This window comes from Scophthalmus maximus, chromosome 7 (assembly GCF_022379125.1).
Source record: "Scophthalmus maximus strain ysfricsl-2021 chromosome 7, ASM2237912v1, whole genome shotgun sequence".
Lineage (NCBI taxonomy): Eukaryota > Metazoa > Chordata > Actinopteri > Pleuronectiformes > Scophthalmidae > Scophthalmus > Scophthalmus maximus.
Window position 1 is genome coordinate 20,467,832 of NC_061521.1, and position 121,896 is coordinate 20,589,727.

The window sequence follows — 121,896 nt, forward strand, 5'->3', positions numbered from 1 at the left end:
TCCGTTTGACTGACTTTTCGTTCCCCATTCTGCCCCGCCCCCTCCCAATCACCACCATCCTCAGCTGTGTCTGTGCTGGAGCGCATGTTTTTGCTGGATCCGGAGAGCAGGGCGACCGCCGCCGAGGCCCTCGCGCTGCCGTACTTCACCGAGTTCAGGGAACCGGAGGAGGAGACGGAAGCGCAGCCGTACGACCACTCGCTGGACCACACGGAACAGTCGCTGAACCAGTGGAAACGTAAGGACGAAGGAGAGGGGATCCGTGAAATACTGAGGATATGATGTCAGAAGGGTGACGGGAGGGCGGAGGAGGGGAATGAGGGAGACAATATGAGCCCCTATGTTTTATTGATCGCTGTCCTGCTGTGCGTCTGTCTTCAGGTCACACCTTCACAGAGATCCTGAGTTTCAAACCAGTTGTGCCGGAATCCAAGGAAACCTCGCTGTGAAACACAAGGAGACGGCTCAGCAGCCTGCGACCACAACAAGCGAACATGTCTTTTTATTTTTTACCTTGCGATCAAGCGGGGAAAACTCTTTGATCACAAGGCTTAATGAATGACTCGGTTCTCCTCTCAGTGCAAGCTGCTGTTTTAAAAAATTTTTTATGACCTTGCAATTGTGGATTTGTCATTGTCATCATGAAATTCCGATTTCTTTCAGCCTTTTTATTTTGGTCCAGTCGTGTGTCTAGCATTTGACCTTTTCAACACTTCCTACGGTACTGAGGATAATGTCACATTCTTTTTTTTTTTATATTTGATTAAGCGATCAAGACATTTAAATTTGGTTGTAATATTTGACTTGTTTATCCAATTTCAGTTTCAGTCCGACTGGTACATGTACGTTGTAGGAGCACATAATCAAACACATTACTCCTTAGCTGTTGGTACAAATCAAGACAGTAGACACAATTTAGTCGAGAAAACAGAAACTGTGTGTGTGTGTGTGTGTGTGTGTGTGTGTGTGTGTGTGTGTGTGTGTGTGTGTGTGTGTGTGTGTGTGTGTGTGTGTGTGTGTGTGTGTGTGTGTGTGTGTGTGTGTGTGTGTGTGTGTGTGTGTGTGTGTGTGTGTGTGTGAGATCTACATGTCTGCTGTGACCTCGTCTTTCCTCGCTGTGGCCTTAATGATAAAGAGATCATTTTTGGTGGGCTGCCGCTCAGGAGTCAAATCCATACCAGCAGTAAAGTAGGAAAGGCACAGACATTTTTTTTTTTTTTTTTTTAATTTTCAAACCAAAAACTCATTTATACATATTTTATTTCGTCGGCTTTTGTAACAGAAAACTGCACAAAACACATTTTCCACGGTGATTTGTGAATTAATGTTTCTCACACCACGTTACTGTATTTTTATTATTATTAAAAGATTCTTCTTGAAAATAATGCAAAGCTTTTTTTTCAATCGACAGTTTTGTAAGAATACTAATGTTAGATGCAGAATTACTGCACAGAAATGTTTCTACACCAGCTCTGTAGTTGATTGTAGTAAAATTTGTTAAGTTGCAAGACACAGATTTATAAATAAAATGGTCCAACTAATCAGAGTTTTGCTTTCTGGAATGGGTCAAGCTCCGAAGCGGCTGGATCCTATATTTCCTACAATCTCTCTGTGAGACTCCTCCTGCCTTGTTGAAGTTTATATCTTTCAAACTCAACGACCCCAGTTAGTTATACAAGATTTAAAAAAAACAAACAAAGAAAAACCCTAATGATATTATCAGGGTTATCTCCTCAAACTAGACAAACTCCTTCAGAGCCACAGAAGAAGTAATGATACAACTGTTTCCACAGGTTGATTCGTCCCTAATATTTCTCTTTAAATGATACTGCTACATTTTCCATATGTCTAAACTGTTGTCCGGCCTTAAAAGCAGAAGATGCTTTTTTTTTTCTTCCACTTTTGTGTTGTTCATGTAAATGAACACTAGGTGGCATCATGTCAACGAACCATGACCAGGGCAGCATTTGTGTCTCTTGGTTGGTCCAGACTGAAATAATATTCACAGATATTCAAAGTCTCCAGACGGTTATTAGTAAACTCTTTGGTTATCCACTTTTAAATTATCTGGAATGTCTGACAATCTGACACTCGCTTAACTGACATTCACAGTTATCGTACAGTGTGTCCTAACTTTGGTGACCCCCAGACAGCTGGCTCACATCACATTGGATGTCAATTTGTCCAAAACTTTGGTTCATGACAAAATGCCTGTCATGACAAATTATAATCCTATTAGAAACAGCTGTGATTTAGGTTGAATAGTGATAAAACAGACAAGTTAACTAGGATGGTGATCATTACACCTGGAAAAAAAATATATATAACTGTCAGCAGCGTCTCCGTCGAGGGTGTGAGTGTGCTAATGTTAGAGTTTATCTCAAAGAACCAGATTCGCAGTAGCCGCTGCGTTGATGTATGGTTTCGCATAACACACTGACAACCTTATTTTGGCAATTAATGTGATTGATAACTGTGGAGCTACAGATGTTTCCAGCAGAACGGCTGTTCGCTCTGAGATTCTGCTCATTCCTCCCAGTACAGTGTGTCCTCCGCTGGCGGGTGTTGAATTTAACAAGGTTGTCTCGAGTGACCTCCAGATCCTTGACTCCCGAGGGCGACGACTCCCCAGAGGAAGAGCTTCCTTCCTGGGCCTGCAGCTCCTCCAAACCGTGTTGTGTCCTCGGTACACACTCACACACACACACACACACACACACATACCACAAACACGGGACTAGGGTTCTGCTGGATAGTTCACAGAAAAGTCAAAGAGTTCTGTTCCCACTGTGCAGACAGGAAAACAGAGGGGAAAAGCACATTTTTTTACCCCACAACCCCCCTCCCCACACACACACACACACACACACACACATCAGTAGCAAATGGAAGGACTCCCACTCTCTGTCTTGTTTGTTGACCCTGCGGTTTATTTTCAGACTGCGCTGGATCCAAGCAGCATACTTCTTAAGACGCACACACACACACACACACACACACACACACACACACATGAGTTCACGTGTGTGTGCATCTGCATGCACAGATGAAAAGACACATGTACACACATCCGTACACTATACGGACTGACAACACACTGGCTCAGGAGGGAGTACGTGTGGAATGGCAGCGGTGCCCAAACACTGATCCGACCCGGGTCACTCTCTCTTTCTTTAAGAGGAATGTCTGTATAAGAGCTGTGGTTTATTTCATGCGTCCGAGGGAGGCTCATCACCGTGAATCTCGCCGCGGTGAAAGGATCAACACTGTCTCCGCCGGCATTCTTCATCTTGCACACTCCCTTAAAGCCAACTCTGGGCCAGGCCTGTGTGAAAGATGGGTGCGCTTAACGGCGACAGAGCGCGGGGCACATCTTCAATTTGTCTCGTTTGTCTCGCAGAAGAAACAAGCTAACAAGAGCAAAATCAGCCCCTTTCTTTTCCATCGTAGCTCATCAGTCTTAATTGAAATGAACTCCCAGCGACAGGACATAATGAGCGACAGCGTTTATTCACTAAATAATTTGTGCTGTCATGTCCTTGCTGGAGCTCAAATAAACAACGACAACAACAACAACAGGGGAGTTTAATGTGGAGGGAGGGGGAGAAGCGGCGAACCTGCCAAACGTCCCTGTCTTTGCATCAGGCGCTTTACGCAGATTTATATTTCGACATGGCAGTGTGTCTGTGTACGTGATGTTCATCATCATATGACCGTTTGCTTGGTTTCAGGTGTCAGTTTGGATCTGTTTCTGCAGATGCTGTTGCTCCGTGGCTGGTTTACAGAGGTCTGCGTTGCCTCGCACGAGGCCACATGTATTCTGGATGAGAGCAGAGACCTTTTCTTTAGCACATGCATCTGCAACTAAACAGCAAGAGTAAAAAAGGGCCGTTCACCAATTGTGGATTCAGCTTTATGCTTGTGCCGCAGGCACACAGTGCTGTTCAACAAGTCCTGTTCAGAAACAAATGTTTTCCACTTTCAAAAGAGAGGAAACGATACTCAATTATTCCCCCGTGCTCAGCAACTTTACATTTTCTACTCCTCGGCTTTAGTGGATGAATACTGTGAGTTTATAGCTTTCCTGCTATGGTATTTGTTTCAGTGTTTGTTTGCGTGTGTGCATGGCTCGGTGGGTGCAAGCAGAATTCCCAGTAAAGAGAGTCACGTGTCCAGACATTCTGGAGCAGAGGGTTCTCCGTCTTCATTTCGGTCTCACCCGTTCCCCTCCAAACCTTTTTCTTCCTTTCCCCACGTGCCCGAGCCTCTACCTCAGCTATCTCTGTCCCGATCTGTGTGAGATGTACACAGAAGTGCACGTGTCTGTGGAGAGCGTGTACGACCTGCCGGGCAAACTATGGAGGAAATTCCACAGGCTTACATGGAGCTGGGGTGAGCCCACCGAGGGGGCACCAGGAGCCGGGTGGGTGTCAATGTTAAAGTATATTGGGAGGTTTAGGAAGTAATAATACAGCTGAGAAAGAGGGGGGAAGGATTGCAACAAAGAGAGGATCATGGAGATGTCCGATTACAAAGAGGAAAGAGGGGTGGATGAAAGTAAAGGAAGGGGAGACGAAAGAAAGAGACAGTCAGAGATGCTCAGGGCTCAGGGGAGGGAGCCTATCTCGGGCCAGAAGGGGCCGTTTAGTTTACATTATCTCATTCATAAGCCATCCACCCTCTGTTTGAAGACTGCTGTGGGATATGCAATGCAAAGAGTGCATGCCACAGATTGTGATCCCTCTCCCCGGACAACTCTTTGGTCGGTCCATCTGTGCCGTGTTGACGTATGGGGTTGTAGTGTGTCACGTTTAAAAGAGGCTTTACACTGTTGAAGAGCACTCAACCCCCCCCCCCCCCCCCCCGACCCACAGGAGCGGTGGGAGCCAGCTGCCCGAAACCAAGACAAATGAGTTTGCTTCTAAACTGAAGAGTAAAAAAAAAAAAAGGAGTCAAATGTTTTCCCGTGTTGCTGCTGGGAAGCTTCAGCATCTTGGTTATGATAGTTTTTTTTTCTGCTGAATTGCCTCCCTCTTTTTGCAACACGAAGAAGATTCACGCAAGTATTTGACCTCACTAGGAACTGGCTCATTGTTCATCTCCTGGCTTTGATTTTCTGTCCACACAAAATTTGAATAAATCAATGCTTTAATTTGACAGACGTAAAATTGCAAATGCAGATCCCCACCCCTGGACAAAACACCCCAACCCCACTGCTCAAAATAGTCAATATGGCTCGCCATGCAATAACTGCTCTGCCAGCTATATAAAGAAATATGATAAGATAATGTGATAGATTATCCATTCAATTCAGGTTTTAAATCTCTAAATGCAGATTTGCTGAAATGTTTTGTTTTGTTGCAACATGCAGATTAATGCCTTTTTTACTTGTCTGTAGATCTTCCTTTACTCACTGCCCCGATATCCTCCATAAATGCAGCTGAGCAGCCTGTATGTCTACAAATCAATCACTGCCTCTCATAAAGCTTATTAGCATGAAATAATAATCAATGGGAGGGGGGTGGGGGGGGGGGGGGGGGTGATCAGATAAGCGTGCCAACATGTTTATTTCAAACCAATTCATCTTTTATTTTTCATATATGGATTTTTGTAATTAGAAGAGATTCTTTTTGAGAGATATTCAATAAGTAGTCCAGACTGAATGGTGAAAAAAGGAGATATTGAAAAAGTGCCCACCATATCCGGTGGAAATTATGCCCTTGACTGTTCACAATTTGTAGTAAATTAGCTGAAACATGAAAAAACAAAAAAACAAATAAATAGAACAAATTGAAAACTGTGGTTTGACTCCATCTTAGCTATCAAATCATGCAACATCCATATTATGCTGATAAAGATGCAGAAGCAGGAAATAAGCCTTACACCAACAGAAGGATTTGACTTACTTAGTTTCTTTTAGGTTTCTTTGAGCACTCATTCTCAACATCAGACAAACCCGATTGGTGTCTGTCAGTATGAAAGCAAGTGCCAATGTAGCAAAGCATCGCTCCCTTGTCGGCTTCAATTGGCTGTGAAAAAGTTTGTAGTTTCCTCGCAGACGGACAACAGCGGCTTGGATTCATTCTGTTGAACCAGATTCCAGTGGTGACAAAGCTTTCATGGTGGAAAAATAAGTATCAAAACAACCACAAGAATTTCTCATAGAAACATATTGTATAATCCACTTCTTCGCCGTCCGCTCAGATGCTCAGTGAGATCTGTTCCTCCGATTTCCCTGTGGGGGATCAATGAAGTCGATCTTATCATGAGCGAAACCAGAAGCATATGTACAGCACGTGTCTTTACGATTCCCTACAGGTGACACCGACGTGAGGTCTAAAAGATCGCTTCCTTCAGATTATAAATACTGACTGATTTTATGGTCAAGTGGGCACGAGACCTTGGCGGGCGACCTCTGCGGTGACCTCACTGTGGGGGTCACAGCTTCCCCGAATGTCATCCTTCACTACAGACGATAAAACCAGGCAACGACGAGGCCTCCAGCTGAATCACCGGAGGGCCCTGGGCCCTGAGGTGAGAGGTCACAGTATATCACAGGCCCCTCGTTTCTCTTTTTGTGTCGCGGGAAGCTGCTTCTGTTGCCGCGTCGAGGTCAGAGGGAACGAGAAATGCCACGCAAGAGGCTGCAGGAAGGGAACAGGCGGAGGCAGAAAATATGGCAGGATTAGCAACATAAACAGGCGCTTTTGCTCTAAAGTTTCTGCCTTGCAGGCTTATGTAACTGGTGCGTCGCAATATAATATGTCAACCAGATTTCAAATGCTTATCTGCGTGCTTAGCAAATGCCAGACTGCCTCTATTGTGTTTCCCCTGCTAATGAAATGATGAATGTTTTTTCTCCTGCAGTTTCTCATACGAGGGAGGTAAAACGCACAGCCACCGTAAAGTCTTGGGGGGGGGGTAAACCCCGGGCATTATCGCACAATGGTGGATGAAAACGTAGCCAGGAGTCAAAGCCCGTAAAGACGGTTATATAAGCCTCCAGAACCTCCTGAGTCCCTCCAGCTTGATGTGTTTAGGGCTGGTGATTGCTTTCAGTTGTACGGCCTCAGCGGTAGAGTGAGGCGAAACAGAAACTCCAGCATTTTTTTCCCTCACTAAGAAGAACCAATCCTCGCTGAATTGGGGAAACTCTCGCAGATGCACATGCAGACGGTGGTATGGCGGGAGAACAGAACGGTGCCTTTTCTTTCCCTGAAGGGGGGGGGGGGGGGGGGGGGGGGGGGGGGTCGATGGTGGTGAGGAGGAATGTCAGCATCTGTGTTTGGGATATTTTCTGTTTTATAGCTGTTTTCCTAGAGATGCCATGCGAGCGCTGTGGTAAGCAGAGACTGGCCGGCAGTCCCCGGCTCTCTCGCTGCCTCATATCTGTCCTCATGCGCAGGAGATACCAAACCACACATAGCAAAATTAATGAAAGGACACGATTGTGTTTCTTTTGTTCCTGCTGTGTTCACGTTTATGACTCCGCTCCTGTTCATATGTCCTGCTCTCGTGGCAGGACACGGGGGTATCTGGTTGCTCTATAAATACCCACAGGAAAAATAAACGTTGTGTTTTTCTTCTGCACAAGAAGTGTAGAGGGTATTTTAACACATCACGCGAAAGCAAACTTTACTGACGTGACCCACAGGGAGTGAAAGCAGAGGAAAGGGTGCGGTATAAAGAGAGCCCATGAGTGATAAAAATAATCTGTCTGAGTTATAAAAAGACTCATTTTTTTCCCCCTCTCCAGGGTTCTGGTCCGTCTCCTGAGGTGGGCTGCAGTCGGTGGACGGACCCGAGACATGTTTCCACGCTGCAGGTCTGACTGGCGGAGTGGACGCTCTCCTGTGAGAGAGAGAGAGAGAGAGAGACACAAAGAGGGGATGAGCGAGGAAGGTGTGTGCGGCAGATGTGCAGGGGTTATCAATTGACAGGATGTTTATCAGGAACGCTGTGTGGTGACCCCAGTCCACTGTAGCCACGCCATGACCGACCACGCGATGATGTGGTGTTCAAATACATTATATTCTCGCGGCCTTTTAACTCTCCCTGTCCGAATGTGGTGAGTGATCAGCCTTAAAGAGCCTGTCCCAGAAGTAGTAGTGAAAAGATGAATTGGCCAGATAGTTGGCCAGATCATTTTTAAATTGTATATCTCACAATTTATACAATAAAAAAACATATTTATTTAACAAAATGACCGAAAAATTATTTGATTCACTAGTTATATAGGGAACCGAGATGAGAAGATTGATGCCACCAGAGGCCTGTTGACAGACGGGCTTCACTTCCTATTGATGCTGTTATCGAAGTTGGATGCAATTCACCAAGAGGGAACAAATTGAGTGAATGGAGCTAAATGGCAAAAAAAAAAAAAAGTCATTATTTACACCTGCTTCTAGACAAAAAGACCCAAATGTCATTTTGTATTTGGCAAATATAGAATTGAATTATGACAGAATTAATCCCAAAAGTCATGTCCCTTGCTGGTGCATGCTGATTGGTCAGTTTCTGGCAAGGCGTTAGTTGGGAAAGTAATGTTCTCAAATGATCAGCAGCGTGTGGTCAGCAACCAGTTAGCGTTACTTAGCTTAGCACAGAGACAGGAAACAGCTGGGTCTGTCCGAAGGTAAAAGAAAAACCGCTTCCTGTCAGCACGTTTGAAAATTACACATTTTATTGGTTTTTGTTTTGTTTATTTGCACAGAAATCACTGAAAAATAACAACACACTGTAAATATGCGTATTAGCCAGGTGCAGTGATTTGTTATATTCTTGGCTGGTTGCCTTGGGAACCTGACAAAAAAATACCATTAGGCAAACAAATGCCGAAACTGATTAAAAACAAACTGTTAAGTGTCGTTCTGACACTTTGGTTTGTGTAAAGTAAAGCAACATATTTAAAGTATTGGGTCCTAGAGGTCTTTGTTTGGTGGATTTTCTTACGTGCTTGATATGTCCCCTTTAATCTTTATGCTAAGCTAGGCTAACACCTTGATGTTTGACCACAATACAAGCGTGGTTATCAGTTTCATCGTCCAAATGTGTTTACGTTTAACTCTGGGAACAAAAGGAAATATGGTTTATCTCCCAACATTTTGCGCGGTTGACACAAGCATCAATTTAGTCACAAGTCACATTCAATTCTTTTTTTCTTTTTTCAGTTTGAATGAACACTTGACTCTTGTGTATTCAGGTGAACTGATCTATGGCCCCACATCATGCTCCCGTTTCCTGACGACAACCGAGGAGCCACTCGGAGGAGGTGCGTAATGATCATTAACGGACGCGTGTTAGAATAAACATAAGAAGAACCCGGCAGGAAATCCTGCTTTGCATATGAGCCGGTGGTTGAATGGGGAGCACGGAGGCTTCACTTTTGTTTGCATGGGGGTGGAAGCAGGGGGGGGGGGTGTTCCTTCTTGTCTCCTCCTACTCCTCACCCACTACATGTGAAGAAAGGAAAAAAGAACTCGACCAGCCCCCTTTCCATTCCCATGGATCGTATTACGCGAGACTCCGGCTCCGAGACATCTGCTCCGCCGCCAACAACGGAGCGCGTCCCCGCGTCCCCGACCTGCGACCGATCCCCTCGCCCGCGGTGGCGCCCCCTCCTCCTCCTCCTCCTCCTCCTCCTCCTCCTGATGTCCCCCTAACTCCCCGCTATTCTGTGTGTTAACTGCGGTGATCATGAGGAGCCGCGGTGTCCTCCGGCTGTAACCAACCCATCAGAGAACCGAGGGTACCCGTCCCCGTCCCCGTCCTTTGCGCCATCGCGATCCCGTGCGTCAGCGAGCCAGAGCCGTGGAACCCCCCGGTTCCATCGAGCGAGCAGCACATTTCTTTTTGTCTGTGCGCTCCGGCAGGCTGCGGGCTGAAGGCTGCGGGGGCTGAAGGCTGAAGGGGGCTGAAGGCTGAAGGGGGCTGAAGGCTTAGAGCGGCTTCGCATCCTCCTCCGCTGCGAGCGACATTGTTGTGGGGCGAGCGCAACTATTCGAGGGCGGATGAAAAAGACGCACGTCTCCATGACTGGTGTTTTAGTCAAAACACTCCAACAGTCGGATATTTGACCCATTTTTTTGTTGTTGGCCTTTTTGCTTATTTTTGGTTGGGGGGGGGGGGGGGGTTGTGTTTTGGCACCATGGAGTCCGTGGAGAAGGAGTGCGGAGCGCTGGGTGGATTATTCCAGGCCATCGTGAACGACATGAAGGTAACACACACACACAAACACACACGCACATACACACACATTATTAAAAGTAGACATTGGAGTTTTTGATCCGACCTGTTGTGGGAGTGTGGTGGTTTGATTAAGACGCATATTGTTACTGCCTTTGTCTCTCTCACCGGGTCCTCCCCCACTGGGAACACCGCTGCAGGACAAATTGAGAGATGAAACATGTTTTCTCTTTGTGTTATTTGCACGTCAGGGCACCGGTGGTTGCATTTAACAATACTTCAGCCTGTGGGTCGGTGTGTGTGTGTGTGTGTGTGTGTGTGTGTGTGCGCGCGTGCGTGCGTGCGTGTGTGTCATACAAAAACTGGCTGCATGAAAGTATTAGCAGAGGCATTTATTTGTTTTTTATTTTGTGTTTTGGGGCTCAAGTGTTTGGTCCTGGGGTCAAAAGCTTAACTCATCATCATCATCCTTATAATCAAAGAGTCAGTTTAATCCACTCCAGTGTGTGTAGTAGAAGAAAGGAAAACAACAACAATCAGAAGTGTTGGATAATTTACATTTGACGTAGTTCTCACATGACAAATGTTCTGGGTTGACATTTGACCCCGACCGCCAAGGATTTCTAGATTAAATGTCAGCCGTGGAAGGATGCTCGGAAAGAAAACGACTGGCTCCATCGCCTCAACCTCTTGCACCCAAACAGGCATGAAAGGTTATTGATTGTGCTTCCTGTTGTTTGGCCTTGTGGCAGGAAAAAGCACCACTTTACCTATTATGCAGTTTAATACGCATATGATCCACACTTTACAGTTGTTATTGATAAGACTTCTGCTGCATCTAATTTCAGAGAAAACACGAGTTCTCAAACTAGATACTAGATGTCTCCATTTATCAATCACTCACATGTTAGTTTGTGTGTGTGTGTGTGTGTGTGTGTGTGTGTGTGTGTGTGTGTGTGTGTGTGTGTGTGTGTGTGTGTGTGTTGGGGGAGGGGTAACTTCAAGGAAGTTGAAGCAGGGTGGTCTGTTGTTCACGACAACAGATGGAAAGTGCGAACGCATTCATCAGGCCCGGAGGCAGCTCCCAGACCTCTCACAGTGCGGAGGATGCTCATTCCACAAAGTGTTGATAACCGTGAGTAAGTCAGGAACCGCTCGACACTTTTCCACCCAACGGATTTCTCATTGATCGCTGGCTCACAGGGCCGTGGTGGACAGACTATTTATGGACCCTCCAATGGAATCCGCATTCAGCTATTGGCAAAGCCCCTTGTTTGGTTTTCATATTTTTTTTCTTTGTGTTGCACTCATGTCAGGGTGCAGATAGAACGAGCGAGGGACGTGAGCTCCTCGAAAAAGGGGGCAGTCTGTGTATTGATAAGCGACGCAGATGAATGAGGCTGAAGCCCTGAGTCAGCGCAGCGTTGGTGCGTCCGCGGTCTGCGACAGACATCTGACCTCATTCCTGCCGCCTGGCTGGGCCACGCAAGCCTGTCAGACCAGCTTTACCCCCCCGAGAGCAACGCAGCAGCGAGGCTTTCCTGCGCTGATCTCACTTATTGTGAACAATGTTACAGTGGAGTGTACAATTACCAACACGACACACACACACACGCATGCACAGTGCACTTACACAGCATCTTATGGGTGGTGAAGACAAACTGTGTTGCTACAAGCAGCACCTGTTGGTTATATAACTGTCTGATGAAGTGTAGAGGAAAATAAATGAAAAAAAGAGCAGAGGCGGTGGAAGAGGAGGTAGATGAAATAAATAATGATTCAGCCGGATTGGATCACCAATGAAGAATTGGATCAGCGTTGGATTTGGGTACCGCTGAGAAACGGAGGATGTGATTTCAGACCTCTTAATGTGGGAGAAGCGACCACCTTTAAAAAAAAAAGAGGAAAAACACGTCCTTGAGCAACGCCGCCCCTACCAGCCCCCAAGGATGATAGTTCGTCTGACCTCGCCCTGCAGTGTGAATGAATGACAGGGCACAGAAGAGGAAGAGGCTTTCTCTCCTCCCTTCCTTCCCTTTTTTCACCCCTCCTCACCTCCCTGGGCGCTGCTGGGCGTGGATGGGGAGAGAAATGTGTAACCCCCCCCCCCCCCCACCACCACCACCACCAACCCTCATCCCTGCAGCTCCGCATGTAGTCGTCTTTGCCCGCTTCTTCAGCCTCCTCCTCCCTCAGCTGTCTTGGCAGCAGCACATCCCTCCTGCCCCCTGGGAGTCGCAGGCCACGCAAGCTAATTAGACACCTGTTTGAGTCAAGTGCAGACGGCGAGGCGGGGAGGTTCGTGGCGAAAAACATTATTGCCGGGGCCGATGGCTCCTAAATCACTTTTTTGAAAGGCCTGTGCTTTATCCGAGCGAGAGGAGCTGGCCGTTCAAACGCTGTCATTGCTACGGTGAGGAGGATCAGGACTGCTTCCGGATTGCATTGTTGACTATATATATATAATCAGAATGTGTGGCTTCTTTTCGGGGTCCTCTCCATCAAAGAGGCGCGTTGTCAGGGGGGGGGGGGGGTTATGCCCCCTTCTCTCCTTTCTCCAGGGCTCAAGCTCCTGCTCTAATGGGATCTAGCCTTGAATGTGTTCCATGCTTTGGCTTTCTGCTCATGTAGCCCGAGGGGGCGCGCGATGATCCCGGGGTAAATGTGATCCAGATTTTTTTCAAAGGCCGCCGCTCCTACCTGCCCCCGTGCACATAAACACTTGTGATATAAGAGCTTACCTCCGTCATGCCCGTGAACACACACACACACACACACACACACACACGCTGGCTCACAGTGACGCGCAAGAGAAGAGGGTGTGCAGGTTGATTTGAGGACAATAATAATAACGTGTGTGTGTGTGTGTGTGTGTGTGTGTGTGCTGGGAAACCATGCTCAAGGTCAACAAAGACAAGTCGGAGCACGGCGCTGATACGCCAACCAGTTTCTAACCCCGGGGGTCAAACGCAGAGTGTGTTGAGTTATTGCAGCTCTATTTGGATTTCACTCGGCGTCTTATCCGAGTAAATTAAGGAGGAAAAACGCATTTACGGCCGAATGAACCTGACATTGAAATGCAATCACGCCCTTCCAGATTCTATCAAGCCGGAGAGAACATTTTGCATTCTCTCATTTGTATGCATACGCTGTGTTTGTGTTTGAGAGAAGCATGTCTGTGCACTTAAATGTCCTTGGCGAAATCTGTGTTTGACTTAATTCTTTTCCCCTTTCTCTTATCAGAGCTCGTACCCCGTGTGGGAAGACTTCAGTGCCAAGGCCACAAAACTGCACTCTCAACTCAGGTGAGAAAGTGGTTTCCAATGAAGCTTTAAAACCTCAATGAAAAAAAATCTTATTTTAACAGCCTTGCAGTAATTTAAAAGAGCCCATGTGTTTTACAGGACCACAATTCTGGCGGCAGTGGCCTTCTTAGATGCCTTTCAGAAGGTGGCCGACATGGCCACCAACTCCAGAGGTAAGTCGGAAAGTTTTTCAATCAATTCAAGGTCACACACTGTGAAAGAGGTGAAGTAGGAAAAGGCAAGTTAAAAAAAACAAAACATTTACCACCTTTTATTGAGCAATTAGATTTGTTGTCCTCGACGGGCACCGTGATTATTTGGGGCTGGGTTTAGGGAAGTGAAAATTGGAGCTTACGTTTCTTGGGTCTTAATGAGGTCTGCTGATCTGCCTTGTTGTCGCCCTGCTGGCGGCAGCCGACAGGCCGGGCAGGCAGCTGATTAACACCCATGTCTTTGGAGTTGATCATCGAGAGCAGTATTTAGGTCGTGCAAAAAGGCTCCTGACACAAACACAATTACACAAGCGCAGAGGCACTCACACACACACATGCACACACGCGCACACACACACACACACACACACACACACACACACACACACACAGATATTCAAAGGGGCAACAGCTGGTGGCCGGCCACCTGACCTCACAGGTCACATGCCAAACAGTTTGTACGAGCACAGCCCCTCGCTGACCACTCAAATAACCAAAGAGGAATTTCTTCCAACACATTGCTACCAGACTTACTCCTGTAGCCTCTCCCGTAAAAAAGTGCAGATCATCGATGCGGCGATACGCGAGGTGACGTTAAACGAATCCCGATGCGAGCGCACATGAGCTCAGCGAAGGTACACTGGGGGGAAGCTGCTATCGCTGCTATAGCAGCAGGCGGCCTGCATCAATAAAGTAGAGGTGCAGGGCTTCAAAGGAGAAGTGTGTCTGCTGTAAAAAGTAGAACCCCCCCCCCCCTCCCCAGCAGAATGATAAATGTACCAGACAGAAAGATGAGAGAGAGACGAGACAGAAGGCCGAATGAGTTTTACAACTATAGATGCATAAAATCCCTGTAAAGTGTGTCACTCGTACGCCCACTGACTCTTCTGCTCCTCTGCCAGGGCCCTTACCTTTAGGATTAATGCCGTCCTTCTCTGGACACAGACTGAATGAGGGATGCAGGGAATGCTTTGAAAAAGAACAAAGAAAAATCATATAAAACTACCAAAATATTTGACGGTTTTTATCTGCGTTTCAAATGAGAATCTTGGCACGGCGGTGGCTCAGTTGTCTCGCAGAGCCGCTCGCATGTTCGCCTTTAACTATTGATCATATCATTTCTTTTCTGACACTTCTAATCACCTCATCATGAAATGTGTCTAGACTGAACTATTAACTGGATATTGTTCTCTTTTAGCATTAGAAAAACTGTGCGTGTGTGTGTGTGTCATTCTGGACCATATTTATTTCAGGGAATCTAAAAGAGACTGTGCAGTTTATATATTTATATGCGCTCTTAGCCGTTGTACCATCTCAATCCCATTTCTCCCGTGGGAGCTGCAGTAGCCTCTTAGCCTGCTCCAAAAAAAACCTGGTAATTAATTTGGCCCGAGGAATGTCGATATTTACTTGGCCTGGCTCGTGGTGGCCTGGTGACCTTTGATCCCCCAGGCTGCAGGTTCCGTGGACATAGTTCATGGGGACATGTGTTCCCTCCTGACAGCTTCATTATTAAAAGTTGCCATTATTCTAAAAGTGTATCGGCATCAAGATGTGTAGGGAAATGGTAGATGAATAGAATTACTCGCTCACCATTTTGTAAGCCTCTCTTTCTATCTTTTTTGTGGCTGTTACTTTTCCCCTCTTCCTCTGTCCGCTTCCCTTCATGTGTGTATGTGGGTCTGTCTGTCTGTCTGTCTGTCTGCAGCGATCATGTTTGCCTCAGCGTCTACATAGCCATATAGGGCTGACTGCGCCACGGGGGGGGGTGGGCCCTCGGCTACAAGCTGTGGTCCGTCAGTTGCTGTCGCCCTCGATTCCCCTCTCGTGTTTGGGGACAAGCTGCAGCTGCCGGCACAGCTGGAGGCTTCATCACATTCTTCCTTCTTCTGCCTCCCTTAGTCTACCTTTGACACACTCAACCCGTCGGCCCTTCCGAGTCCGACCGACTCACACACACACACACGCACACACACACACACACACACACACACACACACACACACACACACACACACACACACACTCTCTCCACTCTCCACTCGCCGACTGTTTCCTGCCAAAGAAAGCAACATTTCCCCCTCATTCACTGCTCCCTGATAAATCCAGGGGGGGGGGGGAGGACAGTGAATGAAAGAGGATTTGAGGATTTCCTGTCCTGACGTTTGTGTTGTCTTTAACTGGGTGGGCAGCTTTTCATATACATCCCCTAATGTATCATCCCCCCCTCTACTTCCAGCGCTATACACACTCCTCGCTGTGTCTGCGTGTTCCTGTGTCAAAACCACCCTCGGTCTGTGTTCATGTTCAGGCTCCTCGTTGCCCGTGTTGTCTGTTTTTAGAGTTCACGGTGACGGCGGTGGCGTCAGCGTCTTGTGTTTTATGTAGCAGCTGGAGGAGTTGGCTGCCCGGCGTCTTTGGCCCCGTGTCTGACAGCACTGTTTCTCTAGGCCGTGTTGATGGATCTGTGTCTAAAGGCACGTCTGTCTCCCCGAGCCGACAACTCGCATCTGGGTTCAATAAAGTTCCGCCAACCACAAAGTCTGTATTAGATGGATGTGTTTGGTCGAATTTTCGCCTTTTTAAAGATAAATGTTTCATGTTTCAACACCCATCTTTCATGGGACTTAAGTTTGAGGCTGTGCAGCTTTCTGGAATGTTTTTATTGTTACATCGGTCGGCCTCATAGTTTTTGGTGTGTTTTTATATTAAATTGTTGTGTGACATATTTAAGAGGACTGGACTTATCTGGAGGACAGAAGTCTCCGTGTTTGGTGTTATGTTGTTGCCGGGCTGGATGACATGTGTTTTAGTGGAAGGTTGACTTCATTTTCTCCATTTCTGGACATGGTTGAAGTAGACAGAGGTCAAAGAGTCGGTAGTTCACGGCCAATGTTCCGTTATGGTATGACATACAGACTACATTTTTTCCGGAGAGGTGAGTGAAGCGAGGGGCGGTTTGGCCCGGGTTGGGGGGTTGTGGTTGCAGCGGGATTTCCACAGCTCTGGGTATCCAGGCTGGGCAGCTAATCCTCTTAGCCCCACTCTGTAACGCACAGACACAGACGGCCTTCCCAACCCGTCCTGATCGGCCGCCCCCAGCTTTAAAAATTCACACTCTGGCATCGCTGACCAGACTGCGATGCACTGCACGTGTGTGCTTCAACTCGGACCAAACCTCTTGTCTCGTCCGTGTGCCAGAGGCCCGTGGGGTTCACACACCATCACTCAAACTACCAGTGGGTCATTGCCTGTTTCTTCTCTTTCTTACTTCATCCAGTCCGTACTCGGTGGAGGCACGGAGGTATGCTAGTAGATCAGTGTGTCAGTGAAGCAGTAATCTGCTTGGCCGCTGTGCTTCTCCGGGTTGGCAGATGGGAGAGATATCCCTGACCGCCATCTGGACGGCCTGGCACGGACCAACATGCGGCCGTGCGCTAGTGCAGGGCGAGATCAGGGGATTACTGTCAACCGCGCTTTCCCCGGCAGCGCAGCTATTTTTACGGACATGTCAAATAATGAGAGTGTGCCCATGTGACCGGCGCGGACGTCCAACAAGCTCGGCATTTCATGCTCCAAGCCCGATATGGGCCCAGATCTGCATCTTTTGTGGATTTAACTTTGCAAAATAAAAGGAGCTTTTTGGATTTGGTGTGTTTCAGATTAGACGTACGTGTACAACATGCAGTCGCACTGATGAGCGCTTTAGCCACCGACTGGTCTGCTGATTGTACGCTAAAGGCCCGTCGGGTATTTCATGACCTCCGAGAGTTCACGTTAAGTATCCACTTAAAGAGCCTCTTACTTCTCCTTCAGCTGTCTACCTTGTCTGTCAGACGGAGCTGAACAGTTCCCAACACAGTTCTCTCCATCTCTCTCTCTCTCTTCCTCTTCGAGGGCCTCAGCCTCCAAACCCAACGCGGTCGCGCCACAAATGAATGTTTTCCAGCCATTGTAACGACTACATGCTAAAAGCAAAGGGTGAATGGGCTGAAACAATGATGTGAAGAACAGATGAAGCGGGGGAGTAATGATAATAGTGAGAGTGAAAACAAATCTCCTGGCTCGACGTAACGTTCATTCGGAGGAATGAATACGTCGACGACCCTGAGACTTGAGGGGGAACACGGTGTTCAGCTATACTGTGTGTCCTGAACACCAAGTCTGCGTGGAAGGGAGCGGGAGAGCGAGGGGGAGGGAAAATACATGAGAGCGCGAGAGAGAGAGAGAGAGGGAGGACATTTAAAAGAGGGAATGAAAAAGGACACAAGCTTAGTTTCAATCAAATGAGGTTGCAGATTAAAAAAAGAGTTGGAGAAATGCACTGAGATTCGGGTTCGCTGGTAACATAATATTTTTTCCCCCAGTTGCCATAGTGGCAGTACATTGTGACCAACAGTCAGTCCGTCCACTGAAGAGATACTTGAATCTTTCTCAGGTATCCGAGGTTCCTGCATCATTGTCTTATTAGGCCGAGTATACGTGTAACAACTGCCAAGACTTTTTCACTGACACGATCAGCGGCACAGTGTCAGAATGAATCAGATGCGTTGTGCTTCATAGTTTAGGTGGACTAGTTACAGATCCGTTTTTTTATTTTCATTCATCCGACTCAGTAAATGCATAAATACAAGACAAGACTCGGGGACTACAGGTGGAGACGAGAGCTCGAGCTCTGTGTGAACAGTGGTGGCGGTGGTGTTGGTGTCAGCATTGCTTGGAGGATTGTTTGCAAATGAGCAGTGCAGCGTAAACTTTGGCTGAACAAAGGAGCGGGAAGTGCATTGTCAGCTGAGATAATGACAACCTCACTGAGGAGGGTGTAGAGCGGGACAGCCTCCGAGTTTTATCTGATTGAACTGACCTAAAGGCTTTTTATCCGTGCAGATCATCATGTCTGTCCGACTGTCCGTCCGACGTTAATCATTTAGTATCTGGAGCAGAACCTCGCAAAATCGTCTGGAATCTTTTTAATCAAACGTCCCCATTATGGAACTGTCTTTTGATATTTTGGGTTCGCCAGTGGCGTATGTCTAGGGCTGCAAGTTACTAATGTTTATTTTCATTATCGATTAATGGCTCAGTTGTTTGGTCCATGAAATGTCATGAGAAGGTGAAGACGAGGTTTTGTTTTGTCCATAAACCAAATATTTTCAATTTACTGTTATAGAGTTATAGAGACTGTTATAGTGACTTTAGAAAAAAAAAACACTCATACCAATTAATCAATAATCAAAATAGTTGGAAATTAATTCAGTAGTCGATTTTCAATCGATTAATCCATCAATTGTTGCAGCTCTAGATATATCATCTCCTGATGACTCCTGTCTATATTGATTACTGAATCATTCACGGCCCGTTGCCTTATTGTCTGGTTTTCTTTTTTGTACTAGTTGGAACTTGATCTGGGGCCGTTTCCTTCAGCTGCAGGTGAAGTCATTCCCTGACGGTTCCGCTGTTATTTCCATTAATTGCATGATACATTACTCCTCTCCTTCACTTTAAGTTACGTTTTCTTGTTTTGACTCTCCCTCTCTCCGTGTATCCCTGTTTTTTTCTCCTTCTCCAATGAAAAGCACATCTGGACAAGGGGCGCCGTTTATTTTTAGCCGCATTTATGTCCCTGAGCAGGAAGCTCCTCCAGCAGAAGAAATCAAACTTCCTCCTTGTTCTCCTTCTCCTTCTCCTTCTTCAGCCTCGTCTTAATGCTCCCCAGAACATGTTTACGCCACATCAGGACACATCAAGCTCTCCGTGTGTGTGTGTGTGTGTGTGTGTGTGTGTGTGTGTGTGTGTGTGTGTGTGTGTGTGTGTGTGTGTGTGTGTGTGTGTGTGTGTGTGTGTGTGTGTGTGTGTGTGTGTGTGTGTGAGAGAGAGTGTTTGTGTGCGAGTGTGTGGGTGTGTGTGTGGGTTTTTTTTTTCTGGTCCAGAGGTGAAACTTGCTGTGTGTGCTGTCTGGCCAGACAACAATGGTGTGTGTGTGTGTGTGTGTGTACAATTGATCTTGAGGCAGTTTCCTCTGCCTTTCATTAGCATTGTTTCTGGTAACGGGGAGACATTGCGAGGAAGTGACACAGAGGCTTTGAATGCTGTTTTGTTTGATGCAGCAGACACATTTATGTTCACATTCATGACGTTTGGAGCCGCACAAAGATGTGACTTTGCGATGTTGTCTCACATGGTGAAATGAATATAGTTTGCATTTGGACTGTTGCTCTGAAGACATAAACCAACTCTTGGTTTATTTTTTTCACCGTTGAAATGAGTTCAGAAATAAAATAACAAAAAAACAGTCAGTTTTTGAACCAGTTACAGAGTGTAACTTGAGTGAAAGCCATCTCCAATGCTTTAGCATGATAAATGACGATATTCTATGTAATATAACCTTATTGTGCTTTGTTTTGCACAGTAAAATGTACTTTTCGCCCCAAAGTGGGAGATTTTGTCCTGGCGACGCCTGCTACACCTGCAGCAGCCCGCCAACACTTCCTGTGCCCCCCCCCGCGTGTCCTGCTCCGGACGGCACCTCGGCAGTGTGTACCCTCTTTCATCCTCCCCTCTCGCCCCGCAGCCCTTTTCATCCGTCAGTGGCGTCCGCTGTGTCCCTGCCAGTTCGAACTTAACAGGGGTGAGCGAGGGCAAAGGCAGGAGGCTTAACCGTGTGTGCCAGCCGCAGTCGGCTCCGTGGCCAAGGTGCCGACGTGAGGAGTAATTGTTGTCTCACGGACGACGGAATTTCCCAGCGCAGCTCTCTCTGTGCGAGAGTGTGGCAAAAAAAACAAAACAAGGCAGGGACTTCATATTCCTGGAAGTGAAAGCACGAGGATGTTCTGTACCTTTTTCGCTCTACGTCCCACATCAACATGCTTTATTGACACAGGAAGCAGAGAGCGAGAGAGAGAGAGAGAGAGAGAGAGAGAGAGGGAGCACCTACTCCACCCAGGAGAACTGGATTCAGCTCGAAAGCCTGTTGAGACCGAGTCCAGCCGAATCTCACTCCAGCTCGGTAGTCTGGGAATGCAAGGTGAAACCTGAGCTGAGCAGCGGCGATGTAGATGCTGAGAGAGAGAGATGGTTGAGCCCTAAGCTCCAGCGTTGAAGACACCAGGGAAGGAGGCCTGTTGCAGTTTTGCTCCTGGCTCCCGACTCCTGGCAGGAGAGTTCCCTATAAAGCAGGCCTATTAAAATGCTCCTCCTTCCCCAAGGAATCAGGGGAGATAATCAGAACCAGATCCCTGGTTGGAACCACTCACTAAACACTTCGACCACACTGTGTTGGTTCTTGATACGGGAACTTATGAGTTTCCACCAAAACCAGTGGGGCCTCGACCTTCTTCACCAAAACTCCCACGCACTCCCCCTCGTCGCACACAGCAGAGCTGGTGGCAATTTAAATCTGTCCTCTGCTCATATGTTGAATCAGGCGGCGTCAGCGTCAGAAACGGGCTTTTATTATCAACCACACATTGCGGCGCTCATTCATTTGTTCCCGGTGACGCGCACCGCGTCCCAAGATATATGGCTGCGTTGCATAACGGCGCTCCTGCATCCTGGTCTGTGTTTTGCTTCATCCACGCACGTGTGGGTGTCTGCTATGAGGTCGGTCCTGCTCCCCCTGAAGCCCCTGGGGTCCAGGGGCCTGCTAAATAATCACTTCCTCAGGCCCTTCATATTAACACCAAATAGGCCCTTTATCATGGAAATAAAGGAAGAGAATAACCGCTCCTCAAAACTTTATTCCTCTAGAAAGATATCAAAGGAAAGAAACAGTACATTTTGCATAAGTAGCGTCCTCCCAGCTTGTATGTGTTCGTCACACGCCCGTGTGCTGTGGGAGTGAATGACTGCGTCCCTGTCCATCCGGTCAAGGCCAGAGGCCAGCAGGGCTCTCGGACACGGGCAGGAAGCCGCTGGACCTCCCCAGGATGTAGCTGTCAGCTGATCTCCCCCCCCCCCCCCCCCCCCCCCCCCCCCCTCTGGGAGGAGGAAGGAGGAGAGGACGAGACGGGCGGGAAATTGGTAGGTGTGGATGGGACCGGAGAGCGAGAGGGGGGTTGGGGGAGCTGACGCGCTGGCTGATAGTGACATTGGGAAAAGTCTGTTAGAGAGATAGAAGGGCCCATATCACTCCCTCCCCCTCCCCCTCCTGTCTCCCTCAGTCTCCCTCCATCCTGCTTTACCCTGTAAAAGCTGATTCCCAGCAGTGCACTGCCTCCTGCCACACTGTTGAGAGGGGAGACACGGAGAGAAGCATAACCTGAGTGTTAACCTCTAATCTCACCGGTGTCAACAGAGACTCTTATATGACAGATAATCAACACCTGTCCTCTAAAGAAGGACACTTCTTCGGCTATTTATAGCAGGAGTTCAGTGTATAGGTTCCACGTGTTAACCTCAATCACTTCCTGCTGTTCAATGCCTGTGTGCGATACAGCTGGACGACCTTACACCCCCCCCCCTCCCCTCGTGTTACCTTTGAAAAGCAACGCAGACGCAGGACAACCTTCCCGTCCTGCTCCCAACACACAGCCACACTCCCGAGTTATTCTGCGTCAGCCTGGCGGGAATGTCTCCGTGAGATGGAGTCCAGATCTGAGCTTTTTCTTTTGAACAGCCGAGCGCAAATGGTCTTTGTCTCTCTGGCGATATCGACTGGGGACGATAACCTAGTTTCTTTTATGTGATAGCAGGAGAACGAGCACAGATCTCAACGGACAGCAACCATCTGAGGCGTTCTTTCGAACGCAGTGTCCGATTTCAGAGCTGCTATTTTAGTCGTGTTTTATCTCTCCGTCCCGTTCGGTGTATAACTTTTTTCTTTCAGCTCGCTTTTGCAGTGCAAGATAGAGCCAGTTTCTCTCTCGCCCTCTCTTTCTGTCCACCCTGCATGAATGGTGTTTAGGAAACAGAGAGAACAGGAAAGGCAGAGCACGCAGGGAAGAATAGAGGGATATCCCCTTACAGGGTTCCCTCCTTTTTCCTCCGGGATAGAGGATGAGAACATTGGAGAGGGTGCTAGGGGGTGGAGTGGGCAGTGGGGGTTGGTAAATCACACCACCACCTGTACACGCACACACACACGGACACACGGACACACGGACACACACACTAACACACACACACACACACTTGTACATTCTTCATTACATTCACATATATTAAAAAGAAATGGTTAAAATGAAATCGTCAGTGAGAAGCTTGGCTGCTATTGAAAGATGCCCTCTCTCTTTCCCTGTGTGTGTGTGTGTGTGTGTGTGTGTGTGTGTGTGTGTGTGTGTGTGTGTGTGTGTGTGTGTGTGTGTGTGTGTGTGTGTGTGTGTGTGTGTGTGTGTGTACCTCAGATTAGCCCCATGTGGCCCAGATTGCAACAGGATCAGTTCTGCCGTACATTACTGCAGCCTGCTAACCACCAGTAAGACAGCGGAGCGGCCTGGGCCTTATGAGCTTAAGACCCCATTTAATTACACTCCAGAAGAGAGAGGAAAAGTACAGTGACCGATTCACACGGGCCGGTTTTTAAACAGGACCATGGCATGCGATGAAGTGTCAAAGGGAAAAATGCACATTTGGACATGAAGCAAGGACGGAGTGTAGGGGTTTTATTTTCCATTAGGGTGTCACATTTGTTTTCTCAAACAAATATGACATTTATGGGTTCTGCTTTTACAGCCCACACTCGTCCACCTTGTGGCCGCAGCAAGAACTGCCAGAAAGACAAAAGAAAAACCAATCCGGCAAATCCATCTGACGGAAAATAATCATGCTCTCCTGATGGGTTACATCTCCTCTTGGGATATCAAATCTTTCTGGGTCAAGAGGCATATCTGAGGTGTGTAAAGTGACAATTTGTTTTTTCTTTGTCTTTCTCAGGGGCCACCAGGGACATTGGCTCGGCCCTGACGAGGATGTGTATGCGACACCGCAGCATTGAGACAAAACTACGCAGTTTCACCAAGTAAGCTTTTTAAAAAATGTTATTACAAAATTCAAAGGGTTACAAATGAGAACACGGAGAGAAACAACAACCTATTAAAGAAAAAATGTTGGACAGTATAGGGCAATGAGTAAATTATCATTTGCATACAAACACATCCTTGCATAAATCTACCTATATACCTTACTATTATACAAATCCATACTTACGCACGTGTTGACACATGTTGCATACATAGATACAGATAACATCCACACATCCACATACACACTCTCCCATAAATAGTTCATTTATAGTTATTTGCCGAGTGTTTTTGTGTGTGTCGTGTAAATAAAGCTTCTTTTGTAAGCCCCTCATTCAACTCATTGTCTGCCGTCGTGTCATTTCTTCCTGTTGCTGTAGTTCTCTTATGGAAGGTCTGGTTACACCACTCCAGGACAGGCTAGAGGAATGGAAGAAGACGGCTAATCAGCTGGACAAAGACCATGCCAAAGGTGAACAACCAGCAAGCACGAATTATGGCATTGACCCTTTTTTTCTGATGGACAGTAACTGATCCAGCTGTGGCTTGTGACTTGTTCTCCGCAGAATACAAGCGCTCTCGTCAGGAAATCAAAAGGAAGTCGTTGGACACCATCAAACTCCAGAAAAAAGCAAGAAAAGGTGAGAGGAAAAAAAAAAATGTCTCAAGAACTTGTTGACTAACGGACCTGTTGTGGAACTCTTGATGACGTTTCAAACGCTGATATTAATGAATTGTGCTCGGCCGCTGGTCCCTGGACTGCACCGGCGTTTCGTATTGAACTGGTGCCATCTAGAGTGTAGCGCTCGACATGACAACTCCAATCAAATCAAAATGCCTGGCACAGTTTCAGAGGCTCCACTCCAGCTTTGGATGATTTATCCTCCTCTACCTTCATAAATCAAAGAAGTGTTCTCCTCTCCTGGCTGTGCTCTGCACCGGCCCCTTCTGCCGGTCGTAATTAAACTCGTATTTTCATACAGAAATTACACCAGCGGTACGGGCTTGTCACATGCAATGTGTCCTGACTTGATACAGCTAACACTGCCCGTTCTCCTGTCTCTCCTCCTCCTCTCGCCCGTCCCCCGCAACACCCCTTCCTCTATCTGTTTGTGCGTATTTCCCCTGGCTGCAGAGCTCCTGGGTATGTCTGCCAACTTAAGCCCTGAATGAGAACTTTCCAAAGGAAAGATCATTTCAATTGCATCATAATCATCTTTAGATGAAACTGCCAGTCAAAATAAAACCCTGAGCTGTCTCGGCATTTGCGGTTAGAGGCAATGCGCCTATTCACTTTCTTGACAAGCGTTACGTGAGAAGGAAACGGCGGCAGCTCTTTGTATGTAGCGGACAGACGAGAGAGACAAGAAAGTGAATAAGCGTGTGGTTCAAACTGATTTTCTTTTCCTTTAAGCCCAAAGCTCAAGCAACGTTCTCATTGTAATCTTCAAACTAATATTGTATATGAGGATCGTGAGAATAAAATATGTAAACAGTACAGAGAAGGAAGAGGCCTAGGTCGCAGCAGGAAAAGCGCGCAAGCAGGTTTTCACTCGTAACATGGACGATGTTTCTGTAATATCATTCGAGAGACATGACAGTGTTTGCCGACTTGTTTCAGATGTATTACCTCCATTTTCTAAATGCCTCCTTCTCACTATAGCGAGAAACTGCCAAGTTAATTGGCACCGCGTCAGTAAGACGATCATTCATTCCCTCTGTGTAAATACTTCTTGTCACGCGCCGACATTTGGCTGCGTGATGATGACTAAGTGCTCCACCGAAGACTCAAACCTCTTGTTTTTTTTTCAAAAGAGCTATTAACTGGCAGGCTGTCAGATCCTCCGGGACGCTTTGTTTTAATTTGTGGCACATTAAACGCAGGTACCACTGAAATAATAGCCAATTAGGATGATAAGTGTTCAACGTATAGACAGTTTTTAGACAGATGCACGGCGTGTGGTGCGCCACAGACAACCGGAGTGATGCTATTCATTACAATCAAGATGCAGAACGATAGATAGATAAATGGATAAATGTGAATTTACTCAAAAAGTCCCGCTGTACGTCCAATGAGTGCACTGCTTGAGATTTAACCGAAACTGCTGAGACACAGAAGTCTGTAGGGTTTAGTTTACAAATATAAGAAATTGGCATCTCAGCTGTCATCTTCATCTCATCCTTCCGTCTGTCTCTTGCCGCCGTTCACCTGCCATCTAGTGTCGTTGTGGTGTCAACATTCATTGCAGGACTTCCAAGTCACCGCCGGTCTGCCTTGCATCAACTCACGATGGCCGACTGGCTTCGGTGTCCTCTCATTCGCCTGTCCGTGAACCATTCGAATGTGATGTTTGTCAGTGCGTTGGCCTCGCGTTCGTGAGCAGTTTATCATCATGTGCACTAATCATCTCTCTTCTTTTTGGTTTTTAAACCTCCTCCCTGACCTCTGTGTCCACATCACACCCGTAATTATCACACTCCACTCTAATCCTCAATCTCTTTTCATTCCTCCTCCTCCTCCCTTGTCAATCTTTAATCAACCCCCCTCACATCTGTCTTCTCTCACTCCCGTCCTCCCCCCACTTACCCTCATGTGTGCCTCTGCCCCCCCCCCCCCCCCCCCCCCTGATTTGCTTTGCCCCGTGCAGGCCGGGGTAACCTGCGCCCCCAGCTGGACAGCGCCATGCAGGACGTCAGTGACCTGTACCTGCTGATGGAGGAGACGGAGAAGCAGGCGGTGCGCAGAGCCCTGCTGGAGGAGAGGGGCCGCTACTGTTCGTTCATCAACCTGCTGCAGTCGGTGGTGGTGAGGAACATTTTGGTATTGAAGAAAATAAGAGTCAAATAAGAGTAATTTCCCAGGCATGGCGGTTTCATTCGCTCCATCCATGTGTTGCTTCCTCCAGAATGTGGAGATCGCCATGCTGGGTGAGATAACACACTTACAGCCCATCGTCGACGATCTCACCGTGTTGACCGAAGACCCACACAAGCTGCCACCGGCCAGTGAGCAGGTGATGTGCAACGCTTGAAATAATTCTGCTCGTGCTGCCGACACACTGATTTCTCAGAGCTAGTCGGGTTATTTGGGTCATACTCAAAGATTTTATGATTGCTTACCAAGTCTCATTGATCTCATTTATCTTATTACATGTGGCATTGACTCCCACTGAGACTCGGCAATGTAAATAATGTGTATCATTACTTTACTGAAAATCGACTCCAAAAAGATTCTTTTTTTTTCTCCTGCTTGAGTAATATTTGCTAGAAACTACAGTACACAGATGTTTTATCTAGCATTTTCTACAAATGAAAGAATATGTTTTTTGACCCGTCTGTAAAGATTATACTTTAGCTGCAGCGAATGGGCTTGAGAGTGATAGACAGGCTGGAGAAAGAATTGAGAGACTCAATAACACACTGTTGCTTTTGTCTTTTCATGAAATTTGACAATAGGGGGAAAAAAAATACTCCTTTTCCTTTAAATGACAAAATAGTGGTTGGACGCATCACTGGAAAATGCTTGTTATTTTCTACTCTGACGCTCCTTCTTGAAATCTTACCACAACAATAACACAACACAGCAATCTCTTCCATCATTATTATTTTTTGCCCTTCTATCTCGCGTGAAAGCAGTTTCCTTTTATTTTTGCCACTCACTGTCATCACTGTTTGGTTACGCCTCGTCACAGGTGATCCGGGACCTGAAAGGCTCCGACTACAGTTGGTCCTACCAGACGCCTCCTTCCTCCCCCAGCAGCGCTGCCTCCAGGAAGAGCAGCATGTGCAGGTACATCCCACGCATGCGCAAAAAAGGCGCACCTGGTTGCTCTTTCTTCACTGTTCAGTGTGCCGTCTTATTGTGCACTGTGTTGATGGCACATTACGATATGATTTACTTGCCGTGTCAGATCGTGTTAATAGTGACTGTTGTTCATGCTGGAGTCCAATGGGCCTTTTCGCACAATTAGCAAAGTAATGAAACACCGAAGGTTGTCACGATTAGTGGCGGTGGCGGTCCACGTGCCGTACCTCAGCTTCTCGGCTCTCGCTCCGAGCAGATTTACAGCTCTCAAGCTTCTTACCGCCAGATTAGGATCCAAAGCTGTGAAACATCACAGCCTGAAAGCCACGAGCCAACATGAGAGCCAGAATCCACATATTTATGAGGCTAATGGGGATAGTTGAGCGATTTCTATGTAAAAATTTGGGTCAGAAGTGCACTCAAGGTCAAGGAACAAGTCTTTCTTTAACAAATGTTAAAGTGAGGCTAGACCATAAATTCGTGTAAATCTCCGAAATGTCAGCGTTTTATGGAACTTCAGAGTTTGACTGCTGCACTGAAGGTCGCAGGATTTTATACCTGCATCTGATTTAGTTGAGGGTAAAAAAAATAAAACCCACCAAGATTGGTGTTACAGGATTCACAGTGATATAATAATAAAAAAAGAAGGTCTGGTGGGATAGAACGGAAAACAAGCTTCCCGAGTTCCTCTCAAAAGAAACAGCATAGAGACAGAGGATGTGAGGATAGTGTCTAGTTTAGTTGTTAATCACTTGAGGTTTACAAAATTGAATTTGCCTTATCTAATTTGCAGTTCTCCTTAATCCTATTGAGGACCATGATTAAGGAGAAAACACAATTTTAGATATATTCCAGAGGGAGAGGGGGGGAGGAGGAGGGAGGTGTGGGAGAGCCGTCACGAAGGGAAGGTGAAAAGCACAAGTTGTGCATTTAAAAAGAAGCGTGGGTGACAAAGAGAGAAGCAACGCTGAGTGAGAACGACAGGGGCAGGGGGCCGAAAAACACAAAGACAGCTGTCAATGTTCATAGGGGAAGGAAAAATCACAGAAGGGATAACTCTTTAATGCTCTTTGATGCACCAAAATAAGAAGAATGCCATCATTTAGAATTTTCATATTGCACTCGCCACTTCATGTACACAGCGTTTGTGATACATTTTTCAATCCCGCTTTTCCTGGTTGTTTTTTTTTTGCTCGTGCCGCAGCCCACACGCAAATCCTCAGAGAAAGAAAGATAAGGACCGAATACGGGAAGAGAATATATGCCGCGCTCTTATTGGGTGCACACTGTATGTTGAGGTGTACGCTGATGTGATATCTCGTCTACAGTCTCCTCCAGATGCCCTCTGCGGGAGCCCACCGGCTCAGCAGTGTGTCCTCCCACGACTCTGGCTTTGTCTCCCAGGATGCCAACACCCACTCCAAGCCTCCGTCGCCTATGCCGTCTGATATCACCAGCCAGGTAACAGACTCCGGCATTATGCCGAAATGTAATCTTTGATCGGTGGGAAATAATGTTTTCTCCGCTCGCATCAAAAACCAAGAAAGCAGACGTGTAATGTAGAAGTGCTGCAGGAGAAGAGGGACACATCACACAACGCCACCACGGTCGCGTCAAAGTAGATTTATATGAATGGAATCTTTTTAGCAACTGTCCTTTTCCAATCTGGATGCTCCAGCCTGGTGTGGAACATGCGTCTTTTGCATGTTTGATAAACTCAAAGTTACAATAAAAAAGGCAGAGTTCTTTTTTGCAGCAGAGCTTTTAGCAGCTGCCAATGTTGAATTTCCGTCCCACTGGTTTGATAAAGTTATTCAGACTCTCACGCGCTGTCCAGATTTCAGTGTGTTGGCAGCACACCAACTGTCACGGCGTTCTTTTTCTCGAGAAATTTCTAAATCTAAAATGCTGCTTTACTTTTTGACCGAGGCTGAGGTCTGTAGATCCCCTCAGAGGAAACTACCGGCTCTCTAAAACTCCCCGACACCCCAACTCAACCTGTTCCTTTGCATATCTCTCTCTCTCTCTCTCTCTCTCAATCTCTCAATCTCTCTATCTCTCTCTCTCTTTCCATTTCCTCCCCCCCGCCGCTGTTTTCCCTCCATCTCCCCCCTTTTTCCCAGAAATCAACAAGCTCCGCCTCCTCTGAGGCTTCAGAAACCTGCCAGTCTGTCAGCGAGTGCAACTCTCCCACGGCGGTTAGTACTGCATGCATCTCGCCGATCGGCTCGGCGATCTTGGACACGACACGCACTTTTGCAGACGTGCACACATACACGCGTGCAGCGCATTTCACCCCTTTTGTCGCCTGTAGTTCAGAGTGGGCCCCCACTCGACGGCTGCAGTGCCGTTGTGACGTGGCCTGTCCATGGATGTTGAGCACTCTCGACTCACATTTGTCTGTCCGTTCCGCAGTTTGGCTCATGCTCATCCTTCGGCACCTTCCGCCCTGCTTTCTCACACACTGGCACCATCAGGCCTCTCTCTGTCATACTTCCTGCGTCCCCCACATTTAATCACTCCCCCGGATCCAACACCCCCTCACCCACATCAAAGGTCCCTAACTGGAAGGTTCGTTTTCATTTGCAATTTTAACTTTTGTGTTTGCTCTTTTTAAACTTTTGTTGCCTCTTTGCTTCGTGTGTCTTATTGCCTTCATGCACATTATTCGGCGTAAAGATTAATCTCACAATCCCCATTTTGCTCCTCAAGCTCAGTTTTCCCATCTTTCCTCGCAAAAGATGAGACGGCTCTGTCATTTAACAACACTCACATAGCCCACTTTAATTTGCCCATATCTTCCTTGGGCATCTAACGAGTTTCACGAGCCAAATCGGCAGCTCCCGCGTTAATCTGACGAGTGTTTTTGCGAGTGTTGGACCGCAGGCGCTGGACATGCTCGGCTGCGAGACGAGTCTCATTGTTCCATCTGCTGCCCGCAGGACTGGGCCAAACTGAGTTCCTGTGAGCCGTCGTTGGCCAGCACTCTGCAGCGTAGGAGGGAGTCTGTGGATAAGATGAGGGAACTGGAGGCCCCGCCCAGTCCACAGGGGTATTCTGGGATGCAACCAGATGATTCACACCGAGGGAGAATTGGCCCAGCAACCAAGGTAAGAAGTCCTGAGGGAGTAAACATTTGAATGTCGATATATAAATGTATGTGCCCTGGGAAATACAGTGAGGTAAATTGAATATGTAAATGTGGGCTAATCTTTATGTATTTTCCTGCCTGCCTGTATCTCCAAACGTGTGTGTGGGTGCGCGTGCGCGTGTCCACCCTTCAGCACGGCGAGCCCATCTCTCCAGCAGCCAGTACTCTAGCGATGGTTCTGACCAGAGGCTTGAGTATGGAGCAGCAGAAGAGCAGCAGGGACTCTCTGCAGTACTCCAGTGGCTACAGCACGCAGACCAACACCCCGTCGTGCTCTGAGGACACCATCCCCTCACAAGGTAACACTCACCCTCAACAGTCACAAGACCTCCTTCTCACATGCGGCTGAAACCGGCGATGGTGGGTGTGTGAGAGACGCGTTCTCACCTAGTGGAAACGTGCAATTAGTTGAGGTGACGGGCGGGTAGAGCATGTTGGAGAAACGATAGAAACGTCATGAGCACGCCCACTCGCTCGCTGTGAATTCGCAGGACATTTACCTGCTCTACTCACAGATTGACTCACACACACTTTATTTTGAGGCAGCTGGCGGAGCCGCTCTGTTAAGTGTGCGTTTCAGCTGATGCAGACACTTGTGTTCACACATACAGCTCCTTGTGTTTTTGATAAATTCTGTATTAACAGACATTGTTGTTCGTATTTTTTTGCGAAAAACAAAAAAAAATCGAATCTCATGACTCACTGTCACTTCTAGGTTCAGACTATGAGTGCTACTCCCTCAATGGGGATGCTGACAGTGAAGGGCAGGCAGACTTTGACAAGTCCTCCACCATCCCGCGCCACAGTAACATTGCTCAGAGCTACCGCCGCATGATCCAAACCAAGAGACCTGCCAGCACTGCAGGTCTGCCTGCAGGAAAGACCCTGCAGGGAACTCCCAACGGCGCCGGGGGAAGCGGCTCCGGAGCCATCACCTCGGGGACGGCCACTATACGACGGACACCGTCCTCCAAAACGGGCGTGAGGCGCACGCCATCCACATCCGGCCCCATTCCCATCCGGCCCCCCATCGTGCCGGTCAAAACCCCCACAGTACCAGACTCTCCGGGGTACGCCAGCCCGTCACAGCATCGCACAGGCAGCGAAGAGTTTCTGTACGGCGATGACCCATCCGCTTGTGACTACACCAGGGCCTCTCCGAAGCGGATGAGCCTCCCTGACAAAATCTGGGGCTTGGGAGGAGGCGGAGGAGGAGGAGGAGGAGGAGGAGGAGGGGCGGATAGGACTGTTTATGCCCAGCAGGCCTCGAGCATGGCCGCCCACGGTGCTGAGGAGGACCCTCTGCTCGCTGCCAACCGCCACAGCCTGGTGGAGAAGATAGGAGAGCTGGCGGCTAGTGCCCACGCCCTCGGCGAGGGTCATTTCCCCTTCCCGAGCTCACTGCCCGGGGCCGCGGCTCAGCGTGCGCCCCGGGAGCCGTTCTCCGTGACCCAGGAGGACGTGGACATGCTGGTGTCAATACGCCGCGGAGTGAAGCTGCGCAGGGCGGTGACTGACGACAGGTCGGCTCCCCTGATCCTGCGGTAGCCGAAGGAGACGACTCACAAACTGGCGCTTTGTAGTGAAACGCAACCGCACTCATGTAATACATGAACCGAGGCACAAGCACCGAGGAGGATGTGACACGTGGGGAATGAAGGCCAGTCGACAGACTAATGAGTGACCATGGACAATGTCAAAGTCATTTCATTTTCTGTCAAGTATGTATTGCGTACGTACAAAGTAATCCATATTTGTTTTGTTTTTTCTTCTTCTTCTTTTTGTTTTTTGTTTTTTGTGTGTCTGTGGACTTCGTGGCTGTGCATCTCTGCTCCCTGCTCCCTGTGTGACCAGTTGTTTCAGCCTAGTCGGCCCCTTTAAGACCCAGTGATCCCAAAATCGCTCACGGGAATCGAATGCTTTATGTCCCTGTTCTCGCTCTTATGATTATTATAATATTGTGCGTTTGCTCGTTGAACACAGCGATCCTGTCCGTGGATTGGCGGAGTGCTCTGTGAGCCTGTCTGTATGTTGTGTTTTTCTCACCAATTACTGTACAAGTACCGTATTACTGTTTTTGTTTCATAAGCTGAGCAGCAGCTGTGTAAGTCATGTAAAAAATAGGAGCAATATGGCAGTGTTTTTATTGCTGTACCGTACTGTCAATATATTCTGCAATTAAACAGGCTTTTTACTGTTATGTCTTCGTCAGGGAGAGTATGAATGTCTTTATGCCCGAGTTAAAAAAATAAATAATCATCAATATTGTCAGGGATGGGGGGGAAAAAGGAACATGTAGTCTACTTTAGGTTTCATAAATAGTTTTATTTCTTAATGTTTTCACCACCATCTTAAATTTTGTCCTTATTAGAATTTATCTACTACTGTAAGACTATTTTAATAATTTACTGCTTAGTTCTCCATAACGTTGCCCCACAGTCAAAACGATTCACAACACCTGCAGTGCTCTGTGAGGACAGATGAGGGCGCCAAAGGCCCTTCACTGTCACGGTGTCCGAGCTGACTATGGCGCCAAATAAGGTCCAGTAATGGAGGATGTCCGTCGACGTTGCTGCTTCACTCAAGATATTTGGCGGGCTGACGTGACGGATAGCAGGTGGGTTAAAAGGAGAAAAAGCAGGTATGGACGTTTTAATGGTGCGCTGGACGAACAGCTTTCACTAACCAACCTTTATCTCACACTCACATTTTGATTTGTTTTCAAAAGACAAACAGCATTTTTCTCACTTGAACGACATGAAAAAAAAATACAAGGCTGTGTATAAATATATTCATTTTGGCTGTAGCAGAATATATGACATTTATGTTCCCACAGGGAGGAGGTGAATTAAACCCCCTCATTATTCAAAAAATGATATGCCCTGCTGGAAAAACAAGTGCTAAACTGGGTATATAAAGCTTTTTCCCCCCCCTCCCTCCTGAACAACAGCGATGATGGACCACGCAGTCTTTTGCCTGGATACAGGATAAAGCACCTCTGTTGGAAGGCACTATATAAATGCATCCATTCAGCATTATAGCCTACTCTTACCAAGAGGCCCCTTAACAGTTCACCCTGGGTAAGAAAAATAGAATTACAAATGAGGCAGGGTTGGTTTTGTTTTTGAGATGTAATCCGTTCTCATTGTGACACTGACTCGTCATCACTGACAATTCTTACTGATTTGCAAAAAAAAGAAAAGAAAAGTAAAAATTCCGGTTCGAGAAGGTCTGACTATAGGACCAGATAATGATGATTCAACAGCCGGATGGTCTGACGGTGGATAATGAGGGATGGCAAGGGTTCTCTGGGTTCTAGCCGTCATGTGTAAGATTGCTGGAGAAAGTGATTAGTTGGCCTTCAGTGCAGCCTTCGGCATTTCTTTCATATTCTCTCCAAGTGGGTGCCTCCATAATCCTCCCGGCCTCATAAATAGCACATTATTGAATTTACACTATTAGTCCGCAGCCTTGAACTACGGTCGAGTAATGGAAACCTGCCTAATGGCCGGGGCTTTGCTGGGATAATTAACTGAGAAAGAAAGTCTCGTTACACATCCAAGGCAATGTTCGCACTGTCTAAACTGCGTTTTCAAAGAGGACATCGTCGCGGCCTCTTTCTCAAAAAATCTCACCTCGTCATTAACGCGGAGAGTCGAGCTGAGCGGGCCACCGAGCTGTGCTCAGTCTGGCCTTCCTTCTCCTACTGTTCAGTGAACATCTCCAGTGTCTTTTGATGATGTGAGGAACCGTTTGACTTGCAAAACAGAAAGTCGGGAAGCGTTACTGCGATACTGTTCAAATCAATGATCTTTTCCTATTAGTGTGCTAATAATCAGTGAGGCAACCCCAGGCTCCGCTAATCACAACGTTGATAAAACAAAAGCGCCCCTCAGACGGAGATGTGGCCCCTGAAGTTGCGCCTTCTATCAAAACAACAGGCCATGTATTAATCATGAATTTATTTTTGGGTTCGTTTTTTTTTTTCTTCAATTCACGGTGCGGCTGCTCTGGTCCTCTATGACAATACGTAGAGTCTACTGAATCTTTCAATGAATGGCCTCCAGGAGACGTGGCATTGGCACTAGAAAGAGCTAAAGAGAAGCGCAGTGATGAGATGGGACTTTTTATGCAACTGACAGTTTCGAAAACTTGATGGTAGCTCCACTGCATTAATGTTGGGGAGAGGTAAATACGGAAGCTGGTTGCACACTTTCCTCCATAATTAAATACATCTAATAATAAACAGCTATGTTTAGTTTTTTTTACAGCTTAAATACTACAGAACGTGGTAGGAGCCTTAAGGGGATCACAGGTCACATCTAATTAGTCGTACCTAATACATGGGGGAAATGTCTTTATATGTATCCAGCTCCTCTCACTGCTTTTTCTTTGCCTCCAGGTTGTGATGAGGGGGAAATGTCCTGAGGGGCCCGTACACACACGGCAGCCCTACATTGAAGGGGCGACGCAGAGCTTCTGCTACTGTCGGATGTCCTGATAGTCTCCTCCACAAATGGCTCTTCGCAGCTCTTCTATGGGAACATGTTGGGGTTGCGCTTTTCATCCAGTCCTAATTGTCCCGCCGCTCGCTCTTTAATTAACCTTCGCGCTCCCGCCCATCTATTTCACGGACTTGTGCTGAATGGTTTTATTATTTGAGGCATTTTAAATACTGACACGGCCGTATTAACCGACATGAGTGCCAAGGCCTCTTGAGTCTGTTGTCATCATCTGTGTTCTGCTTTTTCCAGGAAGTATAACAGACAGTCTACAATCCCCCCCCCCCCCCCCCTTCCTTAGACCCCATCATCTCTGAGAGGAACACGCAAAAGGTAGAATCTTTTGAAATGCTCCAAGGCTGTACAACCTTTGCCTTCATTAGCCCCATCTACGTCCGTCTGAGTGAAGGGAATGGATTCGGTCAATTATTCATTAAGTAAAGCATGAAGCTCTCTTATGTTCCTTGCCTGCTAACTTCAGTATAAATTTCTTCTTCTTCTTCTCCCTAAATGCCCCGCAGCTCTGCGTTATCTGTTAGTGAAGAGGGAAGTCAAGACCGTTTCATGATTTCTTTTAAAAATTCATTACAGCTTTGTTATTTTTTGGTTTTTTTTTTTTTTTGTGTATGTTGGCGTTTCATCTCCGTAGATAACCACTTGCAGCCCTCGAGTCGACTATCCCCCACACTGTGGCCTGGCCTCGTGATTGAATTAGCCCCCCTGCCACAGCTATCTCCCAGGCTGGCGGTCACGCTGAATTTCAGCTTGTGAGACAACACGATAAAAGACGGGATTTTGATTTGCATTCATGAAGCGCTTAGGGGAGTTCAAAGACAAGTGACGGAGCAGAATGGAGCGGCGCGGGCTCCTTCGCAGGCGGTTCGAACGGCGGCTAATTTCACCTCAAATGACAGTATGTCACATGAGGTCACTTGTCATCAATAGGCTCCCTGGCATATTTTTGGTGCACAAAAAAAGATCTCTCCCTCCTCAGGTCGGATTATGAAAAGGCCAGTGGGTGTGGGATGGCTCGAGCGTCCTGGTAACACAGCCCCACAGCTCGTGCCATGAAACAGAACACCGAGCTCAACCAATATGAGCTTCTTGCTCCAGCTGCAGGCAGGGATTCAAAATTGTCTGGGGGGGGGGCTCACTGCCAGTTACCAGAGTTATTGCCTGAAAAGAACAGTTTACTGCAGAGAGTGGATTCGGCTGAAATTGCAGTGATGGATCGCGGTCTCAAATTGATGAGGATCTTTCAGCAGCGGCTCTGATGAATATTGTCAGACTGAATACAGATGTGGCCAATGAGCAGGCGGGCGTCACGTGGCACCCGGGTGGCGTATCATCATGCCCCCATAGTGCATGATGAATATTGATCCGTGCACCACCTCAAAGTAAAGGTCGACACGACATGCGAGACGAACCCCGGCGGAGGGGACAGCCGTTGCTCTCCGAGCCCATTATTTCCTTATCTTTTTTTTTTTGACAATTCAGAGCCCTCCGGCCCATGTAATATTTAGTCTTCCGACTTATCACACACGGAGAAGGCGAGGGGAATTGAAAGTGTGCAGTCTGAGGGAATTAGCGGTAGCCACCTACAGATTAGGGTTTAGAGTGCTCTGGGTGTTTGGCACGTCTGCAGAGTGGGAAGGGGAAAGGGAAGAGCAATCAGGCTGACCGTGTTCATTTGAACTCTGGTGTGCACACAACGCTGGCTGCTGCAGAGGCACACGGAGCCACTCAGTGTGGGCTGTCTTAAATAATCATGTTTGCCCAGTTTAACAGCCCATATCCCAGCATTTGCATTTATAGTGATGCACTTTGCATCGCCGATCTTTCTCCGAGCTATAGGTGAATCACGATCGGGGGGGGGGGGGGGGCAGAAACATGCGATCGCCGAGATGCGGTGCACGACGGGAGCCGTGACCTAAAAGTTCTGGGGGAAGGACTCTCGGCCACATGGGTCGTGGGTTCAACTCCTCGGACCGAGCGTGGCGCGCGAGTGACTCCTCGTTCAGCGGCAGCTGCAGAAGTGCTCTTGCGCAAGGCAGCTCCCGAGCTGCTCCATCGGAGCCAGCGCTCAGAGGCTGTCATATCGGGTTGTCGCTCGGACGAGGAGAGGGATGAGCGATTTTGTCTCTCTCTCTCTTTGTCACCACTTCTTCTTTACGCTTGACCGTGGATTTGTCGCGGACGGAGTCACGCGGCAAATCCACAGTCTCGCTGCGCGTGCACACACAGGCTCGAGCCGGCGGGAGGTGTGAGGCGTGGACCCTGGTTGACCATCGCGCGGGGGGGGGGGGGGGGGGGGGGGGGGGGGGTCACCGAGGAGTTTCCGTCCCCGCGCGCCGCCACGCCCCCGCGCTTGGCGCTGTCCGGTGCTCCGGTACTGAAACGCAGGGTACACACACACACACACACACACACACACACACACGCGCGCGCACGCACACCGTGTACAGCCAGCTGCCTGCAGCGCCGTGGACTGCCCGCACGCAGCCGTGCCGCTCGGAGCCCACAGACGGATCTCGCAGGATGAATAAAGGGTTGAAGTTCGGATGGGAACTCCGGGAAGAATCACACCGTGGATCACGATGAGGCGACGGGTTCTCAAGTGTTTATCTTCTCCCTTTTAAGGGTTGTTTTTTTCTTCTTCTTCTTCTTCTTCCACCACCCACCGCCCCGAGTCACTTGGAGGTGCACACGCAACTTCGCGCCCAACATGATTCGGGGTGTGTTGTTGTGTTGCCTCCTGACGGCGGCCGCCGGATCCCAGGCGCGGCAGCGGGTGCCGTTCTTCCACGGGCACGTCTTCGAGAACTCGCCGACGGCGTCCAGGGTGAACGGACTGAGCATTCCGGCGGGGCGCATCGACGCGCAAAAATGGTGCCCCGTCTCCGGCGTGCGCTTCAAACTGTGCGGCAACGGCAGCGAGGACTTCCGCGCCTTCGCCCACCACAAGCGGGGGAACGTCCTGCTGAAAACTTCCAGGCTGCTGGACAGAGAGGCTCGGGCCGGATACCTGCTGAGCGTGGCGCTGTGCTGTCAGTCGTGCGCACAGGACTCGGTCGCCCTCGAGCTCGCCACGGTGAAAGTGGACGTTTTGGACACCAACGACCACGCGCCGACTCTTCGCAGTGCAGACACCGTGCACATCACTTTAGACGACACCACCGCCCTGCGCAGCGTCGTGCACAGGCTGCAGGCTGTCGACGCGGACAGCGGCAAGAACGCAGAGTTGACATACGTCTCCGTGCCCAATAACGGCAGCTTCTACGTTGTGCCGAAGACGGGCGAAGTTCTGCTGATGGACTCCATCCTGGGGCTGCCCGCGCGGGTCAACTTCAGCGTTTTCGCCCGGGACCACGGCTGGCCCCCTCTGACCAGTACAGGCGTCGTGGTGGTCGTCGCCCCGCAGCGGTGGGCGACGCGCTCCGCCGCGGAGCCGTTGGCGCGGTCGGAGAGGGCAGGGCGCGCGCCGAGGGCGCTGCTTGACCCCGGCGCCGCGGTTCGCGTCAACGTGTCCGAGGACGCCGGCGTGGGCTCGGTCATCACGAGCCTGGCCCCCAGCAGGTTCCAGTCGGCCGCCTACGAGGTGATCTACCCGGAGTCGCAGCGGGGCTCCCCGGTCACCGTGGGGCGCGACAGTGGAGATATCACGATAGCCCAGAGGCTGGACAGGGAGGCAGAGCCCTTCGTGGAGCTCACCGTTAAGATTCAGGACAAACGAGGTGTGTAGGGAACATTCCCCTCTCTATTAATCCGCACTTAAGTTGGCTCAGGCACTTCCCCTCCTTCTCCTGCTCTCCCCGGGAATTATTTGCATTGTGGTGGTCGTGCCCTGTTTTAATGGAACACATTATGTGCACATGGTCAAACTGTGCCGCCATCTGGACACCTCACTCCTCATCAGTGAACCCCACACCCACCCACCCAACAGGCCTGACACATCCATCACATCCATACAGTGCATCTGCAGCACAGGCTCATTCCACAGGTGGGCCTCATTATCATCCATACATCCGCATCTTAAAAAATGTATTCCCAAAATGATGAAGGTTCCAGTGGGGAGTCCCAATTGATTGAGATGATTGCGATGATCTTTCAATCACGATTGAACTTTACGAGCTGATTCGGAGCGGGGAGCACGTGGTGCGGGTTTTTTCAGTTCAAGTCGGAGGGGCCTTATGCGCGAAGTGGTTGAATTGTGTCCCTGATTGACATAGTTCGCAACCGTGAAGTTGTTTTCAGAGCTAATCCTTGCAGAGTGTCAATCCACTGTGACCCCCCCCCTCTCTCTCTCATCTACTGGCATTACCCCTCTAATCCTCCTCTCATTCACTTCTTTAGTCCCAGGGATTTGAAGCAGCGCCGCCACATCCAGGCATCCTCTCAAACCGTTGGAGGGAAAAAGGTGAAATTGTATCAGCTGCTGAAGTTTTGTGCTGCTCCTCCAAAAAAATCAACTCGGATTTCAAGCGTATAGAAAAGCAAAAACAAAAATAGGGGATCGAAAATGATTTTGGTTTTGTAATTGAGCTGCCCGCTGCTGTAACACTGCACAGCATGTTCACGATTACAATTGCATGCCTGATTGGGACACATTCCTGCAGAGGGTGTCTGGAGGTTTTTTCAGGGGAGAGCAAAAATTGTCAGAATCCTGACGGCCCTTTTTTTGGGGGGGGTGGGGGGGGGGTGGGGGGGGGGGGGGGGGGGCTGAGCAGATACGTAGCAGGAAAAAAAAGCTGCTCTTCCCTGACAGATATTCAGATACCTTCTTGAATTTTACCTTTCTCACCTGCAAAACTCTCCTCTCCTGATCAAAGACATGGCATGTTCTTTATCCTGATTCCCAGACAGAATCCTGATGAGAGTCTGGGAGGACGGGCTTTTTTTCTTCTGCTCATCTCTTTCCCGATCCCCACCCCCACCCTTTTTCATTTTTGGAGATTTAACCCATCTCCCATGTAAATATGGGTCCTACCGTCGCATGTCGCGGGTTTCGCAAATAAATCGGTGGTCTGACTCGCGGATGAAGGAGCGAGCTCACAGGCACAATAGAGGCAGGAGGAGTGAGACGCTCAGTCCGGGTGCATCTGTCCTCGCAGGAGTTTGTTTGCCTGCGAGTGTGAGACTGTGCGATCATATGGAAATTGACCCCAGCCTACAGTAACAACAGTTTTAATACGGCCCTGGGCGTTGCAGCTGCTCCTGCTGCGGCGGCGGCGGCTCCCCTTATTTCACCCGGGCGAACTCTCGGTAGCACAGAGCTGTCCGCGGTGCTGACAGTCACCTGCTGAATGTCAAACAGAGAAGCTCCGTCAGGCGAGAGTCTGGCAGCAGTTCAAAGAAACGCTCAAGTCAGCAGCATTGAGCGCCGTAACCCCTAAAGATGTTTGCCACATGATTCGCATACATCGGCGGATTCAAATGAGAGGTTCACCACAAGCCCATCCAGTGCCACATCACGACAAAGCGTTGCCTCCGTAGAGACAGTGACAATATGAACGTACAGTGACCTTTGTAATGACGCAGGACGCGTCATTACAGAGGTGTCAACACAGATGAGAGTCAAGCTCCTGAACTCTTCTTCTACAACACTAACATTGCTGCTGCCCCTGCTTACGGCATATATACATACTACTACTACGACTATTAGCTTCATTACCATAGAATCTCTTATCGCCATTTAAACGCGTACATTAGTGATTGGTTTTGCACTTAGCGGCATAATCTTTGCACTCCTGGTTAATAACCAGAATACACACGTTCATTAGAGTCTGCGTGAAAGAAAACCCGGCAAACGTACAAATGGTTATTAACTGGCGATTGCACAGATTCACTAAATGTGTAGTGAATGTGTTCATTAACTGGTTGATGTGGCCATGAAACGCTAATCGCACACGCGGTGCGAAGCTTTCTCGTGTTAATAAGTTGGCTGTGGGTATAATAGAGACGCTATGTGCGGAGATTAAAAAGTGTAGTTTGACACTCGGACATCTTTGATAAAATTATTCCGGCACACAGCAGATAAGAGAGAGAGAGAGAGAGAGGTGGAACAGCAGTGCTGGATTACTCTCAGTGTGGGCTACATCCTCAGTGACATACTTACGTGAATGAAAACATACTCACCGAATACTCATCCTCGCCCCCCCAAATAGACATGACATTTTTGAGCCATCTTTATATTAAATGAATAAATCCGAAAATGAGCCAGCAAAAATATTTTTCTTCTAGTGTAGTGCCAGTTGTGTTTTGCACATATTCTCCCTAAGAAAATCCATGCATAAAAAGATGTAGGCTTACACACACACGCACACACACACACACACACACACACACACACACACACACACACACACACACACCAAAAGTGCGGTTGCTTCTCGTAATCATGAATATGATTAAAATGATTTACTACAGCGCCCATAGCAGCTCCTGCTGATATCCACGTCTGATAAAGTCTTAGCATAGCCGGACGGGGGCACATTCAATATGAAAACGCGCGCAGAGTTTTGATGCCGTTTGCTGCTGAAACAACAACTTTCCTCAAAACGTTGTGCGCGTTGGGCTATGAATATGTTTTCAATTGTTCGGTCGGTGCGTCAGATGTGTCACCCAATGAGCATTGACGTGCACAGTAAATATCGATCTCGCCATATTGAAAAAGGCGGGCATCGTTGCGTAACACGACATGGTGTTTTCTAATTAAATGTTGCCGCGTTCTGTCCGGGGCTAATCATCACGTGTCTGGCATTTTCAGCAGGAATTGATCAGTTAATGGAATCGCGCATTGTTCTCACACTTGACTACTCCGCGTGAACGAGGACAATGTTCAACCAGTTTGTGCTTATTCTTTACTCATGCTTATTTCCCAGGTAATATTCTCGTATCGCCATCACGTGCTGTGATTCATAACAAAACATTAATTTTCAATTTCACCCCCGAAGGAAAAAAAAGAAGCTGTTCCCTTTATTTCCTTTGTTTTAATTATACTTAATTCAAAAAAACGTTGAACTTAATTATAATAAATTTGATTAAATCTATAAATAATGATAACACTGGATTGTGTAACTCGTCATGTGTACAATATGGAGCATTATCTTTAAGATAGCTGAACTTTAGAGATCATAATAAGGCATTTTGGGGGGGGTTTGGGATCTAATTACTTGACGTACATACACAGAGAGGGTTTCAGAATCCCATATAAGCTTTGACACCGTTCCCTCCCACTCTGATGCCTTAGATTCGGTACACAGTTCCACCACCTTGTTTGTGTAAGGAGTCTGTTCTTGCTCAGGGCGGCGTAAAAAAAAAAGAAATTATTCTCCTCGCCCAGATCCCCTGCTAACGCTGGAGAAATATTTACCGTCTAAACTATATTCAGTACACCAAGACAATCCCCAGAGAAAAACAACGAAGCGATACTCTCCCTGACACAGCCTCCGTGCATCAGGCCGGCAGTGTAAGAGTGTGAGGGGGAAAAAGAGAAAAGGTAAAAAGCAACGGAAGTAGGCCATGACTCATGACTCAAACAGTTATGTGTGGTGTTGTTTTGAGGAGAGGGAGTGAGGGACCTCTGTACAGTAGCTGGCCCACAGAGGGTGTCAGTTTAGATTTGAACTGGTGGGGAATTTTTTAGCGTTGGGTTGTTGTCCTACCCCCAGCAAGCCTTGTATCTTGCGCCTGAGCGTGAATGTGTTAATGATATCCGACGAGGTTCGGAGGAGTATTGAAGAAGCGGTGCAGTCCTCTGTGAGCTGGAGTGGAGAATATTGGAGGGGTTTCTGCCTCACTATCTGTGGGCAGGCTGGTAATCACCTCTTCACAACCTGGTCTGTCAGGGACCCCTTCTTCTGCTCTCTCTCTCTCCGTCCTCCTCCCTCTTCCTGTCTCTGTCTCATAGTCAACATCTCGCCTCATGCTGTCTTTAATCCAATTTCCCCTTTTCTACTTGCCCCCCCCCCCCACAATATTTGCATATTCCCCCTTGTGATGTGAAATGAATTGAGAAGAGACCCGATCTCATTTTTGTTTGTAATTTGTGACTGTGGGGGATGTTTGTTTAAGTAGAAAACTATTTCACAAAAGCTGTCTGCATTTATTCAATGTAGTGAGGACAACAACAAAAAAACGCCCGTGGTTATTAGGTCGTTGTCGTTTTTTTGCCACGATTGTGAGCTTGTGTGTGGTTTCATGTGCGTATATATACATGAGGGGTGCGTACTTTTGTGTATCACTCTGTGCTTGTGTTGAATGTTATGATTGTCTCTCTCAGTATCCAGATTGCCCCCCCCCCCCCCCCCCCCCCCCCCCTCGCAGCAGAGATCCTCAGATTTGTCACTTCTGACGACGTGCAGCGAAGCCGTAACGCGACTGCAGCATTTGATTTCGGCTCCGTGGTCTCTCGGATACCAAATGGATGCGTCTGTGCAACATCCCCGCAGTCCTTTTCTTCTTCTCTACAGTCCTAGCATGTTTCTGATGCCACGTAGGAGGGAAGGGGGTGTGCATGTGCCACGGCTTCTTTAAAGACGGGATTAAGCACCGAGAGCAAGAGCAGGGAACGTAAGGGGAAGTGGCTCCCTTGTACGTGTAGGAGAGATATTTAAAATGGATGCAAGGCACTATCGGGGGCACAGAAAGGCCAGGACAAGCTGTAAGGCTGGGGGCGTGCGTGTGTGTGTGTGTGTGTGTGTGTCTGTGTGTGTGTGTGTGTGTGTGTGTGTGTAAAAGCATGGCAGTTAGTGAGATTTTTTTTTGAAATGGCAGCCAGATAAGAGGCAGGGAGTTGTATACTGCTGATGAGTGGTCAGCTTGATGAAATGTAGTTGTCAGATGGTTAGAGGGCAGAAGTGGGAAACTATCAGGGTGGCAGGAGGGGAATGAGGTGTGCATGTACCCCAGCCCCAGAGTGGATGGCTACGGGGCACCGGAGGGGGTGGGGGGGACGGACATAGTACTGTACAGCTGTGAAAAGGGCAGAGTACGCTAATGTTTGCCGGAAGATTGTTGCGGGGCAAATAGAGGGAAGATGAAAAGTAAAGTATGACCTGCCCTTTGAAGGGGGGGGGGGGGGGATACTGACTAGATAAATAGAGAGACAGAAAGAAAAATGATTGTGTGATTCAGCAGATTGGGACGTAGCAATTGGACTTTTCTCCCCCAGTTAGTAACTCTGATACATTATTCAGGGTATCTGCCGATCCTGGGTATTGATCTGATACCAGAGCTCTCTTATCCCCAAATTTACACTTGGAACTAACAGGGATCATTTTTAATGCGAGGTGAAAAAAGGCCAGGTCTTCTCAGATAAGTCCTTCCAAGCAGAAGGACACACAAACACAATTTCTGATCTGATGCCTCTATCAGCAGGATAGCATGATTTGTCAGTGCTTGAAAAACATTTTTTTTTAAGCTCAAGGGACCTTCCTCATCATAATTAAAACAATTACCAGTCGCTCGAGGTGAGAAGAAGCATGCCGTTCGCTCTTGATGGAGGGAAATGCAACAAGTGCACAGCGGTCCCACACGTCTTGGCCTGACATTTTGACAACGTGTTCGCCACCCCAGCCTCCTCCCTCTGCGGACTGCGGCGCCATAACAGCGTGTCACTACTTCTGACTGACAAGAATCATAATTACTACGGCTGCTAGACGTCTCCGTCACTTGAACCGTAAACACACCGGCGCTCGGCACCCGCTGACGCGGCTGATGATGCAGTCCGTAGGAATAGTGTCTTGATATAATATGACCAACAGCAGAAACACCGGAATTAAAAAAAAAAGGAGACATTATGACGACAGTGACGGAAATTGCATTTAATGTGAATCGGGCACATGTGGCCCACATCTGATCTGCTTGATAAGGTCAGTATAAAAACCCTGATGCTATTTACAAGATCCCAGTGTTGCATCACTACTACCACCACAGCAAGAAGTGGGAGGAGGAGAAGATGTGTGTGTGCGTGTGTGTGTGTGTGTGTGTGTGCGCACACTTATGCCGGAGAGGGATAAGTTGACTCAAGTTGCCAGAAGAAATGCAATAATTATTCGGGCCAAAGATGTGGAATGAGTTAGTATGTATGTGTGTGTCATTAAAGTTTCAAAAGGAATGCATATATCTCATAACGGCAGAAATCTTAACATGACATCTTCCCACATCACTGTAAATAATGCAGGTTTGTTTTGCGCGAGGCGCGTTGGGCGATAGGAGCGCTGCACGCGCTGCAGCGCTGTGAGGGCAGTCATGGCGACAGCGAGTTTTCCTCTTTATCTGGCTAAGGGTGTGCATTATTGATGCCCATTACCACAGACATTGTCAACTCCAGACATTGCGTGGAGGCAGCCGCTGTCAGCTAAATGTCTCGCTGACCTCCAGTGGCACAGATTCCCGGGATGCCTCCGTGCAGCTTAGTGTCTACCTGTGTGATAAATGAGCACGGGGAGCTTATCACCGACGGAGAAGGTTTCGCTTTATGAAATTGTAGCCATGATGTGCCGACACCGGTTTAGCGGGAGACAAAGGTTTGAGTTCGAGGAGTTTTGGGGCATGATTTGATTTTCTCTTCTCTATTGTGTTGGCTGCGATTGCCAAAATTTGGAGTGATCTGTAATGAAGACACTAACTTTTTACCTCACCGCCCCGTCCTCTCCACACGTGCCACATTTCACCCCGTGCATCCAAAAACTCTTTGTCTTGGCCCCACCTTTTGCATGCTGGATGGCCCTCTCGGTGGCATTTCCCCAGAGAGAGAGAGGAATTGATTCCGTGTTATTGATTAACCAGGAGCTGTTTGGCTCCCGGTCACAAAACATCACTTTAAGCAACAATGTATACCTGGTCGCAATGACTGGCACAGACTGTTGCATATTTTTTACAAACTCGCAGAGAGGTAGGTGTGCTATTGAGCTGAAGGGCTGATAGAACTGTCCCGAAGCACTCTAATGAACCAGCTTTTCAGCCCAGCCCTCCCATAGGCCAGCGCGAACAAGGGGAATTTGAAGCTGGTGCGAGGATATGTCGTGGGAATTCAGTACTTGTGGTTATTTATCTATTTGGTCTTGAATTTCTCAACCTCTTTGTGCCCAAAGGTCCAATTAACTGAGCATAACAATGGTTGCAGCTCCACTCTCTGTGGTCAAAGGAGGCACTGATAAACACACAGGACACAGACAACTTTGAAAGCTTTGCTGGGTGAACTGTGAACAAGGAGATTTTTAATGTCGTTAAAAAAAAAAGAAAAGAGAAGAAGATCCGGCGGGCCAAGTGAGATGTTTTGACACGCCACGAACTTTGCGGTGGCGTAAAAAGCGCACAAATTGCAGAAATCACAGTAATTGTGTGACCCCCATTTGCACAGTGAAAGTGTGTCTTTTGTTGAAAGGATGGCAGTGACTGCCGAGCAAAAGGAGATGGTAGAGTGAAGTCTTGTCTGACTGGCCATGCGGAAGGACTATGCAGAAGAAGGCAGGGGATTTTGCGGCTCAGATTTTGACAAACCTGTAGATGAAGATGATGTCCATCTCACGGTTCACTTGTTCAATCAATTCCAGGAAACACGGGAATGGAGTACAACTCCATCAAAGCGTGTGGATTGGCTGATTACAGTAGCAGGTTTCTTTTGTCTTGATGCAGAGAAAAATGTATGTACGTGTCTCTCAGGGCTTATGAGCATCCAGGAGAGAGCATGGGTTACTATTACACGGAACTTGTCCCGCGTGCTCGTGTGTGTGTGTGTGTGTGCGTGTGGAGGATGAGTGTTCCCCCCCCCCCCTACCAGTGTTCCTCCATGTGCCTCTGTGTTCTCAGTTGGAACTCGTGAGCGTGTGTTTGTTTCGTTCCATCGTCCTCTCTCTGCCTCGACAGTGCAGGGCTTAATTCTGTGGACTAATCAGACCATATGGTCTCCGCAGTCTTATGATGTGCTGAGAAGGATGGGATAGAGAGATGCCGCTGTTTAGCTTTTAGTGGCGGCCTCGCCGCGGAGATATCACTGGCACACACCACCGCTGCACATTAAAGATTAGGACCTGGATGTGAGTGCTGAGTTTGCCGCCTCCCTCATAACCTGTTTTACTCAAAATGAAACCCCCCCAAAAAAAGAAAAGAAAGGAAACGGATTTTTTCGTGTGTGTGTATCCTTTGCAGCATGGGCTGCATATCTGCCGTTCGGACTCTGTCCACAGTGTGTGCATGTCATTTTTCACAAGTTATCGACTCACAGTTACCGCTGCCCTTTACTGCCCCGACACCACAGCTGCTGTTTAATTGAGTAATTTCAATTATTAATTGTGTGAATGTGCATTAACTTGGTTTTTGATGGATATCACTCACTGAGAAAGGGCCGTGTCTGTCGAACACAATATTGACGATCCGTGCAGGAAATGTTGGGTTGGTCCCGCGAATGATCGTCTGCCCAAAGTTACAAATGAGTCGCTCGGCTTGTCTTATTTGGATTGAGTGCCAGATCAACTGCATATTTACACTAAATCCTACTCATGCAGCATTACTTATGAAATGAAAATATTAACATGAGATAATGTTCATCCCATATGAACGGTATTACAGATTGAGGGCATTAAAGTTGATTAATATTGCTCTTTACCACGTGATGTCAAGAAATAATCATAGAGTTCCTGTTGTCAACGTTGCTCAGATAGCAGATGCATGTGAGAATTCATGATGAGGTGGGGATTTAAACACTCGCTTTCTCCAGCACACAGTGGGTGATAAACATTGATCTTGTTTAATCTTGCCGGCCTGCTGCTAATGACGGGAGATGATGGGCCTCACAGGACAGACTGCCCACTGGATTAGATATCTAAATGAGGACTTTATCCTCATCCTCTCTTCCTCTTCGCCCATTACCAGTAAGCCAGACCACAGTCACATGCTGAGTTAAAGTTTAATGCATGTGACGAGTGTGGTGTGTGACACACTTTGTGTATGTGTGAGTTGTTTGCAATGCCGACGATGGATGAGTGATGTCCGTTTGCATTCATGCAGGCGAGCGGCATTTACATTGGGCGAGCCCTGCTACAGCTGTTGCAGCCGTGCGAGTCCGCGAGTCTGCTCCGCGGGAATCTGCTGGACTTCCAAAGGAATATATATTCAACTCATTACTGGGCCTTTGCACAATAACAGACAGTGATGGGATGTTCCCAGAATGCCCCCGCCTCTGGTGTGCTAAACCAACACAGACCCGGGCTCTGGTTTCAGTGATAGATTATTGCTGTCTCACCCGTACACTGAGGCTTGTTTTCCCATTAAACCTGTGCCCGCTCCCTCTGTTGCTTCTGCCTGGCCTTGGTCTCGCAGTGTATGTACGTGTTTCTGTGAGCTGGCATCTCTGAAATCGTGCATGGGGCTCAGTGTGTGTTTGTGTTTGTTTGCCAGCATACGCGCTTCTATGGAAAGATATCGAAAAGGGCTCCGAGGACAACCCCCATCAATCACCAACTCAGAAGGAAATGGAGAGAGGGATGGGGAGTGAAAAGAGAGATGGAGGTCACCACAGGAAGCGGCATCTGGAGAAAAAGGAGAGGGGGAGAAGTGGATGAATGGATGGAGCAGTCTGTGCTGGCCCTGATTGAGCTGGGTAGTGTAGTTTATATCCTTTAGAGATAAGACCAGGGAGCACTGCTCAGCAGCTTCCTCCCACTGTAGCTTGAACTGAGCATGATAATACGAAAAGCGTGAATGGGGCAAATTGAATTAATGCTGCAGCACACCATAAAAGCCCTAACTATAATGCATTTTAAAATCCTATAATGAGCAGAGAGCTAAAATAATTTCACACTCCAGTGAAGAAGATGGCCCCTCTAACAGATTTTGGGCCTGGCAGACAGTGCCCGGGATTTTGTCATTAAATGTGACTCCATGTGCTATGTCAAAAATGATACTTACTCTTATATCCTGCACGGGTACCGTGGCGCGGGGCAAACTTTGGACGAATAACACATTCAAATTCCCGCAACACAGACATGGCTTAGTCAAAGCGTGGACCGGGCGTCTCGCTTGGGTCAGTTTTACTGTCTCGGAGCAAAGCAGAGTTGCAAAGAGGGCACATCTGGCACGGAAGTGCTCCCTCATTACTCTCCATTTACAGCCCACTCGGTGATGGGGACAGCGGTTGGAGTTGGACCCTGTCCTGCTCGTGTCCACCCGTACGCACACATGCACACACGCACACACAGAGAAGAAGCACGGATGTGTGGTTTTGTATGTACACGCGCAGAAACGCACGGGGTATTTTTCATTGTTTCTCACCCTGACATGTTCTCAGCTCTCCCATCCTCATCATTAGAGTCGTGCCATCATGAAGCTGAAATTACCTCTCCATCATCAAACCAGGGAGAGAGAGAGAGAGAAAGAAAGAAGGATAGCTCTCGGACACACCACAACAAACACCAGCAGGCTGTGCTCCTTCCTGGCTGTAAAGAACATCAGTTCCATCTTCAGGAATATATAGTTGTTGTTTTTTTTTTTCCTCCCGCAGCTGCATTAGGGTTTCCTGGAACTTGCCACTTTTTCCACTTAACTCCAGGCAACTGTGAGCTGAGGGGTGCGTATAGGTGCATCTCACATAATCTACCCCTTACTGGAAACACGCACACACACACACACACACACACACACACACACAGTAAAACACATGCACACGCCCTCACATCAGTACACAAACTACACACACTTAAAAGCAAAAGTACACCTTGCCGACTGCACGTCCATACCGGCACATGTACAATTTCACACATGTGAAGGCACACAAACACACTTGAATGCACAAACAAGGCAGAATTCAATAAAGTGTCAATACGCCAACGTTGCCCAACAAACAAATGCACGCACATGGTATATACTGTACTAGTCGCGGAAACATACACACCACGTTCTATGCTCCGGGCAGAAAAATGAAGGCCCAGAGTGAGGTGGAAAGCAGGGGCATGAGAGGCCAAACATAGTTTACCTTATATCTGTATGCCGTAGATGCCTCTTTGAACTTGAATATTTTATCTCTTGGTGTCATTCAGATTAACTCTCCTTGCCGCCTTTCTAAACGACTGGTCTCTGTGAGCGGTGCAACATCACACGTCCGTGTCATTTGCAGTGTAGTGGGTGCTTGGTGGGTGGAACGGTGCGCCCGTGGACCACACTGTACGTATGCTTGAGTGCATATTATTTCTACACAAAAGTGTCTGTTTGGATAGAAGCAGCGTTGTTTCAGCACGGTTTTGAGAATAGAAAGCACACTTCACAGCCAGATCTAATTATGTATGATATCACGGATAGGTGTGAAGATATGATACTTGACTATTAATGTAGTGCGTATGCAAATGTAACCTAATACCTGTGTGTACAGTTATTCACCCCCCCCTTTTCATTTGTGAAGAAGCAAGGATCCAACACATTATCGCTCGTCTGGACTCACTGTAATTTCATTTTGAAAACAAACTCCTTTGCATTCGTAGAATTGAGAAGAGATCTGCCGCAGCCAAATGTTCAGTTTCAGCTTATTCGTTTTCCATCCTACCACTTTTTCCGGCCTTGCGTTCTCACACAACAAAATGGGCTGTTTACAGCCTCAGTTAGGAAGCTTTTACCTCCCAATCTTCAGTAATCTTGCAGAACACCTGGAGATAATTGATTTTCAATCAGGGCCCAAAACTTTGAAGAAATGCAAACAACAACAACAACAACAACAACAACAACACTGTATCTTCTTTAATGACAAAACTGAAAACCCTAATTATCTTGCATTCAGCAGACAACCGGTTACTGCCCTCATTATCCTGAAGGTTTGCTGATCTGGCGGGAGCACTGGGTCCTGTTGGCTTTGATGGTGTTTTTAGCATTTGTTATAATGGTGTCGTTTTATGTGCTGGTGGTTCTGCTGTGTGGGTCTTTATTAAAAGGCTGTTCCACTGTCGTTGATGGTTTGGCAACGGTTTTATTTTCCAACTTGAAACTCACAACGTGGCTGTTCCATCAGTCGGTACATTATGCCGGTAATGCAAGGTCGACAGGAGCAAAAAACAAAAGTGAAAACAGTTTTGAAGGGTTTTTCTTGCATATCAATGCATATCCTCTATTATTGACATTATTGAGTCAGCTTCATTGCTTTTCTTTTTTCTAAAAAGTAGACATACTCATTCTCAGGTTCATAGTTTTAATTTGGGTTATTACTTGAAAAGGTTCACACTCTAATGTACTTCCAGAAAAGCAATCACTTCATCCATACTGTCCATTGCTGCTGCACCACTTTTCAGCCTCTGTCTGGCCCACTCTCTTGTGATTGGTCAACCGCTTCCAGTGTGTGTGGGAAATGTCGACCTCCACTCTCCATGCAATAACTCTTGACATATATATATATATTTGGAATTTTGATGACGGGTAATGCCCAATGTCAAGGGCAGTTAAGCAAATATCATCAGAAATCCGATTCAGTTAAACAGAAAATTAGACTATGTTTTAATATGTGCGATTAAATCATTTGTCTTCACTGCAACATACGAGGTGCCACAAGAGCAAACAAGGACAAACGTCATTATTAAGAAGCCTAGAATAAATTAAGCTCAATGTTTGTACATTGAGATGTGTGTGTGAAAAAAGTAACTGCAGTCAGCAAAGAGTGCTTATGCTGTGGGTTTGTTTGGTAGCTCACAAGAAGATCTGAGGTGTTTGTGATAAACCCCCATGGTTGGCTTTTGGACACATTCAGGCTTTTTTTAATGGGCCTCATATTGATTTTTTTTTTTAGAGCCAAAGTCAAGGATCAATTAAGTCCCTGCTGTCTGTGAAGGACAAGAGGAGTGCATCTTGATATGTCTTCCCATCACCTGCGTTTCGCAATGTAAGGCAATCGTTTGGTTTCTGAGGCTTGTTATCGAGTCTGCAGCATCTGTCTGTTTTAAAGTTATGACTGTCACCAGTTTACATGGGCATATGTCCTCAATCATTAACAGGTGCTAAACAGCTGACAGACTAGATTTATGGGTAAAGAGTCCATCGAGCAGATTGGTCGTGCAATAAGGAAGGCACTTGAGTGTGGCGGAATCAAATCCGGCTGGCTAAAAATATATACTTGTTTGGTTTTCGGCCAGTAAGTTGTGTGCTGACACGGATAGTCATGTTACATTAACTGGTGGTGAATGTATTTTATTCCGGGGAGGTCTTCAATATCACGTCACACGGGTTGGTGTAATATTTGTAAAAATGACACAATGTCAACAAAGGTCACCAGATCACATGACCACCATGCAGTTAAATCCGTAGACTCTATATCCAAATGGACGTACAGTTTAGACTCCGGATCCGTGAAGCCAATGCGGAAAAGCCTGCAAGCCGTAATCTCTCGAATGACCAGCAGAGGGCGACTCCACTGGTTGCAAATAAGTCATTTTAAGTCAGTTTCGGTTCATGACGAAATGACTCTACTTCTCACTCGATCTATAGCGCCGGTAAACATTTTCCTGATGAGTTTGTGGTCTCAATCGCTAGTTTCGAGTCTTCATCAATGTTCATTGATGTTCATTTAGTAAATCATGGTAAAATAGACGATAAAGCACAGTATGCATTGGGGCGTGGATACAGCGCGATAGTAACGTCCAATGGACAGGTGTAAGTGCACACAATCTCAGTCAGGCTCAATCCCATCCCTTGCTCCTCCAAATATTGTTACGCCGGCCAAAATAATAAACCAGAGGCTCCAAAACGGCAGTTCACGCACAAACGGTGCACCGGCTCTTTCTCCTGTCTCAGTGACAGGTTTTTCACTGCAATCCGAGCTTGTCTAAACACGTCACGGCTGACTGAAGTAACGTGACTGGCACCGATGGCGTGCACATATTTGTGGCTGCGGCAACAGGCTGGCACACCTCTCCGTTTTTTGGCTAAGGACTGAGTTACATTTGCACAGGTGGGTAGGCTGTGCGGCCACATTGTTGAGCGAAGGACTGGAGGCAGGCGAACTGTCACCGAAGAATAACAAGCCCGTGTTAATTCATGTAATCATTGTTTCTTTCTCCCCACGGAGAGGGAACATGGATAAGGGGATGGGAGATGGCACTCAGGCAGGGACGGATGAGGACAGAGAAGAGAGGAGGCAAAGAGAGCCGGAGAGGAAAAGGGCAGAGGAGAGGGAGAAAGATGAGACGGGAAACAAGAGACAGACATTCGAATTCTGGATGGGACCCAGCTTGGCCCAATATTTCAAGATCCATGGTACAATACTCCCCCTCAACCCCCCGTGGTCATATTGCCCCCATGGCAAACCTCCTGATCCACATGAAACACATGCAGTTCTACGGCCAATCATTTTTTGTTTTTGGTTTCAGAGCCATTGGCAGATAGACTGAAAAAAATTAGTTTTGGATCCCGACACCTGAACATTTTCAGTCTGTTTTTTTTTTACTATTTGACAAAACATTTTTGAGACAAATTTGTATCCTCATTGTCACGGCGAGCAGGGCTTTGCAGGGTGACTAACGTTCCCATCGTGGATGCAGTTTTCATTCTCCTCTCTTCTGTCAGTTCACATTCACAAGACGTCTGGTCAGCATGTTGCTTCAGCGTGTAAATAGACGCTTGTCCTCGTGAATGTGTTTTTTAGTTTTATTTTTTTTTCAAATACAAATGTTGTATACATATTCAGATTTGAGTCTTCAGACAAGTTTTGCCATTATAGAGCCTTTTCACAGCAGGCCACAGTTGGGGAAAACACAATTGGCATAAAAAAGCATTAATATTGGCTGCTTTTCCGTGTAGGTGAAACAGTTTCATGGTCCTGGTATTGGGCTCGCTTAGTCACCGACATGGCTTACTAGTACACTAAATGGAACGGAGCCATCAATAATGTTATTATTTACACTTGTGCTTTTTTTTGTTGCTCTAGCAAGTCAGCGCGGGGGGGGGGGGGGGGGGGGGGGGGGGGTGATTTGGGTTGTGTGGGTGCCAGACTTGTATCACTCACTGAGAGAGATCATCCACAACAGCTTCCGAAAATAATTGAGCATCTCCCTTTGCGGGCGTAATAATCGTAATTGCGATATGGGTTCCATCCACTGATCCTGCAGCGCTGTGGGAGGCCATATCTCTCTTCAAAGCCGTCCAGGATCTCCTGCAGTTTTGAACCCCCTCAGGCAGCACTAGGGATTGGCCTGCATAATATGTCCCTATAGCAATGCACACCTCCCAAACACAGAGAATTCGTACTGTACGGTCACATCATCGATGCCAGACAACTCTGAAATCGATGCTGGTTGGTCGAGCAACCTCTTCTTTAACTGCATGGTTTGGCGTAAATGCATTTGACGGGGGATATCAAAAGTGTCACGTTACATGTGGAAATATGCCGTCGCAACAGTCTTCCTTTTTCGTCTTATTCCTTGCCCAGTCACAAATCATGTTGTCCTGCCAATCTAAACAGTTGGAATAGCTTATACACGTATGTTTTTTCCCTGTTTTTTGGGGGGTTGTTTTCTGAGCACGCCAGCGTGAAAGAAGTCTGCAGCAGTCTGGTGCTCTCAGTGGAAGTGTTTGGCTGGAGATGCACGACCGACACAGGTGTAAATGGCACCGTGTCCCGGCAATCCACATGTGCTCGGATCGCCCGGGATGCATATGTAAATGCCATGAGGTTCAAACAGGGACAAAAGGATCAACCGAGAAGCCTAATTCAGACCTAGGAGATTGTATTCCGACACAATCACAGAGGCCTGCGTTGAGAAAAAAAAAAGAAGCACACCCCGTGCATCCGATCTTACATATTTGCCTTCTTAGCCATCAACAGAAATACACAGTGTCAGAATTCCACCTGGCGTGAAATGTAAAAATGAAGTTCGACTTTCTTCTCCTCCTGCTTAACAAGCCAAGTAGTATCATTGTAGGCTGTGCACTCGTTTTAAAAGAAAATTTGATATATTCTGACAAATGTATATTATATTGACTTTTCCTGGAGGCTTTACAGTAACAGTGTATCTCCAGTCAACACTCGCTTCTGTCTAAATCCTCCTCTTTTATGTGAGTGAATAGGGCACATTTTTCTCCGCTCAAAGCAATAGAACAAAGGGGATTGAATGAGTTTTGTAATTCTTTTGGCTGAACTACAAGGAGGTTATGGCTGTGGGAGGTCTCATGGGAGAGATTCATCCATCCATCCATTCATCCAGTCAGTTTTTAGCCAGCTCCAGCATTCAGCTTGTGATTAGACAAAACATACTTAGATACTAAAATAAAAGACTTATGGACTTAGATGTGCCGCCAGAATAAGTGTAAGTTTATAGCTATTCATTTTTTCTACATACACTGTACATATGTACACATATGCCTGTATTTTCCTTTCCATTTGTATCTCAGCGCTGTACAATACTTAATGAGTCACTAGAGATTTTAAGTGGGGATGACTCCTCAGTTTAGTCTGAAGTCCGGGGACGAGAAATTAAGTACACAGAGAATATTATATGTTCACTCTTTTTTTCGTGTGGAGGAGAGATGGAAGTTGTGAAATTTGTCTTTGTGTCTTGGAGGCGATTCTGAAAATAGTTGTTCCCTTTAAAGATATTAAAGTTTTAAACAGGATATTGTAAAGGCCTGCTAACATGAAGGTGGGGAACTGATGCTGATGCCACAGAGTCAGTGTTGCATTTATATATATTTTGTTTTTTATTCATTTAATTTTTTTTATTTCCATTGCCTGCAGTTGTTTAGCTGTGCCACAATCATGTCAATATTTTCATTTTTAATCTTTGCAGATGTAGTTGCTAATAGACGCTGCTTTTTTGTGCATTTTGTGCAGACTTGCAGATTTGGAGCGAAAAACTATGTGCAATAATTGAAGACGTTTACCTTGTAGTTATTGTTCTGGGATGAAAATGCCTGCACGTGTGTTTACTGTGTCAGCCGTTCTGAGCCGCTGCGGGTTCGAGGGTGTCGAGGGTGCCTGCTGCCGGGATCAAATGAGTTAATAGATTTCTGTCCGCGGTGCTTTTAGCGCGTTGATCTCTCGCTGACAGCTTCGCACTCGGCTTTGAGCTCAGAGATGGAGGGGTGGGCGGCTCAGAATAGAGCCTCCTTAACACTGCAAACATTTGGTTAATGTAGCCTATTACTCCCCCATTGAGCTGACTTTCACTTTCCGTTCACTCGCGGATCCCAAAAAAAAGAAAAGAAAAAAAAGGCACCTCTGAAATTCCATGTCTCACACGGGCCATTGATATTTATGCTGGTAGACACAATTTCTTTAATTACACACAGAAATATTTGTATCTTTATTTCCTTCCTCGCTGGACGTGGGAGGAACAAGGGGTCCATTAGAAAAAGCCCTGTGCTATTAATTATAATGCATGTTCTATCTTAATTTTCTCCTTTTGTGGTTTGGGTTAGCCACTGTATGTTTTTCTTTCCTAACATGGATGCTCGCAGCATCTGTTACTGTGCTATACGCTGTTTCTTGTGCTTCCCTTGTGTTCGCGTCTCTCTATTGTTATTTTACATTTTCCGCTAAGCATCACACAATACCTCTTCCTCCACACTGCCTGCCTCGTCCTCTGCTCCGTCTCTTTCTCTCCCTCTGTAGATATTTGTGTTTCTGTATCTGTGCCTTTCTCCTTCACTTGGTTTCCCTCTCATCTCCTTCCCACACACACACACACACACACACACACACACACACACACACACACACACACACACACACACACACTCACACTCAGTGTCCTTGTACTGTGGGCAGTGTATTTGTGCACAGAAGCACTTGAGACAACTTTTTCTTTTTTATACAGGCAAGCCACTTAGCAGCTTTATATAGAAACTACCCAAGGAGAGGATTAACAGCAGGAAACATCAACCGAATGCCTTGCAGTGATATAGAACACATGCTCACACACAGACACACACACACACACACACGTGCCAACGCACCACACTTCTTCCTTCTTGGCCAACCATATACTCTGCACCCCTGTCACCAACCTCTGTGTGATACATTGCCATAGTTAGTCCCCCGGCAGATGCTCTTATTCTTACGGGGCTTGTAGTGCACACGGAGCAGCTTTTCATCGCACGGAGCGCAGGCAGCATATTTGACTCTGAAAAATTCCAGTGGAGCCTGTGAGCCTCTGACTCCCCCGCTTATGTGATCACATCTTTTTTGTCTCAGTCAGGTGAGGCAGCTCGTGTCATTTTGCTGCTCGTGGGGCATTGCTCACCGCCACTATCCACCCGACTCGCCAGATCAGAGAGAAGGCGCATATGTTTGCAGCCTCAGCACATGCAGCGTGCAATCTCGCTCGCTCGAGACACACACACACACACGCGCGCGCGCGCACACGCACACACATGCACACACACGCACTAGCACATTCTTCATTATCATTCCAGAGCTGATAGGCTCTAATTATCTGCCTTGGCTCTGATTAGTCTCTCTGTAACAAGCTAATTAGACGGAGCCTTGTAAAATCATCGCCGCCATTACCACAGAGACATGTTTGGGAAAGACACCAACAAGCAGGAGGCAAGGAATGTATTTTGCACCGCTACCCGCAAAGATTTGATAGTCAAGTTAATGTTAAGTGCTGAGGCTCTGATTTCCTTTTGATGAAGTGTCTTTTAAAGCCCCTCTACGTTGCAATAGAATCTTTATCCTTCTCATTATTCATCACGGAAGGATTGTTCCGTCTTACGGGGCGGGATGATCTGGCTTAAATTGCATAAACTGCCGCTGTCGACATATTACGAGATAGCATCTGAACATTGATTAGTTTCTCTGCCCCCACGATACAGTGGCCATTTATCCGAAACGAACTATCGTCAGATCCGAGTCAGAACTTCTCTCTCCGCAGAGCAACTTTTTAAAGCCTGAGCAGCAAGCTAGATTAATTCTCTCCTCGTGCTTCTTACTCCCTCTGTTATTATCCCTCTAACAATCCTTTTAGGAGCAGTCACACACTTCACAGCTATTGTGTTCCAGTTGTGAACGGACTGGTGTGCAACACATTGTGTTTCCCATCAAAATGCATCTTAACTGTAAGTCAGTTAAAGAAGAAACAGGAATTGCAGCATCTGTTTTCCGCTTTTCAACTCATTTGAGCGAACAGTAGGCGATGTAAAAAGATTTATTACAGCAATTCACACAGTTTGAAGACTTTATGCCCATTTTCTGTATGCATGCACCACTCAGTACCAACCAAGTTTTCTATTATCAGCTGTGATCGACTTTGGAGAGACATTAGGGTTACAGATTATTAGGGAAGCCAGCAAGGTAGAACTGTTTTGCACAGCCACAGCACATCTGTTGCGTGAGCCCTCGGGTAGGGAAAGGATGCATCTCAAACTCCTGCTGCTTTTGTCTTGGATTAAAAAGTCCATTTGCAGCCTGGGGTCACACACGGGTGACCTTTTACATAATGGGATTTGAAATCCATAGTTACTTTTAGCCCTGAGGCAACTCACCTCTCTGCTTAAGTGTGTGTGCGTGCGTGTGTGTCTGTGTGTGTGTGTGTGTGTGTGTGTGTGTGTGTGCGTGTGCGTGTGTGCGCGTGCATGCGTGTGTGTGTGTGTTTGTGTTTGTCTGAGAGAGAGACAGGAAGACAGCACATGACATGCTGATGTCAGCTCTGTCAAGTGTGCAAACACGTGTCTGGGAGTGACGGGACGACTTGCCTGTGTATCAAAACTATGTGGTGGTGTTTGTATCTGTGTGTGCGTGTGTTTGTGTGTTCGTCCTGCCGGGGGGTTCTCCCTCGCTGGGGTGAGGCGGATGGCCTCTGTGGATCGCAGCCTACTGAACTGGTTGGCAGCTCTTCTGACATTCCTTCATGCCACGCTGACACGAGATCACAGCCGACACTGTCTTTGCTCACAATTCTGCGACTTGCTCCACTTTGCAGGAATAGATTCTACAAAAAAAAGTGGCCCAGATCCGGCCCATGACAGTAGAATAAGTTTCCAGGTCATGTCGTTGTATTTAATGTGGATAACGATCCCCTTGCTATCACTTCCAGCAAAAAGGCACGCTGTGCTTTTGTCAGATGGACTGCAATGCAGTTGTACACCGCTTCTCCTTCCGAGCTGCTGTGCAACTCTTGCTGTCTGCCCCAGCTCAGGGTGAGTGAGTTGGTAATTGGATTCCGGGAATCTTCTTATTCTCTCCAATGAGGCAGTGTGCAGGTGACAAAATGCATGCAGCCACGAGGCATCATCCGTAGGCCCCCGTGGGAAGATCAAGGTAGCTTTACACAGACTTAGATGAGACTGCTGCTGAGGCTCAGTCCCATGGGAACCCGTGTGTCTGGATTTCCTGGATGGGAGCCCCGATGGAGAATGGATGGATTACGTCACTGCCGCCAACCTCCACCACGGGCTCTAACAGCTTTCCTCACATCCACTCACAGCAGTCCCCCCCAGTCGGCAGCAATGTTGAAGCAAACGGAAGTGGCAAGGTAGCGGGTTAGCGTTAGATATTACAGATATTGTGCTTATTGACTCTAGCCAAAACCTTGAGCCGAACTGAGACCGTATTGGCGTCGGTTCCACAATCTATTCTAATCCTGCAGCATTTTGTTTTGCCATCCACAAGAGTTGAGTTTTAACTCACATACCTGTTCCCTCAGTTGACTCGCCGCTCGCCGCTGCTTTGGATTCCCCTGGCTGCTCGTCTCGCCTCTACACACACAGTTACATGACAGCTGTCACTTTAAGTAACCACTGCTCCGTCACTATCTCTGCACTACCCTCCAGGCCCAGATTGGTACCTGAACAAGGTGAAGCTGAAGATCAGTGATGTCAATGACAACGTCCCTGAGTGGAATATGAAGCCCTACCCTTACCTGGCTGTAGTGGCCCCCGAGGCCCCTGCGGGAGCGTTGGTCTACCAGCTCCAGGCCCAGGATGGGGATGAGGCCGAAAGCGGAGAGGTGGAATACTTTCTCTCAGACGGTAATCACACACACAAACGCACACAAAAGATGCACAAGAGGAAAGAGGGATTAAAACAGGTTGTGTTGTTGTTAAAATACGTTGACAGGCAATAGAGCCTAATAAATCCAACTTGTCAGACACCAGCACAGTCGCTCAGACAGACAGCCACAGGCATTCACACATTCATTAATGCATCCATACACTCTTTAGGTGTCCATTAGGTTCTCTGCCTCTCTCTCTCGCCCTGTCTCTCTCTGCCTCTGTGTCTCAGTCGCTTGCTCTCTTGTACACACACACACACACACACACACACACACACACACACACACATATGCAATCACAGACACAGCCAGAGGCCATCACACATTTGTTTATGCACTTATCATGCACTCTTGTCTATCTGTCTGCTTCTCTCTATTTCATGCACACACAGAGTGAGGCGGAAACACACTCACGCACGCACAGTGGGCTTTTGGAAGTCAGCCAGAGTAGTATACCCCCTGGTGGTTGAGGGGATAGAGGTTTGCTGGCATGTCAAAGATGGGGGGGTGGGGGGGCTGTGCTAATCTTGCCAATGGGGCTTTACAAAACCTCTGCCGACTTCCCTCTGGCTCGCATTAGTCCATCACACAGCTCCCTGATGTGAGTTAAACCATGATTACCACAAGGTACCCGTTGTCTACATGAACATGCTAAGAGCATGTGTAAGCACGAGGTTTGCTTCTTAAAAGCTTGTACCATCCAAGTCGTTTTCCCCTTCAAAGTAATCAAGGCCCAATTTCAAGATTTCACATGTATTTAACGGCCCTCTTATCCAGCGCTTAATGTTTAAGATCTCAAGAGGATGAGAGTAGCTGGCCGTTTGATGAGTGGGGGTCAGCCTGTCTGACCCCCTTTTTAGCATTTGACAGTGCTGGAATAGTCTTTCCCTAAAGCTGCCCTGTGGCGTTTTCTTGTAAACAAGTAACCTGAAGACTTTGGGTGTGTTCATGACGTCTAACAGATGCGTGGAGCGCATTACCCATTTCTCATTAAACATTTGCAAAGTGTGTGCTTTGTGGCCCACTTGCTCGCCTGCTTGCACATACATTGTGCAGTGCAAACAAAATTCTGACCCACTCAAAACCCTGCTGACTAGAAGTCAAAAATGCAATAGGATACATTTACATAAAAGTAGAAATACTGCAATCTAAAAATATATATATATATATATATATATATATATATATATATATATATATTATAAATTTGATTTTAACCTTGAATTTGTGCTTAAAATAAAAGTCTGTTCTGTTTTCTTCTTTAGAAGGAACCAGTGAACTGGACTTTAAAGGTAAACTGCAGGTTTTTACCTACTAGTAGTGCTATGGAGCAAGGTTTTTATGAGTGGGCCAGTGTCCCCGAGCAGTATTGTGCTTGTGCAAAAGCATGATGATAGTTCAATGTTATTGGAAAGGGCTACAGATGGATAGACATTCCAGGTACCAAATATTCAAAAATAAGATGTCTGCTTCGCAAACGCTGTCCCTGAAATACGGATGCATTAAACCTATATAGTGTCATAAATAGTACTCAATGGAGGGCCAACTTCATCTCAAACTTTTCAGTCCTTCAGTTCAAATAAAAAAAAGAATGCATTAGAAAAAATATTAATATAAAGAAGAATACAAAACAGGTGTTACCTTATCAACTACACAGGTGAACATACTGACAGTATCATCTTAGTTCGATGCATTATTCTTATAAGGTAAATATACTTATTTCCAAACAAAGCATATCAGGAAAAAAAAAGTAATTTGACATATGGTCAAGAGGATGTGGGGTTTTCCCATTATTTTTCATTGATGTTGGGTTGATAATGACAAAAAAGAGTCATCGTTCAACAGTAACAATTTGGGAAAATAATTTTTTTCTCCAAAATCATGCAATGCCCGGACACTTCACACGTAACAGTCACTTGTGTAAGTATGCTTGCCTATATCGTGGCCACCAACACGGCCACTGGAGAGTTGATGCACTTATTCTCAAAGGGCCTCTCTCTGTAATCTATTGTGGCTCAGATTGCACCTAATTTGTATGTTGCTGTGGACCAAAGCTTCTGCAAAATGAATAAATGTAAATTTAAATTCAGCTGAATGTCTGTCATACCGCCGGAAGGCAAGACAGCAATTAAAAAGTAATCTTAATGAAGCTGCTTTAAATATCCATTGGATTTTGTATCATAGTAGAGTCTATGCTGGAATCATCAGAGCGTGGTGAACATTGATCAAGTTATCAAGAGGATTTAATTATAGTGAAAAAAGCTCTATTTTTGAGCAAATCAAAGCCATTTCCTTGTACAAAAGTTTCATCTTACCCAGTATATTTGCGAGCATATTCATATGTACAGATCCCCGATAGTGTTTTGATACTACATTAATTGCAAAGACATTTAAATGTTAATTTGAACATAAATTACTGCATATTTTCAGGGGAAAAAAAGAAGAAAAAAAAGTTTGTTCTGGGCCTCAAAAAGCCAGACTATTTCAAATTCCCATTCGGGGCAACGTTTCCAAGTTAGTATTCTAGTCAGGAGTATTGGATTGGTTTGAATCCAGTGCTGGAAAGTAATGTCATTTGTATTTCCCTGTAGGTGGTGACGGCTGCTTCGCTGTGGACAAGAACACAGGCCAGGTAGTGACCACGGGGCTGGTGCTGCAGAGGGACAGGGAGTACTTGTTAAGTGTGGTGGCCCTTGACGGGCTGGGCAGCCGCAGTGCCCCTGCCATGCTCTCCGTGATGGCAGGAGCCCGAGCACCGCAATTTACCAATATTAGCTACGCCATCTCCATTCCGGAGAACACACCTGAAGGACAGCCGTGAGTACCGCACGTGCTAACATCCACCAATACATAGCAGGGATGAAATGGAAATGACTAGTGGCTGAATTCCATTTAGCTGCTTTAGATTCAGCGTCCCGTTATTTTGCATGCTGGCTCACTGTCACATGGTGTAGGTCTCACTGGGACACTGGAACTGAACAGGGCCAATGTTAATGTTGTCAGTAACACCTGTGCTTATCCTACTATATCATGTCAAAATATCTGCTAGTCTAAAAAGTAAGAATACAATATATGACTGTATTAATGAAATACCCTATTAATAATATACCCTGCATGCCGGCATAGTAGCATACCAAACTTGGTGGGAGGGTATCTCATATCATATCATATATCTGCTCATACACAGCAGGGCCAGTGTTGAGCCAAGGTCTGCCTGCCTGCTCAGAATTACAGTATATACTTGTCGCTTGAACGTACACAGGTAAAGCAGTATCTGACGAGTTTTTTTGTTGAAGACCGTAAGAACTATATTGATACTTTAACGGGACATAGACAAAAAAGAGAGAGAGAGAGAGAGAGAGCAAGAGTGAGCCAGCGACAGTGGGTTAAGAGTGCTGCACACAGCTCTACAATGAAGCAATGCTGCAAAACAAGTTAAAGACCTTTAATCATTGTGTAAAAAAATGTTTGTTTCATTATGAAACTGTGGCGGGGCAGAAAATAGTATATATAGTGTACAGATAGTAGCTAATACCGAAAGCGTGTGCAATGTAGGTATAATGCTTCCGATGCTTTTAATTTCTATTGCAATGTTGCCATTTCTTAATGGCATCATCAAGATGTCATTAAACTATTTGATGAAGAATTCATCTAAATAAGATGTAGATGCAAAAAGGGTACAGCATTACTATATATAGCATGTTGTTCTTCATGATTTCACTTATTATATATGATGGGAAATCAATTTCTGATCTATATAAGCTTTAGATCGTCTCTGTGGCCCTATTATTTGTGGTGTGCATGCAGTGTAAAAAATGTCAGTATGCTGATATCTGTACAGTGCCAAACACTTGGGTGAATGCATGCATGAAATCATAATGTTATTCACTCATTCACTCACACAAATATACAAATATAAGATAACAAGACTTACATAAAGATACACACTCATCCCAGGTGTCAGTTTCCACACACTACCTGCATTAATGTATGTTGATAAATATCAATTCGGGCAATCCAGTACACTCAAGCATGAATTGACACGTCATCATCACACACCATTAGAGAACGCAAACCCCACTAACAAGAAAAACAAACACTGATATCTGCATAATAGGATTACATTATTGCACAGGGCTGACAAGTACTGATTGACTGTTTTTATGGCACGTAGTCAATGGGCCATATAGTAATTGATTTTATTACAGTGTGGTGCTGATGTAGGGAAAGAGGATTTCGATTTTAATTCAACATGTGTGCGGCTAAAATTGAATAGCAAAGACCGCTTTTCCTTTTTTTTCTTCTTCAAATAATTACTTTGTCTTTGTTCCGCAGCTTCCTGGTGGTGTTTGCCATTTCCTTCCAGAAGCAGCCCATCAGCTACAGCCTGCTGATCAATCCCAGTAGCCTCTTCAGCATCCGACAGGAGACGGGGGAGATCAGTCTGACCAGGACGCTGGATTATGAGAGTGACCAGCGACGCTACCTGCTGATGGTGCGAGCCAGCGAGGAGCCCGGCAGCCTCAGCACTGCCACGGAGGTTAGTGTAGTCGGAGAGTGATACACGCAGCAGGCGTGTGTCACCCAAGTGTTCATGCGCTGAGCTCAACTTGCCCCAGAGCTGAGGTCAATTTGTGATGGCTTATTATTGCATCTGCCGCGCAAGCATCTGATATCATTGTGCTCAATTCTAGCGAAATTCAAAGGGAATCCGTATTGGTGATCTCCCACTGGACCTTCCACAAAGCTCTCAGGCTGACCTGTCTTCACCTAAATGTTATCTGGCTCTTATCAGCAGACCGAGGGTGCATTAACAGCAGCACTCTGTTCGCGGCGCTGACCTACTGACATAACACCACTCGGTGATGACCTCGAAGAAGAGACAGCAGATTTTGTAACCGTCTACAGGGACGACACGGCTGAATGGTTTTGAAAGGTTAACAAATGGACCGGGTGGCACGGACGATTTTCCTTTTTCTCCTCTTTGCTGTTCGTTGAGAGTGCGATCTGGAGAGGAACTGTGTGAAAATCCACGCGGTAAATGAGAGCTCAGAATCAGAAAACTTTCATTCAGGATAAACTATTCATGAATTCAGTATGGTTTAAATTATTAATTCAAAGATTTTTTTTTTTTTTAAAGCCAATTATGATGTCAAGCGCTTACTTGGTACCACAGATTTAACAGGCAAAAATCTCCTTCTGCTCAACTGCACGTTGTCCAGCCGGCGATGCAGACTGGGAAAACCTATCCCAGCTATTTCAGGACTATTACTCAGCTGTCACTTCACACTTTACACACAGTGGTGACAGGGAGCTTGTAGGGCGGAGGGGGGCGGCTAAGGGCCTTTGTCAAAAAAAACACACACAGTGAGGCACACACACACACATGCTCGGGACATTTCTATTTTTGACTCAGGAATATCATGAAGTGGAAGATAAAGGATGCGTTGGACCGGCAACTCGAGAAACTATAAAATGCAATTTAATTTCACTTTCAGGGTCAGTTTCCTGTTCAGAGCATTTCATATGGTTGTCTCCTGGATTTGAGGGTCGTTAAAGCAAGGCTAATTTTGTATTCTTCTACTCTGATTGTCGGAGTTTCTCTCCTCTCGTCTCCTGTCGTCTCCTCTCCTGTCGTCTCGTCTCCTCTCCCCTCCTCTCCTCCCATCACACTGGCACTAATCAGGTTCAGGTGTTGATAACGGACGAGAATGATTGTGTCCCAGAGTTCCTCCAATCCATTTACAGTGTGGACGGGGTCCCTGAGACTGTAACCACGGCAACGTCCCTGCTGCAGGGTAAGACTCCTCTGACCCCACATTTCACGTCCATCTGTTTCTTTTTCAAACTGCAGAGAGAAACTATCCAAAAAGTCTTCTGTTTTTATTCTCCTTCAAGAAAAACAACAGATGTATTTTGGAAGAAAGCTGCGGCTCAGACCTCGAGTCAGTGTTTCAGCATATGGACGTACATTTGTCATCATAAACACAATTATACTCAAGTAAACTAGCTTTTACAGAGACACCATATAGTCCTTTTGATATATCATATACTTATAGCAAGAGGTTACCTTATAATTATCGATTATGAGCTGTATTTAACGCCATTACCACTGCTTAACTTGCAAACATACACTCCAGTGGAGAAACATATTGTGTCGAGGGAATTTTTTTTTATCCGATGCAGCTGTTTCTTCCATAGTGTGTGATAACCTAAACATCTGTGTGATGTTCCTAAAAAAAGATCACTGCCGCTTCCTCCTGTTTGCCGCGTGAAAAGAATCACGCTTCTCATTGCACAGCGAGCGTCAGATGTATTGAAATACTGTACCTTTGACATCCCATTGCAATATTTAGCAACAGCCTTACATAGAGAAGTACTTGAGATGTAAATGTTTCCCAGTTATATTTTACTCACAAATCAACCGTGAGTCACAAATACCTTTGAAAACTCAAAAAAATGCACGTTAAATACAATGCCCCGTTGTTGATGAGTATTCATTTTACATTTTACCTTGTACAATGTTTTTGATTCTCTCAAATGCCCCTCATGTGCTACTATCTGTGATTTGTGAGAAATCTCTGGCTGGGCGATTGTTTCTAGTCTGTTCTGGCTGTGGAAAATGGAACACGTTTAATCTGAAAACATTGGAAAACACAGCCTGGAGCGGTAGAAAACAGCAGAGGCAGTGGTAGCAGAAAATGGAGGCCAATACAAACCAGTGCACCAGCCAAAAAATAAATCACCCAACCCGAACAGTAGAAAAACTCTCAGCATGAGGAGGTATCAAAGGTAGAGAGAGTGAAGACAGCTGTGTCTTCGACATGTCAATAGGGGAAGTCTATCTTAATGCCACAAGTAGACTGATGCGGATTCACCATAGAAAAATGTGTGACCTTCTAGTTCAGTAGTTCGCTCAGACGAATGCCCAGAATGTCCCGACAATTGAGATCGAAGGGAGGAAAAAGTCTTAATCTGGTTCGACCGGGGCAGCCAAATAATGAAACGTTTCCAAGCATGGAGGGAGTGAAGTCGCTATTAGCCCATCACCCCGGCTTCTTACAGCCAAAGACACAGATTAATACTTTACAATGAGGCTTTCGCTTTAACTTTATACTCACTGAAGATATAAGCTGGGAAGCACGAGTGACAGTTAGGTTTAAGCGAAATTTACTCCTTCAGTTCTTTATCATTTAACCAGACAGTCACTTTATACAGACCGTACAAAGGGAGTGTAGTAAATTGCCAGTCTTGAGCTATATTACAGGATATTGGAATGGAAGGAGCATGGAGCACTGAGATGCACAGGGCACCAGCGCTGATGCTTGACTCAGAGGAAATAATATCACATCCAAAGAATATGCAATATGCAAGTGTTATGAGTTTGACGAGAGCAGTGGGTTTAAGTAAAATTCACTAAACAGCAAACTTAAATTAGCTTTGCGACCAGTGGTCTGCAACATTTGTAGCTGTAGACAACTCAGAAAGTATTATTATAAAGTGTTATTACCTCAGAACCAAATATCCTCCAAACAATCTTGTGAGAAAGTACAACCCCGCTCGAGTCCTTTTGCCGTCTTTGAGCTAATTTCTGCAAACGGTGGGGATCATTCTGGTTTTGCACAGTGCCGTTTGGGCGCGAGTAATTGTGGCTGTCAGAGCATATGATCTATGACATGTTTAGCAGGGCCATAAAGAGATAATGATCAACACAGATGTCAACATATTCATCAGCTGACGCCACCTCATCAGCTTATTTCGATTAAACTGTTAATTGACGGCCCTTATGTGATGTTTTCCCTCCCACCAGTGTTAGCCACGGACTGCGACTCGGGGTTGAACGCGGAGCTCACCTACTACACCCTGAGCCCAGACTTCAGCATTTCGCCCCACGGGACAGTTTTCCCCGCGGGCCGGCTGGACTATGAGAGGACTAACCATCTGTATGAATTTGTGGTGATGGCGGTGGACAACGGGGATGAGCCCAATTCCGGCACTGCCACGGTCCGTGTGAGGATGGCGAACGTCAACGACGAGGCCCCTGAATTCTCCCAGCCTGTGTGAGCAGCTTCTCTCTTATACTTACAAAAGTAGTAACTTGATTTTCCCAGTTAATTTTGGACAATTTGCAATTTGCATTTTATTTCAATTCTTGCTGCTTTTTAAATCTGCAGCATACAAAGAAAGGCCGGCCTTAAAATGTGTTTCTGCATATTATTCCCTCAAAAATTAAATCAGCACTAAGATGTGGATTTTAGTGGAAAGTTGATATTGGTGTGTTGCGGACAATACCTGCTTATTGAGGACTCTACTGTATATCGGAATGAAAATGTGCAAAGCCAAGACACAAACTTGCCTTGATCAATAAGCAATTACAAAAAGTAGTCAGTGAGTGTATTTGTATTGAGTTTAGATGACAACATAAGGCTGTAAGTTTATTTCCACAAAATGCAAGATGCCAAAGTTGCACTTGTTTTGACATATACATTGTTGCTGTAGCCCACATCATAAAAGCAAACTGTCACGTGTAGACGACAGGTTTAGAGTTGTCCTCTAAAGGAGTGTTCCTCCTGCTGGCCCTGCCTCATCTGTGACCCGCCAGCTGATCACATTACGTTATATTGAAGCCTTGCTCTCTGAGCAGCAGTAGTAGTAGTAGCTGCATGACAGATACAGTATATGCAGCATGTCCACATTACAGGACATTACAACTCCCACCACAGATCTGCTTTTCATTAAAGCTATTCATTGATGCTAGAAGTCCTGCCAAACTTGTGTCATCACTGCGGTGGCTGAAACTGTGGACAGTAAGACAAACTCAGTATATTGTGGAATATGCTCATAGTGGTCACCGGCTCAAATTGATCGCAATAAGCAGATTTTCATGTTGATTACAATCTGGATGGACAACTTTGCTATTTGATAGAAACCTGAAGTCTGCCCTGGCTCTCTCCCGCTGTCTGAAGCGACCAGGGCGAAAGAATTACACTTCCATGTGACATACTTGCTGCTTTGAGGGAGCGGGGGGGTGGTAACACTTGTAAAAGCCCCAAAACACGAGCAGAGCAGGTACTCGTAAAAATGAGCCATGGCGGTGCAAGTAGAGGAGCAGAAACACACACGCACATCCACAGCATTTTTGGAGGGATGATTCTCTCCCAAACGCTTTATCCCCCGACAAGCGGTTTCCACTGTATTTTACCTAGTCACAGTCATCAGGCATCCATACAATCTGCTACTCGCCTCTCGCACATTAACACAAACAAAGTGTGACATTGTTACTTTCATAGCGTGTTCCGGAGGTTTGGCCAAAACAGGTTTAATAAAAGCGAGCACTCGCGCTGCTTCCCACAGGCTTTATGTTTGGCCTTCTCTGAAGGTATGTAGTAAACTGACAGTTTGTCCTCGACGCTGGGTTTTGTGTTTTTTTTAAGCAAAGCTTCGTGAGTGGGCGGGCAGCGACTGTCACAGTGGCTTCGCTGCATTTTATTCCCCAAAAAACGAATGAGCCGCTCGTCCTGTCAGTCATGTTTGAATGACCTTCACAGAGGACTGTTGCAGACCTCTGCTGCGCACTCTTGTTGCACTGTCAGGTGTCAAGTCTCGATGGGTGGCCCGGACAAAGAGCCAAACAAACAGTCGGACAGAGAGCTGGAGATGTGGACGGAAAAAAACCCCCCATAACACCGTGGAGGAAAACAAAGAGTGAAGCATGGTTGCAGGGCAGGCGGGCGAGCAAGTAGAGAATACCAAAGCATATGTGGTGGAGACAGCCAGTCAGATACTGGGTGCAGATAAACAGAGAAGCCTGTCGGCAGTCGGACACATATTCTCGCCAAACTCGGAGACAGACCGTTAGAAATGCAGGCATTTTGCCAGGCAGGGTGTGTTGGCTGCTTCGTCATAACTGTGGCACACAGGGAAGGAGATAAACACTGTGAGGGCAGAGGAGGACAGTGTCCAAAGCCACAGAGACAGGCATTTAGACGAACGCAGGCACGCAATGTCAGACTAATGTCAGGCGAAATGAGATACTCGGACATGCGATCGGACAGATTACTGTTTCCCGGCATTGTCCTCTTAGTTCGCATCTGAACGGGTTGTGGAGAGGCTAGGAGTGATTGAAGGGAGTGGACGACAGGCGGGGCAGAGCCTATGGAAATGGAAAAATCGTCAGGCTTGCAGGCCGGTCGACCGGCGGGCGGGGCGGGCGGGCGGGCGGGCGGGCGGGCTCGTGCTGAGTATAACTTCACAGTTCAGTGAGATGTAGGCAGATGCTTCGGGAGGAGAAGCAGAGGGAGTGCGTACACTGTGTCTCATCCCGCAGAGCCGCGGAGAGGTGGCCTCGGAGCCGGGTGACAGATTACAGGTCACTCATGTTGCCGCGGAGACTGCTCCGGCTTGAGGAGATGAATCACCCATCAGCGTTCTTCTGTAAACCATCAATCACCTTTGACTTCACACCGCAGACACTGATCCCTAACCCCCCTTCTCCCCCTCCCGCAGACACATACTCGCGCACACACACACGCACACACACATTAGAGGGAAATCTCACAGGGGATGAGTTCTGCTGACGAATCAACTCAAGCTCTATGAGAACGCCATCCCCTCTTGTATCTGGCCCCCCTCTCGCCCACTTCCACACATCACTTTACCTGTCATTTCGGTGCCAGTCCTCCGTTTTGTCACCTGCTCCACTCTGCGCACTCGCCCGCCTTTGCGCCGTTCGCCATCTCTCTTCATCCCCGCGCTCCCTCCGAGTCACGCAGTTCATCTCCACCCAGTTGTGCTTTGCACTACAGTGGTACATCAGTCTCCTGTGTCTCGATGGGCATCTCGCCTGCCCAGCGCCACAGAGCGAGCAAATCACTGTTGACATTTTAAAAGGCTCTGGATCAAACGGCCCACGGTGGGCCGGGTGTTTGGAGGCACCATTTGTTGAAGGACCTCAACATCCCAGCAGACATTACCATTTGTCTCTGGGTCTTGCCTGCTAAGAGGACAGGTTAAATCACTGTGACAGGCAAAAGAAACAACCACGAGTCCAATCAGGCCGCTGATGCTTTGGACTGTGTAAATGATGCATATCTCCTGTCTGTGTGCGATTCTGTCATCGATTTCTGACCTTGCTCTCCAACTTGTGCTTCCCTCTTCGCAGATATCGAACGTTTGTTTCCGAGGACGCGGGCCCCAACACCCTCGTCGCCACAGTTCTGGCCAAAGACCCAGATGGTGATGGTATAATCTACTCCATAACAGCAGGCAATGAGGAGGGAAACTTCATCATCGACAGCCAGAAAGGTGATACTTCTTAATTTTCCGGCCAGGCTTCACATTTGCTGCTCTCACTCTAATTGACAGGCTTTCCGTCAAATCACACATTCAATTTCCTCTAATACATTCCTGCTACAGCGGTGTGCCATGAACGCCCTCTACTTTCAAAGTCAATGTGGAAAGATATTGAAGGCTGATATTAAAATCTGTGATTTCAATACGTGCGCCGCTTGTCCTATTATTGGGTCATAAATATAAACTACGACATTATTTAGGAAAATGACGGTTTTTCTTTTTCTGGGGACAGAGAGGAATGTTCCCCCACGTTTCTGTCATTTCCACAATTGGCGACTGCACAGTTTATCTTTTTTATTTACCCTTTGATCCGAAACCAGTGGCAATCGCTGTGACATTTGTCACCCAACCCTTTCAATTCAATTTCACAACAACTGCTCTATCATAGCTCACCATCTTTGGGCTGCGCTCCGCCAGCTCCTCTTTCTTTTGTGTCATCTTTTATATATTCCTTTCTGCCCTTTTTCTTCTGTATCCTCAGAGCACGGAAATGCTATGGCTGGTGTCCTTTGGGGTGCGGGGAAACCACTATGCAGCTTCCCATTTACTGTATATACGGAGAGTGCTGGCTCATTGAATAGCTGCCAGGGCTCATGTCGCATTTGTAAACAAGGTTGACATTTAGGCTGGAAGAATTACCATGTACATCCCACAGTTCACTTATTTTAATGTAGTGCTGCAGTGCTGCCAGTGTCACGCATTGTCATTAGGAGCTGGGACCCTTCTCTGTGGCCAGCCAGGCTCACAAGTAAATTGGGGGAGAGAGGAAAGTCAGGCCCTCGCATCTGTGTGTATCAGCATGCTGTGCTCTCTTTAATCAAGAGCGCTGGAAGAGATGAATAAAAACACAACGAGAGAATGAAAAACCTCCCCATGCTCTCACTTCAATGAGTTTCCCCCCACATCACAGGCTGCCTGCTCTTCCTGCAACCTCTGATGTTTTTGTATTACTGTCGACGAGAAGGATGTTGACTCAGACGCTGCGTCCTTTTATCCTAACTTTTATCTTGACTGTTACATGAAAGCAGACAAAGGGGGAGAGAGGAACAGCTAATAGGCATCTGCTGAGCCCGGTTAACTTCTAACCCGAGTCCCTTACTACTTTGTGTTTCCACTCCCGGTGCTCGAGTTGGATGGGCATCTTCTGGGGGGAGCATGCAATTACCAGATTAGAAATGTGGCGAGATCACCACTGTGAAATTGGTTTTTGGATTTAGTCTGCATATCAGATTCTATTTTACCTTTCTGTGGACTTCTGAGGTGAATTTCCCCCAACTCGCTATCTCCCTCCCAATTTCTAGAACAACAGCAGTATGTACTGTTGCTCTTGTGTTTTTTTTTATTGATGGCACATCCTTCTCCATGCAAGGCCACAGTGGCAATAACATCCCCCTTAATGACTAATGGAATGGTCGCACTTACTCTGTTTGGGCGGATCGTGTTTTATAATGTGTAATTTAATGGGCCTGTGGTCTTTGTAGGGCTGATCCGCCTCCGCTCCGCTCCCCTGCCTAAGCTCCAAGGGCTGGAGTACGTCCTGAACGTGACGGCCACAGACGACAACGCATCGGGCGGGCCGCACTCACTCTCCTCCACCGCCCGGGTCGTCGTCGGGGTCGATGATGTCAACAACAACAAACCTGTATTTGAGGAGGTGAGGATCTTTCAAAAGATTCTGGCAAAGCAACTGGCCGATTTTGTTGCCTTTGGATTCGGCCAGGATTGCTGTTTCCTCCTGTTTTCAAATCAAAGAGGAGGAGACAGCATCTACCTCTCTGTCCCATCCCCTCAGTGCACCTCAGCTATCCCGCCCTTCCTTCCTTACCTCCTCATCCAGCTCTCTTCCTCTTTTATTTTTTGGCCCCGGCGTTCTCATTTCCCCGGCCTCCGTCTCCCCTCGCTCTGTTTTCCCACGAGTTCTGATTAGCCTGCACACCCACTCTATCTTTGGGCACTCCATTGGGATTTCAATTAATTTCATGAAAAAGAAAAAAAGTGCAATATCATCACAATATACTATACCTGTTTAATTAACTTCCTCCCTAATTAGGAATGACTTGAACTTCAGCAGAGACGTGCTCATGCTGAGTCGAAGCTCCCCAGGTCTTTGGAGTGGGCTGGAAGTCTTGGCAGCTTTGACGTGTTTAAATATCAAATTACACCTCAGAACCATCATCGGCTGACATGATATTTCTACGAGGAGCTACCTACAGGCCATACGGCGCTCGCCATCACGTCGCACGAAACCTTGCGTTATTCGCCTCTCTGTCGCTCGCTCACATCCTTTGATCCATCCTCTCTCCCTCCCTTTCACTCTCCTCCCTGCCTATTGTTTTCCTCATTTTTCTTTCATGGTCATTCTGTTGAAATACAAGCGAGCATTTCTATCTGATCTTTGAAAAAGAGAAAGACTCCAGTGAGCAGCTCTTTATCTTGGGCATATTTTCGTCCGGGGGTGGGGGGGATTGGATTCTTGCCTAAGCTGTTCATTGCTGACTCTGAAAAGGAATCGGCTCGCATGTTTTTTATTTACTCTGTCTATAACTTCGATATTGTATTCCATGCACATTACCTCTCTGCATGTGTGTACTGACCTTCAGCTTAATGACTTGTTTTCCTTGGATCCCTGTATTCTCATTAATGTAACATACTCTGACAATACATCCTCATATATGACAATTGTCTCTTGCATTTGTGTCTCTCCTTTCTCTCTCTCCCCCTCCCTCCCTCCCTCCCTCTTTCTATCTCAGTGCCAGCAGTATCGTGAGCAGGCTTCAGTGCTGGAGAACCAGCCAACGGGGACTTTTGTGTTGCGAGTGCATGCTGTGGATGCAGATGAGGGAGCAAATGGAAAAGTCAAATATGGCTTAATGCACAGAGACAGCACCATGCCTGCCTTCAAAATTCATCCAGACACAGGTAGCGTGGTCACGGATTGTCTGGGCTCAAATAGGTCTCGATTAGACGTAGAGCAATTCTGCACTTTTGGGGTAATTGACATCGCTCATGGTCCCTGCAGTTGAACGGGGATCCGAGAGGAGAAGAAATGTTCGCATAATTCCAATTTTTATTTTTCACGTTTTCAGTCAAATGCCAAAGCCTGTCTATCGATCATCATTTCATCTAATCTGGTGAAGCTCTTTGAGTCCACACGATGACGGGGAGGGCAAATTAAGAGGCTGTCTGAAAGCCGTTACAGTCCGTCATTTTCTGTCAGCCTTGAGTTCTGTCGTCCTCGTCACAAGATTGAATAACAAAGTCCGTGCACTTGAAAGGAAAGCTCATCTTACTCAGAACGTATTCATAACTCTTTATTTGTTCTCTTGATTTGTGAGTGGATGGTTTGATGGATAGATAGACGGTAAGATGGTTCTGTGGATTGATGGATGGATGGGTGGATGGATGTACACATGGATGGGTGAATTGGAGTATTGCTGAACGGATGAATGAGTATATATGTATTCATGCGGCTACATTTTGGCGGGGAACGGGGCTGATTATTGTTCTGTATTTACAGGAGTGATTGTGACAGCCAGGCGGTTCGACCGGGAGCGGCAGAGAGAGTATTCAATTACAGTAACGGCCACTGATTGGGCGGAGGAGCCGCTCATCGGCATCTGTCAGCTCACCGTCCAAATACTGGACCAGAATGATAATAGCCCCAAGTTTGAGAATTTGCGCTATGAGTGTAAGTGTTGCTGCTCTGAAATGAAATATAAATATCTCTGAATGACTGAAGCAGACCATAACCAATACCCTTTAAAGTGCTGAAGTAAACAGGGTGAGATGGAGATGCGGTTGGCTCTTTGCTATAAAAAAAACGCTCTCTCCCCTTAATGAATTGTATGTCGGTCTGGAATAGGCATTAAAAATCCCTTGGTGTCACCGGTGGTAAAAACCAGAATTACTTATGCTTTCATAACAAATGTCCATAACATCCCTCATGCAAGACCGCTCCTATCCTTTGCCCCCCCAGCTTCGTAGACGTTTACTCTTTGACCAGCACACTGAGCCCACACACACACACACCGAAAACATTATTTCTATCCCCTGTAGACTTTCTGAGAGAAGACACTTTGGTCGGCACCAGTTTCCTCCGTGTCGCAGCTCACGATGATGACTTTGGCACTAATGCAGCCATCACTTACTCCATGTCCCTGGAGCAGCCCGAGTACCTGCAGGTCAACCCTGTCACTGGATGGGTCTACGTTAACCAGCCCATATCACAGGTCAGTCAGCAGTTATAAGCAGGCTCTCCGTCAGCCACCACACTCACACACACACACACACACACACACACACACACACAGAGTCTGTATCGCATGGCAGCCTGTGGGGTCTGTGTCAACAAAGTTAATGAATGAGCCACCTCAAAGTGCCTCTGTCTGCCTTTCCCAATCTGGGCTGTGTGTACTCCCAGAGGTGCCGGACGTGGAAAGACCACAGAGAAGGAAGACGGAGAGAGAGAGAGTCTAATTCCGGCTAAAACAAATTATTAAAAATAGATGTTAACAGCGTGGAACTCCTGTTGTTATATTTGATGGCTGCAGTTCTGTTTATTGGTCTTTCACTGGAGACTATAAAAAAAAAGCTTTAAAAAAAGGATAAAAGAATTGATATGGATGCCACAGGTTTTTAACAAGCTAATTATCACAAACCAAGACTGTCCATTTTAAATACCCCGGCTTTGACGCATTGAATTCAAGACTTTTTTTTTTTTTAAATTTTGATTCATCATCTCAGACTTTGATAGGGAGACTGACAGCATGCTGCGGCTTAAGATGAGTCACGGAATTTTGAGGCTATTAACCGAAACAATACGGAGGCTGGAAGATTATGCATGTGATTACGCTCGCAGAGCACGCTCACCTCAATGAGATTCTCAGAAACTAAAACGCTAAGCCACACGCTTCATTTGCATCAAGGTAAATGAAAGAGTTCTTTTTTTTTATGGATTTGAATGATTGTATTCGAAAAGAAAAGAAACAAAGATTAGCAAGCTGTCCCTCGCCGGAACTTCCCGGTTTGGCATCAATAAAGACCGTCTATCTGTCGAGTTGATGTTTGTCGACTAATTGATTTGCTGTGTCAGTGTCAGTCATGCAAAACACATTGTACATTTTTCATCAGGCGTGTTGTAGACTTTCATGTTCTCTGTAGCCTATCAGCACCCCTCTTCCTATTTTCCTCTTTCACTTATTCGCATCTAAGAGTTTTTATTTAGCCAGAAACTTGCGATAGCACTACAGGCCTGTCTATTATTTAGCATACTTTTAGCGCACTGGTGTTAGTGGTCCTTGTAGTTTTGCCTCTGACTTCATGCAATATTGAAAGTGTTAAGCCCCAAACCTTGCTGAACAAAGCTGTTGCATATTTGAGAACGGTTTTAGTGGCTATTTGAATCATCCCGCAATAATTGTGCTGTAACTAAGATTATAAAAGCACTTCATTAAATGTTAAGTGTCTTGGCCGGTCTGAGACATCCTTGTACTCTGATTCTCTCGTCACAGTATGTGATTACAGTGACTAAGTATCAAGGCTTAACTTCGCATCGCACTTAAGAGTAAAGTGTGCAGCACAGTTCCCAATTAACTTGCAGTATTTCAGTGGAATATGAAGGAGATAGGCCAACAGCCGCTGTTATTATGCCCTAAGACCGTACAGCCAGAGTCAAACTCAGGCATTGTGCACACACACTGTACAGTACAGCTCCACGGAGAATAAAGAAGAGGAGACAGAAAGGGCCCGGTGTCCAAATCCAGAAGATTTTATGGATATTTTCTGGTTCAGATCTGATACTATTACTGCAAATTTAATTTTAAAACCTTGGTTGGATGTGACCACAACGTCAGTAAGCCATTCATTTATCGTAAGAGCAGCAGCTGCTGGGTCCACACTGGACATCAGAGATTATCATCTTTGCTCTCTTGTTTCAAGCTTTGGAGAAGAATTGTACTTGTTCACAAATACTAATTGGATTGTACCAGGAATAGAAAATGTAATTTTGGAGTTAAGTGAGATGTCTTTTTTATCTGGCTACTGCAGCACACTAATAGAGTTGCTCGGCCAATTGCATTGATGGAATAATGCAGCTTATGGGTGAAATGTTATATCTTAACAATTGAGTACAGTTTCTTTTTTGTATTAACAAAGTGTATAACTACAACTTGCATTATCTTTCACTGTTAGTGGTGAGAAAAGAAATGACCTCATGCGGGCAAAAAGAGGCCCTTTGGGGTTTTTTTTTAGAGCTATTTGCTTCATTCCAATTGTGAGTTTAATGTAGATGTTACACATTGCCAAATAAAGATAAACAGAATTAAACACTCAAACGACCTCTTAAGGAGATTTCTGGCTTTCCCTGCAGTGTCCATTTTTGATGAATAACAGTTCCTCGATCAAACATACTCCTTTATTTCCTAGTGGTTCAATTATGGCACAGGAACACAAGTATAGGAGCCTTTTTGATAACGTGAATTATATCCTAATAAATTTGGTAATAATCACACTGCTGCTTAATGTTGTTCTTGGCCTAATTAAATGATTTTCACAGTGGAGTTCATAGAATAAGTTTGGGGTCAGGCGGGAATGTGAAGTCATTACTGCAAATCAGCTGATCATGATCCGATTGCGCAGAGCATCGGTACAAACCTATTCACTTCACAGAGTGGTTTATTTAAAAACCCTGCTCCACACATTATTGTCATTATTACAGCTATTTGCTGTTGTTGGCCAGTTTCCACCAGACCACTGCTGCAGTGCAAGTTAAAGCCACATGCTATATTAAAGATGATTCATGGGCTACTGGTTAAGTTTATTACAATTTCTATGATCATTTCTGCTTAGCAAAAATTTCATGATGAAATGTTCTGTCCGAGCAGATGTCACGTTTTCAATAATATAACATTTAAGACTAGGAAAGGATCAGGGAGGGGGTTAGGGAATTTTGCTGCTCAGGAAAACTGCAAAATGCTCAAGTTTGAAAACAAGCTGATACATTTTCTGTCAATCTGACAATTGACTCATCATTTCAGCTCTAATAACCAAGATTTTTAACCTGAACTGAAGTCTCAACTTTTACTCCTTACCACAGAGGACCTATATTACACGGGACATCATAGCAACTGACGGGGGAGACCGAAACACTTCCGTGGAGCTGTCAGTCACCATCACCAACGTGAAGAACCAGCCTCCGCAATGGGAACAGGAGAGCTACAGTGTTGTCATTCCTGAAAACACTGCCAGGGACACACCCATAGTGGTACGTGTGCACTCTGTTTATACTGGAACGTATCTGTATGTATTTTGTTATGCTGGTTCCTCCATCTTGACCATTTGAGTTGCTGCAATTGAGTCGGCTGAACGTTTGTTTGCTTTACTCATTACGGCGTTACTCAGACACCGCGTTCTCTCTGTGCTCAGAATACAACATTGAGCGGTCGTCAGTGCACCGAAGAAAATCAGTAAAATGTGTCTTATTTAGATGCTGGAGGAGAACCCTGACTTTGGATTGGAGAACGTGTCATGACCGCTGCCAAATTAAATCAATTCAAAATGTCTCCTTTGATGTGAAAATATAAAGCTGTCAATCTGGATTGCACAAATATCCCTTTCCCCCCCCCGCCCCCCCAAGGTCTTCACAAGGGGATTCACTTTGAGATAAGGGTTCATTTCAAGGTTCAGACAGCTGGTTTGTTACTCAGATTAACAATCAACATTTGTGCTTTAGACCACAAGCCAAAAATATTGAAAATGTTTCCTGACCAACCTCAAAGAGAATGCTTGTAGAAGGAGTAATTCAAGATTTTGAGGAATTCGCTAATTTGCTTATTCTTGTCATGATTTGAATGAGAAGATTGATACTAATCTGATGTTTGGATGCTAATTGTGGAGCAAATTTTTTTTGTCGGGTAGCAGCTGAAAGTGGTTGAGTTTTAAATGTGACACTTGAACAAAAGCACGATTAGCATCGTTACAATGTCCAAAATTACAACTATAGGGTGACCGTATTTTCTAACCCCCAATTGGGACGGTTATCTTCCGTTGCCAGGTACCTTACGGAGAAAAAAGTAAGACTCCTGGACCTCTGTAGCTCAAATGCTAAGAACAGACGAAGGCACATTGACTGATTAACAGACTGACCAATCAGTGTTGAATGCATATGTGTGGTGCATTGTTTGATTTAATATTGGGTTGGGTAATAATGAGTGGGACAGAACACTGCCAACATCTATAGTATGCACTGAACACAAGTCTAACAATCTAATTATTATTTTTATATTGATGAAAAACAGGACAGTTTGGGAAGTAAATGTTGAAAACTAGGAAAAATGTTTGTGTTTTCTATTTTATTTATAGGTATTTGTCCTTTTTTAAAATTATTTTCTTATTTTCTTTTTGCTCTGCACTTAGTGGACAGACACAACACAAGAGTGGTGTCGTTCTCATTTCACTACAAATAGACGTTGCTCAGTGATGCTTTTTGCTTTTTCTTTGGGATCAACCCTCTCCAACTATAACATAAACTGATAACCAAGCCTCTCATCCCATCCAGACAATTAAAGCGACCTCTCAGCTGGGTGACCCCAGGGTGACCTACAACCTGGAGGACGGGATGGTCCCCGAAACCAACATGCCAGTGCGTTTCTACCTCTCGCCCAACCGCGAAGACAGCTCCGCCTCCATTCTGGTGTCGGAGCCGTTGGATTACGAGACCACAGCCTCTTTCTCTCTCCGGGTCCGAGCGCAGAACGTGGCTGCGGTGCCTCTGGCAGCTTTCACTACCGTTTATGTCAATGTCACAGGCATGATATTTTTTTTCTCGCTCTTTCTATCTATCTATCTATCTATCCATCTATCTATCTATCCAACTATGTATCTATCTATCTATCCTTCTATCTATCCAACTCTCTATCTTTCTATCCATCTATCTATCTATCTATCTATCTATCTATTTATCTATCTATGTATCCATCTATCTATCCAACTATCTATCTTTCTATCTATCTATCTATCTATCTATCTATCTATCTATCTATCTATCTATCTATCTATTTATCTATCTATGTATCCATCTATCTATCCAACTATCTATCTTTCTATCCATCTATCTATCTATGTATCTATCTTTCTAAGCACAGCTTTGGATGCCTCATAAGTTATTACATAATCACTATCTGGAAACTATCACATTATCCTTATTTGCTACTAAATATCTCTTCTCTCTCTCAAGATGTTAACGACAACGTGCCATTCTTCACCTCCTCCATCTATGAGGCCTCAGTAACGGAAGGAGCCCAGATAGGGACTTCGGTTCTCCAAGTGTCTGCACACGACAAAGACCTGGGTCTTAATGGAGAGGTTTGTGGGTTGTTTTTTTTTCACTCTTGTTCATGTCATGCAGATTTAATCTAAATCTCTTCACCTGCATCTGAAGACAGGGTTTTTTTCCTTTCATGTTATGCTTGAATCAGCGTGCTGTAGCGCCGCACCACAATCCCTTAAGTGTGGAACCTTTTGTTTCACAGTTGGCAAAGTGTTGTCGATGTGGCACTGTGAACTGTGCAGATGCAGCTTAGTGACTGACTGTTGACAATATCGGTATATCGATCTGGTTTTGGCTGTAATAAGAAGACATACTCTGGAGTTATTTTAGAGGCCACTTAACATTTTCTGCTGTAAAAGCCTTCAACTTCTGCTGCCTCTGCAGGTTACTGCTTGAAGGAATATTGCAGTTTCAATTCAAATTCAAATTCCCTGTGCTTCGCAGATCACCTACTCTCTTTTGAGTGACAGCAGTGGCGACCACCATCTGTTCCGCATTGACCCGAAACTCGGGGTCATCTACACGGAAGCCGTGTTTGATCGCGAGGCCCGCAGCTCCTATTTGTTGGAGGTTCAGTCGGAAGACGGGCAGGAGTCAGCGCGACCTGGCAAAAACAAACAGCCAAACTCAGGTTAGAAATGATGAGAATTTTAATGACATAGGGCTTTTGTATACAACTACTCAGGAATTTATATTTTGCGGAATTCCATTGAATTGAAAGATCATCATTTTTCAATAAACAGTCCATGCTGCAGCTTCATATTTACGAAAGGGCACGTAAGTAAATGGTAAATGAACTGCATTTAAAGCATATAATGCTTTTCTAGTTTTACAAATCACTCACATGATTTATACACTACAAGTTACCCACCGACCCTCTGGTTTGTGGATGACCCGCTTTATCTCCCAAGCCATATTGTGGTAACAATCTTTTCATCTAACTCGCCGCAAGAAAGTGAATAAATCTATTTCCCAAAATGTCAAACTGCTCCTTAAAGACAATTCTTTATTGTCTTTCTTAATGAAATAATAAGTCAGTGACAGTTATTTCACATTTAGTGTACATCTCAATCCCTTTTTAATCCATAAATATCTGTTTGTCATTGTTGTAACATTTTAGTAAACTACTCAAGGAGGAAGAATTAACCTTGATGTGGCCTCTGCCCTGGTAAAAATGTCCTATTCATGAAAAGCAGCATTGCTCTCTCTCCCTGTAAGCCCACAGGGCATTACTGAAAACAAAGGTATTAGGTGTGCCTCCTCTGACTGCATAGGAATTACATTACCTTCATTTACACCTTGGGATTGATTTTGAAAAGTGAATCATTAATTTGATTCATTCCATGACCCGGCTCTCTTCACTCTCTTCCATGAGAAAATAGCTGGGTTATTTGCTTTCTTTCTCCACCCATCTTTCATTTTCATTGTTAGATATTTCACCAATCTGGCATTTGTTTGGTCACCATGTTTTCTTTGGGACATTCTTGGCAGCCATGCAACCTCAGCCGCCTGTGAAGGCAGTATTAGGGTTAAAGGGTGATGTTTTTGAGCTCGGGTTGCCAGTGCTGCTTAGCATTTGCAATGAGTCTTAGCTGCGTCTTGTGCTGCATGTCGCCTACATCCAGAAGGGCTCATTTCCTCTGCAAACATTACCTGTCTCTTTGCGTTTCCCCTGGGATACACCGAGAGGAGGAGGTAAATGTGAAAAAAACAAGCCGAGGAAATAAGGCCACCCTCCACCACTGTCATCTCTTACCGCAGCAGCTCCAAATTAACATGTCACCCATGTTTTCAGTGAGCAGATAATTTACTCTTTCTAACTAAAGAAATAAACAGCGTAATGAGGAGTGCACCGATAAGACACAAGCACTTGTCATCTTATGAATATTTAACCTTCCCAGTAGAGAGGTTCTTTATCTACTCTGCAAAAAAAGCAGTTTGTTGAAGAGTTCCAGCCCCATTGCTGTTATTCTTCCTTTAGAAAACAGTTAGCCCTGTTAAAACAATAAACTCTTGACAAAATGAATAATTAATGTAATTTACGGCACATTGTGAATAATGTTTTGTCTGATTTCCATGTCAATGAGGCACATTGCGTCAGGTTAAGTGCCTCTTCCCCACTAAACAGTGACAATGAATTGTAAAATCAATAAACAGATGGAGGGAGAGAACACACACACGCGGTGTTCGGCTAACTCTGTGTGTGTGTTTGTTTGTGTGTGTGTGGCATCGTCTAATCTTGTGCCATTCTGTCATTCTTGCAGACACAGCGTATGTGAGGGTTTTCATCAGCGACGTCAATGACAACAAGCCAGTCTTTGCTCAGCGGCTGTATGAAGTCGGCGTCGACGAGAATGCAGATGTGGGCCTGACTGTCGTCGCAGTTAGCGCTAATGACGAGGATGAAGGTATGGTTGATGAGGCGGGACAGCGAGGAGGTCCCCAGGAAGAATTTAGCGACGCTGCTTCTCGGGGAATCAAGGTTGAAGAATCTAGCCAACCAGAACAAATATTAAAGTTCTCATGAGCTACACTTTGAAACTTTTACATGGGTTTCCATGCTGCACTTTCTTTATCTTTCACATAAGTCTCTTTCTTGAAACAACAGAATAATTTTGACGGTTTACCAGTCATTTTTCAAGCAGTCACTTGTGTGCCAAGTAGGCCCTTTTTTTTTTTGTGCAAAATTGCACGCATTTGTAGCAGTATGCATAAAGTGACCCCGTGGGCAGTCTTTCTCAATCTGTTCCGAGCCCTGCTGAAATCGTGCCGCCGAAATCTTGCGGTGTGCTAGATTTAACAGTAGTCATTTGAGTGCTTTGGTAATGCACTGCAGCACATATGTTCCAAAAAGAGTGACACGCTCCCACACAGTAGGTGGGCGGGATTTAAGCAATAAAGCAATTGCTCATCCTCCGTACGGCGGTACCCTAAGATCCCTTTATCAGGCATGTTTAGGTCCGTTAATCAAGTATTTATGGCGAGCGGGGGTGCAGCTTAGGCCGAGCCGCGGCACTAATGATGAATAGCTGTGGAATAACACCAGCCCCCGACATTAAAGTTACAATACTGTTGCACTTGCGACTGAGAGGCTACCCTCAATCTGTCTTGTTTAAAAACTCCACCCCGGGTTTGGCTGCTGTAAGCCTGCCAGATCCCTGTGGGAGGCAGGGAGCACTTCGTCAGCCAGGGTTGTGTTAATAGTACAGATTAGTGTATTTACATCGGATTGTATCTACTATAACCCAACAGGATGATTGAAAGCGAAAAAACGGTACATTCCGGGAGATTATCTTATCTATTCCGGTGTCAAACCAGTAGATTGGATGGTCTCCATGGAGACACAGTAGATAAATCGAGATATGAACTTCCCCTATGCTAGACTACATCCCCCCACCCTCTCTCGGGCCTCAAAATCATCCCCTTGAGGGCACCATCAGAGCACATTATGCTGCTTTTCACTCTCGTACACCCTTTTGCTTTTCCGGCGCTCTTTTTTTTAATTAGTATCTGATTAAACCCGAGAAGACGAGGAACAAAGTTTCCATTTAATTAAGTAATCAAAACAAGAAAGGGATACATGGAAACCTACTAATGTTCAGGTCTCGGGGGAAATGAGGTGTAATACCCTTGTGGTTATGCCCTTCTGTTGTTGACAGAAATTATAGCACTTCCACTAAAAGTAAGAAAAACTGCTATACAGCGTGTGCATATTACAGCTTGTCGTTCCACCTACGTTTATGTATGATTCACAATTAGATTGACTCAATCTTATTCTAAAACTGTTTATTTGATGAATAAGGAATGCTATTTCCCAATCGTGCGTTTATCTTAATTGTCGCCACAGGGGCCAATGCCAAGCTGCGCTACCAGATAACGTCTGGCAACAAAGGCGGCGTGTTTGACATCGAGCCAGAGGTGGGGACGATCTTTATTGCCCAACCGCTGGACTATGAGCAGCAGAAGCGATACAAGCTACTGGTCCTTGCGTCCGACGGGAAGTGGGAAGACTATGCTGCCGTGGTGGTGACCGTGGTTAATAAGAACGATGAGGCGCCAGTGTTCTCCATGAATCAGTACTATGGATCTGTCACAGAGGAGCTTGATGGGTCCCCCGTGTTTGTACTACAGGTGAGAGGGTTGATACTATTACCACAAAGAGGTTTTACACAGTTTTCCAGAGTATCTACAGTTAGACTATATGCTATGGTAGTTTGAAATGTTATAAAATTATCACACCAGTAAGTTGGAGGGAAAGTAGTGATGGATCTTGTGTGGAAAAGCAATTCAGCAGTAAGGCTGTCAGACTCACTCTGAGGCCGGATGCTAGAAACATGTCTGATCAGAGCTCATTGCTTTAAATAAGGTGGTCAGGAAAAAGAGCAAACACTTAAATTTGCGAAAAGCAAAGAAGCCCCATGTGACAGCCGAAAGGAGAAATTTGAGTTTGACTGGATGAATGAATATCCATTTCATTAAGAAGTTGTCTTCATCTCTGCAGGTGACAGCTACTGACCCAGACAAAGATGCCGACCAGGGCGCCATACGCTATTCCATTCATGGTCAAGGGGCAGAGTCGCACTTCATGATCAACGACATCACGGGTGAGATGTATGCCCAGCGCACCGTGGACCGAGAAGAGCGCGCCGTCTGGCGCTTTGTTGTCATGGCAACAGACGAAGAGGGCGAGGGACTCACCGGCTTCACGGATGTTATTATAAACGTGTGGGACATCAATGACAATGCCCCCACCTTCTCATGTGCCCCGGATAATTGCCACAGTAGCGTGGCGGAGAACTCTCCCCCCGGGGCGTTTGTTGTGGAAATGACAGCGGTGGACCTCGACGATGCCGCCGTGGGTCAGAACGCAATCCTCACCTACACGATTACTGAGAATGCGCACAACGAGAACAACGCCGACCTCTTCGCTATTGATTCCAGCACTGGCACCGTATCCGTGGCGGCCGAGGGTCTGGACCGGGAGATCGCTGAAAAGCACTGGCTGGTTGTGGAGGCCCGGGACGGCGGGGGCATGACAGGCACAGCGACCGCCACTATCGTCGTAACGGACATCAACGACCACGTCCCAAAGTTTAGAGAGGACTGGTGTGGCGCTCGTGTGCCAGAGAGCACCGACGAAGATGCTCCTATTCTGGAGTTGAGCGCCGTGGACCCCGATGCCGGGACGTATGGACAGCTGACCTTCAGTGTGGTGGCCGGGGACCCAGAGCAACAGTACTACATGGTCAGCCACAGACTGGAGCAGACGGGCACATTGAGACTGAAGCAGAAGCTGGATTTTGAGAAGCCAGGGAAGCAGCGGTTTAACCTCACCATTAAAGTGGAGGACTCGGACTTCTCAAGCCTCATCCACTGTCTGATTCAAGTGGAGGATGAGAATGATAATGCCCCTGTGTTCACCCCAAGTTCCCACCTGCTTTCTCCTTTGCCAGAGGACGCAGTTGTAGGAACCAGCGTCATTCAGGTTGTGGCGTCTGACTCTGACTCAGGTCTGAACGCGGACATTTTGTACAGCGTCCTCCCCCAGTCTGACCCGTATGGACATTTCACAGTCAGTCGGGCCGGCGTGGTCACAGTCGCCAGGCCGCTGGATAGGGAGACGGTGGCAGGTTATGAACTTGTCGTCATGGCGACGGACCAGGGTTCCCCTGCGCTGACCGGCAGTGTCACGGTACACTTGCCGCTGCAAGACATGAATGACAACGGACCGGAGCTGGAGGCCGTCTACACCCCGGTGCTGTGGGAGAACAGCGCAGCGCCTCAAGTGGTCTGGCTCAACGGGAGCTCAACTCTGCTCCACGTGGTGGACAGAGACTCCCCGGAGCACGGGCCTCCCTTCTCCCTCTCCCTTCCCTCACTCTACTCTGCCGACTTCCACCTACAGGATCACGGGAACGGCTCTGCCACGCTCACCGCCCTGCGGCGGTTCGACAGGGAAAGGCAGAGTGAGTTCCACTTGCCGTTGATTATGACAGACAGCGGCAGTCCTCCAATGACGGCCACCAACACACTCACCATCACCGTCGGTGACCAGAACGACAACGCCCATCACGCCGGAGAGAAAGACGTCTACGTGCACAGCCGCAAGGGTGAGTCACTTGCTCCCCCTCGTTTCATCCTCGCTGCCCCTTGTTTATGCTCAGCAGGCGGCGTCTCAGTGAACACGGGGGGAATCCGAGGCTACTGCTGAAGGGAAAAGTTTTCACTCCCCTACCTGCTCGGTGTAGTCTGGAATTCATAATTGCTCTCTCCCGTTTACATTCTAACAGTGTTTTGTTATGGTAATATCGCTGTCAAATCCCCTCTCAAGCTCTCAGCACATTCCTCCCCCCACCAACCCTATGCCGCAAGCTCATATGAGCTTCAAATTATGGCTCACAATTCATCTTTTTTTGTGGTGCTTTTACCCCTCCAGGTAAGTTGGTTTGGTGTGCTGGCCTGTTGGTGTTTTGATCGCACACTCAGCTGCATGGCAGTTTTGGTAATTGTGGAAAACAGGAGCGCCGTGACTCATCCAGGCTGCCACTGTTTACCCAGCTGCAGTGCTCTGGCACTGCGGGTCGATAATAACATAATCCATACTGAGATAGCCCCGCTTCCTTAAGCTCCACGCTCTCTGAAGTGGAGCACTGAGAGTCTATTCATTCCAGCAGTGGGGCTCCACAGTTATGAGCATAATAAGTAGAACAGAACACAAGAATGCAAGATAAGGAGAAGAGAGGGATGCAAAGATAAGTGTCGGCATCAGCAGATTCTGCCCAGACGAAATAAACGTGCGTGTGTGCGTGTGTGTGTGCGTGTGTGTGCGCGTGTGTGTGCGTGTGTGTGTGTGTGTGTGTGTGTGTGTGTGTGTTTTTTCCTTGAACAGGAAGGATGACAACTGCAGCGCTGGGGAAGGTGCATGCCCCAGATCCCGATGACTGGGACAACAAGACCTACACTCTGGAGACAAGCGCAGCCAAGTAAGCGCTCACTGTTTAAATGCATTGAATTTTTTTTTCCGGAAAACATGCTGATCTCCCGAATGTACAGCACGAGTACAAGTGCTAAAGCAACGCGGTACCAGAGGAACTGCCAACAGTGTCGGATTTTGAAAGATAAAGCGCTTGTGGACTCGGCGTTGAGGCTGTATTTCTCTAACAGGGCCTCTTTCAGTGATGTAACTCGGCCTGTAGCGCGCCTAACAGGTACTTCTCCAAATTCATATATCCAATTCTCTGACCTCTCATACAAGCCACACTCTCCAAATGGACTTTAATCAAAGCCGTCAAACAGCGATTGCCTGTTGCCTATTTGCTAGAAAATGCAATCAGATCCCAACAAACGAAGCAATCTCAGTCCACCTATGTGATGTTCCCAGGATGAAACGGCCTGTACGAGGGACCTGGTGCGGCTAATCAGAATCCACACCCTCCGATCGGATTTTGAAATACCAATTGCATATTTGTTTTATTCATACGATGAATTCTGACAGTTGCCAGACAACTGCCAAGCTCCTTTAGGAGCCAAACGATTAGCTGCTTCTTTTTCTTTTGCTGGTTTTTTGTTTTCCCCTTTCCGCTGGAGAAAACCCAGTTCAGCTGCTACTACCTGCTCCTCCGCTTTTCTCAGATACTTCATCCTGAACCAGAGCACAGGAGCGCTGACCCTCCGGCAGAACACCCCAGCCGGCAGCTACTGGTTGAGGGTCGGGGTGTCTGATGGGGTGTGGCCCGATGTGATGTCAGGGGTCAGAGTTCATGTCAGGGAGCTGGAAGAAAAGGCCATCCTGTCGTCCGCCTCGCTGCGTTTGTCAGGTAACGTTTTGCAGAAGCGGCTACGCCATCAGCTGCGTGACTCACCCCGTCGCATAAAACTCCCTATTAATGTTGAATCACGGTGTGTGACTTAAGCGGCGCACATTGGAAGGGATGTTACCGTGATTCAGTTTACCTGTTATGTCTCCGCATGACCCCCTCCCCCCCCCCCACACACACACACAGTAGAACGCTTGCTCTTTGTTGCCTGTGCTGTTGTTGAATTCCTTTTTTGAAGCCGACGTTGAAAGAGACAGGCCACAGGCATGAATAAATTGGCACTTTGCCTTGAATGATTATCAGGTTGTCAATCCAGTTAACACTAAAATAATAGGCTGTCAAGATAAATCTTTGTTCTTGCGTTATTTAACATTTCTAAGCATTGTACAGCAACTGTTCACTGTCCTTGTAGGAAACAGTTTCCTTCTTCTTCTCCCCCAACGCTCTGAAGTTTGTGTTAAAGGGTTCATTTTTCTGTCAGTCTCTCGGAGCAAATTGGAGTTATAAAGGTCAATTTGGAAGTGTCAGGTAAAGTCCTTGACATTTAAAAAGCCATTCGGCGAGAGTCGAAGACTATTATGGATGCCTGGAGTCATTATCATTTTTGGAGATTAAAGATGACTGCCCACATTCTCCAGATATTATAGGAAGGTGACACCGCAAATATGATGGATTTTGTGGTCATTAAAATATGTTTTTACAAGGCAGTGCTTCGAGAGCCCACACTTTATTTCAATGAAGAAATCATTTTTTGTTTCTTTTCTGTAATTCACTCTATGGATGATTCAGTGAGGATATGGATCGATAGGGGGAGATGTCAGGCTACCGCTTGTGCTAATGGAAGCGGGCTTTGATCAACTCTGTAGTTGTCATTGATGAGTCAGTAGTTCTTACTGCATGAACTCCTCTACCCCTTTGTCCACCGAAAGGCATCACAGCCAGGGATTTTATCGAGTCTCGTGTGGAGGGGAAGAGCCGCCTCGAGACGTTCTGGGACTTCCTGTCTGAAAACCTGTCCGTCAGATCGGGGGCCATCAACATTTTCAGCATAGCCGACAGAGGGGAGAAAACCGTGGACGTTCACTTCTACGTGCTCAGCGATAATGGCTACCTGCGCCCGGAGAAACTGCACGCTGTCCTCGCTGCACGTAAAAACAAGGTATGTGTCCCATGGTGTCTGATCGATGGAAATCAATGCTCGTATATCAAATGATACACCTGGTTGCTCGAGGGGAGGAGATAACGGGGCTTTTTTTTATCTGCCCTTTTATTTTCCCACCAACTTCCTGTCTGTTGACAGCTTGGCCCTGTCATGTCTCTTTGTCTCGCCCATTCATCGGCTTGCCTTTGTCTCTCCTCCTTTTGTGACATGCGTTTCATCCTCCATGTTTTAATTGCGCATCATTGTGATTCGTCTCTCATGCGCAACTCTTTGCTCTGCTCCTACAAAAAAACGCCAGTTGCAGAACATTGCAAGCAGTCGAGTGTCGAGTGTCGAGTGTCTCTTTCGCCCGTCCTCGTTTGCGTTGCTTGTGAAATGATTTCCTCGCCCCAAATCGCGTATATCACTGTGTACCCCTCACCGCCAACAGCGGAGATACAAACCCTTCAGTGGCAATGATTGTAATTTCCATCTTTGTCTCCTTCCCCCCATCCCTTCTTCGCTGTCCCGACTCTCCGCAGCTGCAGTCAGTGCTGCGTGTGAATGTGAGCCAGGTGCAGGTAGACGAGTGTGCGCGGGCAGATTGCAGGACATCCAGCGGCTGCTCCACACAGCTAAGCATCAGTGACGCGCCCACCCTGGTGGACACGGGTGCTCTCTCCGTGGTCTCGGTGAAGGTGACGTCCTCGGCTGTGTGCGGTTGCGCTGCCAGGGAAATGACCCACCAACCCTGCTCCTCCTACCCAGGTAACCCCTGCCTCAATGGGGGGACCTGCATCGACACCCAGAGTGGATACAGGTGAGAGGCCTGTCCGCAGTTGTTCGGGAGAATTGTATTTGAAAAGAAAAAGAAACCAGCTCTTCAATGACAGGAACCAGAAACAGGCGTTTCCTGATGTGCTGCAGTCTTCTCTCCAGTCCTGTTAGACTTACTGTAAGAGTGGCATCATGGAAATTGAGTCTCTCGTGAAAAAAAAAAATTTGAATTTACTTCATCTCACTTACTTGAACTACTCTGCTGTGTTGCCAGCTGAATATAGACTAGCAGGATTTTTTTTTTTTAAAAAAAGGCTTCTGTGTGTCTGCCATGGACGCAGTGTGATGTTGAAATCTAAAATTTCTGTTGCACCGTGCTTTGCCGAACTTATCTGAAGATAATGAACATAGCCGAACCTGTACGCAGGACATTTGCCAGTGCACTAAATATTAACCTTAGATGTTGATAGGCATCTGCGGTCAATGTAAAGGCCTTGACTTTCAAGTGAAAAGGGTCTCTGTGGTAGTCTATCACAGAGGAAACAGCATGCAGTTCATTTCATGCACACACTAATGCCCAGATTAGATAAATATAGGGCAAGGGGATTAGTACAACTCTGGCCCCCCTCTATGCTCACAACTTCTCGAAATCTCATTTAATGCCATTTACATGAACATGCAAGTGTGTTAGAAGCACAGTCTACAGAGAGAAACGTACAGAACTTGTGTTGTTTTAGCTTTCATCCCTTTAATTGTCTCGGCTTGAGCTTGTGTGCTTACGCGGTGCGAGAAACCCCTTACTCTGTGAGAAGCACATCTCCCCGTATATATATATATATATATATATATATATATATATGTGCTATACGTGCCCCCGTGTGAATGCAGCATGACCATAAAGAATCCAATTTTTGGTTCTCCGCCCTGTCAAAGGAGCTTAACAGGCAACCTCAGACAGATCTGATATTGTCAGTCAAAGTGAGAAAAAAAAAACATGGCTTGGTTTGGATTGGCATTGCTCTCATGAGTAACATGAAAGAGTGGGGAGCTGTGCTTGGCATGTGCATGTTTGTGCACAAGGCTACACTTAGCCAAAGACGCACCTTTCGCTGCGTACGGATCAGTATTCCTGACATGTGTTGCCCCTCTGCCGAATAAACAGCGATGGGGAGCAACAGCCCCCCTAACAGCCTCAGTACACACAGCCTGCCTCAGACACTGCATGGAAATAGATGGCTTTGACATTATCAGCAAAGCCAGCTTGTCTCACATGCCTGCATTGGAGGGGACAGGATGAGATCAACCAGTCCTTTCCATCGCCACCATCGCAGGGATTGAATGGGCTGTTTGCTCATCACTGTGGGTATCTCTTCCTCTATGGTGTTTTTCTATGATTATTAATATTAACCATTGTGGTCTCAGACACAAACATGTGCGGGGAAAATTCCTTTCCCTGTTTTTGTGAGAGAAACTATCCTTAGACTCTAATCAAAATATATGCAGCAAGCACAAGGAGTGTCAACTTAACAAATGTATCTTAAGAACGAGAGGGGGACAGGTGGGGATGGATAGGTGAGAAAAAGTCCAGGAAATCAGGGGGGGGGGGGGGGGGGGGGGGGGGGGTGCGGTGCAGAAATAGAATTAATTATCTCCTAACAAAGGAGATGTGATGTGCCGAGCAGGAACAGTCTCCAGAGGGTTCGGCTTGGGCAGCCGCGATAGATAAAGAATAGAATGAAGTAACGTTTTGTTCGTGGCTAATTGATTTAATGTAGAACTGAACATTCAAGGATTCGTGCCTAATTCAAAACCAGCTGACTGATAAAAGCATTTTTTGCTATATGCAGCTGTCGCCGTGTTGAAAGTCAAAGGCATGTGTGAATCAAGACGGCCGCCGCACACAGATCCAGACACGGGGCACTGAGGATTTCTCAGCGCTCAGAACAACACTGATTATTTCTTTCCCCTTGTTTTTTTTGCCTTGAGTTTCCTCACAGTTTCTCTTTTCTCCTTGGTGATCCAGGTGCCACTGCCCCCCACAGCTTGAGGGGCCAGACTGTCAGCGGACGAGGCTCAGTTTCCTTGGCGACGGCTATGCCTGGTTTCCCCCCATAAGGCCGTGTTTTGATAGCCATCTTTCACTGGAGTTTATGACAGGAGAAGACGACGGGCTGCTACTGTATGCCGGGCCGTTAGCCACTCTCTTGCCTGGGGATGCTGAGGACTATATGGCCATAGGTAAAGAAGGAGTCTGGATAATCTGATGTGTGCCGAGGGGGCCCCTGGGCCCTTATGGCCCCAAAACTTGGAACCTAATTCTGTGCCTTTTATTACTGGGTGGTGGCTAATCAGATACACGAGCCAAATTTTGCATGTTAGTGTACTGCTGAGGGAATATTGAACACTCGGTCTCCCGAGTTAGACTCTATATACTAAGTACTTAATGCGATGCTACAAGGGCAACACAGTTTTTACTGTTCAGTGTCATCCTTTGGCCTGTGCCACAAAGGAATTGTGTTATTGTTTACCACCTGCTTCAGCTTTCAGAGCAGCGGTTCAGCTTTTGATCAGACTCTGTGGCAGGTAGACGGGCAGCGTCTTGCTCAAGGACACGTCAGCAGGGTTCATTCTCGCTGACGCGGAAGCTCAAGCGCGAGTCCTGCAGGTGATGGTCAGTGGTTAAAAATTCATCTGACTGAATAGGGGATTCGGGCAAAGCTGATTTGGTACAAGGCTTAATATTTCCAAAATATTTATGGATACAGCGTCAGAGGAATAATATTTCAGTGCCCTGAAACCAAACCTAATAGGGGCCTCATTACAGTAATGATGTGTTACTTATTGATATAGTGGGTAGCGAAGTCTTTTTAAATATCCATGTTGTAATTATCTTGTGCACCAGCGCTGGAACTCTTCACGCCCCTAATAAATACCATGAAATATGATAGAAGTCCAGTCTAAATTGTGTATTTTTGATGACCATGTCTTTAGCTCTTTTGTAAATACTTGTCAATATAGATTTCTAGATGCACATACATACAGTTTCCATTTACCATTCTCTTTACTGAAAGGACACAACACAAACTTTCTATTTCACTATTGGTAGAGTATTGTATCTTTGCATGCAGATCTTTTTTTTGTGTTTTTTTTAATATATCTGTCTGTCTCTTCCCCAATGTGATAAAGATGAATTCAATTTGAGTTATGGGCCTCGCATCATTTAAAAATGAGGAATAATGAGAAAAAACAAACCTCTACCGGGAACAACTCATTCCAGAAACCACGTCATGATTACTTGGGATCATCCAGAGGAATGTGTAATGTGGGTGAACTGATCCTTTAGTCGATTTTCCTTTTCCTATTTTACTGCCATTTTTCAGTCACCTTGTTTCTGGTGACATTCAGATTCCCTGCTGTTTTTAGGTGAGATGCTTTTATATGTCTCCGGGGTTTTTCTCCATCCCTGCACAAGCTAGTTATTTGCATCTAGTTTTTGCAGTGTATTTTATCACAGATTTTGTGTGTGTGTGTGTGTGTGTGTGTGTGTGTGTGTGTGTGTGTGTGTGTGTGTGCGTGTTTTTCACCTGGCCTGTACATTCGGTCTGTGCAAAGCAAGTTGAGTCAGAGTTGTCTTTTTGGGGAAATGCCGACATTTCATCCAGTGATCTTTATTTAGTTAAAAGTAGCAAGTGTTAATTGTGACCTCTATTCTCCTCAGAGCTGATCGGTGGGACACCCAGTCTGAAAATTAATCACGGTTCCGGGACCCTGGTGCTCCAGTTAACGAATAACATCGGGGTGGCTGACAGACGCTGGCATCGCCTTGATGTGAAGATCAACCAGAAAGTAAGTACAATCATGCGTTTACATGTCAATCTCTCTCTCTCTCTGTGTATGAAGCAGATGTATGAAGATTCAAATTCATCTTCAACTGTACAGTATACTCGCACATTGGCACATGCAGCTGTGGTGACCTCTTTTCCACTCTCCCCCCAAATTAAAGGAAGTGCGCTTCACTCTCGATCGATGTTCCACCGCGATTGTCATGGAGACCGAAGGCGTGGACTCGTGGGCAACGACAGAGGACCGCTCGTCCTGTGAAATCCGAGGGGTCACACCCAACAGGGACAAGTAAGATCAATTATTAAATTAAACAAGTCCTACCAGCTCTGCACAATATAAGAAAAAAACAAACAAACCAGGCTCTTCTGAATCCTAAAAGGAGTCAATAAACACCTCGGGCTCCCAGCCCTAAATCGTGAGATAGATAATAAATTGCATTTTCTTTTCATACAAAAATATTTAAATAAATGAATAATTTTTAAGAACCCCTGAATTTATGGTTGAAGTAACCAACAATAAGATTTAAGAAAACACTCCAGAGATCCTTCTGGGGTTTTTCCTGTGGTTGCAGCTACTAATCGACCATGTTTTTTTCTTCTGTTCACTCACTTTTTAAAACTAAAAGCAAGCAAGGCCCGTAGCGATGGTGTCTAAATGACCCATTGCCCCCATTGGGGTAAACAATTCTCTTTAGAGCAGAGTATTAGCAGTCAAGGCAGCAGCAGCAGTTTGTAAGTTGGTAAAAATAAAATAGCTGTAGAGTCATGCATTTGCATCCAGACGTGTAGAACTAAGGCACGCCGGATTTAATTGTGGTAAATTCTTTCACGGACTATATGATGACGCAGCCTGTGTCAGGACTCACATCCACTGACGTTGACAAGCAGGAAATTCCTATTCTCACTTTGTTTAGACACCGAAACACCAGCTTTCAACCCTCATGAATTTTGAATGGCTACGTTTGTTGTATCCTAGTCAAGCAATTGGAAGCCGGGTGTTTTTTTATTTTCGTTCATTATGTCCTGGCACGCAGTAGTTAGTAACACTCATGATCGCGAATGTTGATCTCCCATTTGCATAAACTAATGTTGGCTATCGTTCAAAAGACTGTGACGTCTCTTCACGTTAACGACGCAAAGTTTGACGTGGCGACATTAGCTCCACGCAGTCATCGTCCTGCAGGGTTTGTTTGGGGGCTGGGTCCCGAAGGACTAACTATGTAATTAAGGAGTTGAAGTGCGACGGTAACATTTATTTCAACAGCAATTCACAACACTTTGTTGTGACAGGCTCATCCTCACTGTGGTATACTTCCTCAAAGAAAATGCTCCCTCAATAGTCCCTCAACATGAAGAAGTAATGTCCCTCCTTTTTTAAAAAAAAATATATATTATGCAAAACGAGTGTTACAGTGAGTTTCGGTAAATTGTAGATAAACCGGTGTTTGTGTTCCTCGCTGCATCATTCATCAGAATCACATCAGACTGTTTTAGGCTCACGGTTCACTCTCTCAGAGTGCCATGCGGTCCCCTGCGGAGGGAAGAAACTGCTGAGGAAATCCTCCGGCATAATCCTCAAAATGCCAGCTAACCTTTCTGACTGTGCTTCTGCAAATAGCCGCGTTCTGCTCTTGCTACGGCTCAGTGTGTTTATCCCCGTCGCGAGCTCGACCTGCCGCTGTGCACATTGTTTTGTTGTGTAAATAAGTTGATGAATTAGAATTTTTTTTTTTTTACATAAGGGCTTTACCACCGCTATTATTTTAATAACTTATAACGTTTAAGAACCTTGAAGAAGGTTTTTTTTTTTCATTTTTCATGCGTGTGTCCTCCCCTCAACTTATTTGGTTGTTGCATATAGGAAATATGGTCGATAAAATCACAATTCAAATCAAATTGTGTCATCTCCTCTGTGAAGCCAGTTTCAGTTTTGCTGAGCTGACTGAGTGTGTGTTTTGGCTGTTTTGGGGCAAATGCATATATTTTCAAAATAAAGGGGGGGGGGGCAGAATAAGGTGACATATTTGTTGTCTGCAAGCAACAATAGCGTTGACAGCCTCGGAAAGGGAAAGAATGAAAACCTGAATTTGCTCGGTTCCTTCTCCTCAACTTGCAATCTGTCTTGCTTTATATCAGGGGTTGTGTTTTGAATCATAACCGCAAGATCTCGCACGGCGGCCGTTTCATTTTCTCTGTGTATATTGAGCGTCGCTTTTTCATTTCCAGGTTTCTGAACGGAAGCCATGTATTGCAGCTTGGAGGGGTCAGTGGGAACATATCTTATGAATACCCGCAGCTGCAGCACAAGCACTATACTGGATGCATCAGGAACCTGCTTGTGGACAGCAAGGTAAAGTACGGAGCAAGCGTACGCGTTGTCACGCTGCCTTTTAATGTGCGTGCATACTTTGAAGGACAGGCCACAAGTTGGGGAGGATTCCTCTCCAGCAGGAGTTCAAATCTGGCCTCAGAGCTGCAACGCAGAGCCTGACAAACACTGACGTCAAGCGCTTTTCGCTCCTGGTCAAAGAACCTCTCGCTCGCTGTTTGTCTCTGTAGTCAACGTGTAGCTACGGGGAGTTTGTCCAAGTATATTTGTTCCATCCATTGTGTCTTTCACCCTTTTATTTCAGTACGCTGTATACCTGAGCACAACGGGACAGCTGCGGGAGAAGCATTTCAGTTACTTTGCTCAAGCGAAAGCAGTAAAGCCACGACACGTACAAAACAATTCGTTTCAAATACTGGTCCTGCGTGTAGACTTGCACTTAAAGTGCAAGTCTCACCGTGGAGATTTATTGTAAAGAAAGATTCCTTTTAAATTCAGTGTTTCTCAACTCAACCCATTGTGAATGTCCAAATATATGTTGAGGGCATTTGCAAAGCCAATTTTGAAACCGGCATTGTTTTCATCCATGTTGTTGCTGTTTTCTCCTCTGCATGTGGGCGCATTGCTTTTGTTTTTTTAATTACTGCCACCTTGACAATGTTAAAGCCGTTGGCATGAATGTACGTATATTGTGCGGCATGTTTTCACGTACAGGTATGTGCGTTTCCTTGCTCTGCCTCCTTTCGTGACCTTATCACGTCCTGTCATTTTGAACTATACAACCAATATTGGTCGAAGTGGTGTGGGGGGGGGGGAGTACGTGATATTTTATGAAATCATAACATTCGTGTTTGTAAAATCTTAATCTGACACATAAGTGGTAACTGTAGCTGTTGTTAAGGTTACGTGTTTGACATTTCCCTTTGCTGCTGTCGCACAAAAGCTTCCCTGCGAGGAAGTTGAATGGAAATTGGTTCTTTTCTCATTTTAAAAGCAACGATATTGCTTTGAATATAGATGGATCAAAATGCAATATATGATATTTATTGTATCACACATTTAACGTTAAGATACAGTGACCAGTTTTGCGATCACATTTCCTTTTTACGACTATGATCGTAGGGACAGAGGTTTCCAGCCTCCAAAAAATTCCCACTGATTTACTCTCCTCCTCGTATTTTTGTTCCTCTTCTTCTGCTTCTTTTTCTTCTTCTTCCATCCAGCTGTATGACCTCGGTTCCCCAGCTGAATCCTCCAACACTGTGCCGGGCTGTTCTCTTATTGATGACCAATGCACCAGCATGGAGCAACTTCCTTCCTGTGGCGAGAGGGGTCGCTGTCACGGCGAGTGGGGCTCCCTCGGCTCCCTCGGCTCCCTCGGCTGCCTTTGTGAGCCGGGGTTTACGGGGCCACAGTGTGATCAAGGTGAGCATATGCAACTGCCGCTAAGTGACCGCGAGACTTTCAGGGAAAGGCACAGTGAGATCTCTGCGGAGCAGGAGATATTGAGCTTCAGAGTGTACAGAAATTAAAAGGCAGTGTGGGAATTTGTGTGCTCCAGCATGTCACTCTGCTGCGGTGGGAAGATGACCTCGGCTTACGTGAAGTGCTTTGGATGGGCAGGCACGCCCTCGCTGCGATATCCTCGCGTAGCTCCCACGTGACAGCTGAATTAATTGAACCCGTCTGTGTTTTTCTCGATTGACAAGTGGCTCCAGAGTTCTCCTTCGACGGCCGGAGCCACGTCCAGCTGCAGCTCTCGTGGTCCCCGCCCGCGCGGCAGACGAGCGTCCAGGTCGGCGTTCGGACGCGCGCCGCCGCCGGTGTCATCCTCGGTCTGCTCTCCCAGGAGCAGAATGAATACCTGCGCTTGGAGGTGAGTCGCGGCCGGTCGGCCCCCTGCACCGTGACAGCTCTGATTGTCTTGTTTGCGAGCCCTCAAAGTGATGATTAGGGCCTGCACAATTATTGCTACAAACGCTTGTCAGGCGGAGAGTGAATAATATCGGGGTTGGAGACATATGGGCGGATGCTGAGGGGGCTGGTGATTGACATATGCATGTCCTCGACAAGGTCTTCTGGTAAATCTCCGGAATGCCGGCGTTGAGTGACTGTTATTAGACTGTTAGACTTCTTGTATTCAAGGTTATTTCTGTCTCCGGTGAAGGTTTCAGGCACAATTCAGCATGGCAGGGCAGAAGTGTGTGTGCACTGTAATTCGAGGGCAGAGTGCTCTTAAGCGAAGGTCAGATCCCCTGCTCTGGACTTGAAGGGTTTTGACACAGCTCGCTTCAAGAGGTAAGCTCAAAGTCATGCTGCTCGTTTTGCCACGCCCGGCGGCTGGAGTGGTGCTCACGCAGCGAGTTTCCTCGGCAGCAGAAGTCCTACTTGGCTCTGACAGACCCCCTCCCGCACCCCTCCTGCCTGACACATCCCTGAGTGGATGTGGAGGCCAGTCGCTCTCGTCAACGCCTTTTCCTCTCTGACAGGCCGAATGTGAACAACACCCGGGAGTGAACGGCTCCGTTTGGCCTCTCACCTCCGGCTCGCTCACATTTCAGGGGTTTGCCGCGAACCGGCCTCTGCCGGGTGGTGTATTCCACGCCAATCGGCCTGCCTGTGATTGCTGTTTGTTGGACTGCATTGTTTAAAGCACAAGCGCGGTCTCTTGAGCTTTTTTCTTTTCGGGGGGGGGGGGGGGGGGGTCTTTACTCAACATTAAGAAAAGCAACATTGTCCTCTTCCCTTGTCGCAGCCTCACAGTGACAGGAAAAGGAAAAGGCTGTAGCCCTTTACTGTATGCAGGGGCCGTGAAGCCACTCGCTGTGAAAACCTCTCTGGAGTTGAATTGGCGAGCTGTGTAAAACGTCCGATGTCGGTCTGCGACGGCACGCCGCAGCCTTTTTTATTATTTTTAGACCGGTTGTCTCAAAGCTCTTAAGAACACTTGAGCACAAGCCTGGTGTGTTTTTGCAGACAACAGACCCTAATTTAAAGGACTGTCTCGCTCTTCCCCTTTTTTCTTCTTCTTCTTCTTTTCTTAAGGGTAGATATTGGATGGAGTGCACGCTGAATAAATAACCACACTTTCACACAAAGGTTACCGGGGGCCAGCTGGGTATAAACAGCATTCAGCTCTCCGAGGAGTGTGGTGTCTCTGTAAAGAAAACATTTATCTAATGCAGTCTGTGAAGGGCTTTTTCAAGAGCAACTTGCTCACACTACTTTGTCAGAGACCACCAACCCTTAAGAACAGCAAAAAAAAACACAGAGACAAACTCTGAAAAGAAAGCGTCTCTCTCTTTTTCCCACAACGAATGCAATGAAGTGAGTTGGAAAGGTTTTATAGAAATCCAGACTTCAGAAATCCACCTGAACATTTTTGTGCTTAACGGTGATTACATAGATCTCTGGAGGCGCTGCGGAAACTTTTTATAACATCAGATTTTTTTTCTTCTTCTTCTTCCTCTTCTTCTTCTTCTTCTTCCCCTGAATATTGATTGAGTCCTTTGTCCTTTGTTCATTTTTTGTTGTGTACTTGAGGGCAGGTGGAGACAGTGGGGAGAGAGCGGAGTCAGCTTTTGCTCCGTGTGTGTGTGTGTGTGTGTGTGTGTGTGTGTGTGTGTCCCCGTCCAGTAGGGTGTGTGTGTGTGTGTGGGGGGGGGGGGGGGGGGGGGGGGGGGGGGGGGGGAGCAATAGTTAGTGCAGACTGGGCTGGATGTGAATTATCTTGCCCCACTGTTTCCAATTAAGCCTTGGACATGTACAAGCTGCAGTTATGGGAGCCCCTCATTGGTTGAGTCCATTGTGTTCGCTCATCCTTAACTGCCGAAGATAATTGTTGTTTCTTGTATACCTCCCCTTCGGGATGACTCCCGCTTCTGCCATGCAGCGATGTGAACACCAGCGCTGCGGAGCATCATGGCTGCAGAATTGCTGTATTAATTTCTCCCAACGAAAATGGTCAAGCCTTTCTGTCTTCCGGCAGGTTCACCACAGAGTCTTTCTTTTCCCGGTAGCTAGATTTTCGCAATTCTTGTCTGGCCCAACCTTTTCCTTCACCACGGGATCTGGCCCACTTCTTACAATGTCGATCCGCTCAAGATCTGTTGTTGCCCATCAACGCAGAGCGCCCCTACGGCAGGGGTCCGGCCGCCTGTCAGTTAAGAATATGTCAGCCAATTTTACAATTTCATCCAGACAACTGCACTGAGCCTCAAAATCCACACTAACACAAAACTGTTTAAGCACCTAACAGACCTGCTTGTTTTACAGCAATGCAAAAGTCTTACATTATGTTATTTCTCCGCGCCCCTTCTGTTTGAATGTCCGGAATCTCTAACCACTGCCGTTTCTGTCAGGTGGCTCAGGGTCTGCTGGCGGTTTTCTACAACCTCGGCGACGGCGACCACAATGTCACACTGCCCCACCATCGCCTCGACGACGGACAGTGGCACGAGGTGGAGCTGGATCGATACGGCAGAGAGTTCACCCTGCACCTGGACGGAGGGGGAGGAAGGCGCGAGGTCACGGGTTCGCCCGGGCGGAGTCAGGAAATCATTATTGACCCCTCGGCGGTGATGGTTGGAAACTCTTTCCCCTCAGGACACAACCGGAGCTTCCTTGGTGCGCAGCTACTTAGAAAGATCGAGGTGGAATGAATGTGTACAAGATAAATGAGCGAATGGATGAAGTGTTGGATGAGGGGAAAAGTACAAATGGCTAGGCTAATTTCTAAATAGTTTAGTTGGCAAACACATGGCCCAAAGGACCAGGGTTGTGTACCTGTTAAATTTAATGGGCACATAAAGGACTCAGTTTTATCTGTACCCCTCACTGGTGCCTCTACAGCCTGGCCCAAAGGTGTTTTGATCCCTTATAGTTTCAAGCAGACGAGATAAAGAGAGTCAGCGACTCTGATCTGTATTTAAATGATGTGTTGGGCCCCGTGCTTCGCACAGATTGAGCAAACAAACCAGCAAAGAAAAAAAAAGAAAGAAGCCCCCCCCAAAAAAGAATTGCATGCTGACAGCTTTGCCTCAGGCTGTTTGTGTGTGTGTGTGTGCGTGTGTGTGTGTCTGTGCGTGCGTGCGTGCGTGCGTTCGTGCATGAGTGTGTATTGGTCTGCAGGTGTGTCAGCCGGTCGGCTTATGTGTGTGTCAATGTGTGTGTGCCTGTGTATTAGAGTTTACAGAGTTCATAAAAGGTTTTGCCCGAGGACTGGTGTTTGAGTGTGTCTTTTGGCATTGTAAAAACTCTGTAAACTTTTTTCTTTTATCCCCCCCCCCCCTTTTTTTTTCCCCCCTCTCTGTCTTCTCCAGGTTGTTTGCGAGATGTGAGGTTCAACAGCCGCTCCGTCTCCCTGGACAGAGAGCAGCCTTCAGAAGGACTTCAGGTGGTCACCTCGCAGGGAGTCTCTGTCGGCTGCTCTTCGGAAGCCTGCAGGAAACATCAGTGTTCCCCCCCCTTGGTCTGCGTGGACCTCTGGAGACACCATGAGTGCAGGTGCTGCAAATATACAGAATGAATGAGCCGGGATGAAAATGAGGCTTTTTTTGAAGATGCAGGCACCTTATGTGGATATTTGCACGCACACGTGCATCTGGAGACGAGGGTGGCATGCGGCGGCCTTGCTTATAGTAACATTAGTAACACCAGCACTCAACTTGCAAATTATATTAACAAATTATGTCAAGAACCACACACCTGCACTTAATGGAATTATTACAGGGCGTAGACTGAAAACTGAAACTGCTATAAGGTGGTATATAGGTTGAATGCTATGCATTATTATATTTCAGCTTCCAAAAATAGGTCTGTCAATCAGCACTTACATACATGAGACAAAAAAGATGATCAACTGAATTATCTGCGACCAAACTGCAGGTACAGTCGACCAAAAAGATCACATGTCAACAGGACCAGCCTGAAAAATTGTCAAATAGTTTTTCAAAGATGGACAACCAAGTTACCATGGTGATAATGATATTGTTTTGATCCTCAGATTAGCAACAGACATGATGTTAAACCCATTTTTTTTGTGCCAATGCAGAATGCCTGAAACCTGTCTTCTCTCAAATGACCTGCATTTTCACCCTGTATTTTATTTTTAGGTGAACATGAACATCTTTCATTTATGTTGTGTTCCATCTTCATTTACTCTTACCCAGTATCATCTATACTGAATTTTATAGTGTTACCGTTATATAGTTACCAAGATTATTCATATATAGATCTGTCATTTTCACGATGGGACATAAAGGGACAAAAAGCCCCCCCCCCCGCCAAATATCTGGAAAAATTAAAAACCTTAGTAAAATATGTATTAACCAATAATAATTATTTACTACTAGTACCCTTTGGAATAGGTCCCTTCCTACAAGGGGGTACTGAAAGTTGTTTTCACCCACCCCATAAAATAAAGACATTATTGCATACATAAAAATACACTTTAATTATTAACGAATTAAATAATTAAATTACTCATTGATTAAACATGAATTAATTCATGCAGATCATAAACCTCTCGTATAGCATGCACGGCATATGTGTGCAGCATCTGAGTGTGTGGACAATGACCTGGTGCGTTTCGGGCAACACCCTCGACACCAGCGTTGTCCACCAGAGGGAGCAGCTGGTTCAGCCCAGTTGTGCGGTGTGTCTTCACGGTGGGCCGGCGTCGTCGGGGAATAGTGTGTAACCGCAGCGACTGTCAGAATCTCAGCTGCCCCTTTAGACTCTGCAGGACCACGAAGTCTCCTGGCTGTGATTTCAAGTGTTGGACTTTCCACTGCAGTTGAATATCCATATTCACAGCCCCGGGATACAAAGTACAAGTAAAGAGAGAACGATACATTCAGGGGATATTTTGTCCAAATATACCGAGGGACTAGTACTGCAAAGCCGATCTTAGCTTCCTTTTTTGTGTTTTTATCCCCCCCCCCCCACCCCCACCCCACGATACAGTCGACACCCTGTAACCTTCAAAGAGCATATCTCCGAATCTGACAGAAGAGATGTAGCTCCTGCGGGATTTGGTTTTTTTTTCGCGCCGTCAGCGCAAAAGGTTTCGGAGCTCCGCACAATTCAAGTCGTCCCTTCGGCTGAGAAACTTCCCCGAGTGTCTCTCGTCTCTGCTTCACGCATGCCGTCTCCCCGTCTGCACAGGTGCCCTGCAGGCCACCTGACCAAAGAGAGCTCCTCGGGGAAAGAGTGCGTGTACACGCTGTGCGCCAGCCGGCCGTGTCGCCACGGCACCTGCGTGGTCCACTCTCCGTCCCGCTACTCGTGCCGCTGCAGCGAGGGCTACCGGGGCCGGCACTGCGAGGTGACGCTCGCCGTGTTCCACAACGAGGACGGCAACAGCCTCAGCCTCAGCTCCATGTTCGCAATCAGCATCTGTGTCATGGCCTTTCTAGGTAGCTATGTTGACTATGTCCTCTTCTACCTGTGGTAACAACACTGCCATCGTCATTCCCCGTCGTCTTCCAATTTCTTCCATCTGTCCTCCTGCAGCACATTGACTTCCATCTCGGTGTGTTTTTATTTTGGTTTGTCGTCATCTTCCTGGTATAATTCTTGCATTCTGTCCGCTTTTATGTGTAACATCCGCCGCCCGCCGCCCCCGTTTGGCTCGGTGAAATCTATTCATACGCATATCTTGTAGTCGTATTGATCTCTTGAGTTGTGCCAGGATGTGATTTCTCCATGGGAGGCTGGTGGAAGCACGAAACAAATATCTGCGCCGGAGGAGAAGCGGGGCAGGAAAACATTGTACATCGTAATTTGTGATTCACGGGGAGGGTGTAAAAGTCCCCGCAGAATCGGGGAATTTCTTTATGTGTTTTTCTTTTTCATCACTTCTGTGTCTTCTGTCTCTTCCAGTGTAACACTCTGACTTCAGAAGTCAATTTCACTCTCAGACTTACTTTTTATCTGTCCAACTTATTTTATTCTCCCCCATCCACTCATTTTACCTCCTTGATGTCTTTTTTTTTTTTTTTCTTTTGCCTTTCCTTCCACATTTCTGTATACGGTATACAGTCAGCCTGTATGTGTCCACATTGTGCACTTTTTGAAAATGAAGTACTGGGTCTAGAATTGCAATCAAGGATATGACAGATAAGGGAAAACCTCCAAAGCATGGAGCAAATGGATTTCAGGTTAATATTAAGGGTTGTATTCAGGTTAATGCCTGTCACAAAGTCTATTTATAGAGATCACTTTCTGTCTTAAGGTTAGGGCCTTGAAACCTGTAATAATGGAGGGATTTTAGGTCAATTGGATAGTTAGGATAGTTTGGATTCGACAGTGTTGTGAATTTCTCTCTCATACAGAGAAATTCATTGAGCCAGGGTTCCCGTGGTGAGACATCTGGCGGCGAGCAGCGTGTAGTATATGCAAAAACATGAGAACGGGAGCAAGCAGGCTCATTAGTAAGAGGCATTTTGTGCCAAAACCCGAGTTTCAGAAACGCGTTAACCACTCACAGCAGCAGCCATTGTGTCTCCTCTCAAGACGCTCAGTCTCAAGAAACCACTCTGTTCAGTGTGCGTTTTATGATCGGAAGGCTAGTTGCTGGAAAATGATGTACCAGCTCGCTTTTTACATCCAACGATGGAAAAAGAAATACCCACTGCTAGCTGCCCACAGGGGAGGTTGACGTCAGAGTAAAAGCCCCCCATGCGGAGGGGGGGGTCTGTTGATGTTAGAGGGCTAGAAGTTCTCCTAAAACCAGAAAAAGGAAAGACTTATGCTTTGCTGAAACAGTATGTCCTTTCGCGCGTTTCCCCACAAAATCCGAAGACTGAAAGGAATCAAGCTTGAGCAAAGTTTTGAGCTTGGTAACAATGCGTGTTCGAGATCATTAATGAGCGCAAGGGGTTCCCGTAATTAAAGCATGTAATTACTAAACCCACAAGCATTTAATTCTTCAGTTTGTTTAATTTCCTTTGTAACGTAACTACAGTAAAAGTTAAAAAGCGAGATCAGAGAGAACCTCTTCTGAATGTAATTCCGCCGTATGTGTATATATATATATATATTGGGTTAGAGTTTTATATATATATATGTGGGGTTATATATTCTGCTAATTTCAGTCAGCAGAATCAAAATCATGTTCATCGCCAAGTAGGTTTTCACATAGAAGGAATTTGCTTAGGTGTTTTGGTGCATGACAAAACAAATTATAATGCGATTACTACGGGGAGAAAGATAAAGACAGGAACCTAAAGTACAAGAGCAATAAGTGAAAAACTGTGCAATAAAATCCAATATATCAATATTATTGACCATAAATTACTGATAGTTGTCTGCGACTGGTTTTGACAGCACTTCTATAGACATTTATATTTTCCTTTAGTACTTTTACTTCTTTTTATTTGAAAAAGCTGAAGGAATAACAATTCCCATGACATATCTTGAGACTAAATGTTAAACTAACCACAGTCTCAGCATATCCACAGCTCCAGCACGGCGTGCGGTCAGCACAATAGGTGAGAGGATTATTCCTACAGAAATAAATAAATCTAGCAATAAACAGTTTTAACTGTGATAAATAAGAACACAGGAATAATAGGGGTGTGATATTGATATACATTCTTCACACAATTCCTCACATGTGGTGTTTGTTGGCCCTGCGTGCAAATGATTCATGGGTCCGATTTTTCTTTTGGCTAATTGATTAATCAACTCAGTCGTTCAACCCCAGACTCCAGTGCTGATGACACCGGCCCTTGTGTAAACAGTTTCGCAGGGCCGACGGCGTTACAAGCTGTGATCAAGATTCAGTACAAAACAAACCACCTTTTAAATGTGTATGCATCGATGTGGTCCACAGAAAAGCACCCCTCCAAAAAAGGATGAGCTATCCCTTTAATTCAACGAGAGCGGGACAAATGTGAGCGTTCGTGCGGTGCGAGTGGCTTGCATGTTTGTTGCACTCTGTAGGGCCACAGCGCTGTTTACGAGTCTTTCTGTCGGAGCCCGGGCTTATAAAACGCTTGGGCAATTCAATACTCTGTCCCCGCCTTTATAACTGACTCAACACTCCCTGCGGGGCATGTGGCCAGTATTGGCACATCAGTTATTCTGACACTTGAGAGTGAAACGTATAAAGCGGTCTTCAATATTTGATAATGAATTCAAAGATGATAAAGCGTGGCCTTGGCCTAATTCACGGAAATCCATGTGTGCAGCCCCATTTGAAGTTAGCGTGCCCGCTGTCGCTGATGAGGCATTAATATTCAAGGCTCCGAATTATTATTTTTTTCAGATTTAATAGAGCGCTCTTTGATGATTGTGCATTTTCATACCTTTCATTTAAATAGAGTGAGCTAAATACATCCTTTTCTTTATCAAAGTTTAATTAATGATCAACGGTCCTGAATGTGGCAACAAAATTAATCCTATTTTTGGGGGTTTAATGAACAGCTGGTTCGACAACAGTTGTTCAGTGAAGACCCTCATCGCCGCAAATACACACTCTGCACACACGCTGCACCCTGCACGACTTCTGGCTGGGCGCTAAATTAAAAGGGGACTCCTGCTCTGCCTCAACATGCATTAAAAGTTAAAGCGATCATCCATTATTAAGTTTTACACGAGCCATCACAGGCCCACCAGAATGTGAGTTCAGCGTGAGCTACTGTCGGCGGCCAGATGAGCCGGTGTCTGGCCGAGCCTCATTAGTCCAGCATCAAATCTGACTCTCTGTTTTTGAAGAATGGACGAAATCAGCCTCCCATATGGGGGCCTCTGAATGCCAAGCGATCATGTAAAGTGCCTATTCTCTTTTCCTCCCCCCTGCCCCGAGAGATTTATCAATAAATGATTTTTCCAACTCTTCCCCGTGTCTCTCACCTGTCTCCTTTCCTTCTGTTGCGTCGTCAATTCCCCTTTCTCCCACAAACCTTCCCTCGGTGTGTCATCCGTCTCATTTCTTCCCCCCTCCGCTCGGAGCTCGAGTGAAAGGGTTAAGTGCTTTTGATCAGGCTACTGTATGTTGCTGTTGTTTACTCGACGCTCATTCATAATGCACCGTCTGGCCCGGGCTAACATCATAATACCCTGTTGGATAGAGAGCAAAGACGCAGCAGCATTACGGATTGATGAATGACTGCGAGCTCTGTTCTCCACCCTGGGTGATATTGATCCCACTGGAATGCGGCTGCACGCGTGCAGGCACACACACATGGAGCGAGCACGAGTGTGTGAGCGGGTATGTGTGCGTTTACCTGTGCCTAATTGTGTGTGTGTGTGTGTGTGAGGGGTTGTGCTTCAGCCCCTCTGAGCTGTGTATCGAACTCCTCCCCTACAGAGATGTGTTTAATACCAGCTCAGGTGATGTTGAGGGTAGAGATGAGCGCTCGCCTGCAGGCAGCACCTCAGAGCAGGTAATTCTGGAGGTGAGGATATGGGGGGGGGGGGCAGTTGGCGCCAGGCCTCATTGAGATGCTGGTGTTTTTTCTGCGAGGGCGCTCTGGATGCTGCGGTGCAGGAGCTGGGTCAGCTGATCAATAGCCGCGCTCCCCTCCAACCCCGTAGTGAGAACAGGGCAACTGAGGGGGGGAAGCTTACAATCTTTTACTTCGATCTGTATGCGAGCGGCATAGAAATAGAAAGGTGCAACGGCTGAGGTGTTAAAAGATGTGCCAGGCAGTGCATTGATAGATGTGGTGGTTTTTTAATTTAATTTTTTTTAGCAGAGTATAGCTCTCAGGGAGTTGTGTTCCCGTCTTTGCTTATGAGTACCTGCACGTGTGTTTGAACCAAAAGAACCCTTGGTGCATTGTTGTCTCTTGAAGCAATTACTTTCCAAAAAAAAAAAAAAAAAAATCCAGGCTAATGTGATTACCCTGCATTTTTCTCCAACGATTTCCAATTAAACTGATACTTAGCACACACTCCATAAACTATTCTAGTTGAAATGGATCCCGTCTAGTGTGAGAGATAAAAAGCAGGGGCCAGACTGAGGCCAGAGAGGGAACAGCGAGAGTCCTAATGAGTGAGGAAGACAAAGGGAAAGACGAAGTCCCGATATAGAGAGAGACCAAAAAAAACTTACAAAGGAATACAGAGATTTTTTTAAAAAAAGTAAGAGTCTGAACTTGTAAAAACAGACAGCAAGGAAGAGGAAAAGAGAAAGAGCGATGGCAGATGGGAGAAAAAATACTGCCTGAGATTAATGGACTTTAAAGGTCAGTCCAGCATGTTGTATAATTCAGCGCACAATAGCAGTGATTGATGTGTGTGCTTTAGGACCTTTCCTGCTCCGTTCCTGCAGCATTCCTCTCCGTGCTCGGCCGAGGCTTTGTGTTTGAGCTGGGAGGAGTACAAATTCACTTGATAGGTTTCCGAGGTACTGTGGTCTTTGGTAAGACAGCAAGCATCAAAGGCAATCGGTGGGAAGGTGGTGCCTCTGTTTTCCGTGCGTGTTCCGTTAGTATGTGTTAACCGTGCAGTCAGCGCAGCGAATAGGTTTTACAGGACAAATCAATGTGAGGTGGAAAAAAATTAAAAAATCCATTTACAAGCAAATATTAGTCTGCGCTACCTATTTATTCAGACAGATGTTGACTGTTCTATTGCACGTGATGAAAAATGCATATATTCCCATTGTACAGCCGGGGTAGTATCAACCAGTCCTTCAGCTGTGTATCATCACTTTCCGCTCACGTTGTCGACTTCATTCACACCCAGAGATGTATTTATGCTCCCCGATGCTCGGAATCTCAATTTGTGATTATGAGAGATGTGCCCCCGCCACGTTAACCTGCTCTCTGGCACCCCTCAGTGTTGATGCTGGGCCTGTTCCTCTACTCCTGCTGGAGGAGGCACAAGGGCCTGAAGGAAGGCGTGTACCATGTGTCCGCGCACCACGGCGAGTGGGAGGACATCCGGGAGAATGTGCTCAACTACGACGAGGAAGGCGGAGGGGAGCAGGACCAGGTAAGTGCGGGGGGGGGGGGCTGCCTTGCTGGTATTTAGACGGGCAGGGGGGGGGGGAGTAAACACAACTGGGCAAACGTGGCACTGCTTCAAGTCCTCATTTGCATGTTGTTGTTGTTGTTTTCTTGAAATGTCATCGTGTTATATTTCAGGACTATTTTTTTTTAATTTTTTACAACAAATAAGGGCACAAAAGTATATCAGCAAACATTAACATTTAAGAAGGGACAGTGTCTGCTGGTGCCTTGAAAAACGAAACACCAAATACCAGTTCCCCGGAGATCTGAATGTGAGTCGTTTAGCTGAAATTAAGCAAGTGGACCCCGATGGCTGTCGCCACGCTTCTGTTTTAATAGAGCTGGTAATAAGAGCCCCGCACCCCCTACGCCCCTGCTCTCTGCAATCAGATAATTAATTACTCAGCTAATCAATGGGGCTGTTGTCGCCAACACCTTCTTCCTACATGCCGGATCTTCGTCTCAGTCCGGGGGAAACAGGTCCATTTACTAGCAGAGGCATTTGCTCTCAGCTACACTTCTCTGAGCACGGATTGGTGTCATGTGGCAACGTTGTTTTCCCATTATCTCTTAAATAGATTTAAAAACAGATTGTCTCTTTCCGTCTCTTCTGTCCTTTTTTTCCTCCTCTCCGCGGGTCTCTCAGAACGCCTTTAACATGGTGGAGCTGCAGCGCTCCCTCCAGCCCAGCCCGGCGCAGTCCCTTCGCTACAGCTACCCACACAGCATCATCTCCTACCCGCAGACTAAGCTTCCCCAGGACAACAACAAGAAGGAGGTGGCCAACGGGAACGGCAGCGCAGCCATCGCCCTGCGCCTGGCCTTCCCCCGCTCTGAGACGGAAACCCTGCCGTCCCCGCTGACCTTCCGGCGCTCCCAGAAGACCCTCTCCTTCTCCAGCCAGGACTTGGCCCGCTACCTGTGTGAGGTCATCAGGGACATGGAGCACCCGGGGGAGCTCGGCACCATGACCACACCGCGGCGTCCCGCCGGAAAGGGGCGCGGCATGGCGGCGGTGCGCTCCCTCAGCTCCCTCAGTGCAACTCAGGGTTCAGAGGTCAGGCTCCAGGGGGGCCAGGGCAGCCGGCTTGACAGGTTCAAAACCCTCCGAGCTGTGGTGTGCGATTTGCGAGGAGACTCCAAGACTCCGGAGGGCCAGAGGGACAAACTGAAGGAGAGCAGAGGGCAGCTGAGCTGCGAGAAGAGTGGTTGAGGCTGCACTCGGAGGGACCGAACCGAAGGTTGCGGCAAAGCAACACTCGTCAGAGGGTGATGGTGGAATTCCAAAGGGAGATAATTAAATGTGAAATACTCTGAGACTGGGAGGTTGCCCAGGGTGTATGTGAAGTCTGCTATAAATGTACTGTATTGATGAAACTCTGAACACTTACATGCTTTGATATAAAAGTTGTTTACCAATGAATGATCAGATGTGACGTATTGTTTACTTGGCATTGCACTGTACAGTATATAATCAACAAGAAAGCACTTTTCGGAGGCGCCACGTGTCAAAACTACCCATGTCATAAAACTCATAGGAACAATGTCTGCGAAGTAAGACGGCAAATGGGTTCCCTGGGAGAGAACGCGATTCTTTCTGCCGTTAAGGACTCATGAAATCATTTGTGACGAAAAAAAAAATATTTTGTTTCATTTGTACTATCTATTTCCTTTTAAATAAATGAATATCTTTGATAATATTTAGAGCTTGATCTTGTTCAAACACCGGTTCACATTAATGAACGTCAAATCTCCCCTTTTTGAAGTTCAAGCCGACTTTAATCATCAAATGTTGGTCGGGCTGTGTGTTGTTTTTTTTTTTCCTCTTTCAGGTCAATACATAAAAGACGAAGTAAGATGTTTTTCTTATTACCTACAAGTTAATAATCTGTTTCCAGTAATGGTATATGGCATGACATTTATATTTAATTTGTCTTTCTTTATTCCTGGCCGTGATTAGGATGAAAACAATCATGACTGTGAACTGGAACAGCTGTTCTTGTTTCACTCAGCTAACTATGACCACAAACGAAGCTCTGGTGGGAAGAGCAAAGTCAATTTCAGGATTAATCATTCATGTCCAGGGCCTTGAGCCTCCTGACCTGAGCTTCTGGGAGTCTTCGGTATGAACCGCGAAGCATGGAGGTCCCAGAAGGCCGCACCATACACCCAATTTAATTGGCGAGCGTTACTGGAGTTAAACAGAGCTGTGACACCGCCCGGGAAGATGGTCTCGATGTCTGGATCTGGTGCTTCTACTCACCTACAACATGCTGAGAGATGTGAGAGGCAAAGAGGTGTGGTTTCAATCCCCCTGCAGTTTAGTTTTAAGGAGCTGCACAATACTGTATTTTCTATTCATGAGTGTTTGGTGTGTGGTGCACATTTGAAATCTCATGTGTGAGTCCAAAGATCATCACCTGCTTAGATGCTTTCTTCATGTGGTTGCTAACATTATTGCTGAATTATGTTTGATTCAGTCCTGGTCAGTCATCTCTGAGGTAAAATGAAAAGGAAAAAAGGTGCTGCGTGAATACACACTGCCACCTAGTGGCAATGTTGTGGAACTGCACACACAGCTCTTTCCTCCAGTTTATCTCTGCAGGACACCAGAGATTTCCCCTCGTGGGATTGGCCATCCCCAACATCATGAATTACATTTTGCCTCTAATATCGTTACATTTATATATTTAAAAAAAAAACTAATTCAAGTATGCATGACGAGTTTAAAATTTAAATTGCAAATTCCACTTGCTGCTGCACTATTTTACAACACATGTATTTATGGTGTAATAAGTTACCTAATACAATCCAAACTAAACTTAAATCAAAAAACTAAAAATATGCAAATGTGTCTCAAGTCCTGCATGTGCATCTGTCGAGATGCTACAGTATCGATGATACAACTGCAGCTGCTGATTGGCCAACAGATCTGACCTACTGGTTCCAGTTGTGACGGTAAGGAAAGCCGTGTCCGTTTTAAAAAAGAGAGCACTGTTGTCCTGCCACTCTTGCCATTATTTATTTATTTCAAATCATGTAATTTACCTTTCAGCCATCAGAGGACACCCGCAGTTCACCGGCGGCAGCAGCAGCAGGAACAAACTGCAGCAGCATCTGAGAAGAAAGAAAAAAAAAGAAGATAGCAGAATGATTTGATGAGTATTATGAAAATGAAGTGACTCATTTGCTCTGATCCTGACAGGCACCAGGTGTCGACCTTACTGGACGCCAGTGGGAGATCTGGGACCGACATGTTTGACTGGAGGTTCTTCTACTGAAGGTAACAACTAAATAAATTATTGCATTTCAGACAAGTTGAAAGTAGAAAAATGATCACTACATCATTAATATTACATTATTTGAATTTAAATGAGGCATTGAAACGTACAGTATAAGTTGTATTGTAACCGGTAATGACTCATTTCCTTCCTTTCCTGTGTTTACCAAAGTAGGATTTCAGTTTCTCTACTGAAATATTGGCTAATTTTGCTTCTTTGAGCCCCGGACTCTTATCAAATGACATTTAAAAAGTACAACGGGGGGTGCGCGTCTTTGGTGGGAACAGCCTTCATCTCGTTGAGATCTGTAATATGAGAAGACAGTTGTTTGTGTTCTATAAAGGGTCACGAGCCAACAATGCTGAAATCCAGTGGTTTCATCGCTAACAATAATGTGTTGTGCTTTACATGCTGAAAATCTCGGTACACAATATTTCCCTCTGAAATGTAATGGAGCACAAGTACAAAGTAACAAATCCTGGAATTTTACTCAAGCGGAGAAAGTAAGCATCTTAATATTGTACTCAAGTACTAGGAGTAAATGTACTTAGTTACTTGCCACCACTGCAAAACCCTATAAGATTCAATCCAAATAAATGTAGTTTTATTTGTGTAGCACCAAAAGTGTAGCAGCAAAAGCTTTACACAGCGAGGTTGAGACTGTATTCAACACTTGGACAGCAACCCCTCTCTCTTTTAACAGAACCAGACTGGATTGAGAGGACGCACATGTGGGCGAGAGGAACGCTCGGTGCGTCATGGGAGTTCCCCCCTGCAGTCCACAGCCCTCGAGCAGCACGAGCAAAGGATGTGTCATGGCTCACCTGAGCCAACCCCTAACTTTATGAGCTTTTATCATATTAGATTTTATTCCGTTGCCTTAAATGAAGAGAGGGTGTCCGCCTCCTGGACGCACACTGGGAGCTGCTTGTTTGTGTTTTCATCCTTTGAGTGGTTTTCAGAGACTTGTAGGATTTATGCAAAGAGGTCCGAGGAGGTCCGAAGGATCATGTGACCTTATTAAGACGTTTTATGACGGATTTTGGTGTAAATCGGACCCAGGATGAATCCGATTCTTACAGCCTTCATTGCAGTTTCCTGCAAACTAGAAAGTCTGAAATGAACAAGGCCTTTAAAATTAGGCCCGTGACCAGCGGATGATCATTCTGGACCCGGCAGATTCAACAGAATGACAACAGAAGGAGGCAATGTGCAAGGGGAGGACTGGGGAGGAAGGACGACACGCACAGTCCTCTCTCTCATTTCTGATGAGATCCCAGTACAGAAGAAGAAGGTGGGGGTGGAGGAAGGTGGCGGTGGTGGTGGTGGGGTTGAGTCTGGAGGCGGAGCAACGCGGGAGCAGAGTGTGTGATGTGACAGCTGGAGATTGTAAGAATGAGGGGGGGCAGAGCTCCAGCATCCGCAGCGCCGGCCGGTCATCCAGTCGGACTGTCAGTCAGTCAGTCACTCTCTGAGATTCCAGCTCTGTTTACTCTGGTGTTATTAACGTGCGCGCGTGTGTGTGTGCGTGTGCGTGTGTGTCCCTGTGTTTATCCTCAGGCAATAGATATGGGAGAAGTGACAATGTGGCGTGGCCCTCTGTCAGTCGCCCGAGAAAGTGGCATGCGTGTCAGCCCTCCTGACAGACACTCTCATCCTGCTGGCCAGCGACGGGGCGGCTGCAAATGTGGGACATGTCTTGTGACAGAGCGACACAGCCTACACGACAACTCGGCGTGCCGACAGGACACGAGCAGTCAAGTTTGATGTGGGGTGGGGGGGGATGGGGGGTGGGGGTCACCGCTGAGGGCCCCGGCTCTCGGAGGGTGAGTGAAAGCTGCAGTGATCTCCGCGCAGCTGGAGACGCATGCGACTGCGCTGCACCTCACTTAAACTCTTTTGGTCCTAAATGGGTGTAAGAGAAACCTGCTTTTGTCAGAGGTGGGCAGACGCGCGGTCCTCGTACACATGTGCCACGTGCATTTGGACGTCAGTAGATCATAACTATACCCTGGGACATTATTACTATTAACTGAGGACACTGTGAACATTGGCAGCCTCTGCCGGGCCTCCACACTGTGTTTAATTCCATGTTTATTCCTGGATTTGCTTTAAATGACAGGATTAAGCGCTTTCCTGCACACAGCGGGAGAAGGGCCCACTGGTCTCACGCGCAATGGAAATGTAAACATTTAGAAACGTTCATAATAACAGATGGCAGGCGGAGGGAAAATGAAAAAAATTCCCATGTTGTCTCTGAAACAGGAAGCACAAGTGTTTATGTATTATTTTTTGGATGGTCCACCAGTAACTGGCTGGAGACCGAAGGGATCTACTCTGAAGCTAATTCTCACTTTTTTTAAACAACTGAGATCTCACAAATCGATATGTAAAGCAAACGTTTTATTCCCACAAATTATTAAGGTTGAGAGGAGGTTACAATTTAGTTTTTTTTCACCCCTTCCAGAATTAATTTTGAATAAGGATTCAAACTGTCACAAATGATGGCGGCACAAGTTTGAACAGATGGCATAAAAATGTATTTCACCAAAACAGTTGGCGCCACTTTTCTGTCTCTGTTTCAGGAATCCATATTGTTTTTGTAATTGGAGAGATGAACGTGATTTCAAACAAAATCATCCCAATTAACAGTTTACAAGTCTTCGACCCACAGACATCAGCAGACACGGGGGATTCTCTCCCCGCAGTGTCCTCCTACCTCACCTCGAAATGCTCTTTGGGGTTTCTTTGGCTGTACGTTGAGGATCGTCGACCTTCTGAACGCCGTCACGGCGTCCCAATTGATTCTGAGGCGTTTGACTGAATCTGAGCTGCTGCACAACCTCTGCATCCATCAGCAGTGAAGCCATTAATTAAAGCCCGTGTGTCAGTTCCGATCGTCAGGCAGACTGTACATGACCGAGCAATAGCAGGACCACCGCCACGTTTGACAGATGAGGCGGTGGCATTGGGCCATGAGCTGCGTATTTTTCACAAATACCCTCTTTCCATCATTTTTTTTATAGAGGTTGATTTTTTTCTTTTGTTTGTTCAGTCCTGAGAACTTTGTTTTACAACTCAACTGGTCTCTTTTTACTCGTGAACTGCCGTCTGGCCTTTTTGAGGCTCTTGAAAGTGGTATTGATTATTTCATTTTAGATTGAACGTGCTAAATTAGATTATACGCCTGCTTAAATGATCTGACTCGGCTGTTTTAGTCATTAATGTTCCATTACTATTATTTGAGGGAGGGCGTTGTTATTTTGTCTAGGGTCAAAATACATTTTTATAATGAGGGGTTATTTTATTACCTTAATAGAAGTAAAAAAAAAACAACCAAAAATCAATCATCTAAAAAGTAAAAAAAACAATTATTATCAATTAGCCAATCCCAGCTGACATTGCAGCCCCAACATTGAAATGTGCTCAAAATAATTTTGAACGTCTATTTCCATGACAACTGGTCAAACTCGCGATATGGTGGACGGCTCCAGATAAGGACAGCTACTAGATGGACGTCCCGGCTTCTGCTTCCGAGTTCAAGAATGGACTTTAAATGTCCCAGCAATGAGGAGTGTCACACAATTCCCACCGTGCAGTGATTCCTACATCTGCCCACAGATGGCACTCTTTACCACACCTGAGCTCTGAGTCACATCCACTGATCTGTGCTCACATCAAGATCCTCGGGTTCCTTCTCGGACTCAGACAGTTAGATGCCTCATCCCCTCCCATGTGAGCTTCGGAGCTCCTGCCCTTGCGATGATGCTGCCGCAAAGCGCTGGCCACAGTTGATCATTGACTGTACCGGGAGCATTTAATGGCACAATCATGATGGATCCTGCGAGCAGTTGATTTATTGATCATTGTCCTCGGCTTAGCTGTGAATACTCAAATAGTAACCAATCGCCCCCCAGAAATCACCTTCCCGCACTGCCTTTCTTTTCAAAAGTTGTTAATGTTTGTTTTTTCTTCCTTCTGTGCCACAGGTGACTTTCAGACAATCATCGATTGAATGTTTTGTGAGTGATTGCATAACAGCAAACTGAACCTGTGAGGTGTTCCTGTGTCGAATGTGGCCGTTTGAGGCTGTCAAGGACTTTGTCCATCCATCACCGAGGAAGAGGAGGGCTGAGCCGAGCAGCAGTGGAGGAGAGGAAGAGGGGGCGAGAGCAGAGGGCGCCTGACAGATGGGCTTAGTGAGTGAATCATTGACAGGGGCCCGGTAACGGATGCTGGCTCCATCAATATCTCAAAGCCCGCGTGATGAATTACTGCAGATAAACAATGCTGAGTAAGCAAATGTGTTTTTAACAAAGCCAGGTGGAAATATTACAGCATCTGTGCAGAGCTCCACACATCAAAACATAGGCTGCAATTTTTTTTATTTGGGTATCCGAGGGCGCGCAGCGTAAAGCATTGCATTTCATTTATGTCATTTATCTTTTTATTATTTTACACTTTCCAATTCTTCATTTCAATTGGTTTCTAATGATTATTCCTGTGTGAGCATTTTTCAAGTAAAATCTCTTTCAAAAGAATTGATGTCAAGATTTAATGTTTTCGTTTTTTTACACATATTTCTCATCTAGAAATATGAGTCAATGGTGTGACATATTTGTCAGTGGTACCACACTGATGCAAAGCGCGTATGTGAATATACTCATTCATACAGAAAGACTAGAGGTTGCAATCGCATTAGAATTTTCTTCTTTGCGGCTGCATCACATAATGATAATTTTTTGGGGTTCTGAATGAATTCAAACTTTTACTTTTATACCATTTGCTGTTGGAATTTTTTCATCAATAGCCATAGATGTTTTCACTTTCTGTAATTATCTTTCTATATACTAGTTTTCACCACCACTGGCAGTACTAAGTCAATCATTCCCAACCTGGATACAAATGGCCTACACATACATATGAAGTTACTTGGGTAATGTGAACAAATACACCGGTTGCTCTTCTGCTGTTTTTCTAGCTGATCAACAGAAAAAAAAAATCTTTCAGAAAAATTCAAACTTGACCCTTTTTTCCTTCCAGATTTTTTTGCTGCTCAAAAACGGCAGCCTAGAAAAATGTGAACCCTCCCCGTCTCAAACGTAACCCCACCCCCCCCACCACCTTCCCGTGTGTCTCTTCCCCCCTCCATTAGATGCAGACTGAACTCCACCAGGTGCTGCTGGAAACAATGGCCGGCCCGTACAGGGATCAATGCCAGGCCACTGATGGGCTCTCATTCCTTCACCAGCAGACGTGATAAATGACATGGCCCATATGTTTCAGCAGCCTAGACTCTAGCCGCCAGCCTCCTTTGTCTCCACATCTAAAGGGAGTTATGCTGCGAAAAATGCAATGCTCACACACACACACACACACACACACACACACAAAGACACTTAGACACACACACACACACACACACACACACACATGTTTTTGTCAAAAGCCAGGATATTCTGTATTAACCGAGGACAAATACTACAATTTGAGGCAAATTCCTTTTGTCTATACTAATAGATCTTTAACAACTTCAGGATGTGATTCTTTAAAATAACCCAAAAAAAAAAAAACTGTTTACGCTCTTTCTCCTCCTAGCTCCACACTTCTTTCTCCTCCTCTCCTTGGCAGCGGTACATCCTGATGTCGGTACAGGTAGCACCGCTCTGGCCCCTGCCTGCCGTGTCCCAGGTGTCCTGTCAGCTGTCAGGGGCGTCCAGCAGCAGACAGGGATGCCATGGCCAGTGGGGCGGGCCATGTTGGACGGGTCAGCCGTCAGCGTTGTGGACAGACAGGCATGTGGCAGTGATCTCCCTGTGACAGGCTGTCAGAGCCGCCGGAGAGCCACCAACCAGCACTCGCAGCCCTGTCATCTCACCTGATTACAGACAGAGGGTAAGCTCTGAATTCTCAACTTGGCACCCGGACTTCACTGCTTCCTCTCCCTGCTGCTTGTGCAAGTTCATGCGGTGTGGCTTTTGAACTCGGCACAGGCTTCTTTCCTTCTGTCTGCGAAAAAGTTACTGGTGTGGTGACGGACTCAGTGACGGCGCTGCTGTCTGTTAGATATTACAATTGCGTGTGTGTGTGTGTGTGTGTACTTAAAAAGGGGTGATTGGGTTCAAGCACTTTCTCCTGCTTCACATGTTTACCTGCAGGGCAGACATAGTGGGGCTGACAAGTTGTACAAGAGGAGGAGACCTCAAACCTGTCAAACGACATGACTGCCATTTCACAACAAGGGACATCTCCGCAGCTCGTGGTTCTCTACCCTGATGATGATGATATTGTGGGAATAAGTGTATGTGTGTGTGTGTGTGTGTGTGTGTTTACCCGAAAAAACACTCTGCACCCCCCCCCCCCCCCCTCTCCCAGTCCTATGTGATCCTGTCTGACAGGTGACATTTGGAGTGGTTCAGGAGATATATGTGCCATTTGTATCCGCGGCAGGGTCAGAGCATGTTACATGACCTGCAAGACAGAGAGCCGGAGAAACGATACTAATCTCGCCAGGAGATCAATACGGGACAGAGAGGCACTGATAATTGACCGCTGTCAATCAATCAACGCTGTGTTTGTGTGTAGCCATTTAACATCTCTTTGTGGTACGAGGAAGTATATGAAGGTAGAAGGTAGACCAAAACCCTGGAAAAAATAACTTGGATTTGTTAAATCTCACTATTCATGGAGGTTATGGTTAAAATCTGCAGTGTTGGAGGAATCAGATTCCTGACTTCAGTAGAAGTGGCAGTAGTCAATACATTTACAATACAAGTCAAAGTCATGCACCGACAATTTCTCAAGGTTGAAATATACTTCGCAAATTTACTGAGTCACAATTCTATTTAAAATGTTATTTTCCATTATTTTATTTTCTGTTATGTCAACTGCTCCACTACATTTATTATAAATCTTTTTTAAGAAGCAACCCTAATATAGAATAATATAGTAACACAAAAAAAACCAAATTATGATGTATTTTTATAAATAAAACTACCCAGAAATATATGAAGTACTTAAGATTAGTCCAATCTATACCAGCAACAATATTGAATTGATTTGAACCTTAATGCATTAAACCTTCATCAGCATAATAAACCACTTTTGTTTTTGATACTAAAAGTGCTTTTTCTTTTTTTTAAATTTATATAATTAATATAATAAAACTTTGCAAATGAAAGGCCTGCACTTAAAATGTGATAAAGGAAAAGGTATGTCAGTATAAAGTAACAAAAGTACTAATAACTATTTGTGCTGTAGTTTAATGCACAACGCTGCATCATTTATTATAAAGTGATTGTGTTTTGTTTGTAAAATATCCTAATGTTTAAAATAACAAGTTGCTAAAACTATAGTGGAGTAAAAAGTACAATATTTCCCAATGGAATGACATGCAGTAGAGGTATAAATTAGCATAAAAGTGAAATACTCAAATAAAGCCACAAAAACTGTACTTTTGTAGAACATTTATTTAAATGTACTTGATTCATTTCCACCACTTAAATTCATTCAAGCGTTTGTCATATATTTGTTGCAATCAAAGAAATGTCCACTCAGAGACATGTGTTGTGAAAGACTTTCCCTGATCATTGGTACACTTAAAAACATGTTTCAGCGCTTCAGATCATCCATAACCTGCAGTGGGGAATTTCCCAACACAACATTTACAACATTGTGATGATTTTACATGATTTTATAAACATGGTTTCCCACTGTTGGGTTTGGTGGCGTTGTGTAAGGCAGAGTCTCAGTCGGGGGCTTTCATCACTAATTATCTAAGGAAAGATGCCGCGTATACACGCCGCAATCATGAAGGCATTAGTTACATAAACAACAGTATTTCCATAAATACGCCTGTGACAAGAGTGATGGAACACCCGTGTGTTCGGGGTAGCATGTCTGACTGTGTTAATGGGAGGTGTAGTTAGCTATGTCTGGACGTGTGGCGCACCGCAGAGGATACACACATATGTAGACTGCAAAAAAAAAAGAAAAAGCAAACAGGAACGTGCACTCAGACACGCACGCACGCACACACACACGCGCGCACGCACACACACCAGAGGCATGGAGTGCAAATGCATTTGATGTTCAGAGAGGAGGTGACATCAGAATATGCAAAAAAGACTTTGCCGCAGGCCGGAGATTTTTAATGATGAATCCATTCATTATAGAATAAGGTCATTATGCTTTTGTTGTCATGAAATGTACACATTCATCATCCGTCCACCCAGGACTGAGTCCATTGTCCCTCTTCTCCGGACGACCTTGGATGGAAAATTTATAAACTGAGAAATACAAATACACACAAGTACAAACATGCAAACATGCAGACTTGTGCACACGTCAATATCCCCAAGGACAGCAAACATACACACGGTGAAATATTTTTCTAAACCACATGCATTTCATCACACCATTTATAATGCGGGAGATGAAAATGCAACAAATTTATAGTTTTTGTGTGTGTTTGTGTGTGTTTGCGTTGTTCAGCTGTTTCATATCCTTAACAGAGACTAAACCAGATATATGAGCCTGTAATGAAACATTTTATGCTAATTGTATTTGTTTATGAGCAAATTAATGGCAGCCGTGCAAAACGGATGATGATGTGAGCACATACACAACATGATAGGATTCCTGAGGAATTCATTAGCTGTTTGCAGGTAATTAGAGGAAATAATTAAGGTGATTACAGTGCGTCACACGCACACACACACACACACACACACACACACACACACACTCGCACACTCGCACACTCGTACAGTATACATCAAAAGATCTCCCCTACCGCCCCGCCTGGTTTTCTGCAACTCTTTGTGGAAAGTGCTGACAGTGCTGTCTGCGATAACCCAATCACAGCATACAGAGCGATTTTGATCCCTGTTTCTTCCCTCATCTTCCCCGTCCTCACAGGTCTCCTGTCTGCAGGGTCCTTCCCTCCAGTCACAAATCCCTCATACCGAGCACCGTCCACAATCTGACA

At 46.2% G+C, this 121,896-nt stretch overlaps 3 protein-coding genes across 10 annotated transcripts in view; all 3 read left to right on the top strand.

Annotated features, from left to right (window-relative positions):
* Positions 1–1,541, top strand: part of mapk12a (mitogen-activated protein kinase 12a) — a 6,171-nt gene extending 4,630 nt beyond the window's left edge. For both annotated transcript variants that reach the window (XM_035641772.2, XM_035641771.2), the window contains exons 11-12: positions 65–238; positions 382–1,541. In XM_035641772.2, the coding sequence (XP_035497665.1) occupies positions 65–238; positions 382–449 (242 nt within the window). In that variant the 3' untranslated portion in view covers positions 450–1,541. The remainder of the gene's footprint in view (positions 1–64; positions 239–381) is intronic.
* A 7,945-nt stretch (positions 1,542–9,486) lies between these two features.
* On the top strand, positions 9,487–32,814 carry mtss1la (MTSS I-BAR domain containing 2a). 7 transcript variants are annotated; one of them, XM_047333391.1, is made up of 16 exons: positions 9,487–10,216; positions 13,429–13,490; positions 13,590–13,663; positions 23,573–23,657; positions 24,039–24,130; positions 24,225–24,299; positions 24,794–24,802; positions 26,307–26,464; positions 26,565–26,672; positions 27,351–27,448; positions 28,792–28,924; positions 29,587–29,661; positions 29,879–30,034; positions 30,406–30,573; positions 30,748–30,913; positions 31,330–32,814. In XM_047333391.1, exons 1-16 carry the CDS (start codon positions 10,148–10,150, stop codon positions 32,160–32,162), a joined length of 2,361 nt encoding a protein of 786 aa, XP_047189347.1. In that variant the 5' UTR covers positions 9,487–10,147; the 3' UTR covers positions 32,163–32,814. The 7 variants fall into 7 exon arrangements, with proteins under 7 accessions (XP_047189347.1, XP_047189348.1, XP_035498783.2 ...); XM_047333388.1 differs by lacking the exon at positions 9,487–10,216 and adding an exon at positions 11,075–11,320; XM_047333392.1 differs by lacking the exon at positions 24,794–24,802 and having other exon boundaries at positions 9,488–10,216.
* Positions 32,815–37,536: 4,722 nt separating this feature from the next.
* On the top strand, positions 37,537–111,261 carry LOC118315834 (neural-cadherin-like). The gene is made up of 33 exons (XM_035643432.2): positions 37,537–38,850; positions 59,858–60,055; positions 62,670–62,895; positions 64,414–64,618; positions 65,765–65,876; positions 67,889–68,138; positions 71,240–71,382; positions 72,912–73,084; positions 74,181–74,349; positions 74,948–75,118; positions 75,487–75,659; positions 78,524–78,691; positions 79,985–80,234; positions 80,663–80,790; positions 81,200–81,386; positions 83,020–83,163; positions 84,603–84,886; positions 85,257–86,865; positions 87,645–87,738; positions 88,388–88,572; positions 89,502–89,731; positions 90,256–90,533; positions 92,514–92,728; positions 94,209–94,336; positions 94,494–94,621; positions 96,559–96,682; positions 97,885–98,086; positions 98,371–98,537; positions 101,023–101,287; positions 101,983–102,166; positions 103,829–104,079; positions 109,455–109,609; positions 110,273–111,261. Exons 1-33 carry the CDS (start codon positions 37,842–37,844, stop codon positions 110,837–110,839), a joined length of 8,772 nt encoding a protein of 2,923 aa, XP_035499325.2. The 5' UTR covers positions 37,537–37,841; the 3' UTR covers positions 110,840–111,261.
* Positions 111,262–121,896: the final 10,635 nt, after the last annotated feature.

Excerpts from the sequence above, each read along its gene's own strand:
- LOC118315834 (XM_035643432.2), top strand. The coding sequence starts at position 37,842 with ATGATTCGGGGTGTGTTGTTGTGTTGCCTCCTGACGGCGGCCGCCGGA. Across the intron at positions 96,683-97,884 it reads ACCTGCTTGTGGACAGCAAG|CTGTATGACCTCGGTTCCCC; the intron begins GTAAAGTACGGA and ends TCTTCCATCCAG. Across the intron at positions 104,080-109,454 it reads CTGTGTCATGGCCTTTCTAG|TGTTGATGCTGGGCCTGTTC; the intron begins GTAGCTATGTTG and ends GGCACCCCTCAG.
- mtss1la (XM_047333388.1), top strand. The coding sequence starts at position 11,090 with ATGTTAGTTTGTGTGTGTGTGTGTGTGTGTGTGTGTGTGTGTGTGTGT. Across the intron at positions 24,131-24,224 it reads GGACAAAGACCATGCCAAAG|AATACAAGCGCTCTCGTCAG; the intron begins GTGAACAACCAG and ends TGTTCTCCGCAG. Across the intron at positions 29,662-29,878 it reads AGTGCAACTCTCCCACGGCG|TTTGGCTCATGCTCATCCTT; the intron begins GTTAGTACTGCA and ends TCCGTTCCGCAG.